A 144,179-nucleotide genomic window follows, 5' to 3' on the forward strand; every position below is an offset into this window, starting at 1 on the left:
GGGAGATACTCATCAGTCTCTCAGACAAAGGAGAATGTTTAAGCCAACCATGGAAGGGAACTCATCAATCTGCCAATGTTGGATGTATGGATATAGAGATTGGGTAACCAAAAAAGAGGAGTCCCAAAACCAGGGAAGGGGGGGGGGAAGGATCCCAAGTTTTGACATAGACAATAGCTACAGTACTTTTCTGGAGCCCAATTGACCAGAGAGATGATTTGGGTGGACTTCCTGCAGCTTACAAGGATTCCTTTTTAAGTTTTACAAAGGAGATAAAACTTTAGACATGTTAACATCAGCACTGTAATCTGCATTTAAATATACATTGTAGAAAAGGCAGTATATATGCTGTTAACCTTTGTGTTAACAGCATATATACTCTTTAAGGTGAGCTTTGGAAAGGCAGAAACCTTCTGTGACATAGAAAGGGCAAAAGCTCACTTGGCCTTAACTTTCAGACCCTCAAATATTCGTAACTTGCATTTACCAACCTTAGAACACTTTCTTAGACCTTCAAACATTTTCTTTGTAGCTTTATAACTTAAACTTCTGTATCCTTAGGCCTATGTATCTAGTTATTTACCAAGTGAGACTGCTGTGAACATTTATTGTCCTTTAGCTAAAGGGATCGTAAAAGTTTACATCTGCAGCCTGCTTTTTTAGTCTGATAGCAAACTAGACCTGACAATAGCAACTCTCAGAATAAGGCTTAAGGCCTGGTCTCCTTCATATGAAGAGAACTGAGAAGGCCTCTGAAGTTTCCCCACACAGAAGTTGGCAATATGATTGTGGGACTTGAGTATAGGGTTAAAACAGAATTGCAGCATTATCTGGGCTTGTCAAGGCTGGTGGAGGTCCCTGAATCTAGGAGCCATTTGTTTTCCACCAGGCCAAGGAGCTTGAAGGCTAGAAGTATCTGTGACTCTTGTGCTGGTTGAGCCTCCATTGCTGGGCACAGAGGACAAGCCTGCATGGGAGTGTTTTGACTTCCAGAGGCCAGTCTGCCAGCAGGCAGTCATGGCTTGTTGAGACAGCCATCGAACCAGTGTCCTTCCTGGCTGCATTTGAAACAGTTACCTGGCAGAGTTGATTTTTGGCTATATCCTGGCAGGATGGGGTGTTGCAGACATCTTGTTTTCTGTGTGGGAATGCCGACAGCCTCAGAGCAGCAGCCAAGGTCTGGAGCGTAGTCTTTGCTGTAGATGAGCCTATCAGGAAGACTCCTCTCTTATTATTTTCACCAACTCCTGTATGGTGACTCAGGGACCATCCTCAGTTGTTTAATTAATATAGCAGTGAAGCCATGTCTGCAGCTGTAGGACTATAAATATATTTTTGAACATGGTAAAGGACTTGATCATCTATGAGGTGACTGACTGTTAATGCATTCATTTACTATTAAATATTAGGACTTTAGGTTTTGTCCTTGCTAAGTTGGAGCCTTAAAAGTCATAAACAGAGTCCACTAAAGAGCATAACAGTTTCCTGCATGATTTAGCATTTAAAAAGTCCATAGCTTATAAAAGTCTAAGGCTATACTATAGATTTATAATGTTATCATTATTATCATTCTATAATGATAATAGAAAAATAAGACCAAGCATATTTTAACTTTGATAATGAAGATATAGCACAATGACCATTTTTTAACACAAATAAATAAATGCCTATAAAATTAATAGATCTTAATTTAGAGTATCCTTGGAATTATTTCACATAGTTTAAAGGTATTTAGGCAAAAACTTTTATTTAACAATCCCTGAGTTATGAGTTTTAAAACCAACAACATAGTAGAACAGTATAAAGCAATTTTAAAATTACACATGGATTTATTATAGCAAACCTATTAGCCAGAAAGCCTGGTGGTGAATCTGGATCACATGAAGCTTGTGGTGCCTAGGCAGCATTTATCAGTTTAGGAATTGATAAAAACATAGGTAGTTAGATATACATTTTAAATTAGCTTAATTTGAATAGACCACTATAACCTTGAAATTTTAGCATTATATAAAAATTATTTTGAACCAGGGTTGAATCATAGATATTGTAAAATAACTTTGAATTTTTATAAAAATCCATATCAATTTAAAATGAGACTTTTTGCTGTCCTAGTCTAAAAGGATAAAATAAACAGAGTATTATGATTAAAACTGTTCATACCATGTGGTCACCTTTAGGATCACAGTTTAATCTTAAGATTGTTTTTTGAGAGTATAAAAAGAAACCAGAAAGTATTTTTACTTAGTAGTATAGCAGGCAGAGAAACAGACAGGACTTTGAGAAAAGAAAAATAGGAAATTGATTTTTATTTCCCTGATCGTTCTTAGTGTTACCAGATATTAGACATTTGAGCAGGGCAAATATAGGTGTAGAAGCCAAAGGTTCCAAATAGCATGGCAGGTCATGGGCTTAGGCCTGGCTTACCCTGAGAACCTCTGTCCCTGGTACCAGGCCTTTATCAGTGGTAAGGCCGAGTTCACATAGAGTTCTCAAGAGGGAAATCTCATCAGCGGGAAAAGACAGGGGCAGATAGGCAGCTTTAGAATGGAGGTAGAAAAGGACACAGTGGCCTTTTACGGCCTACAAGAGACTGCATTTTTGCATCTCTGGAAACAGTGGGACAGAAACAAAATAGTAAAAGTAGCTGGAAGCAGGAGGGAGCCATAGCAATATTTTTGTTGTTGTTGTTTTTTTTTATAAGCAAGATGGCTGCCAATCATGTGCCTGCCCTTGATTGCACTAAGTTAAGATGGTGGTGGAACCATGTGCTTGCCCTTAGTGGAAATGGCAGGGAAGCCGTGGCTCCACCCTCTTTATCCCAAAATCAACAAGGCAGCTAGGCATGAGTTGTGTGCAGCTACAAGTGAGGAAGGAAATTTAAAACCCTAATTCCTGGAACCTGAGGTCATGGCAAAATTTAAAGCCGTTTGAGGGCAGTTTTAGAACTCTCCATGCTGTATGGGTGGGTCCTGAGTCCTGGCTTACCTAATAGAGAAGTCCAGTGCCAGAGAGTGAAATGACCAGAGCAGATGAGGGTATGAGCAGCTGTCAGAAGCAGGACAGGTGTGTGTGGTGGTGGCAGTGACAGGCAGAAACAGGTTAATAATCATGAAAAAAACAGGAGATGTGGGTGTGAGAGAAAGATTTGTTGTGAGCAGCCATGTGCAGAGGGATTCTAGCATGTCTAAATATTGGTAGAGGAGCCCTCCCGGGTTTTGGCACCAAATATTAGTATTTATATAAAAATGTCATGCATACAACCAATCCTAAATCCAATGAGGTTTGTTGGATGGAGATGGGGGTGGGGGGAGAGAGAGAGAGAGTGGTGGGAAAGGGATGCCCCACAGAGAGAGGGGTGAGAAAGCAAGAGAAAGGAAGAGAAAAAAAAGCAAGAGAGATGAGAGGGAGTGGCTGGCAGGTCACTATGTACCTGGTCCAGATGATGTCATAGGACGCAGGTATTGACATAGGACATTGTCAGGATCCTAAAGGTCCCTAAGTGAAGGCCAGTTGAATTGCCTGCATAATATAACAATCACATTTAATGATTAAAAAGAATGGCCTGTGGTATATCAAACAATAAATAAATAAATAAATAACCAATAACCCTATATGCCTAGATTGTACAAAGCTCTGGGTGTCAGCCCCCACCCTACCAAAAGGGGGAGGAGGTACAGCTTAACAGAAAAATAAAACCACATAGGATAATTTGAAAATGATAATTAGTAAGTGCTCAGTTTACTTGCTTCAAAAGATTTAGAGAACAGAATTCATTATGAACTACCTTTGCATGGGTAGCATTAGGCCTGAAATCTCAGCATTTGGAAATTGGAGGCAGGAGAGTGTGTATTTAAGGTCATGTTGAGCTACACAGTTCAAACCAAATAAAGATTAGTGCAAGTAAGTGTGAACTAAAAAGGAGAAGGTTCAACAAAGTGGCAAAACATTTTTAAAGATTTTGCTATATAGAAAAAATTCTAAGAGAAGAAAAGGAAAATACTAAAGCAAACCAGCATGTTTTCAGAATTTTTGAAAGTTCCAATATGGTGTTGTGACAGTTGGTGTGCTGTTTGTCCTTGATCCTATCATCAATAGGAGATTCAAGAACAGAAGGAAAAAGATTAATCACAAGCCATAAAAGTCTGATTAACACTCAACTGAAAATAAACTTGTATTCTGCAGCTTCCTCCATGCCAAGACAGGGACACTTCTTGTAGAGGAGGGAGCCGCTGTCCTCCCTTCCACCCATTCCCCAGCAGCTGCCTTTGGTGCATGGAGTTCCTGACTGGGGGATGGACAAGCCTTGGATAACCCTGGGGGGAGGTGATTGCATGTTGGCAGTTAGCGGTGAGGTTGGCTGTCCAAATGTCCCTGCCTTTGCTTATGCTACATTTCAGCTTGCCTGTTGCCAAAAGGAGAGGTCTGAGAGGACGGGAGAGGCAGCCTGGGATTTCCAGATGCCTAGCAATGTCTAACAAAAGTGGTTATTTATTCCCTTCTTAGCTCTGCAGACAACTTTCCAGGTCTTCCTTCCCTCACCACCATCTGCCCTTCATCACTCTTGACTACCGCATTTGCTTTGTTGACCCCGGTGCCAGCCCCCACGAGGCTTTAGCCGCCATTTCCTGGCAGCATCTTCCCAACTCCTGTCCCTAAAGTAGAATGTGCTGGGAGCGGGGGTGGTTATTTAAGGACCTCCGGTCATCTGAAAGAGAGGAAGAGATGGATTTTTGCCAAACTCTCTCACCCTCCTGAGTCCAGCCCCAGCCCCTGCCCCCCTTTACTGTGAACTCCCAAGAACCAGAAAGATGGCTGAGAATGTTTCTAGCACTGCACATGGCTTTCCTCATCTACAAGTTCCCAGGAAAGGCCACACATTCCCACGTGAATTCCAGAAATGTCCTTCACTCCCCAACCCCCATTATTTCCTACTTCCCTCCAGTACAAGTTTCTTTCCCAAGATAGCTGACTCTAGGAGAGTTGTTTTCCTTATCTTTAAAGTGGGGACGGCAATAAAACCAAAAGGCATCACATATAGGAGAAACATGTTGATCAAACACCAAGGGTAGCAGGAAGAGGAAGAAAAGTAAAAGGTAAAAAGGGTCTAGGGGAAAAAGCCTGGCAATATCCAATTAGACTTCTAAAATAAAAAGGATAGGTATGCAGCTTAGTGCTAGTGTTTGACATAGGCAAGGTCCCAGGTTCAATTCCTAGCTTCCCTCAACCTCTAAAGAAACAAATGAAAGAAATGAAAATAGGAATACATCTAGATGTCTTAACAAATTGGTCAAACAGAGCATTAGAAACAGATAAATAGGGCAAGACATTGTGGCACATGCTTTTAATCCCAGCACTCAGCAGGCAGATCTTCAAGAGTCCAAGGCAGTCTGGTCTACAAAGCAAGTCAGAGTCAGACAGGCCTATTACACAGAGAAAGCCTGTCTCAAACAAACAAACAAACAAACAAACAAACAAAAACAAAGAAAAGAAAGAGATAAATGGAGCACAAGTTAGCCTGGTGGCTTTTTAGAAAAGCGAAACTTTTCTTCTATAGCCTTTCTAAGCATGTTTTCCTAAAACTATCGCTTTTACTCTTTCTCTAACCCAAATAGCAGGACTTTCTTTCTTACATCTTCCTGCTCCTGGCACCTACCAAGATTTACAGCTTGCTGCCCTGAGGTTTTCTTTCAGACCATAATAAAATTGTCCTCAAGCTTGGGGGCAGAAGGAGAAAATGCAGGTTGTAGGTTAACGAGCACTGGCTTCTATTCTAGAGGACCCATGTTTTATTCCCAGCACCCACAGGGTTGCCCATTCCAGTTCCTCCTCTTCTGGCTTCCACTGGTTTTATGTATACAAATGGTGCAAAGATAAACATGCAGGCAAAAGCCCCCACTCATATACATAAAATTAAAAAAAATTAATGTGCAGAAAAGAATAAAGGGAGGAGGGGTCCCTGCAGAGACTGATACTCCAACTAAGGACATTGCATGGAGATAACCTAGAACCCATTCACAGATGTAGCCAATAGGCAGCTCAGTCTGAGTGTCCTAGTAAGGGGAACAGGGGCTGTCTCTGACAGTGGACTCTGTTCCTGCTCTTTGACCACTCCTTCTCCCCCACCCACACTGCCATCCCCACCCCGAACAGTGGGGCAGCCTTGCCAGGCCACAGAGGAAGAGGACCCAGGCTGTCCCTATGAGACTTGGTAGGCTGGGGTCCGTTGGTAGGGGAGGAAGTCTCCCTCTTTGAGTGGACTAGGGGAGAGGGATAGGGGGAGAAAGGGGAGGTAGGGTTGGACTGGGAAGAGATGAGGGAGGGAGCTACAGGCAGGATACAAAGTGAATAAATGGTAAAATAATAATAATAATAATAATAATAATAATAATAATAATAATAATAATAATAAAAGAAGAAAAGGCAAGGTGGGAGGGGGATAAAAGGGATACTCACTTACAAAGACACTTACCAGCCAGAAGTGGTGGCCCATGTTTGTAATCCCAGCACTCAGGTTGGCAGAGGCAGGGAGATCACTGTGAGTTTGAGGCCAGCCTGGTCTACAAAGAGAGTTCCAGGACAGCAAGGACTATTTCACAGAGAAATCCTGTCTTAAATACCCAACCCAAACAAAACAACAATAAATAAAACAAAAACCAAGAAGATGTTTACCATTCATAAACCTGAATTGTATGCAGTCAGTGTGAAAGCAGGTTGTAAAAGGGCTCTCATGCCATTCAGCCTGGTACTTGGCAAGCACATGGAATTCCATGCTATCACCAGTTGTGTGGCAATAGCCCTCAAAGCTCATCTTGGAAAGAATATATCATTTTTATTGATAGCATTGGAAATTCCTCTTATTAGAAAGGGTGTTTGATTTACAAATGAATTTGACATCACATTTCCTTAACTATTTTGCCAGAGGATGAGTCAACATTCATCTATGGTTACATATATGACTCTCTACTTGGTTACCTATTTTAGGGTCAGATGATTTAATTCTGGAATGAATGAATTGGTGTCTTACAGAACCCACACATAAATAAGCAAAATATTAAATATTAGCAAAATATATTTCATAATTGTTAAAACACAGCTTGTTGGGAGCCACCTTCTGAGGTTTCCAATCATTCCATTCCATCTGGGCTGAGAAGTCACATTCTGCTTAAGGTCACGCTGCTGATGCTCCACAAACCACACTGGAGCACTGACACAAACCATCGTGGGAACAATTTTAGGGCATAATTATGGTAGCTGACAATTTTTGCTGCTCTTGCCCAGTATCTTTACTCAATGGAGTGGAACATCCTTTACCTTCTTGAATACTCCCCTGGATAACTTTTATGCTGCATCACTAGTGATGGTGGGGTATGCCCGTAGACATGTGCAGTACTGTTGATGCCCTGACCTATACTGTCATCCTTTTGCCCTCTCTAGTACTGACAACTGATGTCATCCAGGTTTTTTCTTTTGACCGTTCTCCAGAACCTGAGCTTCTTACCATTTTATTGGGGGTGGGGAACACACCACATGAGGGAAAACTGGTTAGAGGACTACTTGCTGGCTCCATTCTCTCTAGTATGGATCCCCAAGGATCAAACTCTGATGAGGTATGGCCGGAAGCACTTTTACCTGCTGAGCCATCTTGCTAGCAACATGCTCCTTAATGGAGCAAACAGCATTACAGCATTTCAAGATTCGGCTCTCCTTTTCTGGGACTTGGTGACATCTAGTGGCTAACTAGAGCCTTTTCACTCATCCCTTGAGAAATTTCTGGAAAAATTACTCAACACTGTGGAAAGCAAAAACACCTTGAATTTATTTACTTCTTTGAGAAAGGGTTCCAAAATGTCCTTAGGAGAAAAGGGTAAAGATTAGCACAATGACGTGAGGGTGAAAATGAACTTCCTCCTTTCCTGTCAACTGTAATAGAAATTAGAAATAATTTAAAAATCAACCAACCAACCAAAACTATAAATCAGAAACCATTAGTGCATCTCAAATCTCACTGCCATTTCTTTATTTCCAGAAATGATGCTTAATAAAGTATTCCTAAGTATAAGACCAATTAATATGAATTTGGTATCTGCATCCTTATACCACAGGGTATTTCTATAGATGCCAAAGCATCATCAGCTCAAAGGTAACTATCCAGTATCTGAGCCATCATATATCCAGAAATACGTAGTTTGAGTGCAGCTTTTACTGACCTGAGGGTGTCTGGGACTAAAGATGAATGAAAGGTAGAACTGGTAACCACCAGGATACAGAGATAGAAGATACCAGACAGAAATGTCATGGGTGCTCAGAATACTCATAGGAAGTGTGAGGTATGGTAAACAATCAACTGTGGCTTGTACTTCAAAAGAAATGTTAAACTACTTGCTATGAATAAAGTAAGAACTGGTGATTATAAATGAAGCTATTTCTTAACAGTTCCTTTTAGGGTTAGACCTTTAGCAGTGAGAGAAATGTGAGCTGTTTCAAAATGTGGCCTTAAGTAGTCTCAGCACTGTCTTACTCTGTGGCCTGGCAAGGCTGCACCATACAGGAGGTGGTGATCAAAGAGCTGACCACTGAGTTCATGTCAGAGACAGTCACTGTTCCCCTTACTAGGAACTGGGCTGCCAGCCTATGGGCTTCCTCTGAGCAGGGGTTCTAGGTCCTCTCTATGCATGGTCCGTGGTTGGAATAGCAGTCTCTGCAGGGACCCCTGGGCCCAGGCTTTTGTATATATTTGTGTGAAAATTAATTGAATGAAACTTTCAAAATTCTAAGAATGCTTTGTAAATAATAATAATGAATCTTTGTATTTATGAAAGTAAGATCTCAACATTTTTAGATTAAAAAAAGGTACTCTCAGCACATTATTTGGCATCATCTCAGAACCTTCCCTGGATGGGGCCTAGCAATCAAAGTCTTTAAATATGTTCCAATGATACTAATGCACAATATCAGAGGACCAGTGGAAACCCTAAAAATAAAGAGTACTTAAAGTTTTAGCAATTTGTGTAGAACCAAATTCCCATATGCCTTTTTTTCCCCCGAGCCAAGGTGCATATGAAAGCAATTATTTGTTTTCTATTTCTTTGGATTTGGGATATATTGTCTTGATAAAGCACAAAGGCTCCAAGAGCTCTGGAAAAAGAGTCAGCTTAAAAACAAACCTTTAAATAAAACAAACATGTTTTAAATAACCATGTACTTTTTTTAAATAAAACACATGGGTGTTGGTGGCACACGATTTTAATCTTAGCATTTGGGAGGCAGAGGTGGATCTCTAAATTTGAGGCTAGCCTGGTCTACAAAGTGAGGTACAGTACAGCCAGGGCTACACAAAGAAACTCTGTTTTGAAAAACTGAAAAAAATAAAATAAAACAGAACTGGGCGTTGTTGGTGTACACCTTTAATTCCAGCATTTGGGAGGCAGAGGCAGAGTCCAAGACAGCCAAGACTAAACAGAGAAACCCTGTGTCAAAAGAAAAATACAAATAAAAAAAATAAAATTGCAGGGCTGGAGAGATATCTTAATGGGTAAGAGTGCTTGCTGTGGTTGGGTAGTGGTAAGACATGCATTTAACCTCAGCACTCTTATTGTTTGTTTGTTTGTTTGGCTTTTGAGATAGGGTTTCTCTGTGTAGCCTTGGCAGTCCTGGACTCGCTTTGTGGATCAGGCTGGCCTCAAACTCACAGAGATCTGTTTGCCTCTACCTCCCTAAGTGCTGCATCACCACAACTGGCTCAACCCTAACACTTTTAATTCCAGTATTTGCGTTGGTATAATGTTCTTATGGAATGTATACGATTGACCCTTGTTCATTCAAATGATGATTTCTCTGCCCTAAGATCTGGTTTCAATTCAGACACCGCATTGTAATGTTTATTCTAAGCATCTTCTGTCTCAAGTTTGTGTAAACATGCCACCATTTGTTCACAGTATTGTCAATAAACAACCAGCCATTGCTAAGCAATGGAGAGAATAGGGTGGGACATCCTGATCCAGAGGGGAGGGGAGGAGAAAGGAAGTGAGTGGGAGGAGTGGGAGAGGAGAGACTGGAGGGAGAGGATTTAGAACCATGAGGAATGATGAACCTGAACCGGACCTAAGATATGACTAAAAGCAAGTATAATGTGTTAAATCTGAATGGGAGGAAACTATGCGGGCTTGGTCGTTTAGGATGGAGTAATTGTTTCCCAGCATTGTGCTCTAAGTTAATTAAATAAATCCCAGTCTCTGTGTGGTGAATTGGATATACAGCTGATTTAGGAATAAGATAAATTAATAATAAATATTAATAATCAACCACAAATGGCATACCAACGTGTGGGAGAATTTATAGTAATCCTGCAAGAACTTACATAGAAAGTAAAACTATAGAGCAGTTTATTAGTTCTGTCCTTAAAAAACAAAGCAAAGGAAGTTCCTAAACTAGGAGCTCACAAATTCCCGAGTAGACAGAGATCCTGCAGAGCAGCAAGGCCTCCAGCAGGCTGCAGAAAAACAAAAAACGGATACTTACAGAAAGACAGTTTCTTTAGGTAGAGAAAAAAAGTGGCCCTTTAACAAGGAAGCTTCTAAAGCCAGCCAAGGTAGAAAGTGAAATCCCTTTAGAAGGGGTTCTTGCCAGTCTGAGGAGCAAGAACCTCAGACTGGCAATACTTGTGGACCCAATAACTTGCTAGAGTGAAGAAGGGGTCAGGATCCAGTGAGGGAGACAGAAAAATAACTCTTATTAGAAGCAGGAGCCAGAGACAGACTAAGAAGCCTTAAGAGTCTGAACTGGTAAGGTCTGAAAGTGAAGCTGGGTCTAAGACGAGTAAAGTCCTTAGGGAGAGGTTTTGAGATTAAAAAAGATAATTTTCTGTGTTGAAAATGGAGGAAGACACAACACGGTGCTTCTGGATACCATTTGAATTTGTTTCTCTTAGCATACAAATGATTTTTTTCACTGATGATTTCAGTTTTGTATATCCTCTTTGGGAAAGATCAGGATAAGACAGACTTGAAGAAGAGACTGAGGAAATACATGCTAAATTAAAGGCCACAGAACAGAGGTTGGGTGAATCTTTGAATCAAAATAGAGCTTTCAGAGCAATCCAATATAGAACTAAAAATAATACCAAAAGACATGGTTCCAGATGAGAAAAGTCCACAGAAGCTTGAAGATACTGCAAAACGGCAGCCCATTCAGATGCTGTAGAGAAAGTCTTCAGCTATAGGCAACTTGGTCTCACTGGATATTGTATACACTAAAGTGGAAATGCAGATCTTGTTTAGTGTTGTCTTAGAGCAAGGTCATACAGTGGCTGGTGTGCTCCATTTTACAGAGTTTGGAGAACTGAAATACATGCACCATGCCATAGATTCATATTCAGAATTCCAATGGGCTTTTACCTTAAATTCTGGAGAACATGATCCCAAGGTTACATGTTTGTTAGAATGGTGAATGTTTTGGAGGTACCCTTGCAAACTGGGGCTGATGGTGCTTAACCATGTATATCCATTGGAATTCAACAGTATTTTACATATTATGACATGAAACCTGTTACAGATATAACATAATCCTACAGGGCAAACAATTATGAAAATAACAGTAATTTTAGAAAGATGGTCATAAAGCAGAAGGGATATGTAAAATTTCCCCAAAATAGATTAAATGATTTATCAATTTCAAAACGTTTAAATGAGATAACTAGCACACCTGTTAAGACACAGTGGTATTTAGAAAGGAGTGCTGAATTAGAGTAGCATATAAAGGTCTAAATTGCAAAATGGAAGACAAGGAACATGTGACTCTGGGGAAGAGGTTTTGTGTATGTTCATACAGGAGAAGAGAAATTATGGGTTCCATCAAAACTAATAAAAATCAGGTAGAACAGAGGAAGATCACCTGAAGATGGAAGAAAGAGAAATCAAGAAGACTAAACAGAATGGGTAACATAAATTGCTGATCCCCTCACATGGGAACAACTCTGAAACTGACTGAGACAGAAAAATTGTCTCCAGCCAGAAATTCAACAATACATGGCCAATAAATCCTTGGCTACAATATCCTCAAAATTTATTATGCCATTCTTTTAATTGGCATGGATAAAATTGGTTTACAGTTTAATTTCATCCTGAATATCTCATACATTTATAATTTTAGAACTGTATAATGCTTGTGAAAAAATTACATGTTTGCAGAACAACAGGACTGGACACTGGAGACGCTGCATCAAACCTGACAGAAACCATCCTTCCAGCATGCTGAGACATTGACACATCTGTTCCAGCATCTTGTATGTTCCAGCATTCTGCTTGTTCCTGCCTCAACTGCTTCAATTGTTGTTTCTCATCAAAGCCTGCTCCCAAGAGAGCTTTGAAGAAATCTCAATTGGTCCAGAATTTCATACTGTTTCAAACAGGACTTCTATTAAGCCTGAAATTTCTCAACATTCAAAGACTGGACCACAAATGTTAATGCTTGCTTAACTAATCATTTTCCCCAATTTCCTTTGGGTTCCTTAACAGGATTTCTGTGTGTCCAAAAAGTCAGCTAGAAAAATAATCACGAGAACAATGTCCAATTAACTTTAAAGGGTGTTGAGCAGGTTTCTGGTTATTTTCTGGGGCTATGAATTGTCATTGGGAGATAACTGTAAGTTGTTAATGATTTTATTCAAAGAGAAAATTAGGTTGTTAGGTAATGCAAGTTAGTTGTTAATTAACTCACAGTCATATTGGATAAATTGGAGTCTAATTTATCACAGGAGTATACATCCTAGGTTTAACTGATAGAGATGATTATATAAATATAGGTAGGTCTTAAAAAAAATCCTCAGAGACCTACAGAATACGGCATTTAAAAATGTCTTTATTATTTTAAAGATTCGTTGACAATTAAGACATATCATCTCCTGGCAGCACCCAGCCTATGCCAAAGTAGATGATGAGAATCAAAGAACATCCATATGGAAATGGCTTCAAATGTGGCAAAGGAGCCACCCAGGGAAAAAGAAAATGCCCTTGTTTCATGAAAGATAGAAATCTGCCAAAAAGAGGCAAGCTTAAATGCAGGACAAGTCGACTGCTGAACTCTGCCAAGAGAGGGTAAGCAAGTCCTAAATAGTTCCTGCTTCATATATATGTCTGTCAAAATATTCTGAGCCAGCAGGCTGAAAATGATGCTCCAACATTATAGTTATGGGTGACTGTTCAGGCAGCAAACTGGCTCTGTCAATTTATTTTTTGGAAGCTGCTAACATGCACTTCCTGTTTACTCCAGTAACTAACTTTATTCCTTCTCAAGTGTATGGTGGGGTCAAAGACAAAATAGTATTGTTTCCACAAGTAAGCTTAAATTGTTTAGAAAATATTTTCATATAGGTAATACCAATAAAGATAAAACTTAATGTAGGTATGTAACTCTAAAAATTGTCAAGATAGGATAGATAATACTTTCTCCTAAGTTGCCAAATGCATGTAAACTGGATGCTGCACATGTAAACCTTACCTCATAGTTTTCATAACTGTTATATTATTGTATTAAAAGAAAAGGAGCCTTTTTAATTTTTATTTTTGTATTAGTTTATTTACCTTGTATCCCAACTGTAGCCCCCTCCCTCATTCCCTCCCACATCCCCTAGCCTTTTTGGACTTAAAGGTGGAAATATTGGTATGTTCTTGTGGAATGTATACAATTTACCTGTTCATTCAAATGATTTCTCTACCCCACTATCTGGTTTCAATCCAGACATTGCATTGTGATGTTTATTGTAAGCATCACCTGTCTCAAATTTGTGTAAATATGCTACCATTTGTTCTTGGTATTGTTAATGAACAACCAGCCAGTACTGAGCAATGGAGAGAATAGGGTGGGACATCCTGGTTGGGAGAGGAGGAGAAAGGAAGCAAGTGGGAGAGGAGAGATCGGCAGAAGAGGACTTGGAACCATGGAGACATGAACTGGACCTAAGATATGACTAAAAGCAAGTACAATGTGTTAAATCTGAATGGGAGGAAACTATGTGGGCTTGGAGGTTTAGGATGGAGTAACTACTGCCCAGCATTGTGCTCTAGGTTAATTAAATAAATCCTAGTCTCTGTGTGGTGATTTGGGTATACAGCTGGTTTAAGAATAACCACTGTTTAACTAAAAGACAAACCAAAAATAAATAATCACAACACACATGGGAAGCAGAGGCAAGTGGATCTCTTGTGAGTTTGAGGCCAGCAAAATAAAAAAGTAAAAACAAAAACAAACCCCCAAACAGGCCAGGTGTGGTGATGCACATCTTTAATCCAAGCACCTGGCGGACTGGATCTCTGGCAGGTGGATCTCTGTTCGTTGAGGCCAGCCTGGTCTACAGAGAGTTCCAGGACAGCCAGGTACATAGAGAAACTGTCTTGAAAAAAATAAAGACAACAAAAAAGAGTGCATGCTCTGCAAGCCCAAAGACCTTAGTCATATCTCCAGCACCCATGTAAAAAGCCAGTCATGGTATGTCATGAACCAGTAAGACCAGTATTACTCTAATAGCAACACTGTGCTCAGCAGACAGGAGGACCACTGGGACTTATTGGCTGCCAGCCTAGCTACAGGAGCTGTGAGACCCTATTATTAAGACAGTAAGACAGAGAGCAATAGAACAGGACACCCAATGTTTATTCTGGCCTCCACTAGCACACAATCAAAATTTAGGCTATGGATATAGCCCTGTTGGTATAGCACTTGTCTTGTATACAAGCAGTCCTAGGTTTGCCTCCCAGCACTGAATAAACTTGATAGTGTCACATGACTACAATTCTAATACTTACGAAGTAGAGGTAGGAGGATCAAAACTTAAAAGTCATTCATAGCCTGGAATATTTGAAACAAAAAATAAATTTAAACAGAGAACTTCAGTTACTATGTGCCCGTATAATAGAACATAATTTAAAAAAATTGAACTATACAGAAGTTTTCCAGTTTTTAAAAGGAAGATTTATTTAACAAGTTTCACTTAGTACAATACATCTAAATGGAATTCACAATACAAGGTAAGATTTAAATCAAAGTCTCAGAATTCCATAGAAACAACATGACCAAACTCCTAAAGTGTTGGTAATCCATCTCAAAATTGTCCCAGATCTTTAAAAAGAAAAAGTGAAAGTGTACACTCACGTGCCTTACAAGATATTAAACCAAAAAGCTAGAATTAACAAACATGCCAAATGTTGTCACTTTGAATCAGACACGGTTCCTATATTTGATTTTTACAGAAAAGCATGTTTCTCAACATGCATCTGAAGTTTTGGATGTATTGTGGTATAAGAGCAACATTTAACATAAGTGAAACTGCTTTAAACCTAAATATGCTTACTGCTTAAGTACACTCCTACAATGTATCTAACTAGAAAGCTGAAAGTGGATTTAACAGTTATGGTCAATACTGAACTTGTTATTATGTCCTAGATGAATATTTTCAGTGTTCAAAATTGCTGAGCTTAAAGTTTGAAAACAATCTTACAGTAAGCATGAATCACAAGCTTGTAATGCAAAACTGTTAAACTTAAATTTTGTTCTTAAAAAAAAAAGAAGAAAGAAAGAAGCTGACCAATAGTGATCAGAAGCAATTGTATTTCCCATTTCCCAATCATACTGGATATGCTGGATATCCTTCCTACTCTATCCAGTTCCTATAAATGTAGCTCTTATTTCTATAGAAGCTGTTTGGTGCTCCCTCTCCCTAAGCAAGGTTTGACTGATAGTCACTTGAATTTTCCTGAAGAACTTGGTCATATCCACTCATACTGCTCTGACCACCATAACCACCTCCATAACCACCACTCAGCTGCTGGCTGGTAGGACCTCCATAACTAGACTGGTTGGATAAACCCATCCCTCCCATCATCTGGCTACCATAGGCACCTCCACTTGCCCCTGCTGTAGAATTCAAAAAGAGTTCAACATAGCTATGATCATAAGCTCCTCCACTTGTCCCTGCAGTAGAATTCAAGAAGAGCTCTACATATCTGTGCTGCATATTTGCTTTATCTTTAGCCATAGCTGCCACGGCATCTTCATGAGTAGCAAATTCAACATCTGCCTCACCTGTAACTCTGCCATCAGGTCCTATTTCAATGTGTACTCGCATGGGATTAAGAGGTGAGAAGAAATTGTAAATATCATTCTCAGTGGCTCTGTATGGTAACCCCCTCATGTGTACACAGTGCCCTGTAGTACTCTGGAAACTGGACCCACCATCTCCATATCTATGATCAGACATTCCTGAGAAACAATAGTTTAGGTCTCTTCCAAATCTATCAGATCCAAAACCATACCCATCATTATAACCTCCATAGTCATCATAGCCTCCATACCCTCCACCGTAGGCACCCCGCCTCATTCTTTCAAACCCAGCTCCTCTGCCAATGCTGTTATACCCTCTTCCAGCCCCTGGCCTATCATAAGGACCTGGGCGCTGCATAGTCATGAGCTTTCGAGGGGGATCATAGTGGGTTCGGACTTCAGCTCTGCTACTCTTGAAGATTTCAATGTACCTGTGCCCTATTCTCTCCTTATGTTTCTTTAAGGCCTTTTCGGCTATCTCTTGTGATGCAAACTGCACAAAAGCCTCCCCTGTGCTTCGCCCCTGAAAGTCCACTGGTAGTGTCATCCCATTTGGCACAATTTCCAACCCTGAAAAGAACTGAACAATTTCTTCCTTGCTACAGCCAAATGGGAGTCCTCTAAGCCGTACAAAGCCATCATTGGCAGTATCAGGACTATTTGGACCTGTATGCTTTAACACCCAATCCATTTCAACACTGTTGGACTTGAATACTTCAACATATCTGTGTCCCATGGTTTCTCTGTCTTTCTTTAAAGCCAATTTTACTTCATCTTCAGATTCAAGTTCAACAAATGCTTCACCACTTGGTCTGCCTTCTCTGGTGTAGATGAAACGAACACCTGATGTGCCATTTTGGATTTTGCAATCAGAGAAGAAGCGCATCACTTCCTCAGCTGAGCAGGACCAGGGTAGGCCCCTGACCTTCACCACGAACCCCTCCCTGCCCTCTGTGCTCAGCATCATGGTGATTGGTAGGCTCTTGGTGACAAGCTTGGCTCAATGCAATTTCAGTGTGGCTTTAAAAAAATTAGAAAACTATTGTCATGAAAAATTGTATACAATATAGTAAAAGAAACAAAGAAAATGATTACTATAGACATTCACATTAGTAACTTTTAAAAAAAGATACCCACATTAACAAAAAGGCTGAATGAACTTTTCATTCATTCATTTATTAATTATTTATTCCACTTTATTATGTATCAGATATAATTAATTTCTGGGTAGCAGTACTATAGGACTTTTATGTTTCTGTGGGTATTTTTTTCTCTTTAGATGTTTTTGAATATGCTAAAATTTCTGCACTGACCCAATGTATTAACATCACAGAAAGAGAATTAAAACTAAATATAACAAAGTATTTATCTCATTGTATAAAAATGAAAATTTTCTTGAAATCAAAAGACAAATTTCATAGAAGATACAACAACTCCATTAATATGCTAAGAATACAAACAATGCATGCAAATCAATCAAATACAGAACTATTGAAACCTAAGAGATAAATGGAAAAGACATTAATGAGAATTTACATATTCAAGCATGTTTTAGATGCCAGGTCCAGTACAGCAGCCCTACAGGAGAACTGTGTATCTTCACCACAGCTAAGTATAAATACATAGGATAAAGGAAGGATTGGTTGGTGAGTATATCAATTGTAGGCAGAAGGTTTAATTGGAACAAACTATCCTGATCCTGTTTCAGGATCCAGAAACTATAAAAAATGTTTAATTGTACACAAAATGAAAAGGGACAAAAATCAAAAGACAAGGCTATCAAGAAAGAGATAAGATCCTAAGGGTTCTATTTAATATAAGGAGACTCTACTCTTGTTTGGTTCACAAGCATGATTCAGTATTCACACCACTGTTTAACATGTGCCTCCCCACAAACCTTAAGACATTGGTACATTATGGCTCTGAGACTGGGTGTAGAAAGGCATGGAGATATATGCACCTATGTGTATTTATATACATCACCTTTTATGGATTTTAAGCAGGAATTATCTCATTACAGCCCTTTCAGACTTATCACCCAGGCAAATGTAGCATTCAAACAGAAGGAACGGGGACTGAGTGAAAAGAGCAAACTTAAAAATGACCCCTTGAGGCAGGTGTGGTGGTGCATGCCTTTAATCCCAGTACTGAGGGAGGGAAGCAGAAACAGGCGGGTCTTTGTGAGTTTGAGGCCAGCCTAGTCTACAGAGGAAGTTCCAGGATGGCAGGAATGCATAGTGAGACCCCCCCCCCAAAAAAAAGCAACAACAAAAGAGGATATTGGACTTCAGGCATACTGACAGTGGGGAATACTGACAGTGGGGAAAGGTAGTCTTCCCCAGGGCAGAGCATACCAATTGGTTATCTACTACCAAATGGTCAGCACTGCAAACATGCACACAAAATATACTGAGCAAATTTTATTTAGAAATATGCATACATACGTGCATACATACGTAAAAACTGAGAAAAAGAGGCCAAGAATTTGCAAGAGAGCAAGGTAGGGATCTGCTTAAACATGGGAGGGTTTGGAGGGAGGAAATGGGAAGGGGAAAATGATGTAATTTTAACTTCAAAAACAAATTAAAATACAGGGGGAAAAAAGTGTATTGGAAAAGTCTAGAAAATGTTCAAACTTCATTTGAAATGAAATTTAAAGTAAAATAAATATTTTAATACCCATCAAAACTGGTGCAAGTTAAACAGGGACAATAAGTCAATATTACTGAGTGTTCACTAGAAGAGTGAAAAACTGATGCGCTATTCTGGAAAAATATTTTGGTATATTTACCACACTTTCTGACAGAAAATCCACTACAGGTATGTGCCTTAAGGAATTATCTGAAATTAAGAGCAGGACTTATTGAACTATGTATTATTTGAAAGGCATTTTATGAAAAAGAGTGGAACATTATACATTTAATATAGTTACAAACTTTTAAATGATTCATGATCAAAACCATTTATGTAAAAAAAATAAAAATAAAAATTCACATACCCTTTGACCCTGCTAGAGTTTCTTCCACGAATCTGGTCGACAGAAAGACTTAAAAAATGTCTGCTTGCAGCACTGTAATGGCAAAAAATCAGAAAACTAAATAGCTATCAGCAAGATGGATGAATTCTATGCACTCACTTAATAAGAGACCTGCCCTTACCTAGAAAGATTTTCAAAATACATTGAATGAATGAACATACATAGTATAATCCTACTTCTATTAAAATATTCACAAATGAAAACAAGTGTATAATTGTGTGAGAGATGATCTGAAAGTAGCTTCAACAAATGGAGAACAAGGGATTGAAGGCAGCCTTTCACTTTTTAATATATACACTTTCATACTTTTAATTCTTTAAGCTCACCATAATGGAACAATAACCTTAGAAAAAACATAAGCATGGAAAATATGACAAAACACTTTTTAAACTTTTTGTGTGTAATGATAGGGACTGGACATAAAATGTTAACAGTGGCTATTAAGTTTATGGGGTTTTATTTTATTTTGTTCAGGTTAACGGTCGGCTGGAAGAATAATTTAGTAGAACATCCCAGGGACAATGGTGATTTCTACAGCATTCTGCATCAATAGGTCAGGTCCTCCCTAGTGACTGGGAGGTTTTCCTTCCTTACATTTCCCGAGGAGGCCACCAGGATTCTGTTACCTAACGTGGTAACCAGGATTTGTGAGTTAAAATCTGTGTACTTATACCGGTGCTACAGCACACTTTTTGTATCTGTAGTAGAGTTGGGTAGTGCTGAAAGTGTCCCTTTTAAACGATTATTTTACTTTTTGAATGACCAAAATTCAACTCGTAGATCGCTATAAGCAGAAAAACAGATTCAAATAATAAGTAAAAGCATTTATTGGGCGCCTCTCGCGCACTCATCACTTGCTCAGAGCTCATACTCTAAGGGTGTAATTTACTCGGGACCCCTTGCGACCATCGTGCAGTTTGAACAGTTGAGCGCCTGAATGGATGGAGCGGCGCTCCGACCGCGGGTCTCATTATTATTTTTTTTTTCCTAACTCTGGGCCGTGTTTGAAATGCTTTTCACCTTACGGGTCCCTCTTGCGGGCAGAGGGGGAAAGGTCCCCCGAGAAGCGGCCAAAGAACTGATTTACAAAAACACGCACACAGTCACAACCGTCCACCATTTCCCTACCAGGCGCAGCGCAGGCCGCTTCCCGGCACTCGGGGAGGGGGAGGGGGGGCGAGTGGGGTGGGAGAAGTGGGGAGGCCGAGCACTAAAAAGGCAGAGGCGACCCCAGACCCCGCTCTGCTCTTCCTTATCACCACCCAGGGTCCCCAGTTTCCACCCACACACCAACCTCCAACGAGACCGGAGGATTTTCCTTCTTCTTCCCTCAAAGGGCTATAGCGAGACGATAGACGACGACCAGAACTACTTCTGCTCACGTAAGCGATTGATCACGTGAGCGCCTACGTCATGTGAGATCTCGGTCACGTGAGCAACTCGGCTTAAACTCAGGATCACTGAGGTGCCGCACTTCCTCCTCGTTTGGCAATAGGGTGGGTCAAGGTAAGGAGAGCATCTATATGATTGGTTGATGTATGTTTTACGTGATTGTTCATTGGTCCACATCTGGTGATAACTGTCCAGTTGCCTGAGAAACGATGATGTCATTATTGGGTAGTTTATCCCCGATTGGTTCTTCCCAAGGGTAAATGTTAACTGCAGGAAACTGAATCAAAGAATTGCTGTGACCATGAAGCTTTTGAGCAGAGATTCGCGGTTGATCTGTGAGCTTGCGCTTCTTCCTCCGGCCTTACTTTTCTGGAGCATTCTTGGGGCCGGAGCATTGGACAATGGCTTGGCGCGGACTCCTACTATGGGCTGGCTGCACTGGGAACGTTTCATGTGCAACCTTAACTGCCAAGAAGAGCCTGATGCCTGCATCAGGTATGAGATACTAAATAGTTCGTTCTCTTTCCGGATTTGTGTGGGTGTATTTGGTGGGAGGAATGGGAATGTTTGAGCTGGAGGTGTAGATCCCCAATTATTGCTGCTTTTTTGTCTTTTATATATTTTTTCCAGAGCTGAGGACCGAACCCAGGGCCTTGCGCTTGCTAGGCAAGCGCTCTACAACTGAGCTAAGTCCCTATACCCCCCCCGTTTTTATTGCTACTTTTTTATCTCCAGCAATTTTTATGTTTTATACTTTTATATTGTATTAAATTAAAATTTTTATATCCCATCCGGGATGTGGACTGTCCCTAAACTATTATCTATGTGAACTATCCTTAGTTGGGACATTACCAACATCCAGTGCTTCACTACCGCTCCACCTCCCTGCAACAGAGTTTTTAATTGATCATTTCATTCCATACAGACCCTTTGTGTGGGTTTGTACCCTGCCCTTGTTTAGTGCTAGCCTTGAGCTAGTCATATGGAGAGTTAGAAAAGGTAGGAGGATGACTAAGAACAGTGTCATTTTTTTTTTCTTTTTGGATCACGGGTTCTTTGGCTGTTTGAAGTGAGAGTTAGAGAAACCAGGGGATAACTGAGATGTCCCTCAATCTGTTTTTCTTGAGTGTGGCATCAGACTGGAAGGTTGACCTGATGGAACTTCACACATTAAAGGCGAGAGTTGAGACCAGGCTGAAGCTCTCTGATGCTCACAATCCTAGTTTGCAAACTAGAAAAAAATGTCCTTTTTAACACAGGGAGCTGACACAGAAAAAGCTGTAAAACTGATGGGCATGGTGGCGCAAGACTTTAATTCCAGCACTCCAGAGGCAGAGGCAGGCAGATCTGTTGAGTTCAGGGCTAGCCAGGGCTGCATTAAGACTGTGTCTCAAAAAGAATGAGTTGCAAAAATGCATGTCTCTCACAGATGAACTTTCAGTTAAATAAACCCATTAAAAAAACCAACCAGTCATACCTTGACCCTCTCAATTAGGCAAGTAAAACACATGTATCTTTCCTGGCATGGATAAGAAAATGGATTGTAAGTTTACAAACATATGGGCATTTTTCTAAAAATGTTTTCTTTCAATTTTTGTGGTTGTTTTTAGAAAAGGTTTCTCTCTGCCCTGGCTGTCCTGGAACTCACTCTATTGACCAGGCTGGCCTCTGCCTCCCAAATGCTGGGATTAATGGTGTGTACCACCACATCCAGCCTTCTCAGATTTTTTTTAATGAATCTGTGATCTAGAAAATGTTAAGAATCAAGTGTTAGATATTGAAATGCTCCCCTATAAATATTAGTGAAAATGGGGTAAAGTCACCCTAGTGGTGCAAAACCACCCATAAAGGCAATTGACACAACTCTCTCTGTGTGTTCATGAGTTATTTCTCTGAATGCTTATAAAGATAAAATCAAGGTGTTAGTCAGACATAAAAGAAACTGACTTTCTCATTCTCATACTATGTCTGTTGTGTCCCTGAGATGAAAATCTGTGGTAACTTGCCAATACCGGCTTTTTGTCTTTTTGTTTTGTTTCTCTTGGGTGTTTTGTGTTTTTTCTTTGTTTACTTGCTTGTTTGTTGTTTCAATGCACAGTCTTTGAAAATAAGTAAGTGGTAAAAATGACAATAGAAAATAGCCTCTCTCACTCATCATCCAGAAATAATATATACAATCTTGCAATTGTTTATTATGTAAATGAAAACACAGATTTCTAACTGACTTCCATAAAAATAGCATTACCTTTATGTATGAGTGGGTTCCATCAAGACCCCAGTGCCCTGCCTGGGTTCAAACTCTACTGCATTGTAGCTTTAGGCAAATCATTTAACTTGTTTGTTTTTCTTGAAGTTTGGAGACATGGCCGAGGGTCTTGAACACCATGGTAGGAATTGGTAGTCTTGAACTGGGGGTTCTTCTGCCACCACTTCCTATTTGCTGGGTTACAGGCATGTAAGACCATGTCCAATTTAATTATGTTTTAATTAATTAATTAATCTATTTCTTGAAGACAATGTTTCTCCATTTATTTAAGTCATTGAAGAGCATGATAGTTTTAACATTTAATTGATAAATATATTAACCTCTGGGTATCCTAGCTTTTGCTGTGTCTGATTTTTTTTTTCTTTCTGTTACTATTGTGGATGAGATTATTTTCTCTACACAGGTAAAGCTGATACCAGAAGCTGTTTATTATGCAAACTCTTACTCTGCTGAGATCTCCCTACATGTATGCAGGCCAGACATGCCTTGTACCTGCAGACCCTCCTGTTTCAGTTTCTGCAATAGCTGAGAGTACAAGCCTGTGTCAGCACGGCTTCTTAGTTGCAGTAACTTATCAATTTTGTCATGTGTCTCGTCCTTACATTAATTATTTTGAGTTTCTGCTTATTTCTTCTGTGGTTTGGGATGGAACTGAGAGTTCCACCCCTTCTTTGAATTCTTGGTCAGAGGTAGTGGGAGAGGAGTAACAGGAAGGGTAGTTAATTTTAACTCATATGGGTTGTGATTACTACCACAGTATCACTGCAGTTTTAGAAACGGAAATCCCAATGTGCCTTAAAATGGAGGGCTTGAGCCCACATAAATTGGAATGACTGTTAGAATTTCTTTTTCAGTGAGCAACTGTTTATGCAGATGGCAGAGCTCATGGTCTCTGATGGCTGGAAGGATGCAGGTTATGAATACCTCTGCATAGATGACTGTTGGATGGCTCTCCAACGGGATTCAAATGGTCGGCTTCAGGCAGATCCCCAGCGCTTTCCTAATGGGATCCAACACCTAGCTAATTATGTGAGTTTAGAGCTGATTGTTTCTTATGGCTTAGGAAGGTTTATTGAGAAACAAGCCACAAGGTACTTTGAAAATGGAATGGTTTCTATTATCTGAAAAATAAGTTATAATGTGGAATTATCACATTAGCCTATACACATTTTGCAATAGCTCCTGAGGCCTGCCTTTGTTGAAACACTTTTTGCTCAAACCACTGAATCCTCTAGGAGAAAAGGAGAATGTGGTTGTAGCATGCCTGCTTGTATTTCCATATCAGCATGAGAGGCTACCACCACAGTTATACCATACTATTAAGTATATAGTTATACGATATTCTTAATTTTAAAGGATGAAAGCAAATATTCTGGAGACTATTGAAAACAAATGAGGCCTGGCAATTAGGCAGATTTTATTCAGTACTGTAGGAAAGAAAGGTCAAGTTTCAAATCAGATGGACATGTGAGAACCTATAACCAGTGAGCAAACACTGGGAGTTCAGTAGATGGAAAACTACTAAAAGGAGACATCAAGGTCAAGGGATGGTATAACTTAGCGGGTTTCTTGCTGTAAGTGAGCTTACCCACATAGACACCAAGAAGGCCGAGACAGGAGGAGAGTCAGAGAGGCTTAACTGAAATGTCAGCCTTTCTCAAGATAAATCTATCATCTTAAAGAGACTGTTTAGGATCATGTGAGGAATCTTAAAGTGGTCATTGCTTTATCATCACTTCTGTGCTACAGTTCACATTTATAGTTAGAACTTTCTTAGTAGAGTTGGATGATTTGTTCTCTGTTTACAATAAACTCAGCTAGAAAACTGAAGTGCTTTAAGGAACCAAGGCCCAAGACCTGGACAAGCAAGCACACATCTCTCCACTCTTAGCCTTAGTAAGTGGACCCCTCCTGATTGACTGTCTGTTGTAGTCCATCTTTCTTCTCATTTCAGGTCCACAGCAAAGGATTGAAGCTGGGTATTTATGCAGATGTTGGGAATAAAACCTGTGCAGGTTTCCCTGGGAGTTTTGGATACTATGACATTGATGCCCAGACATTTGCTGACTGGGGTGTAGATCTGCTAAAATTTGATGGTTGTCACTGTGACAGTATAATATCGTTGGAAGATGGTATGTTTCTGGGTTTTAATTATATTTTTAAAATTACGTTAAAATCAACAAAATATAAATGATTTATGGTGTGTGTGACTGTGTATGGGTGGGGGTTGTATGTGCTGTGTTGTCTGTTGAGAAGGCAGAAGACAACTTGAAGGAATTGGTTCTCTCTTTCCAACTGTATGAGTCGCAGGAATCAAACTAAAGTCCTCAGGCTTGCCAGAAAGTATCTTTACTATTGGCTGAGCAATCTCACCAGCCAAAATGGTATGTTTTCTTCAAAAGATTTAGCCATGATCATTTCTCAGCCTTTTGTTTAACATCAACTGAGAAATCTAGCCAGAGACAAGAGCTGAGGCCACAGGGAAGCTGAGCCTCCAAAGAGCTAATCCCTTCTTCTCTTTCTTTTTTTTTTTCCCTTTCTTTCTATGTACAGCCTGGACTGCCCTAGAACTTCACCTGTAAACCAGGCTAGCCTTGAACTCAGAAATCTGCCTGCCTATGCCTCCTGAGTGCTGGGATTAAACACCACTGTCCAGCCAAAGAATTAATCGGTATCATTGATTCATCTATGTAGAATTCATACATGCCTACCATGGGATGTGGCATGTACTGTTCATTTTTGATTCAAGGACCCTGGGAAGAAATTATAGTTAATAATTATAACTAGATCTGACATTGTTTGTGAGAGTCCAGAATTTCATAAAGAAGCATCTTTTATCCCTGCCTTTCCTCTATACATGTATCATCTCTGTACCATCTCGTCAGAGCAATCTAGCAGTCACGATTTAAGTAGAGAGCAGTCTGTTACTAATTTAAAATATAAAGTGGGCTCTTAAGATGTACAGCACTAGCTGAAAATTCCCTTCTTTCGCTTATCTTACCCATTATTTTCCTTATGCAGGTTATAGGTACATGTCTTTGGCCTTGAACAGGACGGGCAGAAGCATTGTATACTCCTGTGAGTGGCCTCTTTATATGAGACCCTTTCATAAGGTGAGCTAGTGAGCCCAGAATCTAAATTTCACAACTTGAGTAAAAAGAAGCACTTCTCGCTATCTACATTGCTTGTAATTATAGTGTAAGCTTCCACCACCTGGGAAACAATCTTTGATTTTTCCATTTTTCACTGTTCCTATCCTTCTCACTAACAATACTGCTAAGATTCGCTCTGAAATCTCTCTTGAATTCACTAACTTTCTATCCTCACCATATCCACGCTGGCCTTCCAGGCCACTCTCATCTCACTCAGCCTGCTCTGACAGACTGAGCCCTCTACTTCTGATCCCTTTCTTCCTCTCAGCATTTTCCTAGGAGCAACAGAACTGTCTCCTGAGAAATTTTAAGGACATCCCATCAGTCTCTTCTTCAGAAAGTTACTGGCTTTCCATTGCAGTTGCAATAAAATCAAACTTTAGCAACCTGCCTCTTGACTGCATCTATCTTCCTACAGCTCTTTTCGTCACTGCACTCTTTTCTTTCAGTTTATCAACTACCATATTTACCCCATTGATGTATATTCACTGTACATGGATGGTACTGGGCACACAAAGACATTTTTATATAAGTCTATGATGATGTACTTGCTCATTGTTTTCTGTCAAGTTGTCCCCCAAGATTTTAATAAAGGTTGGCTACTTAACATTGAAAACTGACCAGACACTACATGCTTTGGTCTTTTCTACTTTAAAATAGCCTTTTGCCCATTCACCCTCTAGTCATTAGCTGTTTGGTTCCCCCCCATACCCCAAGACCTTAGCTTTTCTTGTTCACTCATTTGTCTTCCCACTAGAATGGAAATCCAGAAGGGTAGACATTTAAGTGTTCACAGAATTAATTCATATTGTTTTCTTAAAATCTTTAGATAGACTAACTTTTTCCTTTGCATTTTATACCTTGGATGTCACACCTACATATCTACAAACTGATTCATTCTACAAATTACTTGTCTTGGATTCAGATTTTTATCATGTTTGATGGCATCCTATATAATTTTATTTTTACCATTTAGATCATTGTAATTATTTTATTGCAAAAATAGCAGCATGGCCATTTTAGGCAACCTTACAGTGAAAACAAAGATTTTTTTCATCATGCCAATATTTAGATACCAAAGTTCAGTGCATGTCCAGCATAAATATCATTAAAGTCACATTAAACAGGTACTTAAATTATATGGCATACTTATGAAGTGACCATCTTTCAGTGAAATTCCCTTAGATTTAGAACTATAAAAGATGGTCAGGTTTTATTATGGGAAACTTTGGATCTTTAGACTATAGAGGCTACCAGTAGCTACTTTACCTAGATCATCAGCATCTCACAGAAAAGTTAAGATTGTAAAGAATTCTGTCTTTTTACAGCCCAATTATACAGATATCCAATATTACTGCAATCACTGGAGGTATTTTGATGATGTTTATGATTCCTGGCAAAGCATAAAGAATATCTTGATTTGGACAATAGCTAACCAGAAGGAGCTTGTTGAAGTCGCTGGACCAGGGGGTTGGAATGACCCAGACATGGTAAAGATTGGAACCCTTCTCATGCCAGAGCTGGTGGCTTTTTTTTTTTTTTTTATGTTGCTGCTTGGGTCTGAAACCAGGGCCTAGCACAAGCTGAGCAAGGTTACTAAGCACTGAACTACACACCAAATCCCAAGTTAATGTTATTGTTAAGTGCTTTCCTTGAGCACTTAACATCACAGTGCTGTAGAAAATGGTTTTGCTTCTTTCACTTGGAGTTTCAGCACTCTAGAGGCTGATACAGGAGAATTGCTCCAAATTCAAGGGCAAATGGTTAGCCTGGATTACAGAGTGAGACCTTATTTCAAAAAAAAAAAAATGACAAAAACAAACAAACAAACTACTGAGGGGTCCCTGCAGATATCCAGGCAGGGAGGTAAACCTCACTAAGAGATAGAAATGAAAACCCAGTGCAGATTTACTTTGTCAATCTGGATCAGTCTTTGGGGAGTCTAATGCCAGGTGGTTTGTTGTTGGCATATTTAAAACACTGCAATTTGGGAAAAGGTTTTCAGGCAACAATCAGTCCAATCCCAGGTGCACAACAAAGCTTAAGGTGTGACTACATATAAACTCTTTTACACAGTACATATGACTGTGAGGGTGGCTTCTGTAGCTAAAACGCCTAGAATCTAGTGTGATCTCTGACTAAGAACATAGAGGTCAGTAGGCCCTAAAGAACTTGTGACATCTCCCCTAAGGATGGGTAACAGTCTAGGGAGAGAAGAGTCTGGGATGATCATTCTGTTGGATTTGGGTGAGGTCTGCCTCTATAGCAAATGGTGGGAGAGGTCTGCCTCCACAAATAGCAAACAGGTCACCAGGATATTAACAAAATTCACTCCCAGCCTTCTGGGATGGAAAACCAGTGTTTTATCTCCTCCATTGGGACGAGGGTCCTATGTGTGCTTTACCTTCCTTGTTTTCATTTCCTTAATGCTTCTCAGTAAGCACAAGGACCTATGTGCCCCCAATGAACAACAGAAACCTAGTCAGTTGAATCTCTCATCTGACTTTTTTCACTCTTTGTCCTAGTTAGTGATTGGCAACTTTGGCCTCAGTTGGGACCAGCAGGTAACACAGATGGCCCTCTGGGCTATCATGGCAGCTCCTCTACTCATGTCCAATGATCTCCGACAAATCAGCTCTCAAGCCAAAGCCCTTCTTCAGAATAAGGATGTAATTGCCATCAACCAAGACCCTTTGGGCAAGCAGGGGTACTGTTTTAGAAAGGTAAGTAATGCTTCTTGAGAGAAAATTATCCAGGAACATATTATCCTGCATTAAAATTTATGATTTGTGGTATTTTGTATTTCCCATACTCAAGTATGGAATTGTCTGAAGACTAACTGCTGTATGAGGACATGACTGATTTTCTGTTATTTTTTTCCTTGAGCTTGGTAACTGAGTGGTTAATAGGACTTTTGCCAGAACTATTGCATTTTATTTTTTAAGACAGGATTTCTGTTGTAGTCCTGGCTGTCCTGGAACTAGCTCTGTGAACCATGCTTGTTGTGGGGTATCTGCCAGAGGTTACTCTGACATGGGTTTAAACCAAGAGAAAGTCTTAGTACTTGGCTGCAACTATACTGGGTGTTTGGGATCCCAGTGTAGCCCTGAGCCTTTCTCAGGATGAGCTTTTAAGTATAAAAACCATGCTCTGGGTGGACATACTTCAGTTAACAAGAACACGTAGCCAGAAGTAAAAACTACCAAAGCTAAAAGGCAAGGTTAGTATATTTAGAGACTTTCCAAGAACTTTATGTACTTTGGTTGATACGGTCTTCTGTTTTTGTTTTTCAAGACAGGGTTTCTCTGGGTAGCCTTGGCTGGCCTTGAACTCACAGAGATTCCCCTGTCTCCCTGAGAGCTGGGATTAAAGGAGTATGTCACCATACCCAGTTGTATGAGAGCTGGGATTAAAGGAGTATGTCACCATACCCAGTTGTATGACGTCTTTTGTTTTTGAAAACAGGGTTTTTTTGTTTAACCCTGACTGTCCTGGGGCTCTGTAGACGAGCCTCTGCACCCCAAGAATGCTGGGATTAAAGCTGTGTGCCACCGCACCCAGCTAGACATTACTTTTTAATTTCTAAAATATACTGCTGGCAGATTTTTAGTTTTTCCTCCAAGTGCATGACAGTTGTAAAAATAAGGCTGAATATCAAATAAGGCCAGTAATGGGGGTTACCATGTGCTCATACTTGTCTTCTTGGCTTTTCAGGAAAACTACATTGAGGTCTGGGAACGACCACTCTCAAACTTAGCCTGGGCGGTAGCCCTGAGAAACCTGCAGGAAATTGGTGGACCTCGTTTTTATACCATCCAGGTTTCTTCCCTGGGTCAAGGAGTAGCCTGCAATCCTAGCTGCTTCATCACACAGCTCCTTCCAGTGAAAACACAGCTAGGCTTCTATGAATGGACTTTGAACTTAAAAACTCGAATAAATCCCTCAGGCACTGTTTTGCTTCGGATAGAAAGATAAGCTACCCAAAGGCAGAGATCTACATTCAGTGCCTGGTTTTGTTAAGGACTGACCTGTTTCCTGTTTGTTCTGTTTCCCCTTTAAATAAAAAAATATCCCGAAGTTATAGCCCCTAAAAATTACTTCTGAAGGCAAGTTTTTGGGAAGACTTTTGAAATCAAGTGAGCATTTCTGTCCTCATAACTCTGCACCAGGTGTTTACCCACTAGACTTGGTAGATACAAGACTTTTAAAAAATCCTTTAAATTTGTGTATATGTATGTTCCATTTGTGTGCCTGGTGCCCAGGAAGTGAGAAGAGCATGGGATCCCCTGAAACTGGAGTATGTTTTGTGAGCTACTACATGAGTATTGGAACTGAACTGGAGACCTGGTGGAGACCAGCCCCAGCAGAGAACAGGGCTTGAGGAGGGGTGGATGCAGCAGGCAATGTGAAGAAATTGCACCAGATATACCAGTCAGAATCCTTTTCTGAGCCTTTGGGAATGTATTCTTCCTGCCCTCAGGAGGCAGGTTATAGAGGACCCAAATTTCTTAGGGCCACAGGGCTTATCTATAATTCTTCCAACAGTGATCACATCAGTTTATATTTGCATTTCAAAAAACATCTAATGACTATTCATGAATAAATCAGGGCATCCTTGAAAGAGCGTAAAGTTCAGTGATCACAAATCCTGTACCAAGCAGATTAACTGAACAGGAGAGGCTTGGATCTTCCCCCTTGTCTAGCTGTGTGATCACTGGTACCACTCTTCAAAGTCTGAATAAGCTTAATTCTTACTTTACAATAAGAACTTAACCTTCCCTATTTAAAAGACAGCCTTTATGTATCAAAGAAGTTTCTACAATGTTATTATTCTTGTTTTTATGCTCTTCAGTAGGGTGCAATGAGGCTTCTAATGATTAACTTAGTTTCTAAAATTAAAAAATCTGCCTTCACCATTCCTTATTTACCTTCTCTCACCAGTTAGACTGCATCTGTCACCACAGTGGACAGAAAGCTAATACAGGATCACAATGAGACCTGCCTAGAACATCTATTTTAAAAAGAAGCCAAGCTCCAAATTCACAAACGAAAGTATATACATCTTTGATACTCTGAAAATAATTTTCAGGAAAATTCAATGACCTGAATTTGACCCTGGGACCTTTGGTTCCAGGACAGCTAGGGTTACACTGAAAAACGCTGGGGGAAGGGGGCAACTCAACAGTAAAAATCTCACCTAAAAAGTGAATCAAGATGCATAAGGAGTTAAAAATCTAAAGCCAGTAGCTTATATTGAATGGAGTATACTATGATGCCCAGACAAGACGGGCTAAAGCTTCATAATCACTCCAGATGTGTTACTGACCTCCTGCCTCCTGGTCCTTGAAACAAATCTCTGCTTAGAATTTTTTAACTAGTAACTGACTCATAGATTTTAAATACCAAGTACTGTTCCAAGCACAAGTCATACTTCACACCACTCAACAAAGTTCAAATGAAATACTCAGCTGCCAAACACAAACTTTAGTTTATTCCCCCGCAAAAGACCAACTGCAATCAAGTGAGGTGAACAAAGGCTCATGATCTTAGTGTCTTCATAACCGAATCACCTTAGAACTGGATCACTTGGCCCTGGAAGTAGAACAGAAAAAGTGTTGTTTTGTAGTTTTAAGGAATCTTTACACTATCCATGGTCTGGTCATGTACTTGGGAACCTACCGTGGCCCTGGGTTCAATCCAAGACAGCAAAACATTTTGGAAGGAGACCATGTTGTCTCTTCTTTTCCCAATTATATACAGTAAAATCTACACAGAGATGCTGAAGCCATTTATTTAGTCATACTGGTGTTCAAATTTTTAGTTTTTTCAACTAATAAAATATATGCAAAATTCAAATCTGATTAAAAAAAAAAAATAAAATACTACTGGTCCCAAGCATTTCAGATACGAAGATGCAAACTTCTACCTTCAACTGTGGACAAGTATCTTTGAAGGTGTACTATGACAGTGAGTAATCCTGAAACAGTTACCTCTATATAGCCATACCTGTATAAAACTACACATTAGGAGTATACCCAGCATTCTAGAGGTAGGTGGATCTCTGAGTTCAAGGCCACCTTGGTCTATCCAGGACAAGAGATAGACAGAGAAATTGTCTCAAAATATAAAACCGCCCACTCCCTCCAAAAAATACAGACATAAAAAAAAGAGGGTACCTTTCTCTTCTTATCACCACCCAGTTCAAAATGCTTGCATCTCTTAATAGCCAGCATTCTCTTCGATCTGCAATTGGGTTCAACACACTCAAGTCTCAGCACAATCTTCTTTGTAGTTTTAGCCTAGAAAAGAAATGAAGTGAAATCCTTAAATTTTGCCATGATCTGTATTTAGCTACAGAGTTAAAAAAAAAAATTCAGTAGCCAATGATCTTACTAGAAAACGCAACAGCAACAAAACGGGAGGCTGTACGTGCTGGTAACACAGCTGTGTTTTCAGCACTCTGGAGGTAGACAAGGTGCAGCCACATCAGTGTGTCCAAACCAAAAAAAAAAAAAAAAAACAAAACAACAACAAAAACCACTATTTTGAATTTATACAGCCAGGTGGCATGATAAAAGCCTTTAATCCCAGCACTCTGTGAGGTAGATGGATCTGTGAGGCCAGTCAGGTCTACACAGCCAATCCTAGAGAAACCCTGTGTATGTAGGGGGGTGAAAAGTAAAAAGGACCACCTTTATTGTTTAGTGGGTGAATTAAATAAAAGACACCTAAATTCATGCAACTATAAAATACACCTTTTTGAATGTATTACATTTCGCTTCTGGTCCCCCGAGTGCTGGAATTAAAGGTGTATATAACACCACACCCAGCTACTACTAATCAGTTTTGTTGCTATTTTGCAGTTTTAAAGCTGAAACATATCTTTCAAAAAAGCTGGCTGGACATTTAAGCAACCAAGCATTCCCATTCACCTGACGCCCAAGCTTTAAAATGACTAAAATGAAGTCATTTTAGTTGTTTCTGCAACCAGGCTGGCAGGAGGAAAACAGCTACAACAAATGCTGTGTTCCAAAGTTCTTCGTAATTCATAAGCACTAACAATTTTTTGTTGCAATAAAGAGCTGACGACTTGGACATGGCAATAAACGGATGAAAAAGGTCTTACTGGCATACACATAATTAAGTTCTTAGGGTCAAGACATATGTCTTCATTTTTTTTTTTGCCTTTTTGAAAAGTACTGTAAATACTGAGGATTCTAGACTAGCGTCAGATCTGGATTACCTCCAGCGCCAGTGCCCCTGAAAGTCTATGCTGCAAGTGGAATAACTTTGCTGTGATTAACACTATAGCAATGCTTGTAGACAAGACAAATGCAAGGTCTTTACCACAGTAAGCAAGAAAGGTGTCAATTACTAATCACTAACCTTTTTGCGGAAAATAGGCTTAGTTTGCCCACCATAGCCACTCTGTTTTCTGTCATAGCGCCGCTTCCCTGGGAAAAAGTTATTCATTAGGGTATGGTACAGATCAGTCTAAATAGCCCAAAGGAAAAGTCTTAGGTTTAAAACTGGGGCTGACCTGCATTAAGAAATATCCACGCCTAAGGAGGTGGGAATACCTGGGTATGTTAACACACTTCGTGCGACATCAAAACTTGGCATGGCAGGGAACAGGTACAACCCCAAAACTTAAAAGGCTAAGGCAGGAATGCTTATTCCAGGCCAGCCTGCCTTACATATAGAGGCTCTGGTCTTTCTGTCCAACCAACTCCACATGCTCACCCCAAAATTTTATCTGAGTAGCTTACCCTGGGCATACAAAGAATCCTTGCCCTTCTTGTACTGTGTCACCTTGTGGGGCTGGTGCTTGCCACATTTCTTGCAGAATGTCCGGCGGGTCTTGGGAACGTTCACCTAGTAAAAATTAACTGTTTAGAATGTGCAGTTACCGGGCCACAATGGCCTGGCGTCCTTGCTGGATCCAAAGCAAAGCTGATTAACTCTACAAGTAATCAGCTTGTACTAATACACAACGTCCATGTAGTTCTAAAAGGTGTTGCTGTCACATGCGCCATCAAACAGTGTCTCTAAACACCGCTAAGCCACCCATTACGCCAATTCCTCCACCCATAATTCGGTTTCCTGTGTTGCTCTTGGCTATGCTGTTCCCTGTGAGTATCGAGGTCATGCCTGAGCCTAGATGCATCGTGGGACGGTAATGTCCACGGCCGGTGCAAGGATTGAGCTGGATTCTACCAAACCCCAACAGTCCACCATACCATGTTCGCGCGAGCGATATCGGCGCAGAAAGAAAGAGGAAACGCCGGCAACGGAAGTTTATAGGAGGGGCCTGGGTACACTTCCTCAGAGCTGTGGGAAACAACAACCATAGAGTCTTAAGGATCCCAGCGCAGCGCCCTCGGGTGTCTGGATGGTTTGTCTCAGCGGCAGAGGCGAGCATCAGCTCAGGTTCTGTCAAAAGTCTGCAGCTCTCTCCTCCACTTCCTCCTGCCCAGCCTTAGCAACTACTTCATCCATTTTGGAGGACGTCGCAATTTAGTAGTTTATGCGAAGAAAGCGATCCTCTTCTCAGAATATAATCTCCCGTGTTAGAGCAGAACAGGGACTAGGATAAAGGGAAAGGATCCTCCATCTCAGCACAACATTCTTGTTTCACTTCAAGGATACTGGGATCATCTTTCACAGAAAATTGTGGCTCAAGGAAACCCTGGGATGGAGCCAATTGCTTCAGTTCATTTTTCACGCGATCACTGGGTCCACACGTTTATTCAATATTTAGTTTCAGACTCTGTTGTAGGTGCAGGACACAGTAATTGAATGTTCTCATTAATGTCCAATTCCAGGCTAAGTACTTTGACGACAAGGAACAATAAAGTAGCACCTTTTAACTGAGGAAGTAAATTGGCTGATTTATTTCCTGAAAACTGGTAACAAACTTATCCAGCTTCTGAAAGAGTTGGGCCAACAAAGAAAATATACCTCAGCACTTTACTTCCCCGAATATGTGGTAGCAAGCGTGTATGAAGTTTCAAGATAGTCTAGCAGAGAAAGGGTGACAGGTTCTTAGTTTTAAAATAGATTCTTAGGGTAATTGCAGGAGGAAGGTGGTAATGCTACTTCCATTTTCCGTGTGAGGAAACCAGTGGCATGTGAAACCATTTGTCCACCGTCAATAGTGTATTCAGAATACACATCCCATTTTCCAGTGGCATGTGAAACTAACTGTGCAGTGTATTCAGAAGGCACATCCCAGGTATTATGACTCCAGAACCTAGTTTCCTTTTTAGTATCACATAATACTACTATTATGGCTGTCTTCGTGGCAGAGAGGACCTCATTAATTCCAGGCTGGCCTTAAATTTACCTATGTAGCTGAAGATTTCTGATCCTTCTCCTGAGTGATGAAGGCCACAGGTATGTGCCACCATGCCTTGTTTATGCCCACCTCTTTGAATCCTGTCAATCTTAGAAGCTGTTCACTGTTACTAGTGTTTACCAAATGAGGAGACCGAGGCACGTGAGATATTAAATTTCCTTATCTAAAGTCACTATATAGGCCTACTGACAACCAGTATATTACACAGGGAAAAAGAGACAACTGCAGGGTAGACAATGGAGCTAGAGTGCAGGAAGAGGCTGCAGTGGCCTAGGAGCTAATGTTAGGAGACCCTGGAGAATCCTGCTTGTGTAATATTCCAGAAACAAGCTGACTTTGTTCACCCACATTTTTGTTGGATGGTCTCCTGGGGTTAGGATAATAATAACAGCATTGTCTGCTACATTTCTTTGCCAGCCTGAAGTCCAGCAGTATTTTCCTCTCTCTAATCCCTTTAAAGCACTCACTGGCATGTAGAGAGTTTCTAAAGTTTGTTTGTTTTTGTTTTACATGTAAGTAACCTGGAGATATGGGGGCAATTAGTCCTCTTCATCTAATCAAACATTGTTGTTTTTATCATTTCTCATGCAATGTATTTGGAGGGATTTTTTAATGTATATTCAATTTACAGACTTGCATAAGGTATATAATGGTATATACTCATCTTGTATAATAACTGCCACAGTCAAATTAACACATCATTACCATTCATAGTTGCATGTGTGTGTGTGTGTGTGTAGGGATGAAGATAATTATGTCTTCTCTCTTATCCACTTGCCAGTAAGCAACAGAGTATTAATACAGTTTCCATGTTGCACATTAGATCCTCAGAAGTTATTTATCTTATAGTTCAAAATTTGTTTAGCTATATTTTCTGCTTTCTGTGTGTCTGTGCTCATTAATTTCTCCTAAAATGAAGCACTCAGAACTTAAGACAGGACTCTAGGTATAGTCTGGTGTTTCAGTGTGCAAGAATTCACTTTCCTCTAGATTTTTTACTTCTAGGAATAAGCCCAAAGTCACCTTCAGCTATGTATGTTTCTGACTATGTTTCTTCTAGTTGCTATCAGCAAAGCCCATTTTCAGAAGCACTACAGCAACCCACTCTACTTCCACCTGGAGATTTTTTTAATATCAATATTGGAGCCTAATTGTGACATCATTCTTCACCCTGGAAAATACAATGTTGAGTTTGACTTCTTAAGCCATGTGATGAAAGCATTTTTGGATATTAATTGCCCTGATTTTATCATCTAGAGGACTCAACCTTTCACTCTTCACACATTAATTGTGCTACTTTCTCATCTTTCTCAAAGCTATTTACTATAGACAGCACCAAGAGCAGAACCTTATATTATATTTCATTTAATTGTATGTATATGTTCATGCTAAAACATGAGTGTGGAGGTAAAAAGGACCACTAATAGGAATTACTTGCTTCTTCCATGGATATTGAACACAAGTCATCAGGCTTGGTACCAAGTGCTTTTACTTGCTGACCCATCTCCATGGTCCCTCTACTGGGAATAATTTGAATTTACACTAGCTTATTTGTTTGCACTATTTGAGGATAGTCCTGTTGGTATGAACGTGTGAGTGGTTGTGGGCAAGAAGTGAAGAAGTTCGTAGCTTTATTCTGCCTTTACCTTTTGGCTCACTGTCTGATTTCTCACAGTGCTTTTAATAATTCCACATTCCCATCCCAAATGGACCTTTGGAAATGATGGACCATATGACAAGGAGCATCTAACTGAAGAAAAGGGGAGGGATGGTGAATATCAATGTTAACTCCACTGGTGACTGGAACAGCTATTGCATAAGACTAAGGAAAGGACATAATTCATCAATAAAGTAGGGAGAGCCATATAATTGGTGCCCATCTATCTATACCAATGTAATGATTTACCAATCTGTCATTCTACAAATGCTTTAAAAAATATTGGTGCTTTCAAAATTCTGACCAACTTTTGCCATCAATGATAAGTTTCTGTATTAGGGTATAATGTCTCTGTAAGGCAATATGAAAATGAGCCATGAAAGAAGATGGACAAGGAAATTAGTCACCAGGGCCTCTGCCACCATCATGTATCTACATTTCTTTAGAGAATCCTCAGGGAGAAGATGGAAGCTGGTACACAAACTAAGGACCCACTGAGAGAACATTCAGGCTTCAAAGAATACATGTAGGCTTTTCTACTGCTTGAAAAAAATCAAAGAAAATATTGTTACTTTGAGAAAAAACGTTGTCCAGGCTTTGAACTTGTGATTGTCCTGTCCCCATCACCCCCGTCGCTGGGATTATAAATCTGTTCCATCATGGCTCAGCTCATAAGGTGAATCTTGAAGGAAAAATATCCACAAAAGAACATTCACAAACAATGGGGACAGGCACAATAATAGTCTTTGTGTGGGCTTACATTCAGTCATATTTATCTGTAGAAAAAAATGCATTCTTAGAAAGTGACTCAGCAGAGGAAGTCTTGTCTCTACCTCTGTTGGTCTATGTATTTCAGGGTTTCTAAGTGAGCCTTCTTCATCCTTCAAGTCGAACTATGTGATCCTGCGTCTCCTCTCCTGAGGAAACAGGAGACCTTAAAGACATTGGCTTTGTTCTGTGTCTTGCTAGCTTGGGAATCTCTCTTCTTCCTGTGCTGATCATCCCCCACAGTCCTTTAGGTATGTCATCCCTTTACCCCATGGAGAGTAGTCTGATGACTTGTTTGTTAGGCTCAGCCCCATCATTTTAGGGAGAATCAGCCACTCCAGTAATGGTAAGAAAGTTTGTCTCAGAGCTAGACTCTGTGTAAGAGGTCCCAGGCAAATGAGGGGTGGGGAAAGTTGGCGGGGGAGGGGAATAGGGACAGCAGCACGGAACCAGATACCATGTTGCTAAGAAGAAAAAAAAAGACATTGGTTTATGTCAGGAAACAAAAAAAGGGAACTGAATGGCTGTGAAAGGGTGGGGTTTGCTCAGACTGTCCTTCCTCTCTGGACTGTGAGAATATGTCTCCAGAGCCAGTGTCTTCTGAGAGTGAGTCTCACCTTCCAAGTCCTGATATCTCATTACGTCTGAGAAGTGACCTGCACTAAGTCAAAACTGAGGTGGGTCTGGGGTGAGGCAGAGGCTGGGCAGCAGCTGTAACTATTTCTCTTGGAACCCTTAAGAACCAGACAGGAAACATGGCTGCTTCCAGATATCTTCTGGTGGAGGAGGCTCGTGGAGAGTGAGAGTTTTGCCAGCAGAAGGCCTTGGCATTCCTTTCCAATGATGGAGGGGGATATAAAGGTCTCCTGAAGATGGTGAGTGTGGTAGAGTGGCTATAGGAAGAGGAAAGAATAACCTGCAGCGACCATCTGAAAAGGTAGCAAATGTTGGAAAGGGAGCGCTGCAGATCTCGGTGGGAAAGAAACACAGTAAAGTAAAAGCAAGCTGTTTTCATCAAATCCTGTTTGATGACAAAAAATGTATCCTTGTGTCAAATTTCTTAGAAGAAATTCTAAGAGGCTGCTTAATCTGCAGAAACTAAAATAACCCATGTGTTTCAAACAGCAGTGCTCATTGCGGAAAAGATCTGGGCTACATAGGGTGGAGGCATCCTGTCTTAGCCTGCAACAGGCAAAATATTACCAGGATGAGAGCTGGATTATAGGAAGGGTTCTGTGGAGACTGTGGCAGCCTCGTGGTAATAGTGGGCAGGAGACAGAGCCAGCAGAAAGCAGCCTCTGCCTCAGCTGAGACAGTGTGGCCAACCCCTGAGGTCTCTGGGAAGGTTTTTTCTCTTACCATTGCCTACCATGCGCATGGCTGCCTTTTCTCTTCGCTTCATTATTTCTCCTCTCCTTTTCTTTCCCCCCATTCCCATTCCTTTTTCTTTTCTGGCCAGTATCCCCTGATCCAGAATTAACACTTAATAGCCTTTAAATTGGTCAAATTTATCTCACCACTTTCTCCTCAGGCTCCTTTTTCTTACCCTCTTTTTCTTACCCTCCTGCCTGTTCCTTTGCTCTGGAAGATTATTGCCAGGACTTCATGTGTAAATAAAGGTAAAGTCGTTCAGGCTGCTGACAGGAGTAAGTGTTGGACTTCAGCAGTCATTACCACCTTCGTCCCACCCGAACCCTGCCAGTGCCCCATAGGGTTGACCTAGGGGCAAATAGAGTGAAATTTTAGCTCAGATCAAGCTACTGGAGATATTATGGAATCAACTGCTAGACCTCCAAATTGAATTGTATCCTCCTCACCAGCTCTTAAGTCTGGAAGGTTTATCTCATGCCATGCATTTCCAGAGGCAGAGCAGCAGCAGTGTAAAGGCTGTGGATGGGGTGAGGGATGTGAGGTGGATGGTGGGGGAACACCCCACACAGCTCAGAGGCTGTATGTTTTAGTTCTGCTCCTTCCTTCATTTTGCATGCCATACTTCTGAAGCAAGTGTGTTATATTGTCTTTCTCAGTTACTTGAAATAAACCACAAAATACAAATAATAGAAACCTAAATAGAGTATTACACCTACACAGTATTCCTTAAGGCTTGCCTTATCCCCTCTATTCTGACTATTTGTTTATTTATCTTTTAAGGCCTTGCCTACCTAGCCAATGCTATGTACTACAGGCTCATCTCAAACGTGTGATCCTTCTGCCTTACTCACATGTATGGTGGGATTACATGTGAACATTGCTGTACCTGGCCTAACCTCTTGTTTGTTCAGGCTAATTAATCTATTTGCTTGTGAAAAAACAAAACAAACAAAAACAGGTTCCTCTTGCTTATGGATGTTCATATTCTGTTTAGAGTCTTTGCAATGCCTTATGAGGGAGAACTAGTATAACGTTCTGTCTGCTTGTAGGGTTTTGGTGCAATTTAAACAGTCACTATGATTTGGTATTTCCATCTGAACAAATTTCCCATAGAGTTTCTTTTCAGCGGTCTGGAGCCATAGCAGGAAGTCACTTAGATATAAGGGGGGAGATATGTCTTCTGAAACCCAAAGTTTGGATATTCTCCAGTCATCTGTATAGGTGTCTCTACTTTTCCCTCAGCAATGCTGAAGACTCATTGCTAATCCCTGAAGATAAGGTATGGCTAGAATTCTGAGTATAAGAGAACCTAAGAAGCAGTTAAAGAAGAGCAGGGTGTGGTGCCACATATTTGTAATCTCAGCCCTCAGGAGGCTGAGACATGATGGTTGCCCAGAGTACTAGACCAACCTGAACTACAGAGCAAGACATTGTTTCAAGAAGAAGAGGGGTGGGTGGAGATGGGTGAAGGAAGAGGAAGAACTAGTTGTTGTTATGGAGGAGACTTTGACATTTTTTTAAAACTCCAAACCTGCTTGGTTATGCATGAAGCCATCAGGGGAGGGGGAGGAGGACACGCGACTGAGGAGCCTGAAACAATTGGGCCACGTGTAACTTTCGGTTTGTTATAGAGGTTCATATAAAGTAACTGAGCATGATATGAGAACTTTATAAACTTGGAATGTTTAATCACAAGCATTCCTCCTCACTCTCCACTCGTTGAAAGCCCTTTCCAAATAAACCACAAAATGTAAAAACTTCGGGTTATACCGGTTATTTGAACCTCAGTGTTTCTCACTATTGACCCTCACCAAAATGAAAATAAAGCCTCACTCTTATGCAAAGACTTGGAGAGTTATGAGGAATTGGGTTTTAGACAAGGGGAGTGGTTAAAAATAAACTGACTCTGAAAAAATTAGTGTAGAATAAAACCAGACTAAAAATTTATGAGTATAAGTGAAGTGAACATCCAGTAAAGATGTAGAGGAAAGGGGATTCAGGCTCTCAAAACCCTGCAATTTGGAGCAGAAGCTGGTACACTATTTCTGGAGGGTATTTCTGCAATATGTATCAAAATGCAAAATGCCCACACATTTTTTTCACATTTCTTTATGTATTGTGTGTGGTGTGTGTGTATCTCTGTGTGCATGGTGCATGGGTATGTGTGGGGGGTGGGTGCATGGTGTCTTCGTATGTGAATCTGTGTGTGTATATCAGTATGTATATGGTGTATATGTCTGTGTTTGAGGTGTGTGTGTGTGTGTGTGTGTGTGTGGTATCAGTGTGTGTATCTGTGGGTGTGTGTCTCTCTCTGTGTGGTGTCTTTGTGTGTCTCTGTGTGTGTCTGTGTGTGTCTGTGCGGAGGGTATCTGTGTGTGTATGTATGTGGTTTATGTGTGTGTGTAGTGTGTGTGTTTGTGTGTGGTGTCTTTGTGTGTATTGGTGTGTGGTATCTCTGTGAGTGGGGTATCTGGTATGTGGTGTCTGTATGTGTCTGTCTATGTGTGTGGTGTCTGTGTCTGTCTGTGTGTGGTGTCTGTGCATGTGTTTGTCATGTGTATGTATGCACAAGTTTGTGTTGACTCCCTTGAGCTAGATACAGGCTACTGCAAGTGGCTTGATTTCGATGCTGGGAACTGAACTTGAGTCTTCTGGAAAAGCAAAAAGCAGCTTTCTTAACTACTTAGACATTTCTCCAATTTCTCCTCCTCATTATTATTAATTATTGTTGCTGTTGTTGTTACTCCTGTTATTTAGATTTTTAGACAGTATTTCACTGTGTAGTTTAAACTCCTTTCTCGGCCTCCTGACTGCTGAGATGACATGCACATGTCACAGCTAGGACATAATGGCTAGGAATAATGGTAAACAAGAATCTTAGAACCTCTTTTTTGGCAAAAAGTATGTTGCATGGATGGATGGGCATATGAATAATTTTAAACACAAGCAAACTACACATGGTATGCATAATATAATTTCAAACATAAAAAAATGAAAAATATGTCAAAACACTAATACATCTATATATGAGGTTTGTAATTGATTTTTATATCCTTAAACTTGAATCATTGTCTATGATGAATTTGTATTATTTTGACATAGCAGGGAAAACATAAATTTTTAACCAAAGGGAAACAGAAACTCAATTGAAAAATAAGCCAGATATAGTGGAAGTCCTCACCATGAAGTTGGTCACCTATAGTGTTGATAAAATAAATAGGATTCCATGGAAGCTGAGCAGTGTTCCTTGAAAACCAAACACTAATAGTTGGGTTGCTTTGTGATTATGGGCATGCCATTAAAACAACAACAACAACAACAACAAAAAAAAAAACTTCCTTCTGTCTGGGCATGGTGATACATTCTTTTAATTCCAGCACTTGGGAGGCATTGGCAGGGGAATCCTTTGAGTTTAAGGTCAGCCTGATCTACATAGTGGCTTCAAGGACAACCAGCACTACATGTGACCCTGTCTCAAAGAAAAGAGAAGAGAAGAGAAAGAAAAAGGCTACTGGGTTTGATATCACCATTTAAACCAGGTGGGGTGATGCAGGTCTATAATCCCAACACTCAGGGGCTAGAAGCAGGAGATGATCAGAAAGGCAAGGTCATCCTTGACTACCTAGAAAGTTTGAAAACAGCCTGGACTAAATGGAATATTGTGGGGGAGAAAAGAAAGGAAAATAAGCCTAAATCAATCTGAGAAACAATGGAGTACTACAGTAACTGAAAGAACCCTACAGCAAGATATATACGTGGATGAAGATGGACAAGTCACACAGCCTACACATTTTAGTTTTATTATGTTTGTTGTGAAGAAGACATAAAATAACACATGTAATAACACATGTTGTTCAGAAGCTAGGGTATGTATCTCAGTGGTAGAGTTTTAGCTTCACATGCACAAGGTTCCGAGTTCCATTCCCAGCACCACAAACATAAATAACAAAGTGCCTGACAGGCAGATGACACCAGAAGAGGAGTTCTCTTCCATATCCCTACAGAGAGAATTTAAATGACCAGATGCTTGATGGCAAATTACTAAGAACTTTAAAGGAGAAATAATGAGAAAATACTGCTTCTTTGATATTCTGGTTAAGTCATTTTTTGGAGTACTATTGACTCACATATATCTCATAAACTCTCTTCAATCATAGGCAAGCTGTGTAGTTTACTGAATATTACTCCATTGTTCTCGCTAGTAGTTTTTCATCTTATCATAGGCAAGGATAATTGCCAATAATGCTTTCATTTCTTGACACTTCAAGTGCTGTTGGTATTAATTCCTCAGCATAGTACAGTTTGTATAATGATTGAACTCTTACTAATACGCTTCCTCTTTTCTGAATTCTACTGCTGCTTATAGAGCTGAAAGGCTGCAAAAGGGGGCCATGTGTGTTCCTTGTATTTGGGTTTTATGTTATAACACTGAAATAATATGTCACACAAACAACTCAAGATTTTCTAGTTTTCTCTCTTTTTTTCTTCCTTATAAACATCTCTCAATATGTGTGACATTTCTGTTACTTCTGTTTCCACCATGTCTCTCACCCCTTGACTAATCCCTGTGAGGTCAGCTCACATCATGCATATTTTGTGTTTGGATTGCCACTATTAGCCAACAAAATTTTTATAAGCAAAATTAGAGTTTCCAACAATAAATAGCTACAAGATTCTAACTGCTAACACAGAGCAGTCCATTACACTGTGCCTGCACTCTAGAAGACAAAGAGATAGATGTTTTTTTCTTTTATATTGTTGGATAATGGAACAGAGATACTTGAAGAAGAACCACCACATTTTTAGGTTGTATGAGTCTCGATTGCATTCTAAGGAACAGAAAAGAAACAGTCAAAGGGATAGTGAACCATGGAAATTACAGGAATGACACAGCTCAATGGTATACACATAAAAGCCATTTCACTCTTTACTTAGAGGGGTGATGATTAATTACTTCCTCACTTTAGACCATCTCTAAACCTTACTTCAACACAGGCATTTGTCAGAGACAGAAGCCTTTCTCTTGTAAATTGGATATGTTAAAGGAAGGAAGGATGGAAGGAAGGAAGGAAGAGGCAACAGCAGCACATGTCTTATAGGACATAATAGCAGGCAGCAGGACTGAAACTAATACTGGATCTAAGCAGGGTGTGTGTCCATTAAGATCCCACAGCATATTTGAAGGTAAAAGGCCTCATGAGTACCTTTCACTCTCTAGCACATACACTAATGGGCATGATTTGTTGAGGTGCTTTTTAATATTCTTTACTTTACTGCTTAAGCTATGCAGCTCCCTTGGGCTTTTTTTTTTTTTCCTTCTGTAATTCGGGTATTTGACTCTGAAGAGGTACTTGATTGTAATTTACCATGAAGCAAAAGTGGTATTATTACAAAGGTCTTCATGACTTAGCAGTTAATAAGACTAGAATATAGTCACTCCATTACCACAACCTGTGAGTAAATGGAGAATTGTGCTCTTAAGAGGAACTTTTGAGTTTGAGCTGAAACTGAAGGTAGGAATGATTGTTTGGTAGAACTGATTGCTTGTAATCTTGTCAGTTTGTCACTCTGGTGGGAGTCCATTTTAGGCAGAGGGCAAGAAAGGAGACTTATGTAGCAAGGTTCAGGGAAAAGTTTGCATTTCTGCGACATTTTTCTCTAAAGACTAAGTTTTAACCCAATCCACTGCCAGAAGACAGTAGCAGCTATGCAGTAAGCAGAAGGCAAAGATCATTCTGACATTCTTTGAATCCATTCTTGTCTTCTCAGCACGATAATAGGTGTGTCTACACCACAGGAAAGAACAGAGTAACTGTGAGAGCACCTGGTTTTAATTACAAACAAAACAAAACAAACAAACAAAATTCTCCCTTGCTCTTCTAAACAAAGCTCCAAGGAGAACTGACAACTTTTTGTTATTCCGTGATGCATATTTATTACTATCTTTTCACCCATGATTCTAAAGGAAGTTTAGAATTGGTAAAATTGTGCATAAACTTTAGGTGGATTGAACGAAGTGGATGTGTGTGTGTATCTGTCTGTCTGATGAAACCTGGTGCTGTAGGCCTATACTCTAGGTAACATTGTAGATGCTGAGGCAGCAGAATCGTCATGACATCGGGGCCTGCCTGGGCTACCAAATGAGTTGAAGGTCAGAATGAGCTACACGAGTTCAATCCACAGGACCATAGAAAAGCCTTTGATGGTTTTGTGGAATTTTCTGGAGTATTCTAAGCACATTGTTCTTCCTAAATGAGCACAACTGTCATCTTTAACAGCAACATAGTTATAATACTTTTTTAAAAAAGATTTGTTTATTTATTATTTATATAGTATTCTGCCTGCCTGTATGCCTGCATGCCAGAAGAAGGCACCAGATTTCATTATAGATGATTTTGAGCCACCATGTGGTTGCTAGGAATTGAACTCAGGACCTCTGGAAGAACAGACAGTATTCTTAACCTCTGAGCCATCTCTCCAGCCCTAGAACACTTTTTTTAAAAAATAGATTTTATTTTATTGTATAGTTAGGAGTGTTTTGCCTGTATTAACATATGTGCACCACTTGCATGCTTTGGTGCCCAAGGAGGTCAGAAAGAGACACCAAATCTCTTGGAATGGAGTTACAAGTGTAAGCCTTCGCATGTGTGCTTGAAACTGATCCTTGGTTCTCTGAAAGAGCAACAAGTGTTCTTAACTACTGCTCTATAGTTATCACTTTTATCTGGTACCATCTAAAAGAAACCATCTAAGAATATAGGAGAGTGAGGTCAAAGTGCTAAACCACTATAGTCAAATTGTTCTCAATTTGAAAACAAAGCTTCTCTCCTTTATAACTTAGTTAGCAGGGCATAAGCTAAATCAGTTGGATGGCAGTTATTGTGTGTTCATTCTAAGTATAGGTGAAGCCTCATGCCCTTTTGGCTACAGACCTAAGTGAGTCAGTTTTTGAAAAATTGCATTCATTATTTAGGATACTGGGAACTGAAAGTTTAGTATCTGCCTTAGAGAGTTCTGATATGTGAATTTCCCTTCTGAGAATATCAGGGTCAACAGTCTCACAGAACTTTTTTGCCATTTACAGATTTGGAACATGTGTCATAAAAAGGCAAATGGTGTAAAGTGGTGTCTAGACATTACAGAACACCTAGACGCAAATGCTGGCCATCTAGAGCATTCAGTTCCCCTACCCAAGAAGCCAGGTTTTGTGAACTCACCATACCCAAGCAACCCCCTGGCTGAATAGTGTGCATTCACTGTACCTGAATTTTGACCAAGTTGGGAACTGTAGAAGAACGAGATCAGGCAGAAATAAGGCACCTTGCTAATGTTGCATTATGTGTGTTTCATTTAAAACAGGCTGGGGGGGGGTGGAACCAGGTCAGATGAAGATGACTGTGCTCGAGCCTTAAAACCTTTCCTTATCTACAGAACACAGGCGAGTTCCAGGGAGAGGAAACCATGGCTGCAGTGATACTGGAGAGCATCTTTCTGAAGCGCTCCCAACAGAAAAAGAAAACATCCCCATTAAACTTTAAGAAACGCCTATTTCTCTTGACTGTGCACAAACTTTCTTACTATGAGTATGACTTTGAACGTGGGGTGAGTTTCCCAAATGTGAAGTCTGAATTTCACCATTTCAAGGACTCAGTCTTGGAACTTCTGTAAGACAGGAGATAGGACTTTTATGGTAGAAAGTGGGTGGGGGTAGGAATTAGATAGACCTAAGTACATCAAACTCAAAAAATATTTGCTAGCCTGGAAGTAGGTACAGTCATGCCAGGGAAAAAAAAAATTAAAGGGTGTTTAAAAGCTGTTCAGGATGTCTTGCCATGGAATCTTTGTGGTTAGTAAGAACTCATTATATGCTTGTTGAGAATGACATCTAAGAATTCAACATTACCTTTTTTTATTTCTTGAGACAGAATGCATATAATCATTTATTCTTCCATGTTATCTAACTCCCTTTTGGTATTTAAAAGTTAGATAAATTTTGAAATATTATTTTAAAGTAACAGGTTCTGCCAGGCACAGTGGCACTTACTTTTAATCTCAGCACTCAGGTTTACATAGTGAGTTCCAGGTCAGCCAGGGCTACATAGTTAAACTCTCTCTCAAAAACAAACAAAAGCCAGGTTCTGTTAGGCTGCTTATGCTACCCCACTACAGAGGTTAACTAGATGATAGTGTGCAAATGTCTGGCTGCTCGATCACTCTTAATCTTTCTCCATTTTCTTCCTCATTCTTTCCTTCAGAAAAAAGGCAGTAAGAAAGGTTCAATAGATGTCGAGAAGATCACCTGCGTTGAGACAGTAGTTCCTGAAAAAAATCCTCCACCCGAAAGACAGATTCCGGTAAGATGAGGCCAGCGTTAAAGAAGAGGAGCTAACCTGACCTTTTCTCCAAGTTCTCCAGCTCAAGGGTTTTCTCAGTTTGTGCTTTCTTTATTGATTCTAATTCTGTTTTCATGCCTTGCACCATTTCTTTCATGTGTTTGAATTTGGATTCCTGTCTCTCTACGATGGCCTCTATTTCTTTTTTCATTTCCTTTTTATATGCCACCAATTTTTCCTCTACTTGTGTATCTATTTGTTTGGCTATGTTTGCCTGTTTCTTTAAGGATTTTGTCTATTTCTTCTTTCTTTACCTCCAATTGACTGGCCAACTCTTTGAAAGATTTGTTCATTTCCTCCTTATGAGCCTCAAATAATTGGGCAAGCATGGCTTTAAAATCATTTTCCTGTGCTTCTGCTGAATTGGAGTATCCATCAATTTGGGGGTTTGCTGGTGAAGTCATGATGTCCTGATTTATGTTGGAAGTGTTCTTTCGCCTACCCCTGGCCATTGGCTTATCTGAAACCTTTCCTGTTTGTTTTTGGATTCTGCAGATCAGACTGGTGCTGTCTCTCTCTGGCGTCTGGAGAGTTCTTCAGGAAGCTGAGAACTCTCAGCGTGTGCTGAGGACTAGCTGTATCTGTGGGAGAAAAGTACGCAGGCGCAAATGGGGCAAATGCAAGCGTGCGCGCGCGCGCGCGCGCGCGCGCGCGTGTGTGTGTGTGTGTGTGTGTAAGTGTGTGTGGACGTGTGTCTCGAGGGACAGAGTGATGGCTAATGTTGAACCCTTGAGTGTGTGGGAGGAGCTCTGCACTGTATATGTCGCAGGCCCTAGTGATGATTGCAGTGCAATTTCTGGCATTATCTGTCTTAACTCCTCAATTAGACCCACGGAGCAGAAACTTCAATGTCCCTAGTGCCCCTCTGTTTCCCAAAGTGGGTATGTGGGTGGGAGGGGGTGCGATGCCTGGCTTCTGTTTTAGAAGGACCCAGGATCTGGGGATCTGCAGATTCTCAAGGGTGCACTCACTTACAGGCAGGTCACTTGGCAGAGATCAGGATATCTGGGCTCTCAGCTCTCTGGTTTGGCCCTGCTTATTTGATGTGCTCCGCCAGTTCTGTGCTGCTGTCACTGCCAGTTTATGAGGTCTTGCTGCAGCTGGAGATTTCTGGATGGTCACGTCAGTAGGGATCAGGGTAACCAGGCTCTCTGTTCTCTGGTTTGGCCCACACCAGGCAAAGAGTCTGTTGCTGTGGATAATCTAAAGAAGCCCCATAGCCCACACCTTGGATTAAAAAAAATGTTTACACAATGTAACTGAGTTAAAAAACTCCCACTACAGTAAGATGTCTTAGCCACTCATCTTTGTACATCTGTGTTCAGTAAGTGCCAAAAAGAAAATACTATGGTTTGTTCACACATTAATGTTTGGACCCTTAATAGTTTGATAATCATTCTACTATATATTAGAGAGTGAGTGAGTGTGTGTGTGTGTGTGTGTGTGTGTGTGTGTGTGTGTAATTTGTTTTTAAATCTTGGACACCTCATCAAGTAGACAGTCTATTGAAAGAACATTGCCTTACTGGAGGAACGTAGAAACTGATACTCATCTTTTGGACCAAAGAGGAAAAAAGAAAAAAAAAATAGAGAACAAAGAGAGAGAGAGAGAGAGAGAGAGAGAGAGAGAGAGAGAGAGAGAGAGAGGGAAAATAATCAAACAAAGAAGCCTTTATTCTGTCCAACGTACTTATTACAATGTTTTCTATGGCAATGCCTGTATTTCTTTGGCAGCACATTTAATAAACTTATTTTCAAATCTAAAAAGAAAAAAGAAAAAAAAAAGAAGGTGAGCTATAGACTGGAACGTTCAAATACCACAAATAGAGTGCTGTTGCTGTTGTGCATTGCAGAATTCCTTAGAAAACCCTTCATCAGGTGCCAGTGAGATGGCCAAGTGTGCAAGGGAACTTGCTGCTAAGCCTGATGATTTGGGTTCTGTCCCTGAACTTCACATAGTGAAAGGAGAGTGCCAGTTTCTAAAAATTGTTCTCTCACCTCCTTATGAGAACTGTGCCACATATGCAGGGACACACACACACACCACATATACACAAAAGAATGCAAGAAAGAAACAAAAATAATATTTTTTCATTCAGGCTGGGAGATTAGAAAGTGCTTGCCCATGAAAGCCTGAGGACTCGAGAATCACCAGAACTCACCTAAATCCAGACCTGTTTGTGCATGTGCATTTACAGTCTCAGTGATCCTATGGCAAGATGGGAGGTAGAGACAGGAGAATTCCTGGAAGCTTGAGGTCCAACTAATCTGTCCTATGCAACAGCTAAAAAAGTGAGCATATCTCAAAGAAGGTGGAAGGAGAGGGCTGACACCTCAGGCTGTTCTCCGACCTTCACAGGCATGCTCCTTCCTGCAAATACTATGGATATATACATAGAGAGAAAGAGATTAGAAAACTCTGCCAAAAAAGAATTTGCCTTCTTTTTTGAAGATTTTATTTTAAAATATGTGTATTGTGTTTGTGTGTGTGTGTGTGTGTGCATGTGTGCATTTGTGTGTATACTCAGAGAGAACAAATGTGTGAGACCCTTGAGTTAGAATTTCAGGCAGTTGTAAGCCGATGTGGCTTCTTGGGACCAAACTTGGATTATCTGGGAGAGCAATTATGAGCTCCTAACCACTAAGCCTTCTTTCCAGTCTAAAAAGTCTTCCATCTTCCACAAATTGGTGATACTAAGTCCACAAATTGGTGATATGAAGAGACACACTTAACTTGGAAAACTTTATAACACCCCCCTTAAAGTAATGTTATACTGACTTTTCTCAGTGGCCAGGGATCATTGCCTTTCCTGTTTCAGTTGCCAGTGTCAGTTTATGATTTGACTAAGTCCTCATGTCAAGGCTGAGTCACTTGAGAATTTTTTTTTAAAGAGGTTGGTTTTTTTTTTTTTTTTGCTGTTGTTTTTTGTTTTTGTTGTTTTATTTTATTTTATTTTTTTGTGTGTGTGTTTATTCTTTTTTATTTTGAGTCTCATTCTGTAAGCTAGGTTGGTCTGGAACTCACCATGTAGTTTAAGCTGACTTCACAACAATTCTGTCTCAGCCCTCCAAGACCTGATATTACAGGCATGAAATTGGATTCTAATTTTGGAATTTCACAATAATTTTTATTTTATTATTATTTGTGTATGGGTGTTTCACCTGTATATAAATCTGTGCACTACATTCTTGCCTGGTACCTGAGGAGGCCAGAAGCGGCATTGGATCCTTTGGAGCTAATAGATGGCTGCTAGCCGTCATGTGGTCTATAGAAACTAAACCAGTATCTTCTAGAAGAGCAGCTAGTACTTTTTTTATTACTTTTTTTTTTCACAAAAGGGTTTCTCTGTATAGCCTTGGCTGTCCTGAACTCACTTTGTAGATCAAGCTGGCCTCAAACTCACAGGATCCATCTGCCTCTGCCTACCTGAGTGCTGGGATTACAGGTATGTGCCACTGCACCTGATTACAGTCAGTACTTTTAACTGCTGAGCCACTTCTCCATCCCCAAGATTAGACTCTTTAATAACTCATTGTTTATTGTCCCAGAATTTCCAGATTCTTTCCAGGGAATAGTATGTACTGGTTATTGAGTTGCTATTTTTTGTCATTTTATTTGTCCTGGTTATGAGCATACATATTAGTATAGAAGCTGGAAAAACAAAAAAAATCACAAATCAAAGATAAAATTATGTATAACCCCATTATCCACTTAGAAACGATAATTATCATAGTGGTATGTATAGGTTTAAATATATTTTTCTCCCTTAGCAATACATACACATGTGTTCATCTATATGACATAATTAGAATACAATACTACTATGTACCTTGCTTTATTTTCTTTGGGGGAGAACTGGTATTTTAAATTTATTTATTTTTTCTGGGCATGTGTGGCAATGTGTGCAAATGCATGTGCACCTGTTTATGTGCATGTGGAAGCAGGTGCCTTTTTCTGTCAGTCTTCTTCTTCTCCCTGTATATTTTAAAATTATATTTATGTTTCTGTCTGTATGCTTGTCTGATTATTTATCACTTCTTTGAGACAGAGTCTCACCATGTAGACCTTTCTGGACAGGAATTCATTATGTAGAATAGGTTGAAGTCAGACTCAGAACTCAGACTCATCTGCTTCTGCTTCTTGAGTGCTAGAAATTAAAGGCATGTACCAGAATGTCAGACTATACTTGTTTGTGTTTTTTCTGTGTTTATTGCATGTAATGGGTGGGTGTGAATATGCTCCAGCATGACTGTGGAAACCAGAGGACGACTTATGGAAGCTTTTTCTCAATTTCCACCCTGCACTTCCTGGAGATTGAACTCAGGCCATCAGGCTTGGGGGCAAGTGCCATTACTCACTGAGCCATTTGGTTGGTCTTCTTCACTTTTTATTTTAAAAATCATTTCATTATTGTATGTGTATGAGTGTTTTGACTGTGTATATGTCTGTGTAAGATGTGTATGCAGTGCCTGAGATGGCCAGAAGGGGATGTTAGATCACCTGGAACTGGAGTAACCAACTGCCAATTTGGTGTTGAGAACAAACAAAAAGCAGCCAAACTGGTGAGCTGTCTGTTCAGGAATCCCACCCTTCCCCCTCTTATTTTTTTGTAAGGTTTATCATTTTTTGAATGTTTGTATACATGTATGTGTACCGCATGCATACCTGATACCTGGTGCCAGTGGAGGGCAGAACACTGCATCAGATCTGGTGTTGAAACCCTGGAACTGAAGTTACAGGCAGTTGTGAGCCTCCATGTAGGTACTTGCCACCCAACCTGGGTCCTCTGCAGGATTAGCAAGTGCCCTTTTTTTCTGTGTTTTTTTTTTTTTTTCAAGAAAGTTTTCTGTATGTAGCCCTGGCTGTCCTTGAACTCATTCTGTAGACCAGGAAGTCCTCAAACTCAGAGTGATCTACCTGCCTCTGCCTCCTGAGTGCTGGAATTAAAGAGCTGCACCACCGCCACCCAGCCTAACAAGTGCCCTTAACTACTGAGTCATCTTTGCCCAAATCTTTTTTTAATATTTGAGTGTTTTGCATGCATGTAAAGAAAAATGCATTGCGTGCATGTCTGGTGCAAATGGAGTCCAGGAGGGGGTGTCAGATTCACTGGATGTGAAGTTACAGGTTGTAGGCTGTGGTGTGGGTTCTGAGAATTAAACATAGTCCTAAGCAAGAGCAGCCAGTGTTCTTAACTGTGGAGCCATCTTCCCAGACACAGTAATGCTTTTATTATTTTTGTGTTTATTCCATTTCATTTTCTAGATGTGGAATTGCGATATCACAGAGTCCTGCAAACTATGTAGGATGGTATCTCTCTCCATGCTTTATAACATGAGGTATTTTAAATACTAGTTAATTTTTCAGAGAAGAAAAATAATATATCATTACTGACTTTTTTTTACCTATAAGATTGAACAATAATGTGTCTACTGCTCACTTACATTCTTTCATTTGTGAATTGCATGTTCATCACTTGGCCCACTTTTATTGAGATATTTACTGTGTTTCTAACACTTCAAAGACATCTTGATATAAGAATATCAGTCTTTTGTTAATATTAGTGTGTTGAAATATTCTTCCAGTTTATTAATCATTAAATTTGGTTTTGGTTTATTTTATTCTACTCACACAGCAGTTTCTTTCCTCCCTCCCACCCCTTGAACTTACAGAGAGTAGCCCCTGCTTCCCAGGTAGTACGATTAAATGCATATGACCCCCCCACTCACACGTCTTTATTTCTTCTTTTTTCTTTCTTTTTTGTTCTGTTTGCATTTTTGACAGTCTCCCTCTGTAGTACAGGTAACCCGGGTTGGCTTGAACTCCATCTGTAGCCTCAGGTTCCCAAGCACTGAGATTATCAGTGTGTACCATCATTCTCACATCCTAATTTCATTATAACTTTTTTTTTTGCAGTAATGGCACTTGAGCCCAGAACTTCATGCATGTAGGGAAAACACTCTAGCACTGAGCTACAGCCTCATCCCATCATAATTCTACATCCATCTTACATGCTTAAATCCATCTGAACTTTATATTGGGGTGTGATGTGAAATAGCCATCTAATTCCTAGGACTACTTGTGAGAAACTATATTTTTGCTAATGATTTGAAATGTCTAGGGGTCTAATGGGAATGGAACTAATCATTAAGAAATTGTTCTGGGGTCTGGAGAGATGATAGTTAAGAACAATTGCTGTTCTTGCAAGTGACATAAGTATGATTCCCAGCATCCACAGTGGCTGGCTCACAATTGCTATAACTTCAGTTCCAGGGTATACCATGACATTTTCTGGCATCTATAGAGATTTTTATCTACATATAAATAAACACAAAATGAAAAAAAGTTTTAAATAAAGACTTTGTGCAAGAGTTTTTTCGAAGCCATGGTAGAAGTTTCCCAATACCCAAAGAAACCTATTACTGTCATAAGGCCCCATGGTCAAAACAGTGTGTAAAAAAAAATGTTTAGAGGATGCAGAGATGGCTCAGCCATCAGGAATATTGGCTACTCTTCCAGAGGTCCTGAGTTCAATTTCCAGAAACCACAAGGCAACTCACAACCATCTATAATGGGATCTGATGCCCTCTTCTGTCATACTAGTGTACATGCAGATAAAGCACTCATAAACATAAATAAACACATCTATTAAAAAAGAAGAAAAGAAAATATTTAATTTGGGGCTTATGGTTTCAGAGGGTTATAGTCTATGATGGTAGAGCAAAGGAATGTCCACAAGAACAGGTGAAAGTTTCCATCATTATCCACAACTTCGAGGCTAAGAGGCTGAAAATGAGTCTTTTGAAATACCAAAACCCACTCCCAGTTACATACCTCCTCCAAGACCACACTTTTTAATCCTTCCCCAAAAGTCTCCCTAACCAGGAACCAAGTATTCAAATACATGAGCCTTTAGGGGTCATTCCCATTCAAACCACCACAACATCCACAGGTAACCCTAATTTCTTTTTTCATTACAGAGGAGGAGTGAAGAGCTCAGTGAAATGGAACAGATTACAATCATTGAAAGGTTCCCGTACCCATTCCAGGTGAGTTATTTTAGCTAAGCTACTCTGGAAAAGCTTCTGTAATGAAGTCATTATGGATGAGGTGAAAGATACTAGGTCCCAGTGTGTAGAAACTGAAGTAGTCAAGGAAGACACATTAGGAAACCAGGCCTATTTTGCCTACTGCACAATATGCCAGTCACTAAGATGAGTTTTCAAGACAGAAACCTTATTTACAAGGCAGCTGTGGAAATAGGAAATGCACATCTCAAATTGTCTTCTCTACAAAGGTTGTTGGACATTTACTGAAAAGAATAAGCAGGGAAATTTAAGGTATGGGCACAGGTGGTTAAAGATAATCAGTCGATGGCAAATGCAGAGTCAGTCATGGCTCTTCACAGAACAGGTATTCAGAACATGGTATAATCTGAAGGGGGAGTGTTCAGCTCCACTAGAGCATTCTTTGAGAATCTGCACAGGCACAAATGAAGAGTAAATGGTTTTTCCTAATTCCCTCTCTCTCCATCCTACCCACTTCTAATCTTCTCTCTCTCAACCGACTCTCTGTCCCTTCCTCTCTCCTAATCTCCCCCTTTCCTAGCCCTCTTCCTTTCCCTTCTAACTACTTTTAGTCCTCTTCCTCTTTGTTCTAAATGCTCCATCTTAATCTTCCTCTTCTTCTTTCTTTCACCCATTTAAAAAATGATGAGGTCTCTCCATGAGGTGTAAGGCAGGTCTCAAATTTAAAACCCTCCTATCATAGCCTCCCAGTACCTGGGCTTACAAGCTTACTAACTATTTCTGCCACGTAGAACTGGTGATACTGGTTGGTAAGAGACCTTGAAAGCTAACTTAGGCAACTATTATTTTAATTAACTCGATGTCAGAGCTTTTTATCTGTAACAAAGCTGGGGCCAGCTAATACATATCTCAGCTGTGTTACTTGCAGGATTAATGTTTTTTTTTTTTAAGCCAAATAAAAGCAAACAAAAGGTAGTTTAGTGTAAATGAGATTAGGTCAGCTGTATTTGTTGGGTAGTAATGAGCTAAGTTAGGATTCTGTCCTTCTATGGAGTCTTAGACACACATGTCTCACTCATGAGAGTGGCTCTCAAGTCCTTACAAGATGCTTCTTAGCTGCAAATGAGATGTATTTACTATTGGAAGTCCTTCATTTAGTAAATAGCAGAAGCTTCTTGGCCAACCAGCAAAGGCTTATTTATTTATTTGCATTTTAAAATTTTACATGCAATATATGAGACTGGCTAGCATATTTGCTTTTATATTTAACCCATCTAACACAGTTTATTTCCATCTCTACACCTCAAAAAGATTATAAATCAGTACCAGTCTTCTTATATTATGTCTTATTTATAATGGCCGAATTGAGACAGACACTCTACTTATTGACTGATCATTTCACTTCCTTCTGGTTCTGCATGTCTATTTAATGGCGGTCGTGTGGGTTGAAAAGACAGAAAAGGGGAGGGAAAAGGTAGTATCAGGAAGTTCAATATAGGGAAGGCTTATTAGATGTAAACCTACATTCTGGTCTAGTTGGAAACAAATGAAAAGCATCTTTTTGATAGATGCAATGTAAGCCATAGAAGAGAGTATGATTTGGGCTTACACTTTGCTTGTTTGTATTCTGATAACTGTGTAGGTCACATGCAGTGAATGTAGCAACCTTTTCAGCAATAAAAGACAGAAAAGGAAGTGGAAAGTCTCAGGGGAGGGAGCTTTCTGTCATAGATTTATGAGCACAGCAAGACCAGCAAGCAAAAAGAAAAATGTGAAATGGTTTCTTTCATGTAGCTGGCTTTTAGAAAACTTATGAAGGAAGGGTGATTGTAACATAGTTTTTATTACAACTGTCTTCGAACATGATGATTTTGTTTAGCTGCATGAGAAGATAATGAAGAGCAGCATTACATAATTAAGAATAATTCATAATACAAAAACTGTATTTGACTTTAGAATTCATTGTGTGATGTCTATTAACTCAATGAGAATTAGACCGAAAACTTTTTTTTTGAGACACTATTTCACAGTATACCCAAGGCTAGCCTCGAGTTCACCATCCTCCTGCTTCATACTTCCTGAGTGGTTGGATTACAGGTATGTCACCATGCTTGACTTCAGAACAAAATCCTTTGTATTTTATGTATTTTTGTAATACCTAACACAGTGAACTTGGTATTAAAAATACTGTTTAATTTGATGATAGTTCTTGACATCTATATTTTTTCAACTTGAAATAAATTTGTAGTTCCAATTTGGGTTTGCTTTGGCAAATATTAGTAAGAAGAAGCCGTTGGAGAGAGGTGTAATAGTCACAAATTAAAATTTTACTCCACCTTATCCAAGTCAAATAAATAAATACTAATAAAAGTTTAAGTCATACAGATTATCCCTTCAATTTTCTTCCATGTAAACCAAAATTTAACACTGGGATCATAAAATATCATTTGCTAAAGGAAGAAAAAAATTGCCATAAAGCTGAGGGAAACACTTTAAACTAACTAGGCACAGAAATTAAATCATACACCAACAGGACTTAAAAAGGTAAGAGCTTTGAAGTCTTACATCTCTGGAAATGAAAAGTTCAGGAATTCATCATCTGGTTTACCTGACCCCTAAAGTACTGCTAACTGAAGACCCTATTTGGGTTTTCTTTCTTTCTTTCTCTTCCTTCCTTCCTTTCATTTTTTAATTAAATTTTTATTTTTTATATTAATACAGTTTATTCACTTTGTATCCCAGCTGTAGCCCCTCCCTCATTCCCTCCTAATCCCACCCTCCCTCTCTCATCTCCTCCCATGCCCCTCTCCAAGTCCACTGATTTGAGAGGTCCTCTTCCCCTTCCATCTGGCCCTAGCTTATCAGGTCTCATAAGGACTGGCTGCATTGTCTTCCTCTGTGGCTTGGCAAGACTGCTCTCCCCTCAGGGGGAGGTGATCAAAGAGCTAGCCACTGAGTTCATGTCAGAGACAGTCTCTATTCCCATTACTATGCAGCCCACTTGGAGATTGAGCTGCCATGGGCTACATCTGAGCAAAGGTTCTAGATTATATCCATGAATGGACCTTGATTGGAGTATCAGTCTCAGGGAAGACCCTTGCGCCCAGATATTTTGGTTCTGTTGCTCTCCTTGTGAGTTCCTGTCCTCTCCAGGTCTTATTATTTCCCTCTTCTTTCCTAAGATTCCCTGCACTCTCCCCAAAGTTTGGCCATGAGTCTCAGTTTCTGCTTTGATACACTGCAGGATAGAGTCTTTCAGAGGCCCTCTGTTGTAGGCTCCTCATTTCTTTTTTATATACAACTGTTATACAATACTTTACCTTAAAACTTACTGTTACTCTAAGATGTTTCTTCTTTTTTTCTGAACCTAACCTTGGAATTTGGTGTGTTCATCACTACAGGTTGTATATGATGAAGGACCCCTCTATGTTTTCTCCCCAACTGAAGAGCTGAGAAAGCGTTGGATTCACCACCTCAAAAATGGTGAGAATTATTTTGAAAGTAAACTAGTTATAAAAAGGAAAAGAAAGAAATCATAAGAAAGAAAAGAGAGGAAAAAGAGAGGAAAAGAGAAAATGTGAAATGAGGTATAGAGAAACAAAAATGAGTTAAAGAAAGGGGAAGGACTCAGCAGGGTAGAATAAGGGAGTAGAAAAGGAGAGTGAAAGAGCATTTTGCCTCAACAGATTAATATTCTGTCATATGAATAAAAGATAACATATTACGCTAAGAGTTCTAACATAGTTCCATCATCATCTCTCCAGCACAATTTTGTTTCTCTTACTGTTGTTGTTGTTGGTAGTGGTGGTGGTAGTGGCAGTGTGTGTATGTGTCCTCAAGCCACAGCCTGTGTGTGGCAGTAATGGACAATTCTCAGTAGTTGGTTCTCTCATTTCATTGTGGGTTCCAAGAATGGAACTTTTGTCATTAGGCTTGCCTGAAAAGCTTCTTTACCCAGGAAGCCATCTCACCAGCCCTACCCAACACAGCTTTGTAATTGTGAGCTTCTTTATTTTCTTATTTATATAAAAATTTACATAACAACATCATGTAAACGCTGCACCATTTACAATGGTGGTGTATTGTTCAATGATTTTACAGTATTTAAAGTCCTGGCTATGACAGGAGTCTACCGCAGAAGGCATCTGAAAGACTCTACCTAGCAGTGTTTCAAAGCAGATACCAATACTTGTAACCAAACCTTCGGCAGAGTGCAGGGAATCATATGAAAGAAGGGGGAGTTAGTATGACGTGGAAAGGATAAGAGCTCCACAAGGACCAAACATACCTGGGCATAGGGGTCTTTTCTGAGACTGACACTCCACCAAGGACCATGTATGGATATAACCTAGAACCTCTGCTCAGATGTGGCCCGTGGTAGCTCAGTATCCAAGGGGGTACCCTAGTAAGGGGAACAGGGACTATTTCTGACATGAACTCAATGGTAGGTTCTTTGACCTCCCCCCCCCCCAAGGGAGGAGCAGTCCTGCTAGGCCATAGAGGAGGACTTCGCAGCCAGTCCTGAAGATACCTGATAAAACAGGGTCAGATGAAAGGGGAGGAGTTCCTCCCCAAGCACTGGACTTGGAAAGGAGCAGGGAGGAGATGAGGGAGGGAGGGTGGGGTTGGGAGGGAATGAGGGAGCAGGATACAGCTGGGATACAAAGTTAATAAAATGTAACTAATAATAAAAAAATTAAATTAAATAAAAAAAAAAAGAAAAAAAGTCCTGGCTATGAGATATCTAGCTGTAAAAATCAATTAGATGGGGTGAGAGTATGAGGGTACTTGAAGTCACAGTCAAAGACCTTAGTTGCAAGACACTTTCTATCATTGACTTTTGCCAAGTAAGCCAATGGCTTCTTTGTACTCTAGCTTGTTCTTCTAAATGCCAATGATGATATTGCATGCCACACCCAGCTCCAGAGTTGCTTAAGAATCAAATAAATAACAACATATGTGAAAGTATGAGAAAAACTATAAAGCTTAAGACAAGACAGGGGTGGCCATCTCCTCAATGTGGGGAAATATCTCCCAAGGAGCTACTTTGTAGTCGCTGCTTTGTGAAGACCTAAACTTGAACATTTCCTCAGTGTTTCACCACACAGTGATAAAGATAAGGTTCACTGTAAATGCTTGCAGGGCAGGATGCATGCACATGTGTATATATAGCTACATGTCAAGTGACTGAGAGATTAACTGGTTGAGTTGACATCAGGAAAGGCTGCCTAGAGAAACAGGAAGGATGGCAGCCTGATAACGGCACAGTTGGGTTATTGCATGACAGCTCTTTGTCTTCACAAACATTTAGACACCAATCCTCAGTGGTTGGCTTTGCTCACTCTATTGAAAGAATAATTAGTACAAATTATAATCACAAATTCTTTCGAAATGGAGGAAAGAAAGAAAAGGACCATTTATTTATTGAATTCTTACCGTGTGCCAGACACTGAGCTAAGTAACTTATATGCATTATTGTGTTTCATTTTTTTTAGTAATCTTGGACTTACAGCAACAATAGCTAGTACCTTACAGTTACTTTCTATGCACCATGGTCTGTGATAAGTGCTTCATATCTATTGGCCCACTCAATCCTCACAATAGTTTTATGATTTACAATTCTCCTATTTCCAGGTGAAATAATTGAGGTTCAAAGAAGTGACATCATGAACATATAGCTAATCAAAGACAAAGCCTGGATACAGGCTTGAGACTCCATTCTTCAAATAAATATACTATTTCTAAGTGAGCGAACTATTCCTAAAGACTGATATAAGAACTACAGAGGGCACCTGTATTTGTACATCTTTGGTTACATTGACAGTATTGTGCTCAATGTTTTGTACACAAAAAATAAGTGAGAAAACAGATTCACAAATTGAATTTTCTATGGAACTAAGTACCTACTACCAACGTAGGGTCTGTAACAGACGATGACGGGTAGGAAGTTAGCTAGGAAACAGGAAACCGTGGGCAGACTAGCTGAGAAGTAAGGAAGAAACGTCCGTGTTAGCAGTCCTTTTACAGTTCAAACACTAATTTCCAAACCAAGATCATTAACCAAAATTACAATAGGCTAAACATAAAGCTAAGAGAACAGAAACACTGTCACTTCAGCTACATTGTTAATGGTTGGTGGACAGTGTGGCTAGATACAACTTTGCCTTCTCTTCTGTTTTGCTGAAGACACCTCCTCTGGCAAACCTTGTCAAGCCTGTTTGGGAATACTACAGAAGACAAAGCAGAAGTTTTCTATTCTAACAAGTAGTATTGTTGCTGAGAGGCTTAGATGAAAGTTTTAATAATCTCAGATTAGTCCTAGGTGCTAATAATAATAATAATAATAATAATAATAAAGAGCTGCCCTGCTTGTTGTACACACCTTTAATTCTGGCACTCAGGAGACAGAGACAGGAGGAACTCTGAGTTCCAGACTAGCCTGGTCTATATAGAGAGTTAGAGGCCAGCCAGGCTACATAGTGAGACCCTGTATCAAAACAAAACAAAAACAACAACAAAAACTACCAAAAGTCTTTATTAAAAATCTTCAGTTCTCATTATAGTGATACTGTCTTCTCTTTGGGTTAAAAAGCATCAAATGGAAACTACACACAAGCAAAGGAGGAAACTTCATCTGAATATTGATTACTGCTGGAGGGGTATTAATCATAAATAGGCATGGAGGAGTCTTCCAAAGTACTAGGACCAAGAGATGTTAAGCAATGTGTGACAAAAGTAGCTTGCTATACACCATAGGTCTGTATAATTTATCCTAAATAAATTGTACCTTAATTTTTAAAGTAGGTCCTAATAATATCCAGCTTTTGTATTTTCTCTTTCCTGTTTCTTCTCCTCCTCCTTTCCCCCCTTCTCCTTCATCCTCTCCTCCTCATTCTTCCTATCCTTTGTCTTCCTCTCTTCCTTCCTCTACTCCTTCTCTTTATCCCTTTTCTTCTCTCCTCCTTTTTCTTCTTTATTGATTAGTTTGAGTGTATGTTGTATGCAGGCATGTGTGCCATGGTATAGGTTTGGAGGCCAGAGGACAACTTGTCTTGTGGGATTCGGCTCTCTCTTTCTACCACATGGATCCTGGAGATCAAAGTCAAGTTATCAGGTTTGGTGGCAGGTGCCCTTACTTGCAGCCATCTCACTAGCCCCACTTGTCTATTTTTGTTTTGTTTTGTGACAATATCTTACATTGCTGCCCAAACTGCTATTGAACTTATGGCCATCTTTCTGCTTCAGCCTTACCAGTGCTCAGATTATAAGTGTAAGAAACAATACTTGGTTTGTAGCAATTTTCTCAATGACACTTTACATAAAATGGCCATAGCCCTAGAATTTAGCCATAGGCACTTTTATTCATTTCCTTTGAACACAAAAAAATGGATATTTCTACATTAAATTATAACAAGCCGGGTGGTAGTGGTGCACACGCCTTTACTACCAGCACTCAGGAGGCAGAGGCAGAGGCAGAGGCAGAGGCAATCGAATCTCGGAGTTCGAGGCCAGCTTGGCCATAGAGTGAGTTCCAGGGCAGCCAGGGCTATGCAGAGAAACCCTGACTCAACAACCAACCAATCAAACAAACAAAAACCATAATAGATATTTGTCTCCTCTCCCTTCTCCTCTTCCTCTTTAGTGCTAATACATGAAACCAGAGCTTTGTTCATGCTAAACACATATTCTGTTACTGAAATATATGCTTCAGCCTCACATTTATTTCTGATTCTGTTTGGTTAAGCTCAATAAAGCCTATCTTAATTGGCCTTCAAATATACCAATCATCCTGACCTAACCAAAATGAATGGAGCAATGGCCTGGGCAAAATAACAACGAATGTGAGCAGTGAATAATACATGTCTGAAACAGAATTTTAGGTAGTCTCCTTATAACATGAATGCCATAGACCAGCTTTCAAGTACTGAGAAGTAAGCACCAACTGTTGTGCTTCCCTGACTGGCCACCTGTGCATGGCTGAAGCAAGCAGCCTTCCTAACCTCTCCTGATGGAACAACTTGCTTTTAAAATTCTCTTCTAAGGATCCAGAAATACCAACTTTAGATCTCCAACAAAAGTAGGAATTCTGTCTTCAAGAAATTTTGTTGTTGTGTTGTTTTGCTTTGTCTTGTTTTGAGACAAGGTCTTACTAGGTAGACCAGGCCGGCTTAAAGGTCGTTGTGCATATTAAGTGAGTCTCAAACTCATGGCAATCCTCCTACTTTAGACTTTCAAGTGCGGAGATTGTAAAGTATATTACAGCATGCCTGACCACAGATTAGATTCTACCATTAATCTACCAATCTCCAAGAGACTTGTTTTATTATTTTATTTTGTGTATGTTAATGTTTTTACCTGAATGTATGTCTGTGCACCTCATGCATGGTTGGTGGCTGCAGAGGTCATAAGAGAGCATTGGTTCACCTGGAACTTGAGTTACATATGGTTGTGAATACTACTTGGGATCAAAATCACGTCCTCTGTAAGAGCAACAATGTCTCTTAACTGCTGAGTGGTTTAGCCAGCACTCCCTCCCCAAAAGACTGCTTTCTATTTAGGTGTAGAAACAGTTTCTTTTTGTTGTTATTTTGGGGATAGAGTCTTACTACATATCCCAGGCTGGTCTGTAACTTGTTTTGAAACTGAGGTTGGCCTTGAATTACTGCTGATCCTCCTGTCAGAGATTCCCAAGTGCTGGGATTATAGAAATGGACCTATAATCCTTTTATTTTTTTAGACAGGATCTTACTATATAGCTTTAGATGACCTGGAACTCATCTAGGATAGCCTGGAACTTACAGCATTCAGCCTTCTGAATGCTGGTATTAAAGTCATGGCACACTACACTTAGAACTGAGAGGATTCTTTAATGAGTATACTAAAAATGGAGACAGCAGGAAACTTTCTTTCCTCTCACTAGTATATAAGCATAGACTAGTTTGTCAGAGTGGGAAGTTGTTAAGTATAGTAACTGTGCCTATTGGTGCCTTGTCCTCCAGAAGTCACAAAGAAAGTGGATGCCTTGAAACCCCTGGGTGAAGGGAGTAGCATGGTGGTGAGAAGCAAGAGGTAGTTGTGGTCAAAGCCATTAACCCTGGCAGGGCACAGTTTCAGTGACTTTTTTTTTTTTTTTTTTTTTTTTAGAAATGCCAGTGCCTGCTAATAATTTGGCCAGTTGTATTACATTACTGTTTTTAAAGTATCTATAGATGATGCAACTGCCACCACCCTGTGCTTGGTAATGGTGAAGAGGAACTCTGAAAAGCTGGCAGGGGAGAGTGGATAAAAGTCTCAAAGGTCATGATGAGGAGCTTGGAACGTTACTCAGTGGTACAGCACTTGCCTAGCATGTTCAAGGTCTTCATTTCAATACCTAGTATCCCCCTCCAGCCAAAAAGTTAGCTTTTGTTGCTTTTCTGCTTGTTTTTTCTTTTTGAGAGAGAGTGTTTTATGTAATCCATACAGGCCTCAAACTTGCTGTGTAGTTAAGGATTACCAGTGTATGCCACTACACCTGTTTTAAGAGGTGCCATGGATTGAATCCAGAGTCTTTGTGCAAGCCAAGCAAGTACTCTATCAACTGAGCTACATCCTCAGCTTCAGGGTTTTGTATTGTATGCACCCCAGCCAAATGTTGAACTTTGGATCTTCCTGCCTCAGCCTCCAAGTGCTACTTTAGTCTACACGGGGAAACCCTGTCTCAAAAACCAAAACCAAACCAAGCAACCAAACAACAACAGCAACATTAAGAACTTTAAGTTGTTGTCTACACTGGATTTTTTGGGGGTTGTTTCTTATCTTAGCAGTAATATGCATTTGTTCAGAGCAACCTGAGTCTTTGTCCCATTGCTTAATGTTGTCAGTTGTTTCTCCCATTTTTTTTTTTTTTGCTTCTTTCAGTTCTCATACACCATGAAACCTTCATGCCTTTGAAAGTATTTATTTATTTTGTTTGCTTATGTATGTGAGTGTGAACATCTGCATGCCACAGCTATGTGTGAGTTGGGGAGTTGTTTCTCACCTTACATCTTATTTTTGAGGCAGGATCTCTCCTTTCTGCCACTGTATTACGTATTCAAGCTTCTAGGGCATTCTTCTGTCCCTATCTGTCATCTTGATTCAGTTCTCTTTAACATCCATCTTGGTAGGAATCCTGGAGTTACAGGTTTGTGTCACCACATTTAGCTTTTAAACTGAGGTCTGGGAATCCTGTTCTGGCTACCAGGCTTCAGTCATAAATACTTCTACCATCTGTCTACCTGCCCTGCCCTAGATACTTTTTAAAAACTAAATTGTTTTCATACAATGTATTTTGATCATGTTTTCCTTTTCCCAAACTCCTCCCAGAATTTAGAATAATTCTCCCCACCTCCCTATCCATCAACTTTATGTACAGACTCTCTCTCTTAAAAAAATGAAAATCAAAACAACAAAAACCAATAAGACAAAACATCCCTTTGAAATTGACTACACTGTAAGGTTTTGAAATGCCACTGAATTAATGAACAGTAATTACACCTATATGCAAACCACTTTTTGTCAATTACTTTGATTTCTGGAAGATTTTTTTGAGCTACCAGCCCTGTGAGGGAAATGAAACTGCATTTGTATTTTGGCAGTAAGATTACATACATATATATATGTATGTAATCTTACTGCCAAAATAAGATTACATATATATATATATACATACATAAGATTACATATATATATGTAATCTTATTTCTCCTTTCTTTACCATACATACATATATATGCACCACACACACACACACACACACACACACACACACACACACACAGAAAGAAAGAGAGGGAGAGAGAAAGAGAGATACAATAGTGATCTGGTACAGAAAAAACATCCTTGCCTCTGGATTGATGGGCAGTATCTCGGCTGCATATAAATATATATGTCCATCTTAGTCAGTGGCCAAAAAAGATGGGAATGTGGTGTATTTTGCTTTGTATATGTGTTTGCTTTTTCTCAAATTTCCCTCAAGGTCAGCTCTGCTGATTATTCTATGTACACAGGAAGTTGCTGCAAGTTCTCTCTAATGGAGGTGTCACTAATATATGACCCAGGTTCCAGGCAGAGTAGCTCATACCTGGAACCTCAAGACAGGAGACTGAGGCAGAGGTCATTAATGTTGAGTGAATTCTAGGCCACCCTGAGCTACAAAGTGAGGCTTTTTCTCAAATAAGAAAATAGTGACTCAGGAAATGGGAACCAGGAAATTGGTATACTAAAATATCGAATGAGTTGAACCTGGGCACATTTATTTCCCTTATCTGAAAATCAAACACATTTCACAACTTCCTTGCAGGATAACGACTACTGGGAAAACATAAATACTATCTTGTCTGGGTTCTCGAGCCATCAGCTAGTTTTATTGTCTTGACTGGAGTATACACATTATGACAACTGTGTAGGAAATGCTTTGGGGCAATGCAGACAGGCAGGCCAGGCTACTCCTGTGAACCAAATTGGCTGCTTATTGCTTACCCCTTCGGTGTGGTTAAGGGGAGAGAGTAGTTGTTTGATACTCATATTTCCCTCTGGTGAAGAGAAAAGCAGGCAGATGGCATGTCCTGTGAGATCTCTCTTCTCTCTTGCCACAGTAATCCGGTATAATAGTGACCTTGTACAGAAATACCATCCTTGCTTCTGGATTGATGGACAGTATCTCTGCTGCTCTCAGACAGCCAAGAATGCTATGGGCTGCCAAATTTTGGAGAACAGGAATGGAAGTAAGATATCTAATCAATATAATACAATTCTCTCTCTCTCTCTCTCTCTCTCTCTCTCTCTCTCTCTCTTTCTCTCCCTCTCTCTCTGTGTGTGTTTGTATCTGTGTATTGTTGGGAATGGAATCCAAGGCTTCATACAACTACTTCACCCTGATTTCTCTTTCCTTTGGCATTATTTCTATCACAATCTCAAGGGTCTATTAAATCGAAGAACACTACACTAATTTGCACATTTTCACTACTAGGGGGAGAGATTAAGTAATGGGGGCTGAAATCCAGCTAGTTTTATGCTAAAATGGGTGCCTAGGCACCCAGAATCTTTTTGTGACTAGTCTAAAGGCACTGTATACAACAAAACCCAGGACTCTGTCCCTGGGTCCTACCCTAAAATGTTTATCATAGTATCACTGGCTTCTTGTTTTACAGGCTTAAAACCTGGGAGTTCTCATCGAAAAACGAAAAAGCCTCTTCCCCCTACCCCAGAGGAAGATCAGGTATAAAGGGAAATTACATACAGCTGTGGGTTAAATAAAAATCGGTTTTCACCAGGCATGGTGGCACACACCTTTAATCACAGCACTTGGGAGGCAGGCAGGTGGATCTCTGTGAGTTTGAGGCCAGCCTGGTCTATAGAGTGAGTTCCAGGACAGCCAGAAGCCTCGTCTCAAACAAAAAACAAAAAACAAAAAGAACAAAAACAAACAAATAACAACAAAAAACAAGAAAGAAAGAAAAAGAAAAAAAGTGTGGTGGTGACACACCTTTAATACCAGTGCTTGGGAGGCAGAGGCAAGTGATCTCTGAGTTTGAGGCCAGCCTAGTATATCTACAAAGCAAGATCCAGGATTGCCAGGGCTACCCAGAGAAACCCTGTGCCAACAGCAACAACAAAATGTTGTCAGACCTTGACCACACATCAGAGTGTTAGGCTTGCCTAGAACAGAGAAACCCCATCCAAACAATTAGTCACTGACCACACATCAGAGTGTTAGACTTGCCTAGAACTTTGAAGTCCTCATGGGTGTTATGCTGAGCAAAAGGTTCTGCCCATCTACTTAGACATCTTCTTCAGTGAGACTAGGGTTATAAGGTAGCACTTGGCAGCTTTTTAATGTAATCACTTGTGTTTTTGAGACAGGGTCCTTTCAAGTATGTCTTAGTGTACACCTTTCTGTGCAGCATCTGTCTCCTCTAAGACAATCTGTGGCAATGCACATGCATGCAATGCCAAAGCTGAGAAACTCCACCTTCCACTGTCTTTACTATGCATCAGACTCGGTCTTCATTACTGGTTATATTTATATTTCTATTGGAACTCAGGGAAGTGAGAGCAAGGAAGCATTTCATCTTACGTATAAGATAAAGTAACTTATCTTTCTGAAGATAAGAGGGTCAAAAATCTCTAGAGGTGATCTTCTCATGTGCAGAGTTGGGAGTACCTGCCTGAAACTTAAGTGGTTGTGTAATGGATGTTGACTAAAATATGTATTATTTCTGATGTGGTTTAGAATGGCTTCTTTCTTCTGAAAAACCTTAGAGTTGGAAGGAAGAAGGAAAGGAGAATGTTTGGTGACTAGCCAACTGTCTCCCCCTACTACTTTTTCTCCTAATCACTCAGATCTTGAAAAAACCACTCCCCCCTGAGCCAACAGCAGCGCCAATCTCCCCAAGGGAGCTGAAAAAGGTTGTGGCCCTTTATGATTATATGCCAATGAATGCAAATGACTTACAATTGCGAAAGGGTGAGGAGTACTTTATCCTGGAGGAGAGCAACCTACCATGGTGGCGAGCACGAGATAAAAATGGGTAAGAGCACCTCTCCATCCCGTCCATTCCCTGTCCCAGCCTTTACCTGCCCACTCCATTTGCATAGAACATGCTCCACATGATTCTCCCCATGTGTCTGGATCAGGGTTTGTTCTCCTCACACTACAATGAGTATACTCTCCCTTCAACTATTACCTGGTGTACAGCTTTTAACACAGCATCCATCACCTCTAAGATCTGTGGTGATGCACATGCATGCAACACCAAAGTTGAGAAACTCCGTCTTTCACTGGCTTAATTATGCATCAGAAAATAGATCTTCATTACCTGATATATTTATATCTCTATTTGAGATTTGGTCTGAGCTCAGGGAAGTGAGTGAGTACAGGAGTCTGTTAACCTGAGGGTCAAGAAGGACTCACTTCATGATCATATTGTCTCTTCTACAGGCAGGAAGGCTACATCCCTAGTAACTATGTCACTGAAGCAGAGGACTCCATAGAGATGTATGAGTGAGTATGCTTATATTCTCAGCTCACAAACTTCCAGGGGAAACAAAGCACAGTATATACTTTTTCTACGTTTGTTTGTTTGTTTGTGTTTTGAGACAGGGTTTCTCTGTGTAGCCTTGGCTGGCCTGGAACTTGCTCTGTAGACCAGGTTGGACTTGAACTCACAGAAATCTTCCTGGCTCTACTTCCCAAGTGCTAGGATTAAAGGTGTACACCACCAGAGGCTGCTTTTTTGTTGGTTTGTTTTGTTTTTGAGACAGGGTCTCTCTGTGTAGCCTTGGCTGTCCTGGACTCACTTTGTAGACCAGGCGGTCCTGGAACTCACAGAGATCCATCAGCCTATGTCTCCCTGAATGCTATAATTATAGGTATATGCCGCTGCGCCTAGATGCCTGCCTTTTAAAAATATGTACAGCTTTTATTTCAGTATTGATATAAAATTAAGAACCAATTCAGTCAAATGATGCCACCAAACCCAGTTAGTGTCTGCATCTTGTTAGGATGTCCACTCCAAAATCCATATACTTTTGAGTGCTGAAGAGGTTTTCAGATTCCCAAATTCAGAAGCATCTCACTCAAAGAACTGAAACTCTCACAGGAGACATTTGAAAGTATGAAAACACCAAAATTGATCCAGAGCCCCTTCTTCCCTCATCATTGAAGTGGACTGTCCCTGAGTGAACCAGTCCTTAATATTTTCCCTATTAATCCTGCTCCTTGTCTGCCCTTTACTCTCTGTATCCATGAGTCCTCGGTGGCTACTTGGGCTTTGGAAGGGCTAGTGTGCTGTGTGAATAATTGATATATCTTTGACAGTGTTTGAATGAAATGATCAAATCATAGTATGAGTGAGCCCTGGAGGATGCTCTAACTTCCATGACACTTAGACATGGCCTACAAGCCAATCAAGCACTTTCTCTTCACAGGTGGTATTCCAAGCACATGACCCGAAGTCAAGCTGAGCAACTGCTAAAGCAAGAGGTGAGTAGAGGCCACAAGCACAAGGCATTTTCTGTACACAAACAGTAAAAGCCAAAAATTGGGTCCAACCTTAAACTGGAATCCCAGTTCGACTTTTGATGCATTAAAAGTAAAGATGTTGCATCTCGACATGGACCTCAAGAGGAAAATCAGGGACACTCTATTTTCTCTGTCCCAGTTTGGCCAGGTAGGATGCAGATATGAACAGCATTTTCTCTTACAGTGAACTTTTTTGTTGTTTCAGGGAAAAGAAGGAGGTTTCATTGTCAGAGACTCCAGCAAAGCTGGAAAATACACGGTGTCTGTGTTTGCTAAATCTGCAGGGTAAGTGTTATTATTCCAGTGCCTCAGGGACAAAGGCCAAGGGTGCCTCCCAGAATTTCCTTGTGGTTTGCCTCTCTTGCTTCCTCAGCCTTAAACTCAAAACTCACCGTTCCTTACTCTCTGGATCCTCCCGTATCTTATTCCCAAGTTACTGACTGAATACCATTTCTTCAGGGATCCTCAAGGGGTGATACGTCATTACGTTGTGTGTTCCACACCTCAGAGTCAGTATTACTTGGCTGAGAAACACCTTTTTAGCACCATCCCAGAGCTCATCAACTACCATCAACATAATTCTGCAGGTGAGTACCTGAGGCAGCTGACAAGGCTATCTAAACACCTAAAGAATCAATTCAAGGCAAACGGTGAGAGGAAGAGTACTCATACAGGGCAGTGTGAATTAGTTAGGAAATTAATAACCAACTAATGATGCCGGAAGCTTTTCTATTCAAGAGGTAATCACTCCTCACATCCAATAGGGATTGACTTTTTTTTTTTTAGTCTAATGATAGCAAATTGCACCCAACATTGTAGGCAACTGTTCTGCCCCTGAGCAATTTCCTCAGCATTGTTTGTTTTTACTTTTGTTTTCCTTTGGTTTTTCAAGACAGAGTTTCTCTATGGAGCCTTCGTTATCCTGGAATTCACTTTGCAGACCAGGCTGGTTGGCCTTCAACTCAAAGATTTTCCTGTCTCTGCCTTCCAGTGCTGGCATTAAAACATGTGCCACCATGTCTGGCTTTACTTTTTATTTTTTTAATTCTTTGAATTAAAATGGACAGTGGTGGCACACATCTTTAGTCCCAGTACTCAGGAGGCAGAGGCAGGCAAATCTCTCTAAATTTAAAGACAGCCTAATATACAGGATGAGTTCCAGGACAGTAATGGCTACAAAGAAAAATCCTATCTCAAAAAATAGAGAGAGAGAGAGAGAGAGAGAGAGAATGTGTGTGTGTGTGTGTGAGAGAGAGAGAGAGAGAGAGAGAGAGAGAGGAAAAAAGAAAAAATTGATTCTTTGTGAATTTCACATCATATACCCCAATCCCACTCATTTCCCTGTCCTTTCATATCTACCCTCTACCCTTGCAACCTCCTTCTCAGAAGAAAACAAAAAATAAGAATAGAAATTAAACAACAACAACAACAAAATCTTGCCATGAAGCTGTGGTGTGTCCTGGTATGTCACATAGTATACCCTTTTGCCTAAACAGCTTGACTTGCACATGTTCATTGCAATTAGTTCAAGTCTGGTTCAAGGCCTCAGACTTCTGCTACACTCTCAATACAGGATTCTCACTAGGACTCCTCTTAGGTATCCCATTATTGCCCTGAGTCATGTAGAACTTGCACCTTTGGATCTACAGGACTGGCTCCTTTATGTGCTTCAGCAGTTCATAGAGGGGGTGGATGTTGGGGTGTGCCAACGCAGAGATATGGATATGAGCCTAAGTGGAAGTTGAATTTGTCAGCCCACTGCTCTCCTGGTCCACCACTACCAGGACCAGCTCTCCCACTTTGCCCCAGCATGGGGAGGGCCAATTCTCCCGTTCTCACTCCCTCCGGGCTGGTTCTCCCTTGCCTCCACCACCAGGAACACCTCTACTATGCTGCCCAGGTGAGGTAGGGGAAGTTTACTTTTTTGTTTTTACAGAGGCTCTCACTATGTTATTCATTCTGGCATGGAACTTAGTCTGTAGCGCAGGCTATCCTTGAATTCATGATTCTCCTGCCTCAGCTTCTGAGTTGGGATTACAGGACTGGCAAGACTGATTTTTCTCTTCCTCTTTCTTCTTCACATATTTTTATTATTTTTAATTGGTGTGTGTGTGTGTGTGTGTGAGAGAGAGAGAGAGAGAGAGAGAGAGAGAGAGAGAGAGAGAGAGATCAAGTGTTTGTAGAGGCCAGAGACATTGGAATCCTTGGAATTATAGTTATGTGTGTGCTGGGTCCTCTACAAGAACAGTATGTGCTCTTAATCACTGAGCAACTTCTCCAGCCCAGGACTGATTTCTTGGTGCTAAGGGAAGATAATAAAGAGACTAGTGAGTTATGAATCAGATAGTGTTCACTAGCAATTATTCATGTTTTTACCATGTACTCTTGCAAGTCACTCAGTTCTAGAAAGGAATACAGTTCTGAATCAAGATCCTTGGCTGAAAACATACAGGTTAGACAACAACAGAACATATTTCACGTACCCACAAACTAAGATGATGAAAGAAGGGGAGACTGGTGAGGCATGAACCCTTGGGAATCCTTCACTGAGAAAGAAGAATGTGAGCTAAACCCAGGCTGGGACATGGGAATATATTTAGCAAGAGTGGTGTTTCTTTCTATTTTGTTCTATATTTTCACATTTTGTCTCTATTTTTATTTTCTTTTGAGATAAGATCTTGCTGTTTTGCCATGTAGCCCAGGTCAACCTCTAACTGACAGCAATCTTCCTGCCTCAGTCTCCAGACTGAAGAAATTACGGGTGTGAACCACCATACCCAACATCAGGGAATATTTATATTATTATTATTATTATTATTATTATTATTAAAAATTGGTTAGGGGAGAAACCTTCAGAAAACACTGTGGGTTGGTGGAGACCTTCTGGGATTCAAACTGAATTAGAATAATTCATACTAGAATTGTGAGACATTTTTAATTTTTTATTTTATTTCAGTTTATTTACTTTACAAACCAGTCGCCCCCCCTTCCCTCCCTTTTCCCCTCTCCTTTTCCTCCCAGAAAAGGGGATCTCCCCCTTTCCCCCATATCAACCTTCCACAACACATCAGATCACATCAAGAATGAACATATCTTCACCCACGGAGGCCAGGCAAGGTAGCCCTGTCAGGGGGAAGTTATCCAAAAGCAGGCAATGGAGTCCATGTTAGAAACAGACTTCCCCCTGCACTTGCCAGGTGACCCTGATGCCCACCAAGCTGCCCATCGGCCACATATGTGCAGGAGTTCTAGGCCCAGACCACGCATGCACCTTAGTTGATGTCTCAGTCTCTGTAACTATGGTGGATTTGGGTTAGTTGTCTCTGTTGGTCTTCTTCTGAGGTTCCTGCCCCCTCCGGGTCCTTCCAGCTTTCCCCCGAACGCTTCCACAGGACCCCTGGAGCTCTGCCCCATGCTTGGCTGCAAGTCCCAGCATCTGTCGATGTGCACTTGCAAGGAATCCCATTACCTATGCTGACATTGTGACCTCTCTATTTCAGGACTCATATCCAGGCTGAAATATCCTGTGTCTAAACGAAACAAAAACGCTCCTTCTACTGCAGGCCTGGGCTATGGTGAATGCTTATTTTTGTGGAGTTGGGTGGACTGGCAGTTTTATGAATTACCTCAGTAAACCTTACCTTATAGGATGGTCTTAAGCTACACTGTTCTGTGCTAGCTGTCTCTAGAAAGGGAGGGCTAGACGGAACCAAGACTTTTAGCAATTTTCTCCCTCTAGTGGTTACATCTGGTACTGCAAAAAAACAGATTCATCAAATTGTTGATGGTTTAAATTTTTACATTTATTTATTTGTGCCTGTGCACATACATATGCAATAGCACACATGTGTAGGTCAGAGGGACAACCTGAACTTGGTTTCCTTCTTTCAACATGTGAGTTCATGGTTCAAACTCAGGTCTTCCAGCTTTGTGGCAAGCACCTTTACCTACAGAGCCATATCACCAGCGCTGTTTACTGTGTAAAAAAAAAAAATTTCAACATCATTTATGAGTCTATTAACTGTCATTATTAATCTAATAATAATTGGATTTTGGAAGGATCTTTGGTCTATCTTCTTGCCTTTTGTCCAATTTGTACCTAAAATTTCCCAATTCCTCCAATCAGTAACCCTTTCCCCCTGAGATACCTGAGGAAAGAAAGGTAGATTAGTACTCCTGAGACTATTCCCTTTACTGTTTTTCCTACTTATTCCCTAGCATGGAATCTTATATATTGTAGTCATTATATATGAATGTCCCATCAAAGAATCACAACAAGACTTTCTTGTTAGGATCATGGGAAATTGATCCAAAGGACCTGACCTTCTTGAAGGAGCTTGGGACTGGACAATTTGGTGTAGTGAAATATGGGAAATGGAGGGGACAATATGATGTGGCCATCAAGATGATCAGAGAAGGCTCCATGTCTGAGGATGAATTCATTGAAGAAGCCAAAGTTATGATGTGAGTTACATCCTAAATTCAACTCTCAACCCAGTTGCAGGAGGAGTCTAGGAACTTCTAGGACAACACACTGTGGTCTAAGATGACTTATAGTAAGAGGAACTTAGCATAGGGGTCTGAGGTTACCTTACAGAATTGCTAAGGTAATCAGTTCTCTGATCCTGGTTGAGAATAGTATTGAGTATATATATGGCGCCTCTCAGTATCATTTTGGGGTATATGTACAATATTAGACTTTCAAGAGAAAGTATAATTTTGCCTATTGTTTTCCTAAGCTTGGGCTTGTTCCTTGTTCATTTGGTAGACTCCAAATCCATGCCCACCTCCACATTTGAGGAACTTTTGGGGTTTGTGATGGGAAGGAGAAAAAAAATAACCTTTCTATTATGGTACCCTATTGGATGTTCCATGCTAGGCTAGTCCCTTCCCTCCCCTGCCCTTTTATGACTAGTGTGTAGGGGCAAAAATGGAGGACTAGCTCCTTTCTTCTTTCGCAGGAATCTTTCCCACGAGAAGCTCGTGCAGTTGTACGGAGTCTGCACCAAACAGCGCCCTATCTTCATCATCACTGAGTACATGGCTAATGGCTGCCTCTTGAACTACCTGAGGGAGATGCGGCACCGCTTCCAGACTCAGCAACTGCTGGAGATGTGCAAAGATGTCTGTGAAGCAATGGAGTACCTGGAGTCAAAGCAGTTCCTTCACCGAGACCTGGTGAGCATTCAGAAGGACTGGGGTGGGGATCAAAGAGCGGAATGAGCATTGGAAGCGATAGCGTACACACTGTTGAGGGTTGCAAGTGCCAGCATTTAGATTTTCTCTAGAAAACACTACAGATTAAGTATGCATCTGTCCCAGTGTTGAGCCCAGCAGTTGTTTCCAGCCTGAAGTTCAACAGGCCTGCCACTTGTCCTGAGTCCTTACTACCTATGAGAAAACAGTACCCACTTTACATTTTTGAGCAGACTACTTCCGTGTTTCCCCGTGGGACTGCTCCTGGCACAAGGCCATTACTTGATTACATCAGAGTCACAAACATGACCCATGGATACATTTTGATTCACTTTTTTCTTTTCTTTCTATTCTATTTTATTTTTGAGACAGGATTTCATGTAGCCCAAGCTGGCTTTGGACTTCTGATCTCTCTCTCTACTCCCAAGTTTAAGGATTATAAGTGTTCACTACTATCCCTGGTTTATGGAGTGTTGGGAAACTGAACCCCGGGCTTCATGCATGCTAGTCAAGCATTCTTTCAACTGCCCATATCTCTTTTAAAAAATGTTTTATTATAGTCAACAAACACTTAAAGAGGAGCATTTTACGTTAAAAACAACTACTGTGCTCTTGAAAATCTAGACCATCTGAGAAGACAAGACCCACAATCTCACTGTCCATGCTAATAATCATCAAGGGCTTGGATGCAGCTCTCTCCTTCATAGCAGGCCTGTGTGCTCTACTTTCTGCAATCTCCACCCACCCCACTTCACTCTTTTCTTGCCTGCTTAGCTCCTGGAGGCATCAGTTTGTGTCTCTGTTTCTGTCAGCCAGAAGAAGACTCAAATTGCCATGTTCTCCCTGCCAGAAAGGCAGAAAACAACACAAACTTGCCCAGTGTTTCTTCTGAATTCTCTTAGCAGTTGTTCTCCATGCGATGGAAATACAGCAAAATTTCTCAGGGTCATAAGTATGCCTCATAATCTTGGTACTTTCAAAACTGTAACAGGAAGATTCCCATGAGTTTGAGGACAGCCTAAGCTACATAGTGAGTTCTCAGTCAGCTTGGAGTACAGAATAAGACCCTCTCTCTTTACAAAAAAAAAAAAAAAAAAAAAAAAAAAGGCAAGGGAGATAGCTTTTTTGGTAAAGATCCTGAAAAGTAAGAAAAAAACATCCCAAGTTCAGATCCCTAGCACCCATATAAAAACCAGGGAATATAGCACACATCTGTAAGTCCAGCACTGGGGCCTTAAGGAGAGACAGGCAGGTCTCTGAAGCTCATTAGCCAGCCTAGCCCAGTCACTAAGCTCTAAGCTCAGAAACTCTGTCTCAAGAAATAGAGTGATTAAAAAAGACATCTGATGTCAACCTCTGACCTCCACATGCCCACATATAACGCATGCATATACAGCTCCACGGGCATGCTCATGTTCATGAGTGCAAGCACACACACCTCAGTAGCATCAAATAACTACTAGGTGGAAGGTGCCTTTAGATAAAGGCCATGGGTCTTCCCTGCTGCATTTTGCTGGTAGACAGAGCTTTACATTTTAAACCTAAGGCCAAGGATGCAGTCTCACAGTTATTTTCTGTACTGTAGGCGGCTCGAAACTGTTTGGTAAATGATCAAGGAGTTGTGAAAGTATCCGACTTTGGCTTGTCTAGGTGAGTGTACCTTTTTCATCTTCCTATTTATTATTTATTTTGGCAAAGGTGTTGTTCAATGTGGTCTATGCTGGTCTTAAACTCAAGAGTATTCTATTTTACCCCAGCTTCTCCGTTGCTGGGATTACAGGCATTGCTACTGCATCTGATTTTATCATCTAATGTGAAAATAGCACAAAACAGACAGGAGCACATTGTAATTTTTAATCTTTGTTTTCTTTTTCTGTTCTAATTTTTTGCTTTTGTTATGTTTTGTTTTGTTTTTGTTTATTGAGACAGGGTCTCTTATATAGTTCTGGCTATCCTGGAGCTGGTGGGATTAAAGGCGTGCACCATCATGCCCGGCCTTTCTATTCTTATTGTAGTGTCTTCTAACATCTGCCCACACCTTTTCTTATTCTGAATTATTTAGGTCAATTATTAAATTATTATTAAATTACTAAATTATTTTGTATTACTAAATTATTATTTATTTTTCACTTTTTCTTATATTTCTTAATTTTTAATTATTTTTAGATGAAGTCTCACTCTAGCCCAGACTAATCTGGTACTCACTGTGTAACCCAGGCTGGTCTGGAACTTAACAGTGATCATCCTTGATCATTTGGCTCAATCTCTGGAGTCCTGGGATTCCAGGCATGAGCCACCACCCCAGGTTTATCTTTTCCTTTATTGTTAGATCCCATTTCTCTTTTTCCTCTGCACCCATCCTCATCCTCCCTTTCCTCATCCTTCTATTTCCGCAATATCTGAATTTGATCTGCTAAACCTTTCATTACTCCTTTCTTGGTCTAACCCTTACTGGCTACTGTAGAATAAAAGAAAAGGGAAAGAAAAAATGCAGGGAAAGAAAAAGGTGATGTAGAAAAGTTTCAGAAAAGGAGTCCTTATTAGGTTTTCCCCATTTATTCTTATTGTAACCATATTGTCAACCAGGAAAGCTAAATCAGAAGTCAAGATAGGAGCTGAGCATGGTGGCACAGGCTTTGTAATTCCAGCTACTCTGCAGGCTGAAGCAGTACCATGACTGAAAACTCAAGGCCAGCCTATATGATTTAGTGAAACATTGTCTCAATATTTTTAAGTACAAAAAAGAACTAGAAAGTGTTTATCATGTTTAGCATGTGCAAGAAAATGGGTTCAACAACATGAAAGGCAAATGAATACATTTATAAAGAGAAAGAAATGAAAACAGAGATTTTGTTAAAAGTAACATTTGTAAAAGGCATTGGCTGGCCAGCAGAGGCGTTTGAGAAAGAATGTAAATGTGAATTTGTGCAGCCTTCATGGGTGTGCTGAGAAGACTCAGGCATATAACAAGCAATCTAATTCTTAATGGCAACAAGTCTTGAATCCTTTGCAGGTATGTCCTGGATGATGAATACACCAGTTCAGTAGGTTCTAAATTTCCAGTCCGGTGGTCTCCACCAGAAGTGCTCATGTATAGCAAGTTCAGCAGCAAATCTGACATTTGGGCTTTTGGTAAGTAGATAAGAATATACAGATTAGACTGGCAAGATGGCTCAGAGGGTAAACTGCTTCTCATGCAAACCTGAACAAGTGAGTTCAGTCCTCAGAACCCACATAAAACCTGGAAGAGTAGAGAATACAGGCGCTTGTAATCCCACTATGCCCCTACCCACAGATAGGAGGCAGAGACGGAGAATCACAAGTAGCCGATGAACCAGCTAGCCTGTAAAATGTACAAGAGAGACCTTGTCTCAAACAAGGTGAGGATCAACACCTGAGGCTGTTATCTGACCTCTAATGTATGCTATAGTGCAAGTGCTCAAGCATGTGTACTCACACACAAACCCACACACACATGGTGGGGGAGAATGGGGGGTGGTAAGAGGAAAGAGAGAATATAGATTAAACAGCTGAAAAAAGAACATAATGGGAAAGTTCAAACTTGCAATACTGTTTTTTATCTGATCCTTGTCTACTTCTTATGTGTCAGGAACCACAAGGGTTTTTGAGGACAAAATAGCTAGCATAAGCTCTGTCTTCTTTGAATTACAATATATCCTGGGAAACAAATAGTTCATTATTCAACAGCTTCTGAATGCTGATTATGTACTAGGCACTCTGCCAGACCCTGAAGGAACCAAGACAAACAAGACACAGTTTCTCTTCTAGAGTAACTAATGGTCTAGCATAGTGCAACTCTGATAGCCACCAGTGCAGCCAGAACTATGGGAGAATTCTGGACAAAATGCACAATTCATAGAGGAAGACATCAACTTATTCTACTCTTGAAGGTTCATCCAGAACGATTAGGCTCCATGTCTTCCAAAAAGAATGAGTACACTTATTACTCTCTCTCTCTCTCTCTCTCTCTCTTTATCATCTAGGGGTTTTAATGTGGGAAATTTACTCCCTGGGGAAAATGCCATATGAGAGATTTACTAACAGTGAGACAGCAGAACACATTGCTCAAGGCTTACGTCTATACAGGCCTCATCTGGCATCAGAGAGAGTATATACCATCATGTACAGCTGCTGGCATGAGGTAAGTGTTATAGTGTTCCCTCTTAAATTATTCCTTTCAACTTAATTTCTCATTTAGCTGGCCAATCCCTATTCTCCATGGTCATATATCAGCTGGGCACAGACTTAGAGCTGCATCTGTTTTCTCACTCTAGCTTGCATCCCAATCCTCTGATGGCTTTTCCATGCCCACCCTAATCCTCACAAGAGTATCATTAGCAGACCCTAATACTTATTTCAGCTTTAAGAGTGGGGAGTTTGTGAGACCATGCCATCTAGCAAAGGCACTCAGGTAAGAGAATGGGTGTTACAAAATCTTTACTCAGCCAGGTGGTGGAGGCACATGCCTTTGATCCCCAAACAAAACAAAAGTCTGTAATCATTATCTGGGACTGACTTAGGAGTGTTAGACCCTTCTTTCACTTTACTGGCTGCCAACCTTTCCTAGTTGAGGTTCTAAAGAAGACTTTAAAAACCCTGTTGCCTATGATGGACCTAAAATAGTTTTTGCTTGTCTGCTTTGGTTCTTTGATTTTGCTTCTAAAATATTTTAAAATTATTTTATAATTTTATGTGTGTGGGTGTTTTGCCTGTATGTGTATTTATGTACTGTGTTCATGCCTGATGCACGTGGAGAACAGAAGAGGAAATCATATTCTCTGGAACTGGAGTTACAGGCAGTTGTGAGCCACTTTATGGGTGCTGGGAATCAAAACTGGGTTCGCAAGAAGAGCAATCAGTGCTCTGGCTCGTTGTAGATATTTTAAAATTTTATTTTTACCATAGATTTTGAGAAGGTGCAGTTGTATCATTTTGAAAATAAGGTTTCACTATTTTAAAAATGCTTTGCTGGGGCTGGAAGTTCTGGCTCAATTGATTTGGCATCATAAGCCGGGTGTGTGATGTAGGGGTTTGAGACTGGGTCTCAAATTGTCAGGCTGTACTCAGACTCATTTTGTAGCCAAATCTGACTTTCAATTTCTGGTTCTCATGCCTCCACCACCCAAGTGCTGGAGTCACAGGCATGCATTACTATGCCCTACTACTAAGGATACTTTTTAGCTTTAGCTTTTTTTCTTTTTTTTTTTTTTTTTTCTGAAACATTGTCTCTCAACATAGCCCTGGCTATTCTGGAACATACTATGTAGACCAGGTCAACACTGAACTCACAGATATCTACCAGTCTGTTTCCCAAGTGTCAGGATTAAAGAAAGGCAAATGTCCCCATGTTCAGCCTCCAGAGGAATTTATTTTTAAGTTACTTTTTTTCTTTTTCAAATTTTTATTTATTTATTTTATTTTTTAAATATCAGTTACAGTTTATTAACTTTGTATCCCAGCTGTATCCTGCTCCCTCATTCCCTCCCAACCCCACCCTCTCTCCCTCATCTCCTCCCATGCCCCTTTCCAAGTCCACTGATAGGGGAGGACCTCCTCCTCTTTCATCTGACCCTGGTTTATTAAGTATCTTCAGGACTGGCTGCAAAGTCCTCCTCTGTGGCCTAGCAGAGAGGGGTGTGTGTGTGTGTGTCAAAGAACCTGCCATTGAGTTCATGTCAGAAATAGTCCCTTTTCCCCTTAGTATGGGAAACCAGTTGGTTACTGAGCTACCATGGGCTACATCCGAGCAGAAGTACTAGGTTACATCCATACATGGTCCTTGGCTGGAGAAACAGTCTCATAAAAGACCCCTGTGCCCAGATAAATTAGGTATCCAGAATATATAAAGAACTAAAGAAGTTAAAAAGCAACAAATCAAGCAATCCGATTAAAAATGGGGAACAGAGCAAAACAGAGAATTCTCAGTGGAGGAATACAGAATGGCAGAGAAACACTTAAAGAAATGCTCAATGTCCTTAGCCATCAGAGAGACGCAAATCAAAATGACCCTGAGATTTCACCTGACACCCATCAGAATGGCTAAGATAAAAAACTCAAGTGACAACACATGCTGGAGACGGATGTTGTGGAGAAAGGGGAACTCTCCTCCATTGCTAGTGGGAATGCAAACTTGTACAACCACTTTGGAAATCAATCTGGCACTTTCTCAGACAATTAGGAATACTGCTTCCTCAAGATCCAGCTATACCATTCCTAGGCATATATCCAAAAGATGCTCAAGTACACAATAAGGCCATTTGTTCAACCATGTTTGTAGCAGCTTTATTCATAATAGCCAGAAGCTGGAAACAACCCAGATGTCCCTCAGTTGAGGAATGGATACAGAAATTGTGGTACACAATTTACACAATGGAATACTACTCAGCAATTAAAAACAAGGAAATCATAAAATTTGCAGGCAAATGGTGGGAACTAGAAAAGATCATTCTGAGTGAGGTATCCCAAAAGCAGAAAGACACACATGGTATATACTCACTTATATAGACCTGTAAGATATGATAAACATAATAAAATCTATACACCTAAAGAAGATAAACAAGAAAGAGGACCCTGGGTAAGATGATCAATCCTCACTTAGAAAGACAAATGGGATGGACATTTGATGTAGGAGCAAACAAGTAACAGGACAGGAGCCTACCACAGAGGGCCTCTGAAAGACTCTACCTAGCAGTGTATCAAAGCAGATACTAAAACTTATAACCAAACCTTCTGCAGAGTACAGGGAATCATATGAAGGAAGGGGGAGTTAATATGACTGGAAGGAATTTTTAAAAATTTAAACTATTGGGCTTCTTTCCCAGATATTCTGGATAGGTACATCTGCTATGGAACACACAAATCCTTTCAAGTTTCGCAAGACCTTCTGATACTTGTCTAGTTTTCAAAACCAGTGATTTGAGTACTATGAAATTGATAACCCTTCAGTTTTGACAGTTCAGGTCACTGTGTCATGAATCCTTCCTGATTTATCAAAGACAAGTGAGACAACTAGGCATATGTAGTCCCAAAACTAAAAAATCTGAGGCCAGAGGGTTTGACACAAGTTTCAGGATAGCCTTGCTACATATTGTGTTCCAGGGAAGCCTGGAATATACATATATATGTGTGCATATGTATATGTATGCATATATGTAGATATGTATACATGTATATATGTATGCATATATAGACATATATACATATATAAAGAGAGTGATATCCTATCTCAAAAAAAACCAAAAAATTAAAACAAATTTTCAAATTTTCTTTTTAAAAAATACCAAATATCAGCCAGGCATGTGGCATATGCCTTTAATCTCAGTACTTGGGAGGCAGAGACAGGTGAATCTGTGTAAGTTCAAGGCCACCCTGATCTATATAATGAGCTCTAGGACAGCCAGGGCTATGTAGAGAGATTCTGTCTCAAAACAAAAGAACAAACAAAAAAATGGCCTAGATCAAAAGCCCTCCAAAAGAGCCTTACTCTGACTGGATCTCCAAAAGATTTGTAATCTTACCGTCAAACTAACAAAAGCCCCGGTTGCTCAGGGTCCATTCCAGGCAAACAGTCTTCGGCTTTGCAAAGGTAAGTCTTTTGTTCATTTAGCTTTGTGATGACAGAAAGTAAATTGGGAACCTAGTTAAACATTATCCTTACTTATAGGAGTTCTGTTTGGCAAACCAGTTAAGCACACTTGATAGCCATCTCCTTTCCAAGCCCTGAAATAATGAGATAGTGTGTATAAATTTGCAATGAACTTATCTTCAGTTTTAATCAGCCTGTCAGCTTAATTTGAAAATTTGTTCCTATTACACAAATAATTTGAGTTATGCTAGGCAGTGGTGGCCCATGTCTTTAATACTAGGAGAGGCAGAAGTATCTCTCAAAGTTCAAGGCCAGCCTAGTCTACAAAAGAGTAATTCTAGAATCATTTGCTTAACAGCCAGGTGAAAACAGAGATAAGAAGTCCTTGCCTGGTTTCTGGACAGAGATGCAGGGAAAAGTAAAGGCAAAAGTTATCAGTATTATGGGCACTGGCTGCTCATTCAGAGGACCTAGTTTCAACTCCCAACTCCAACATGGCAGTTCACAACTGTCTGTAATTCCAGTTCCAGAGGATCTGACACCCTCACACAAACAAACGTGCAGGCAAAACACCAATGCACATAAATATAAATTATAAAAAATATAACTTGAGTTGCTAAGATGAAAAGCACAGAGTGGCTTTATGGAGACCTGCTATGCATTTTTCTTCTATGTGTATTATCAAGAAGATATGCTGCTAGGTATTTAGCATATACTTAATATAAGCTTAAGACTTTGTGGTTTACTACTAGGTTCCCTGTGGATTCTGGATTCTATGCTATAACATTGTCCATTTTCTTTGGTTGTAGAAAGCAGATGAACGCCCTAGTTTCAAAACTCTCTTGAGTAACATTCTAGATGTCATGGATGAAGAATCCTGACCTGGTTGAGAAGCTTCATGAATCTACTCCTTTCTCCTTCAAGAGAGAGGCTTTTCCACTTTTCCTGAGGTGGCTCCAGGCTCCCAGGCTCTGTAGCCTTCCAGGCTCCTACTGAATACATAAAGGCCCCAGTACATCTCGGAATGCCTTTCTTCTTTCAGTCCTCGGCATAATGCTTCTGAGAAAAGGCCAAGGAATTTCTGTGCCTGGTATTACCCATAACTTCAAGACTCCTAACAGATTGAATTTGGGATGGGAACATTTGGGGGGAGGGAAAGATGTAAATAGCTCCACTAGTTGTCCAAGAGCTTGTTGGTTAAGTGTTATGAGTTTGTTCGGGGGAGGGGGGGAGGCAGGACATACGGGAACGGTGCCATCAAGATGGGAGTGTTTGTTTTGATATAATAAAATTACTTGAAAGAGTGAAGGAATCTCCTATTTTAATTCAGCACGCAGCAGCCCAAAGCTCCCTGTCTGAAAATTGTAGAAAGTCGTGTGTCATTAGTTTGGTGTATTCCTAATCTAGAACCCACATTACACCCTTCTTTCTCTTGTTTAAAGCTTGCCCCCGAGTTCTAAATGAATTCTCAAACCTTGCACTGTACTTGGCACACCGTAGATGCATAATATCATTTGAATAAATCTTAAAATTAGGAACAGAATCAGCCAGAGCCTCATTTCCCTTCATTACGAGGAAAAGTCAAAGAACAGGGGAGGCAGTTAATTGGCAAAAGAGTTCTGGTTTGGGAGTCCTAGCTGAGAATGCGCGGGCCAATTTGGAAGTGGGCAGGGCGGAGTTGTAGGGGCGGCCCTTTACTGGACCACGTGGTATGAAGCAACTTCCTCTTTTCCTTTAGGCTATTCTTTTCTTTTTTACATTTTCACTGCCACAGCGCAACAGCGCTTCAGACAACAGCTGGGCGCTACTGCGGGCTTGCGGCTGGTCCTGCTGGCAGGGGCAGCAGAGCGCTGTCGGTTACCGGCTCCACGCCATCACAGTGAGCTAACAGGGCGGTCCGCGGGCACGGGAGACGGGCGGGCCGGGGCGGGGCGGGGTAGATTGTAGTTCCGGTTCCGTCACCCAGACACGTGAAGGTCGGCGAGTCTGTTGGTTCTGTGTTCGCTTCGGCCCGCGTGGTCACGCCGGGATGGATTCCTCCTCGTCCTCTTCGGGCTCTGGTTTGGGCTCTGTGGATCCTCAGTTGCAGCATTTTATCGAGGTGGAGACGCAGAAACAGCGCTTCCAGCAGCTGGTGCACCAGATGACGGAACTTTGCTGGGTGAGAACCTCGGGGCTCGGAATGGGACGCTGTGTCGTCTACTTTTCCATTGCTCTTGCCCCCCCCCCCCCCGGGACTTGCTAGGGTGTCAGGGACTCCAGAGTGGGTGGTCCTCACTGTACTCTGGGTTCTCTGATACCGTAGGCCGAGCCGGAAGGGATCAGGGTGACTCTGAAGGAGACCGCAGGTGCAAAGGATTTGGAGTCACCGGTTTATGCTGTTGACCCACCGAGCAATCTGAAGCACCTGAGATGGAAGCTGCTTGGTGTTGACTAGGACTGATCAGAATCCTCAGTCCTGGAATTTTAGGGAGCCCGAATTCCAGAGAGTCCATGACTGTTATTTCTGGACTCCTCGGGACTCACCTAGCTTACTCAGTTATAACCCCTCTTGATGCAAAGACAAGCGGCCCTTGTTCGTTAAGTATAAAAGTGGCATTTATTTGCCTTCACTATGAGTTGTGTAATACCACGCCATTAAGGTTTGAAGGTTGAGGATTCAGTCTGCTCAGTGAAGGGACTTTGGCAGAAGGGCAGAAGGCATTTCTTTGTAGCTGAAATCAAAGTGTTTTGGTTGCCAAGGGCAGCATACTGCCCTCCTGTGACATAAAAACTTAAAAGAATTTAAAGGCCAGGGATAGTATCCATTGGTGTTGGAGAAACTTTGAAACTTGTGTATAAAGCAGAGAATAATAAGTGCAATTCAGTCTAAAAGTTTCCAAACTATATAGACATTGATTTACCTGGTCCCTTTCCCGTAAACTTTTTTGAGACAAGGTATCCTGTATTCCAGGCTGGCCCCAGACTGAATGGATAACTGAGAATAGCCAAAAATGACCTTGAACACCTAGTCTTTCTGCCTCCTCCAACTTTCAAGTACTGGATGTACAGCCATTTACCATCACCTCCAGTTTTTTTTTTTTTTTTTTTTTTTTTTAATTCTCTTTAGAGACAGGGCTTTACTATTCACCCTGCTGGCCTGGAATTTGGAGATCCTCCTGTCTCTGCCTCCTCATTTATGAGATTAAAGGTGTTCACTACCAAGATAGAATAGGTTCTTTTTCTTAAATGTCTTTGATTCCATTTTATTTGTGTGGGGAGTGGGTGTGGTTAGTGACTCTTAAGAATCATTAAGCTGCAGGGTGGTAGCATACACTTTTAATTTCAGCAGAGGCAGGTAGCTCTCTCTCACTTGGAGGCCAGCATGGTCTACAGAGTGCATTTGGACAGCCAAAGCTATACAAGGGAACTCTGTCTCAAAAAAGAAAAAGGAGAGAAATGAGTGGAAGAGAGGAATTAATTTTTCTTCAGTGTTATAGCCACTAGTAAGTTCCTCATGCTCCAGTAAAAGAACCCTATACTTATGCTTATGCAAGCAACTCAAATTAAAACTCAGTGGATAATAAAGGATGTACAGCAGGATAAGGAATTATTGGGAAGTAGAGGCGGGTGAGAAGGTAATGGCAGATATGATCAAATTATATACATGTATGAAATTGTCAAAGAATTTTTTTTTTTAATCTGAACTATAGGGCCTTCTGTAGAAAACTTGAGTTTTTCCATTTCTCCTGAGGAGACTCAAGAAACTTTGGTATATTGGGTAGAATGGTAAAGTCACAGAACCTGGAAGCAGAGACAAAAGGATCACAATTTCCATTCAGCCCTACATCTTGAGACCTTGTCTCAAAAGACAGGCAGGCAACTCTGTCGTAAATAAACAAGATTACAGAATGTTGGTTTGTAGTTGGTTTGTAGATTTTCTTTGTTGGTTTTATTTAGGACACCTATCTGATTTATCCTTTAGTCATTTTCTTCCACAGTTCATTTAAAGGCATTTAATGTCAGCATAATTGTATGTAGAGTTACAAACCTACTCAGAAAAAAATTTTGTTTTTGTTTTTTTGAAGGGGGAAGGGTTGGTTTCAAGACAGGGTTTTCCTGTGTAGCTCTGGTTGGCCTTAAACTTAGATGTGCCTGCCTTTGCCTCCCAAATGCTGGGATTAGAGGTGTGTGCCCCCCCTGAAAAAAAAGTGTTTTTTACTTATGCTTTTTCTACTTTTCTTAGTCTGTAATATGTGCCACTTTCTCTCCCCTCCCCCCGACTTTGAGCAAACTCTGCTGGAGTTTCCACTTGTAAAATGAGGACTGAAGAATGGTTTCTATTTCATTGCCTTGTTATAAAATGTAAGCCTGTGTGCAATTTTTTAATGATTGGTAAGATACCAGATATGAATTATTTAATATTAATTCTTTTAGGTCAGCATAAAAAGTCATGGGCTTTATCATGCCATGTATTCTTTTAACACATGTATTTCTTGCCTCCCTTTTATTTCTTTCTCTCGTCTCACAGTCTCCTAGATACATCTCACACACACATATAGAAACACATTTAATTTTCAACTAGGTGCCACAGGTAAGAAAAAACAGGTCTAAATGTATTAACAAACAGATGATTTAAGTAGAATTATTTCTTTAAGCAAAAGACCTTTATTTGCAAGTTTTCTTTGTAATTTTGTTTCTTATTCTGAACAGGAGAAGTGCATGGATAAGCCTGGGCCAAAGTTGGACAGTCGGGCTGAGGCCTGTTTTGTGAACTGCGTTGAGCGTTTCATTGATACAAGCCAATTCATCTTAAATCGACTGGAACAGACCCAGAAATCCAAACCTGTCTTTTCAGAAAGCCTTTCTGACTGATCTCAGCATTACCTCTTTGGAAAAGTAGTCAAGAAATGAAGAGCTGTTGATGGGACGGTTGAAGAAATGGCTATGGGGGGGATTGACTCCCACTTTTATCATCTTGAGACATCTTGTCATATGAATGAACAAAGACCAGTTTTTATGTATGGGAGTTGAGAGTCATGTGTGTTTGGTTGAGTGTTTAAAGCTATTCATGTGAAAATAATCAACAGATAAATTATGAGATACATATACTATGTACGGGACTATGCTTTCTCAATGTCCCTTAACTGCTTTCTATAATTTTGATAGTGGAACTGCTTTCTATAATTTGATAGTGGGACCACATAGGGTAAATCTCTATTTGTATTATGGACTCATTTCTGGTTTTTAGGGAGTTCTTTGTGTCAGAAAAAGTAGTGGGGAAATATCCTGACACAGTTTAACTGAGTTTTCTTTCAAGTTTGACTATCAGCTGAAAAAGAAATCTACCTGGTGTTCACACAATCCAGCCTTTTAAGGTGGTCTCTCTCCTATACTGTGATTTGTTTAAATATCAGATTGAAAATACAGTCTCAAGGTAGAACAGGCAGCCTGGGAATCCAGAGTGCTTTAATTATAAAGGAATCTAGATCATGAGCTTTATTCTTACTACCAGACAGTTGCAGGAGGAAGTTAACTCACTTTGTATATCAGGATGTGCCTAAATGATAACAATTTAGGCCATTCAAAAACTAAAAACAGTTTCAGGTAGACATGCATGCCTGATAGTCATGAATTCCATTAACTGCATCCTTTTGGTCACTGAAATAAAAGCTCACAAGATTAGCTTTGCGATGAAGAGGCTTTCTATTTTGGGTTTTTATCTGCAACTCAGATTTTAAATGGACTAATTTCAAGACAGAACTGTAGGAAGCCTCCATCCTAGAGGTTCCTGAAGTTTTTGTGAGAAGAAAATATTTAGAGATGAGAAGGGAAAAATATTCTGTGCTAACACTTTAGGTCCCTAATAGAAGAGCTTTTGTTGAATTACTCTTTTGTTTTTAAATTCTCATACTAGAGTGTAGACTTAAGAAAACTGCATAGTGCAAATCTATGAAACTGGACAAATACATACTTCTAGTATTTATATAGGCACTACAAGAACATCTTTTGAAATTGTGATGAACATATGTTAAACTAAAGTGCCTTTTCCAATCCAGACTCAAATTCCATAGAACCAGCCCTAAGGTTGAGAGATTAGTTCTAGCTAAGGAGACAGTAAGAAATCCATAAAGATTTCAGTGTAGTAAATTCCATTAAGAAACAGTACAGGGAGCTGGCCATGGTGGTGTGTGCTTATAATCTCAGCACTCTGGGAGGGAGAAGCAGGTGGATCTTTGTGAGACCAGGCCAACCTGCTCTACATAGGGAGTCCAGGACAGCCAAGAGTACACAGAGAAACCTTGTCTGGAAAAAAAAATGAAAGAAATAGTACAGGGAAGTGGAGAGATTGTTCAGTGGTTTAGAGAGCGCACTTGTTGGCTCTTGCAGAGGACCCAGATTTAATTCTTAGCATTCACATGATGGCTCACAACCATTTGAAATTTGTTCTAGGGGATCCAACATTATCCTTTTATCTTCCACAGACACTGGGGACACATGTCACACATATATATGTAGGCAAATTTCCATGTACATAAAATCTGAAAAGAATAAAAAAAATACAGGTGTTAGGAAAAGTTTGTGGAGCTTTATTTTCTAAAACTAGCTGAGACCTGAAAAGACCAAGTGACCAAACTTAAGAGTATCAAGCAAGAGTTGTTTGGCAGAAGAAATAGTCCAAATGCCTCAGTGTAGTAGCTACGTGCCATGGTATTAGAAAAGTAAAATTCGCTAGGATAAGCAGGAATAACTAAAAAGAATGTAGGACTGAATGAGGCCATTTGGCTTTTACCTGGAACAATGGAAATCATTTGGTTTTAGCACCTGTGTGATGTCATATAGCTAGCTGCTTGGTGTAATAGTGCTTAGGTTAGATATCTGGCAGATACATACCTTTTTGTGTGTTGAGGTAAAATATAAGAGAATTCTCAGTCTTAGTCATTTTTTTTCCAGTTTTGTGTTGTGAGACAGTCTCTGTCTTGCCTATCCTGGAGCTCACCAGATAGACCAGACAGACCTCAAACTCAAAGAGATCTTGCCTCTATCTCCCAAATGCTGGAATTAAAGGCATGCTCCATTATGTTTGGAATTGTATATATACACATACATATATATTTATATAATATATGCATATACATATATGTGTATGTATATATACATATTTTTTTAGAGACAGCTTCTCTGTAGCTTTGGCTGTCCAGGACTCACTCTGTAGACCAGGGTAGCCTTGAACTCAAATCTGCCTGCCTCTGCCTCCCTGAGTGCTGGGATTAAAGGCTTGTGCCACAACTGGCCCAGTCTTAATATGTTTTATTACTGTATCATTATTTATTCTGATTTCTCATTCAATAACAGTATTCTCATGGTATGTATGCACAAAGTTAAATGTTTTCATTGTATAGTGTTAACATTTTCAGTTAAAAATGAGAAAGGTTATACATAATGTCAAGTTCATCCACTATGCTTTGGCACCATTGTGTTCACCAACACTAGGTATAAGACAACAGAGAAGAAAAAGTGTAACTTTTTCCCTGCTTCCAGTAAGTATGAGAGCAACCACTGGTGTTTTGACAATCTCAGGAATGTGTTTTCAGACCTTGATTAAAAGAGGAGAACTGCTCAGGCACTGTGACTCATGCCTTTAATTCCAGCACCTGGGGAGGCAAAGGCAGGCATATCTCTGTGAGTTCAAGGCCAGCCTGGTCTACAAAGTGAGTCCAGGACAGCCAAAGCTACGCAGAGAAACCTTGTCTCAAAAAACAAACAATAAAAAAAGTATCCAAAAAAAAAAAAAAAAAAAAAAAGGAGTACTGCTCTGAAATTCCAAACCTAAGGGTTGGCTTAGTAAGTGTAAAAGAAAAACCTGAAATACAATATTTAGAAAGGCCAAGCTGCTCTGATGAATAAGGTATGACTTACCTGCCCATATATATTGACTGTAGCCTAAGACATTGTCATAGAGGCCCTAAATATTTACCAAGTATACGGTCTGTCTCTAACTGCTGAGGTCCATACAAGAACATTAACAATAATAGATTCAAGGGAAACAAGGACATTAAAATGATGACAAGCATTTTATAAGGAGTTTGAAGTCTAAAATGTATTAAGTCAAACCCATGTAAAACCTTACATTTTTGGTTATGAGCCTAGTCTCTAGTGGCTGAACCTTCTGTTTGTCTCACATGTAAAGTCTTTATGAGAAACAATTGATAGCCCCCTTTTTATATAAGTATTTCATGTTTTACCTATACAAAAATGTCAGATTCTGGAGTTACAGACAGTTGTGAACTGCCACATGGTGGCTGGGAATTTAACCCTGGTCCTCTGGAAGAGCAGTGCTCTCACTCATCCATCTCTCCAATCTCTGATAGCCCTTTTTCTTAGAAAACAACCAAAATAAGACAGTACACAGAAGCATGGGTAAGGATGACACCCAGAGGCCAACCGGCTGCTATGAGGCACACAGGCTATAGATACACAGGCTCAACTGCCATGTGGCTTCCCCATAGCTGGAGCCACTACAATGTGCAAACGTGGTGGACAGATGGGAGAGAAAGAGAAGTGGAACAGTTTAAGCATTATGAAGAGAGGTGGAACTAGAGATATGAGGGTAGAGAGGAATAGCCTGTTGGGAGTAGCCTGCCCTGCTAGCTGAGGCCATGGTGAAATCCCCGCCCATGCTGCCACTTGAAGGCCATGTCTGGCTCCTTAGCCAGGCAGGAACAGGGGTGTCTGTCATTGTCTATGGCTCATTACAGCTAGAGAACATGGAGATGTCCCCAGTCTGGACTGCTGCCTGGGGCCATTGTAGATGCTCAAGGGCTGTGCAGCGCTGGCTTTGCCCTTCACTGAATGCAGCACTCTAAAGAGTAGGCCCTGCACTTTGCCTGGGCAACACAGAGCTGGCCTTGGTGTCAGGGGCTGCTGAGCCAGCCAGAGAGAGAGAGAGAGAGAGAGAGAGAGAGAGGTGGTTTCACTATTCACCTGCCATGAGGTGACATGGTGAGGGGGACATGTGCTCTCCTCACCTGAAGCAGTTGGGAGAGCTGGGCCAGAAGTTATGAGAGTGGGAGAGCTCCATGAGAGGTCCTGCTCCTCACTGGTTGCAGGACTTGGGAGAGTGGGTCCTGCACCTTACCTGGGCAACACAGTAGAGCTGGTCCTGATGGCAAAGGCATGGGTGAGCCAGCCCCAAGTGTGTGAGAGAGGGAGAATGGACCCTGAACTTCAACTGGGCAACATAGTAGAGCTGGCTCTTGTGGCCTGGGTGTAGCTGCGCTGACCTTGAGGGCATGACAGTGGGACAGCTGACCCTGCCCCTTGTTTGCTACACTATTGGGTGAGCTAGCCAGAGCAGTGTTGGAAAGCTTGCCATGTAGTGTGGGTTCAGAAAACCTGGTGGGCTGACCAGCTCAGCTACCATGTAGGCCCAGATCAAGGGCTTTGAGTTGGCACATCACAAAATCTACCTTAATCTATGAACTGCTGGAGTATATAAAAGAGCTGGTCCTGCAGATACATAGCTGCAAGATCTCCATGACACATGGTAGCAAAAGGATATCTGAGAGAAGTCCTGGTGAGGATCCAGTATTGATAGTGTAGCAGAAGCCAGAGGCCTTGAATCAGAGACCAGTGACTCATTGCAATGAACATTTGTAAGCAAAGATGTGTGCACAAAAGGGCACTGTGGGATAATACCCTTTGACATACTACAGCTTCCAAAAAGACAAGATGTTTTCTATGCTTTATTTTATTTTATTTTATTTCATTTTCTTTTGGGGTGAGATTGCAAGGCCAGAGGGTAGATACAAAGGGATGGGGATATGAGTGGGATTGAAGTGTGTTATGTAAAACTCATAAAGAATCAGTAAAATATTTAAAAACCCCAAAATTTCTATGATACAGTACTGAAACAAAAATCTTGGTCTAGGAATGGGTTACTCCAAGATCATCCACTGACATAGTTCTCTTAAAACTTTCCTCAGGCTTATTTGTTGGGATATGATAGAATCAATTGTATTCTACTTCTTCAGTCTAAATAGGTATATGGGTATTATTCAGATTCACCTATCTCTAATGTATGGTTTGGATATGGTTGAATGTATTCCCTGTGGGTTCATGTACTGAAAGCTTGGCCCAGTGTAGTGATACCTGAAGGACAATTCAGAAGATGAGAACTTAAGGCTGGAGAATGGTTTAGTGGTTAAGAGCATTTGTTGCTCATGCAGAGGCCCTGGGTTCTAGTTCCAGAACCCACATGGTGATTTACAATTGTTTATGACTCCAGTTCCAGGGGATCCAGCTCCCTCTTCTGGCCTCTGTTGGCACCAGGCACACATGTGGTACATAGATATACATGGAGACAAAACACTCATACAAAAAGATAAAGGTGGGATCTGAGGTAGGCCACTACGTCATTGATGAAGTTAAGATACCTTTCACAGGCAACTGAGTTCTTCAAAGAGTGAGTTTTTAGGAAAACAAGCCTGACCCAGATTGTTCTTTGCATTTTTGTTTGGTAATGCAATTTCTTCAACTGACCCATGCTCCCACTTTTGCCACCTGCCATGAAGTGACAACTTTAAGGGGTGCCCTTGCCACAACCATTGCTGTGTTGTTTGAACACATTTAAATCTCTAGATACATCTTAACACCTTGCAAAGTTAGTGTGCATCAGGTATTTTTTTAGAGTAATAAACAGATTATTATTATCAAAAGGCAACAGACGTGGAGTAAAAAGAACATCTCCAAAGGCATAGAAAAAAAAAAAAAAGGAAGCTGAAAATATGAAAAGGAAACCCTAGATAGTAACAATAGAATTTCTAACACCACAGGTTGCTATTCCTTGAGTTAGAAAAAAAAATCAATATAGAATGGACTGCAAATGTACTGAACATATTTAAACCCTGGTTTGGACATTTCATTTAAATGGTTACAAAGATCACAGGACAACTCAAGCACATCCAGGCTGGGGTTGTGTTCCTAATTAGTTTTCCTAAATAATAGGTTCTTTCAAGGTGATACCCAACTTTTTTACAGATAACATAAAGTAGGCCCTCTAAAGAGCAGATAGGCCTGCTCCTAGAAGCATTGTAGTTGTGGCTGCTATGTCGAATGTGTGTCAGTAGGTGGCAGAGAGGAGAGAAGCTACGTCTAAGCTCAGTGTTCTGACCTATGAACATCTGCATCATTAGTGAAAAAAGTGAGCCTGAGATGACCACCCGTCCAGTGTTATGATGGGTTCCCAGGATGGGGAGCAAGCTGGAGACTAGAACCTCACCTGTGACTGTGGAGCCCAGGCAGTAATGAGCCTAAGACAGAGGACCCTCAAAGGGGCCACTTGGGTGGGCTGGTAGAGGATCAAGCCCAAAATGACCACCAGACTGACACCATGGGGCCTAGACAGAGAACCAGGCTGAGACGACCACTGGTTTGGCACTGCACCGGCCTGGCGGAGAGGGGGGAGACCATGCCCATGCCTGAGATAACCCCTGCCCAGTGCCATAATGCACAAATGGAGCATAGTACTACTGAAACTACTCCCGAGAGGACCCCAGACACTCACAAACCCTGGGTGCCACTAAGAGGAGCAAGTAAGTGGTGGAGAAATGGGCCAGAAAGAGAAACAGAAGGGTGTGGTCACAGTGAAGAGAGGGATGCAGAACTCGAGAGGGTAGTAAGGAACAGCCTGATGTGAGTAGCCAGTGATGCCACCAGGGACCATGGAGCAGCTCTGGCCTATGCTGACACCAGGGGCATGTTTGGGTCCATGGTCTTGCAACAGAGGGACTCTATTACCACCAAAGGCCAAGCAGATGTCCCTGGTCTGGACTCGCGCCCTGGGACATGTTGATGTCAGGGCTGGGCAGAACTGGCCCAACCCCTTGCTTAGACATTATGGAAAAGCTGACCCTTAGGGCATGAGAGCAGGAGAACTGGCCCTAACTTTTACTAGCTACAGCACTCCGGAGAGCAGGCCCTACACACTTTGCCTTGGCAGCACAGTAGAGCTGACCCTGGTGGTGTGGATGGGGGCCAGCTGGCCGGAGGGCATGAGTATGGGAAACCTGGCCCTGCCACTTGTCTGCCCTGCAGTGACATGGGAGAGGGAGTGATGCCACCTACTTTTTCCTCTTGCCACCTACAATAGGAAGGAGAGCTGGTCCTGAGGTCAGCAGAGAGAGCCGTCCTGCACTTCACATGGACAGTACAGTAAAGCTGGCCCTGGATGTGAGGGTTGCAGGTGGGTAAACTTCCATGGGGGTGTGAGTGTGGACAAGCCAGATCTTCCTTTTGTCTGTTGTGAGATGGTGTCAGCAAGAAGAGAGATCCCCTTCCCTCCCTTTTGTCCTTGTCATCAGTTGTGGGCAGAAGAAAGTGAGTGTCTGCGAGCAGGCCCTGCCTTTTGTCTGCTGTGTGAGTGGCTTGCTCTTGCACCACTGGGGATGGGAAAGTTGGCCTTGATGGTGTCATGAGAGCAGGCCCTAGAGCTCACCTGGAAAGTACAGTAAAAGCTGGCCCTGGGTGTGAGGGATGAGGGTGAGACAGCCCAACACTGTGAGTGTGGGAGAGCTGGCCTCGCAAATTTCCTGCCTTTCAAAAGTGTGGGCAAGGGAGAGATACACTCCCCCATCCTTGCCCCTTGCCACCTATGGCAAGTGAGAGAGCTTGCCCTGGGGTCATGAGAGCATGAGAGCTGTCCTGCCCCTCACCTGCTGCAGCACTTGGGAGAGAAGGCTCTGCACCTAACCTGGTCCACCTCTTGTCTTCTGGGCATTGATACAGACAAGGGAGGGATGTTCTCCCCTCCCTCATCCCTCTCCACCTATGGCAGGTTAGAGAGCTGGTCCTGGGGTCATAAGAGTGGGAGAACTGTCCTGCCCCTCACCTGGATGGCATGGTAGAGCTGGGCCTAGTTTCACGGATGTTGTGTGAGCCAGCCCTGAGGATGTGAGAGCAGGAGAGCCATCAGGCTGACCAGCTTCGACATCTCTCAGGCCCAGATTCAGAGCATTGAATTTTCCCATCCCAACATCTACTCCATTGGATTAACTGCTGGAGTGCACAAAAAAGCTGGTCCTACAGATCCAAAACTACAGGATCAATATGACACAGGGAAACAAAAGGGTATCTAGGAGGATTCTCAGTGAGGTTCCAGTATTGATAGAATGTTAGAAGCCAGAGGCCTTGTATCAAACCAACAAGTCATTGCAAACAAAGAAGTGAGGACACAGGGGATACTGTGGGACACACTGTGACAGCTTTCACAATGAGATTTTTTTTTTTCTCTTTTGGTGGGGGTGGTTGTTTTTTTAATTTTATTTTTCTTATTAGTTACATTTTGTTAACTTTGTGTCCCAGCTGTATCCTGCTCCCTCATTCATTCCCTCCCCAACCCCACACTCCCTCCCTGATCTCCTCCCTGCCCCTTTCCAAGTCCACTGATAAGGGAGGACCTCCTCCCCTTTCATTTGACCCTGTTTTATCAGGTATCTTCAGGGCTGGCTGCAAAGTCCTCCTCTGTGGCCTAACAGGACTGCTCCTCCCCTGGGGGTGGGGTGGGGAGGTCAAAGAGCCTGCCCTTGAGATCATGTTAGAAATAGTCCTTGTTCCCCTTACTTTGGGAAACTACTTGGTTACTGAGCTACCATGGGCCACATCCGAGCAGAAGTTCTAGGTTATATCCATAGATGGTCCTTGGTTGAGTGGTTTTAAGGGAAGAGGGTGGGTACTAGGAGAGGGAAAGATGAGTAGGATTAGGACATATAATGGGAAATTCACAAAGAACCAATAAAGTTTAAAAAAAGATAACAAAGGGGTTAGGTTAATTTCTCTGGCCATAGGAAGGTTTCTCTAAGGACATGTAAAGGCAGAACTGACTACTACACTCAGGACCAAAAAGACAACTCCTGCGATAAAAGAATTGAATTACTCTTTTAAATCTTAAATAAAAAAGCTAAAGCAATTTTGCAGATTCCTAGCACCTTAACCAATGAGCATCATTTGAATATGTAGACAATTCACATATGAACTTATTTAAAGAGATAAAAAAAAAAACTTGTATGTCTAAACCTACATCTTGTAAAAACCAGTTTCACAAATGAAAAGCCTATGCAGCATAATCCTGACAGTATCTGCTATACATAAATTTATAGAAGAGACAATAGGATATGGCATATCAAAGTGCTGAAATACTGGTAAAGAACCCCAAATAAGGACTGATGAAATGACTCAACAGGTAAAATCGCTAACAACCTGAACTTCATCCCCAGGACTTATGTGGTGGAAGGACAGAACAGACTCCGAAAAGCTGTTTTCTGACTTTCACACACATACAGTGTGTGGTGGTTTGAATGAGAATGGTCCCCATAGACTTATAGATTTGAATAGTCACCAGGGAGTGGCACTATTTGAAAGGATTAGGAGGTGTGGATTTGCTGAAGGGTGTGCCACTGTAGCTGGACTTTGAGGTTTCAAAAAGCCCACTCCAAGCCCAAAGTCTCTTTCTTCCTACTATCTGTAGGAATGTTCAGCTATGTCTCCAGCACAATGTCTACCTGTGTGGCATCATGCTTCCCCCCATGATGATAACGGACAAAACCTATAGAACGATAAAATAGCCCCAATTAAATTTTTCCTTTTATATGACTTGCTGTGTTCATGATGTCTCTTCACAACAGTAGAACACTGACTAAGACAACATGGCACATGTGCACCTGCACACATTCTCTCTCTCTCTCTCTCTCTCTCCTACACACACACACACACACACCACCACCACCACCACCAACAACAACAACAACAATGACTATCACTACCACTATTATTATTTTAATAATAATGAAATTTTAAAGCTTACAAATGAAAGATGGCTTGTGCAGTGCTGGTGATGGAGTCCAGAACTTTCTGTATGCAAGGCAAGCATTCAAACAACCAGGATACATCATTAGCCCAACCTTTTCTGTGTGACTTTATGAATATTTACTATTCCTAGATATTAATTTGAAAAATTTTTATATAGTATCTGCCCTGGTGCTCACTATGAAGCCCAGTCTAGCTCTGAGCTCAAGATAGACTTCTTTCCTCAATCCCCAAGTACTCAGATACAAACATACACTTTTATGCTCACTTCTTTTTTTTAAATTTTTATTATTAGTTACATTTTATTAACTCTGTATCCCAGCTGTATCCCGCTCCCTCATTCCCTCCCAATCCCACCCTCCCTCCCTCATCTCCTCCCTGCCTCTTTCCAAGTCCACTGATTGGGGAGGACCTCCTCCCCTTTCATCTGACCCTGTTTTATCAGGTATCTTCAGGACTGGCTGCAAAGTCCTCTGTGGCCTAGCAGGACTGCTTCTCCCTGGGGGGGGGGGGGGGTCAAAGAGCCTGCCATTGAGTTCCTGTCAGAAATAGTCCCTGTTCTCCTTACTATGGGAAACCAATTGGTTACTGAGCTACCACGGGCTACATCTGAGCAGAGGTTCTAGGTTATATCCATACATGGTCCTTGGTGGAGTATCAAGAAAAAACCCCTGTGCCCAGATATATTTGGTCCTTGTGGAGCTCCTATACTTTCCATGTCATACAAACTCCCCTTTCTTTCATATGATTTCCTGCATTCTGCTAAAGGTTTGATTATGAGTCTTAGCATCTGCTTTGATACCCTGCAGGAGTCTTTCAGAGGCCCTCTGTGGTAGGCTCCTGTCCTGTTACTTGTTTTCTCCTATGTCTAATGCTCATCCCATTTCATGTTCAGCTATTAATTGGATTTTTTCCTTTTTTTCATATATATATATATATATATATATATATATATATATATATACATTTTTTTTTTTTTGAGACATAGTCTCGCTATGTAGCCTTGACCATCCTGGAAGTCACTATAAAACCCAGGCAGGCTTCGAACTTGCAAATATCCTCCTGCCTTTGCCTCTGCATTCCGAGTCCTGAGACTAAAGGCATATGTAATCTGAAACATTTTGAGCTTTATATTAGTATGCAAAAATTTATAGATTTGAGATTTCTGGATTTTGTAAAGTAAATAAAAGTATTTCTGTATATATAATTATGTGTAAATTCAGGTATTAAAACATCTGAAAGGTTTGGCAATAAGCTCAGCTAACTCACTGGCTCAAGAACAAATTTGATTGTAAGTCTATCATTGTATTTTTCCAGATCTGAGAATCTTTAATAATACTGGTGAAGTAACTGCTTGGGAGAAAAAGAGAAAAATAAGAAGTCACTTCAAAGACTGATGTGACACCATATGTCTCCAATCCCGACATTCAACATATGAAGGAAAAGGAACTCAAAGTTCAAGTTCATCCTTGGTTACATAGTGAGTGTGAGGCTTCATGAGGGCAAGTCTTAAATTTTTTAGAACAATCTTATTTTCTATTTTTATTTATGTGTATATATTTGTGTGTCTGCATGCTACATGTGGGTGGGTGCCTAAAGAGGTCGGAAGAGGTTACCCAAGCTTCTGGAGCTGGAGGCACAGCTCCCCTAAAGTGAGTGCTGAGAACCAAACTCAGATCCTCTGGAAGAGCAGGAAGTACTTTTAACCACAGAAATACCTCTCCATTTCCTTATCTCCCTTGAAGAATCACATTAAGCTGATTGACTGAAGATGTACAGTCCTGACCCGCAGGACTGTCAGCGTGGAACCTGGAGGGGGATGTGGGAATGGGATGGAACAGGAGACGTGAAGAATGGAGACAAGACAGAATTCTGATCAAGTCTCGATTTATTGTGCTTTAGGTTACAGCTTATAGAGAGTAAGAATGGGCAACTCGGGGTGAGGGGGGAACTAGTTTCAGTGAAAATCGCAAAGCAGGGTATTCTCAAGGAAATTCTAAAAAGCAGGAGGACAGTTCTCAGGTAAGTGGGAGGCAAGTTCTCATACACATACCTTGCCAAATCTAAACGGTTGAACAAACCTCAACAGAGTGCAAAGCAGCACCTGTGGTCCAGAGATGGAAACTCACTGTACCATGCAAGGCACAATGTGCATCACTGATTCCAAGTAGGCAGGAGCCAAACAGCCGTTCTATGGCTCCACACAGGTCCCCCTTGTTAATATTTTTTCAAGGCTGTGATCCCAAGGGAACCGTGCCTGTCTTAGGTTGGAATCCTGGATCTTTTACCCTTGCTGGCCCGTCATTGAATGTATCAGCAGCAATTGGCTGAGCTCCTGTCTTAGGATGCAAGGGTGGAGAAAAAGACCACTGTGGATTCTCTTACCCGTCACTGGCTAATTGGTTCAGCTCAATGGGATAGTTAGTATTCTGTAAGGAAGGTCTCAAAGAGACCTGCATCTGCTATTTTCAGCCTGTGGTAATGGACCTGTATGGGTTTTGCCTTGATGACATCAATCTGCTGCTTAAGGAAAGCCATGAGCTTATTAAACAGTACTGGACTGAGGGAAAGCAAAATAAACAAGCCTATCAGGGGTCCTAAAATGGAGGGTAAAAGGGTAGTAAGCCAAGGAGAAGTTCTAAACCAAGTCTGAAACCACCCCTGCTCTTGTTCCCTCAGATGTTTTCTTTGCTCCAAGCCTTCCCTGACCTTGTTCATGGAATCCTTTACTACTCTTGAATGGTCTACATAGAAACAGTATTCCTCTTTTAAGGCAGCACAGAGCCCTCCTTGCTGAGCAAATACAAGGTCTAGTCCTCTTCTATTTTGTAACACTACTTCTGAAAGAGAGGTTAAAGATTTCTGTAAGTGGGAGATAGCAGTTTCCATTCTTCCAATATCTAGATCAATTGACGATCTCAGCTGATCATAATATCTATCCTGCAAAACTAAGGAGGAAATTCCTGTTCCAGCTCCAGCTAGGCCCAAGCCCAGGAGAACAGCCACTATAGCTGGAATAACTGGTCCTCTTTTAGGGTGTAGCAAAGCTTGATCCTGTTTTGGGTCGCAAAGATGAGAAAACTGATCAGAGGAATAATATGTTAATCTTGGCACTAATTGTACTAAAACACAGTAAGAATCATAAAACAAATGTGAAGAAAAGCAGGGGGTGAGGCCATTGGAACAAGCCCACCAAGTATTGTTTGGAGGAATTACATATTGTCCTGCTCCGGAGGCATTTATACTCTTAAAGGTTTCATTACATAGATGTTTATGTGAAGCAAGAACTTTACCAATACATGTTCCCTGTCCTTGGACGGACTGTAGGGTTAGGTGAACTTGGGTGGTCTGCAACCATCTACATGAGCTATGATTTAATGAAATAGAAAAACTGCCTAAAACAGCAATTCCTTCATAGTAGGAAGGTTTTGCATTATAGCAAAGCCAACAGGAGTCTCTTAAATCAGGTCTAGATTCATTAAGGGTAAGAAAAGTATGCTGTACAAGTTCTAAAAGAGAATCCTCAGTGGACTTAACTGATATGGGAGTTACTATAGGAACAGGTATTAAACCTGGGGAAAGCATGCCCCATGGAAGGGTGGTAGGTTCTGGTAAAGGTTTTAGAACTGGAGCCGGGACTGGATTTGGTCCTATTCCCACTGTTTTATCTGTAGGTCAATGACTGAGTAACCTTATAGTAAAAACAGTACCAGGGTGTTTGCTGAGTTTTTGTAAATTCTAATTCCCCAGGATAGTCCTGTGTTCTAGTTTTTCTTCTTTCCTGACTTCATAAATGAAATATTTAAGGTGGGTGTGCCCCTAAAACAACTATAGGCATGTAGCTCACCATCCTTAAGATCTTTTATGTTTACTTTTATGGAGTCTGTAAATCTGGGAAGTCTCCACCATACATGGCCTGTGGTCTCGCATCCCCACTTGGCACAATAGGTGTCTCCTGGTCCTCCACATCTTCTTTTTCTACTATTCTCAGCTGGACAGACATAGAAGTAACCCCAACTGTTTGCCCAATAACTACAATTTGAAACTAACTTGGAGGATGGAATTAGTATAAACGGAAACCAGGTCCCCTTATGTGTGATTTTAGAGACACTAAAGACAGCTTCTCCTTCTGGCCCCAAGATTAACCAAGTAAGATTAGTGGCACGTGTGGATTTGAGTGTTGATCTTCCATTCCCCATCCTAGTGCAGCCACAGTCAATGTCATCCAGGCGATGATCCAATTCATTTTTCTTTTTCTGTAAGACAAGAGGAAGAGGCATTCCCAGGGACTTCCCTTTCCCTGGATATATTGTTGTTATCTATTTGCTTTATAAGTCTTTTAGGTAACCATCGTGCTGCATCCATTTGTTTGGAATAAACACAAACTGCATCTCTGCCCCATATTAGGACTGGGTCTAGGCTGTGCCATTTATTACCCAAAGGATCCTTCCAGAGAACAGTAGCATATTGAGTTTTTGTATTTGTATGCCAGAATCATTCAGCTGCTGAATGACCATCTTTGTCCAAATTTAAAAAATTTATACTAAAGAGACAAATGTGATAAAAGATTTCGTGGTGATCCTTTTGTTGGGTACCATTCCCCCTTTTTAATTTTTTCAAGAGTATTTTTAATAGATAAATGAGCTCGTTCTACCATGCCCTGTCCTTGTGCATTATATGGAATTCCAGTGGTATGTTTAATATTAAGCTTAAGACAAAATTGTTGAAAAGTTTTTCTAGTATAACCAGGGCCATTGTCAGTTGTAATTTGTTGAGGGAATCCCATCACTGCAAATGCTGAAAGTAAATGAGCTATAACATGTTTACCTGTTTCCCCAGATTGTAGGGTGGCAAAAATAAATCCTCTAAAAGTGTCAATATTAACATGAACATATTTTAAATTACCAAATTCATTTATATGTGTAACATCCATCTGCCAAACAGCGTTTGGTATTAGTCCTCTAGGATTTACTCCTAGGTGAAGTGTGGGCAAAAATGTCATACAGGCATGGCATGGTTTAACAATTTGTCTGGCTTGTTCTTTAGAAATTTTAAACATTAATCGTAAAGTATGAGAATTAAGATGATGAATTTTATGAGCTTCAATAGCCTGTGAAAGATTGTTCTTTGTATGTTTTATGTTAAAGCCAATAATTTTAGTTGCCAAATCAGCTTTAAAATTAGCTTCTGCTAATGGAGCAGGTAGTCCTGAATGAGCTCGAATATGACCAATATAGAAAGGCTGAGAACGTTTTGAGTTAGAGACTGACATTGTAAGAATAATTTTGCTGTATCAGAAACATGTTTTACTTGTGCTGAAGTTTTCAAAATAGGAATCAAATGAGCCAAATAAGCACTATCTGTCTAAATATTTAAAGCTTTATTAGGAAAGGCTGAAAATACAGCAATAATAGCTTGTAACTCTACAAGCTGAACTGATTTTAATGATGTTTGAAAAGTTATAGTTTATTTATTAAAAACATATGCTGCTTGACCATTAGATGATCCATATGTAAATATAATAAATGCATTTGCAAGAGGTTGCAAAGAAGTCTTTTGGGGAAACACAAAAGCATGCAAGTTACAAAACTGAATTAATTTATCTGGTGGATAATAATCAGTTTGTCCTGGAAATGAGGCACAAGCAATTGGCCAACAATCTGTATTTTGAAATAACCAATCTACCTGCACTTTAGAATTGGGCTGAATAATTACGTTAGGTTCTATGCCAAAATATTTTTTTGCTACTATCTCTTCCTAATAAAATAATATCTGCAATTGCATTATAGTATGGATATATTACCTTGCTTGGAGAAGAGGGAAGGTGCACCCACATAATTGGTGCTCCTTGCCAGAACACTGCAGTTGGTGTAATGGTGGTGTTGAATATAATAAGCATTAAAGGTTTGGAATAATCAACACAAGTAACAAATTGCAATGCAATAGCATTTTTAACCTTTTTAAGGGCTAAGCGTCCCTTTGCAGTAAGAGCTCTAGGAGACTTAAGGATCATTATCTCCTTTTAAAATGTCAAATAAGGGTTTTAATTCACCAGTGGTTAGTTTTAGATAAGGCCATAACCAATTAATATCACCTAGCAATTTTTGAAAATCATTAAATGTCTTTAAATTATCCACTGTAAAAGTTGCCTTTTATTTATAACTTTTGGTCCATTAATCTGAAATCCCAAATATGTATAAGGATCTTGAAGCTGAACATTTTTAGGTGCAATTTGCAGTCCTGAAATTTTTAAAGCTGTTTTTAAATCTGCAAAACATTTTAAAACTGAATTTTTGTGTTTGCCTGCCAGTAGTATATCATCCATATAATGAATAATACAAATTTCTTTTCAATTGTTTTTAACTCTTTGTATAGCCGAAGCTACAAATTTTTGATCCAAAGTTGGACTATTCGACATACCCTGAGGCAATACATTCCAACGATATCTCTTCATAGGTTCCTTAAAGTTAATTGATGGTACACTGAAGGCAAAATGCTTTTGATCTTTTGGATGTAAAGGCACTGTAAAAAAAAAAAAAACACAATCTTTTAAATCTATAATTATTTTAGAATACCCTTGAGGGATGGCTACGGGTGTCGGAAGTCCAGATGGCGTTAACTGCACATAAATCTTGTAACAATCTCCATTTTTCTGATTTCTTTTTGATGACAAATACAGGAATATTCCATGGAGAGTTACTTTCTACTATATGACCAGCCATTAATTGTTCCTGCTCGAGCGTCTGAAGTGCTGTCAAATTTTCCGAGGCCACTGATCAACCCATACAGGGGTGTCAGTTTTTCAGATTAAAAGTTTTGCATTTTGTCTTTGCCGCCTCAGGCAAAAGTGAAACTAAAGACAATAAATAGCCTGTACCTGGGCTAATATCCCGGGACAAACCTGAAATCACAAAAACAAAAATAGCGGCAATTTTGAACAAAAGTAAAATCAAGCACTCTCAAGTAGACGCAAAACCACAAATAATTAATCACAGGAATGAAACAGTAACTCTGGGCACAACACCAAGAAAAAGACAATTAATTATACACAGAGACGAAGTAAAACCCAAAACCTGGCTTTTCCCCGACTATTTTGCCACAGAAGTTCCAGAAAGGCTACTCAAACCGATTCTCATTCCGATTTTCTTATCCCAGGAGTTCCAGGGAGGCAGAAACTGACAGGACCAAAACCTTTTTTTTTTTTTGACCCCAGTGGCTTTTAAACTCTCAAATTTTGCAGCAGCGGCCACAGTTTTTGAGCAATGTTCCGTTCCCTACTTTTAATTAATTCTTTTATGAGATTGGAATATGAGAAAGCTGTGACTGGAACCTTGTCAGGTCCAAAAGTACTATATAAATCTTTCAGCGCGTCTCCAACTCGAGACCAATGTCTTACATTAATTGTTCCTTCTTCAGGAAACCATGCACAAAGGTCTAAATCTAAATAGATGCTTTGATTTAACCTTTGCCCCTCGCGCCTTGAGAGCCTCTCCTACTTGATCCAGATATTTTTCATGCTGGCTTAAATCCTGTCCCGTGATCGCCTATTCTCATTTCAGGCTGAGCGCTGCAGCAGGCTCCCGCAGCGTCCCGAGGTTTTTCTTCTCACGTCTTCGACGGCCTTGCATTCTCGGCGTTCCTCACAGAATGCCCCTCCATATCCAGGCCTCCACGTTGGGCGACAGTTTGACCCGACCCACAGGACCGTGGAACCTGGAGGGGGATGTGGGAATGGGATGGAACAGGAGACGCGAAGAATGGAGACAAGACAGAATTCTGATCAAGTCTCGATTTATTGTGCTTTAGGTTACAGCTTATAGAGAGTAAGAATGGGCAACTCGGGGTGAGGGGGGAACTAGTTTCAGTGAAAATCGCAAAGCAGGGTATTCTCAAGGAAATTCTAAAAAGCGGGAGGACAGTTCTCAGGTAAGTGGGAGGCAAGTTCTCATACACATACCTTGCCAAATCTAAACGGTTGAACAAACCTCTACAAAGCTCAAAGCAGCACCTGCGGTCCAGGGATGGAAACTCACTGTACCATGCAAGGCACAATATGCTTCATAGATTCCAAGCAGGCAAGAGTCAAACAGCCGTTCTATGGCTCCACACAATGTACCAGAGCAAATGGAATGTGTTATGTTAAGAATTTTGATTTTTCTGTTTCCTGGTTGTGGATGCAGTATGACCAGCTCTTTCTTGCTTTTTCTGCAGTGAACTGTAAACCAACATGAACCTTTAGAAAGTATCTTGACATGCTGGAGAGATTTCTCAGTTGTTAAGACCACTTGTTCTTACAGCAGACATTAATTCAATTCCCAGCACCCCCATGGGGGCTCACAACCTTATGTGATTGCAGTTCTAGGGGATCTGACACCCTTGGTGGGTACCAGGTACACAAGTGGTACACATACATAGGTGCAGGCAAAACATCCAAACACATAAAATGAACACACTTTGGAGGTTTGACTACAATCAATGGAAAATTACTGGAAGATTTTTAGACAGTGGAGTAATAAATAATATTTGCATTTTAATTATTATTCAAAATATCATACATATATATTTTTAATTTTATCTGTTTCCCACTACCCTAAGCCTTTTTCCAACTTCATGGTTTCTTTTGTCATTATTATTATTATTAACCCCTTTGCCTCAGTTTGTGCTGATCATATGAGTCTGGGCATGAGGCCTTCCACTGGAGCATGAGAAACCATTAATAACAGATGTAATCTATGCCTTCTGGATTTTTTTTTTTTTTTTTGCTTTTTTTAAAGACAAGGTCTCCTGTAGTTCCAGACTGACGAGAAACCAGCTCTGTAACTGAATTCCAGATCCCCTTGCCTCTGTTAAGTGCTGGGATTACAGGTGTGAGCTACTAAACTTGGTTCTAAGAAAGTTTTAACCTTTCAAGAAATATGTAGACTTACTTGAAGTCCACTTATCCTTATTTCCCCTTATATACCATTTAGAGAGATCAGTTTAGCAGAGATAAAGAGGTTGTAGTGGTGAAAAAGGAAATAGTGGACATTTCACTCATTGAGAGAAGAGACTACAGGAAATGATTAAGGTAGAAGTGGGGTTTAAGACTAGAGGCAATATTAGAAATATAAAGAAGTTCTGAGAGAGAAATTTGGAGTGAGCTAGAAGGGGGAGAAGCATAGAAAAGGAAGTAGGAGCTGGGAAGCTATGCCTCTCAGGACCAGGATGTCCTACCCAAATTCTCTCCTTTGCTCAGCATTGGTTGGTTGTTTTTATTGACAACACAAAGAACAAATGGTGGCATGTTTACACAAACTTGAGACAGGTGATACTTAGAAGTATCACAGTGCAGTGTCTGTATTGAAACCACATAATGGGGGAGAAATATCAGCGTTTGAATGAACAAGGTTAAATTGTATACATTCCATAAGAAAATTATACTCAGGAAGCTGAGGCAGGAAGTTTTTGTGTTCAAGATAACAATGTTACATTGTTGTGAGCAATGTAACAAGAACCTGTCTCAAGATAAATTTAAGAGGCAGTGGATGTAGCTCAGTGGTACATCAAATACCTTGCATGAACATAGCCCCAGTTTAAATCACTAGTTTAAATCACTAGTGCTGTAAAATATAAAGAGAAGAAAGAGGTAAGTTGTGAAATAATGTGCCAATGAGAATGGAAACAAACATGCCTAGAAGGGAAGATAATAGAACTACTCAAGTTGAATGGACCACATGCAGTTTCACATTCAGCTATCCTCAGTTCCTCAGACCCAGTAACCCCTGAAGTTATTTAGTTCCTCATCCAAATTAAGAAACATATGCAAATACCTAAATTTAGAAATACTTAAAGGGTAACTCACAATGGTCTATAAACTTTTAACAGGAAAAAAATAATAAACATGTGTTGATGATTATTAATATTTAATATTGATTTATCTTTTAGTTGAACAGTGGTTATTCCTAAACCAGCTGTATACCTAAATCACCACAAAGAGACTAAAATCTATTTCATTAATTTCATGCACAAGGCTGGGCAATTATTACTCCACCCTAAACCTCCAAGCCCACATAGCTTCCTCCCATTCAGATTTCCCACAGTATACTTTCTTTTTAGCATATCTTAGGTCCAGTTCATTTCTCCTCATGTTTCCAGGTCCTCTCCTTTTGGATCTCTGCTCCTACTCTCCTTTTTCTCTTCCCCTCTGGACCAGGATGTCCCACCCAGTTCTCTCCTTTGCTCAGCGCTGGTTGGTTGTTCTTATTGACATCACAGAGAACAAATGGTAGCATGTTTACACAAAGTTGAGGCAGGTGATGCTTAGAATAAGTAAGCATCACAGTGCAATATCTGGATTGAAACCAGATAGTGGGGTAGAGAAATCAGCATTTGAATGAACAAGGGTAAATTGTACAAATTCCACAAGAACATTATGCCAACAAACAAGCCAAAAACAAAAGAGGTGGACTATCAATCATTTGATTTTTGTTTTGTTTTGAAATGGGATATCATGACCCAGGTTGGCCAAGGGAAATCTTAAATTCATAATCCTCCTGCCTTGACTGCTAAAGTGTTTGGATTACAGGCCACCATCACCACACCCAGCTCATTTGTCTTTCAGCTTTTTATTTTGTTTAAAAAAAAGGAAGAAAGAGTATAAAGAAAAATAAACAGTTCTTAGTACGCATGGGGCCCTGGGTTTGGGTGACACAGAGAAAGTTTTAGAGTAGTTTTGTTTCTCAAATTTCAAATTAGGTGTATTCATCCTGTATCACAATGTCTTTAGAAGGCTGAATTCAAGGCATCTTGAATTCAGGAACTCAGGGACTCAGCAGTTATTTCTTAGGCTGTAATTCATCTCTCTCTCTCTCTCTCTCTCTCTCTTTTTTTTAAGGTTTAGACTACTTGCTACATAATGTGCCTGGCCTGATTTACTAATGTAGTATTGCTCCACTTTAATCTAATATGGTCTGGCATTGCTAGACACACATTGTTCCTCCAAAGTGAGAAAACCAGGCCTGACCTCTCCTTACCCAAAGTCACCAGTCCCCGGAACTAGGCCATAGGTCATCAATTCCAGGAATAAGACAATAAAGTCCCCTAACCAAGGAATAGCCTGGAGTAAACTGACAAAAATATGCTTCAACCACTCACCCCTGGTAATATTTAACCATCAACCCTAGCAACAGCTAATCAGTGAGTGAATACATGGAGTTTACCCAGGTGTTCTTTACAATAGGTTGAGTAAAACAATTATCGTTTGGACCTCGGGAAACAATCAATCATTGAGCGGTCAAGCTGGAATTCCTGAACCTTGATGTAACCCTAAATAAAAACCCCCTCTCTCCCTGAGCTCAGGGTTCTACACTCAAGAACTGCTGTGTCAGTGATGGCGTGGGCCCAAGCTTGAGTTTGTAATAAAGACCCTACTGCATTTGCATTGGAATGAGTTCGTTGGTGGTCTTTGGTGTCTGTGAGACTTGGATATAACATAAGCAAATATTATAAACACTGCCTAATTATTTTCTGAACGTTTTTTTTTCCATCCCTATGTGGAAGGACACACTATGTCTTTAAGGGAGAGTCTCTATTTCCATGTTGTTTCTGATTTTTCCTTCCCTCAGGCAGGTCATAAGCACATTTGCTTTTCTTCAAAGCTGTCAACATTTTTAGGTGCTTCTTCACATTGTACTATTATCCACAATTTGTTCTCTTTTCCCAGGTTTGTATCATTTTAGTCCCAAGTCCATTTCCCCTCATAAGGGAAATCTGTTGGGATCCATAAGCAGGCATCTCGATGGCCAGCCCCAAGGGACCTGACAAACTGGATAACAGGCATCTGTGAGGCCACCTACGGACCACTCACAGACCACCTGAAACCACCTTTGAATACTCTGAGCCACCTTATAAGAGAACTCACACCAACTTCTCTCTCTCTCTCTCTCTCTCTCTCTCTCTCTCTCTCTCTCTCTCCCTCCCTCCCTCCCTCCCTTTCCTACCCTGCCCAGAGAGTTCTCTATGACACCTTCCCCCTTCCCTTAATATAGAACCTCCCACGTGGAACTAGTTGGGTGGTGTGATTTGTGAACCTACAATGTAACTTTGATGCACAATCATAACATCGGTTCATTGGCCAAATAGGTGCTTTCAGTGGCCATGCTGTGTTGTGTTTATTTTTGGTGCCACCACCACCACCGGAACTGCTGGAAACCTATTTCATTTCAAATCTGCCCATGACCCGCTTTCTGGCAACCAGATCACTACCTCCTACATGCAACACCAACTGGACTGGTGAGTTCCCTTCATTGGTCAGCATAAACGTCTCTCTTGGTAGGGGAAGATTGACCATTGAGAGTATGGCAACTTCCTGGTACCTTTTGAGATGGAGAAACTCCCAACCACTGCCTTCACTGGCCATGGTTGACCCTTTTGGCTGACCTCCATTTAGGGCTTCTCTTTCCCTTGGGTGAGATTTTTCTGCCTGATAGCATGGTTTCACACCTCCCACCCCTTGCTCGTCTATGAAAATCCTAGACCTAGGTAAACAGTGTTTACTACAGACAGATGTGCCCTTGGTCTCTGTCCAATGCTGACGAGCTGTTGGATCAGGTAGGGCCATACTACTCTACTGAGTCAAACCTTGCCTTTGGGACACCTCTGGCAGGTGACTGACTCCTACTTCCCAATGGGATCTGTCCATCCATCCATTCCTCCAGCATCCCCACAGGGATGTCTTCTGGAAAATTTTAAAACCCTATGCACGGAGTCTGAATTAAAGGCCTCTAAGCTCATATATATGCCTCTGTAATAAAACGTGGCCTACATATTCCTTAGATAATGGTGTAAATTGACCAATTAGCTGCACATTAAATCCCAATAATTTACGGGATCTTTTTAATTACTGTCAGTGTTCTGGTAAATGGAAGGCAGTATCTTACATTCAAGCATTCTCTCTTCTTCACTCTGAACCTTCTCTCTGTTCTTCCTGTTCTCCAACCCAAATTCTTCTAGCTATAAGGTCTCAACCTCAAGAGGTCTGGTCTCTACCTTTGACCCTGTTATGCCAGGTTCACGGGACCCTCAGAGACCATCAGGAGACCACTAGATGCAATTGCAAGAGAGCTTTATTACAAGAGCGATCAAACTCGGGACCCAAGTCTCACTGGTGCAGCAGTAGAGAAGTGGGACCCTGAGCTCTGAGTGAACAGGACTTTTAAAGGGAAAGTCTGTGAGCAGGGGGTTTCCATGGCAGCAAGCAGGGGGCACAAGCTTTGGCATTACAGAATTAGGTGAAGTTTAGCAGGGCGAGGTGACCTTTTCTGAGGCACACAATCACAATGGCTAAGGCATATAATCACAATGGCTATTTTTCTAAACCATATCTGAAACACTGGGGAGAATTTTCCCACCCGATTTTTAACCGATTCCCATTGATTATTGCCAGGGAGTTTGTCTCTATTTTCTATGAAGCATTTATTCTATTATATTTCCTGCAGGCTGTTGCTAGGAGAGTTAACTTTGTTTTCTGCCAGGTATACATTCTGTGATATTTCCTGGTATCTGAATTCAGTTCCCAGTCAAAATCTTTATTTCAAAATGGAGTTATATTCTGGCTAAATTAAACTCTTCAACCTGTTGGATGAAACTCCACTACACTGTTCTATACCTCCAGCTTCTCCACCTCTAGCTTCTCCCTCCTCCCCTGCTTCCTCCTTTTCCTTTTTGGCTTCTACAGCATCCTCAGACCCCTTCCCAGCAACAATCCATCCTAGTCATCCTACTTTGGCTATTACCCCACCAACTGCTATTAGCCCCCTGCTACCCACTCTCTCTGTGTAACAAAACCTCCTTCTTCTTCTACTAAGCATAAACCAGCCTCAATTCTTCCCTTTTGATAGGTGGCCGATGTGGATGGCTTAGGTAGGGTGCATGTTCCCTTCTCATTAACTGAACTTTCTCAAGTAGAAAAGAGAGAAGATCCTATACCTCTAATCCTTCTATTTTCATTAAAGAATTTAATATCTCTCTCAATCTTATAGTCTTACCTTCCAAGATGTATATCTGATTCTTAGCAACAATCTATTTCCTGAGGAGCACAAACAAGTTTGGGAACCAACAGATGAGGTTTACCAAACAAACACAGCACAGCTGGTTGGGGCTGTGGTGGTGCCCAACCAGGATCCACAATGTGATTATAATACTCCGGAAGGCATTTAGCTAGAGATCAGTTCAGGACCGGCCTCCTGGCTGCCCTCAAGCCAAGTAATTATGAGAAGCTCCAACAGGTCATTCAGGACAAGAATGAAAACCCATCTCAATTCCTAGAGCACATTACAAAGAACCTCTTACAACATACTAATCTAGACCCCAAGTACAGAGGGTAGGCAACTCCTGATGACTTACTTTTTCTGCCAGAATTACCCAGACATCAGTGCTAAGCTTAAGTGCTTGGAGAGAGGACCTCTGACTCCACAGGCAGAAGTTTTAGCACTGGCCTTTTAGGTGTACCTTGGGGGAGAAGAGAAAGACATCAAGAAAAACACACCAAATGCTGGCCAAGGCCAACCGACTGGCAACTACCCAGGTTCCCTTGCCTCTTAAGGCATGAGGACCATGGGGTCCCTATTTCAAATGTGGTCAAGAAGGTCACTGGGCCCAGTTTTGTCCTAACACCCACAAGCCATTGAGACCATGTCCAAAATGCCACCAAGAGGGATGTTGGGGTGTTTACTGCCACTGTTTCTCCCATGATATGGGGGCATCACTCCCAGATTGCCATCCTGCTGATATCCTAGGACTGGTCATGAAGAACTGAAGGTGTCCAGGTTCCCTTGACCCAACCACTGCCAACACTATCAGGGAGCCACGGGTAATTAATCATGGTATCAGGGTGACCCATCACCCTGGAGCCACTTACTCAATCCTAATGGAGTATTAGGGACCAACCTCTCCTTCTAGTTCCTCTATTGTTGAGTAGGGGGACAGCCTTGCCATCCTTGCCAGACTCGACCATTCAATTGTATTTTCAGGGGTGTTCCCTTGACTCACTCATTTTTAGTGATGCCAACCTGTCCAGTCCTCTTACTGGGAAGGGACATTTTAGCCAAAGTGGGAGCCTCTATCTTCTTTACTCTACCCATTCACTCCATCCCAGGCTCACCAGAATCCTCTCTTCTTCTTCTAGCTACCCTACTTACCAGTTGTAACACATTGCTTCCTTTACCACCCTATCAAGTGGACCCACAAGTCTGGGATATCCAAAACCTGTGGGGAGCCAAGACTCAGCGGCCTGCTTTGATATTTAAATCTCGGCGGAGAGATGGCTTTTAGGAGGCCTTTACTAATGGCAGAGGAGAACTTGCAAGTCCATCTCCTTTTGTTTGTGACAACAGGTGGGATAGCTTGTGAGGGTTACACCTCTTCCTCAGGCTCCTTGTGCAAATTAACCTATTGTTCTGAGATGTTTTACTGGCTGAAAGTAACTCCTCAAAAAATAAAGTGGTCAGAAGGCTGGTGGCAGAGGAGGAGGCAGACTTGAGACTTGCTGCTTGCTGCAGCAGTCTGCCTTTTGCTGTGGCTGTCGAGTCTGGACCTTTAAAAAGTTTCCTGTGTGCTGGGTGTTTATTTTATTAATTTTAATCCTCACTCCCAACTCAAGAACCATTCGACTCTGCTGGCTGGCTCTGGTAAAATCCCCTGTGTTGCCAGGCACCATTTCCCTGTGGTCATTCAACTATAGATTCCTACGCAGTATATCATCCAAGTTCAATACCCACTTCCTCTCAAGAGTCTCAGGGAACTTAAATCTATTATAGCTGACTTTCTAAGAAAAAAACTCCTTTGCCCCATTCTTCTCCTTTTAATACTCCTATACTTGCAGTTACAAAGCCCAATGGAACCTATTGCCTGGTTCAAGACCTCCAGCTTCTCAATCCTGCAGTTGTCTTCCTCCACCCTGTTGTAGATAACCCCTAAATTATCCTCTCTCCTATCCCTTCAGGTACCTTCCATTTCTCAGTTCTGGATCTCAAGGATGCATTTTTCTCTATCCCCCTGGACAGCCAGTCACAACATATCTTTGCCTTCACCTGGACTGACCCTGACACCCTTGTTTCTACTCTGCATACTTGGACTTTCCTACCCCAAGGATTTCAGGACAGTCCAAACCAGTTTGGCCAAGCCCTAGCCTCCTTATCTCTCCCTAAATCTAAACTTATATATTATATAGATGACCTTCTCTTCTGAAGCTCATCCCTATGAGTTAGCCAAACTAACACCTCTGCTCTTCTAAATTTCCTATCCAGCAGAAACTTTATGGTCTCACCCTCCAAGGTTCAATTGCACAACTCTGGGGCCACTTACCTGGGACTAACAATAACCCCAACCCACAAGGGCATCACCGTAGATAGAAAAGTCCTAATACGGTCTCTGGCAGTTCCCTCGACTAAAGAAGAAATTTTACAGTTTTTGGGAATGGCTGGTTTCTTAAGGTTCTGGGTCCCTTCCTTTTCCCTTCTTGCCCAACCCTTATATGAGGCAGCCTTCGGCCTCTTGCATGAACCCCTTCTTAAACCCATTCTTAAACCCATAAAGCCTTTTTGGAGGCTCCAACAGGCTCTTCTTGAGGCCCCAGCCCTACATCTTCCAGACCTAACCCATCCCTTCTCCCTCTATGTAACAGAAAAAGAGGGATATGCCCTTGGAGCCCTGGGTAAACAACTGGGACCCACCTTTGCACCTGTAGCATACCTAATAAAAAAAAAAATTAGATCCGACAATCCAAGAATGGGCAACCTGCATTCATGCCTTAGCAGTTGCGGAGCTCCCTTATTCAAGAGTCCAAAAAACTAAGTTTTGAGTCACCTATTAGTTTCTTCTCTTCTCACAATCTGTTTCACTTTTTAACGTATAAATACTTACAATCTCTACCTCCCTTCAGGGATCTTTCCCTCCAGATAGAAGATCTCTAATCTTACTTTCCAACCATGCCCACATCTTACTATTTCAAACTTTCTTCCTCAACCTAACTTAGGCTACCCCCAATCTCATTATTCCATTGAAACTTTAAAGGAACTGTTGCCCCACCCCTCACACATACAGGAGGACACATTGCCTCAGGCTATCTATACCTGGTATACAGAAGGAAGCTCCTTTGTACATGAGGGAGCTCAAAAAGCAGGCTATTACCATAGCGTCGGAAACTGAGGTGGCTGAGGTACAAGCACTCCCTGTCCACACCACTAATCAACAGGACAAACTAGTACCTCTTTCCTGTACCTTCTAATTGGCCCAGGGAGAATCCCTTAACAGCTACACAAACTCTAAATATGTCTTTCATATTCTTCTCTCCCATGCTGCTCTCTGGAGAGAGCATGGGTTACTTTCAGCAAAGGGAGGATCTATAACCAATGCCAACCAAATTATGGCCATGCTAGAAGCCTCCCACTTTCCCATAGCCATTGAAATAGTCCACTGCCAGTCCCACCAAATAGAAGATTCCATTGTTTCCAAAAGAAATAACCGGGCTGACGAGGCACCTAAGGCTGCAGCCCTTAAAGCCCTAGACTCATGTCATCCACCACAGGACATCCTTAAACTACAACCCATATCTCTTCTTTCATCTCTTGACACTCATCATATTCTGTCCTATCTATACCAGCTCTTTCATCCTAACAGTTGAGCCTTGTCTAATTTTGTCAAGACCCACCTGCAGCCTACCCCTGAGGACTTGCATTTCCTAAAGACTATTACTGTCTCTTGTAAGATTTTCTAGACTTCAGATTCTAACTCAGGATATCATAGCCCCCCCCCTTCCCCACCCACCAGGCTAGAGGCTCTCTCCCTACTACTGACTGACAACTTGATTTTATTCACAAGCCAGCAGTCAAACGTGTCCAATACCTCCTGGTCTTGGTGGATACGTTCTTAGGATGGGTGGAGGCATTCCCCACTATTAATAGAAGAGCTCACAGTTTCTGATCTCCTCGAGATTATCCTGCATTTTAGACTTCCCACCTCCCTACAGTCAGACAATGGTCCTGAGTTCACTTCTCAGATTTCCCAAACCTTATCTAAAGCCCTTAATATTCCTTGGTATTTTCATATCCTATACCATGCCCAACCCTCAGGAAAGATAGAATGAACTAAAAGATCCTTAAAAAATACTCTTGTTAAACTATTACAAGAGCTTCACCTTGATTGGGTAAAACTCCTCTCCATGGCCCTATTTAGGCTATGAGTTCACCCCCCAAAAATCTCTGTCTATCTTGCCTGTGGAGCTCATATATGGAAGACCAGTCCTAACTCCTCATCTTTTAGCTAAATCCTTGCCTCTCCCTGACTACCTACTTACTCCCTTACTCTGTCATCTCCATTCTCTTCTGTGGGTCTTTACTGACCACTGTTTACCACAGCTGTAATTAACTCCTATCCATCTCCTCTTAACATTGGGAGACAGGTCCTTCTCTTTCCTCCAAACCAAAGCCCCTCATCTCTTTCTCCTAAATGGCAGGGCCCTTTCAAGGTGATTTTTGTGACCCCCACAGCTGCTAAGCTTGAGGGCTTTCCTCACTGGATTAATCTATCTCAACTCAAGCCTTTTACCCACCTCTTCAAGATAATGCCTGTTCCTACACATCAACTTCTATAGGACCCTGCTCTTTCAAGCAGAGGACGCCATAATCAACAACCTTGTCTCTTGTTCCAGAGAAATGAGGCCTTGCTACAGCAGCTGTGTTTGACCTTATTGGATTGGCAATGTACTTTTCTTCCTCTCCCTCTTGTCTGTTTCTGTCCAAGGAAATCCCTACATATGGAGATTTGAGGTTCAAGAAACGATCATTGATAATAAACAGTCTCTCCATATAGGGTCAGGAAATTGCTCTATGGGAAATTGCTCAATCAGCTGTCAGGAGCTGATTGAAATAACCATCACCCCTACTTCTATCCCTCCTCTCTTTTTATCTATCTATCTATCTATCTATCTATCTATCTATCTATCTATCTATCTATCTATCTATCTATCTATCTACCGTTATATTTGATTCAATTTGTATCCCATCTGTAGCCTTCTCCCTCAGCCCCTCCCATGTCTACCCTCACTCCCTCATCTCCTCCCATGCCCCTCTCCAAGTCCACTGATAGGAGAGGTTCTCCTCCCCTTCCCTCCAACTCTAGCATATCAGTTTGAAGGGAATTGGAGTTAGCTCTTCTTTGAAGGTCTGGTAGAATTCTATGCTGAAGCCATCTGGCTGTGCTTTGTGGAAGAGAGACTTTTGATGACTGCTTCTATTTCCTTGAGGGATATAGGACTATTTAATTTATTCACCTGATCTTGATTTAATTTTGGTAAATGGAGTCTATCAAGAAAATTGTCCATTTCATTTTGATTTTCAAATGTTGTGGCATATAAGCTTTTGTAGTGAGACCAAATGATTGTTTGGATTTCCTCACTGTCTGTTGTTATGCCCCCTTTTTCATTTCTGATTTTGCTAATTTGGATAGTTTCTCTATGCCTTTTAGTTAGTTTGGCTAAGGTCTTGTCTATCTAGCTCTTGGTCTCATTGATTATTTGAATTATTTGTGTGTGTGTGTGTGTGTGTGTGTTTCTGATTCATTGATTTCAGCTCTGAGTTAGATTATTTTAAATCGTCTACTACTCTTGGGTGTGTCTGCTTCCCCCCCCCCCGGGCTTTTAGATATGCCGTTAAGTTGCTTGTATGAGATGTCTCAAACTTCTTTCTGGAGGCACTTAGTGCTATGAAAGTTCCTCTAAGCACCGCTTTCATTGTGTTTGGGCAAGTTGTGCCTTCATTTTCATTGAATTTTAGGAAGTCTCTAATTTATTTTTTCATTTTTCCCTGACCAAGCTGTCATTGAGTAGAGAGTTGTTTAGTTTCCATGTGTATGTAGACTTTTTGTTATTTCTGTTATTGTTGAGGTCTAATTTTAGGCCATGGTGGTCTGATAGGGTGCAAGGGATTATTTCAATCTTCTTGTATCTATTGAGGCTTGCTTTGTGCCTGAATATATGGTTAATTTTTGAGAAGGATCCGTGGAGTGCTGAAAAGAAGGAATACTCTTTTGAGTTTGGGTGAAAAGTTCTGTAGACATCTATTAGGTCCATTTGATTTAGGACTTATGTTAGTGTCATTATTTCCCTGTTTAGCTTCTGTATAGATGATCTGTCCTTTGGTGAGAGTGGAGTGTTGAAATCTCCCACTATTAAGGTGTTTGTATAAGTGTGTAACTTAAGCTTTAATAATGTTTACTTTACAAATGCAGGTACTCTTTTATTTGGGGCATAGATGTTCAGGGTTGTGATGTTACTCCTGGTGGATTTTTCCTTTAATGAAAATGAAGTTCCCCTCCTCATCTTTTTAAATTAATTTTGGTTGAAAGTCTATTTTGTTAGATATTAGGATAGCTGCCCCAGCTTGTTTTCTGGGTCCATTTGCTTTAAAATTTTTTTCTAGCCCTTTACTCTGAGGTAGTGTTTATCTTTATTGCAAAGATGTGTTTCTTGGATGTAGCAGAATGTTGGATCCTGTTTCTGTAACCCTTCTGTTAGTCTGTGTCTTTTTATTGGAGAGTTGAGTCTGTTGATGTCGATAGATAATAGTGACCAATGAATGTTAGTTCCTTTTGTTGTGGGGTTGTTGGTATTACTGTGTTTCTATGCTTCTCTTTTTTATTGTGAAGTTATCTATATCCTGTGTTTTCTTGAGTGTAATTGATTTGGTTGGATTGGCGTTTTGCTTCTAGTATCTTCTGTAGGGCTGGTTTGCTGTGTAGATACTGTTTAAGTTTATTTTTGTCATGGAATATTTTGTTTTCCCCATCTATGTCAATTGGAAGCTTTGCTGGGTATAGTAGTCTGAGCTAGCATCTGTGGTCTCTTAAAGTCTGCATGATATCTGCCCAGGCCCTTCTGGCTTTCATAGTTTCTGTCGAGAAGTCTGGTGTGATTCTGATAGGTCAACCTTATGTTACTTGGCATTATTACCTTGCTGCTTTTATTATTTTTCTTTGTTCAGTAGATTTAGTGTTTTGACTATTATGTGATGTGAGGTGTTTCTTTTCTGGTCTAGTATAATTGGTGTCCTGTAGGCCTCTTGTATTTTTATGGACATGTCTTTCTTTAAGTTGGGAAAATTTTCTTCTATGATTTTCTTGAAAATATTTTATGGACCTTGGAGACTGGAATCTTCTTTTTCATCTATTCCTATTATTCTTAAATTTCGTGTTTTCATGGCATCCTTGATTTCTTGGATGTTTTGTGTTTGGAACTTTTCTGATTTTACTTTCTGTAAGTGTACCTTCAGTGCCTGAAATTCTCTCTTCCATATCTTGTATTCTGTTGGTGATGCTTACCTTTGTGGTTCCTGATCTTTTCTCTAAGTTCTCCAGATCCAGGGTTTTCTCTGTTTGTGTTTTCTTTATTGATTCTAATTCTGTTTTCATGTCTTGCACTATTTCCTTCATCTGTTTGAATGTGGAGTCCTTTCTTTCCATGATGGCATCAATTTTTTTTGTTCTTTTCCTCTCTATATGACTCTAATTATGCCTCTATTTGTGCATCTATTTGTTTGGTAGTATTTGCCTGTATTTCTTTGAGAGCTTTGTTCGTTTCCTCTCTATACGCATCTATTTGTGTCTCTACATGTGTCTCTATTTCTTTGGTTGTATTTGCCTGTATTTCTTTGAGATTTTTTTCCTTTCTTCTTTATCTGGCTCTAATAACTGGATAAGCATATATTTGAGACCATTTTCCTGTGTTTCCGGTGAATTAGCATATCCGTTTATTTTGGGGGTTACTGGTGAAGTCATGATGTTCTGATTTTTTTTGGATGTGTTCTCACCCCAACCTCTAGCCATCTGTTTATCTGTAAACTTTGTTGTTTGTTCCTGGAGTCTGTACTTCAGATTTGGTCCTTCTGTCTCTGGTGTCTGGAGTATTCTTCAGAATATAAGAGCAGTCCATAGGTTCAAAAGTGGATGTTGGTATTTCAGCTGTAGCTAAGAGAAGAAGGTCACAGGCACATGTGTGCAAGTGCAGGTGTGTGTGTGTGTGTGTGTGTGTGTGTGTGTAAGTGTGCCTTGAAGAACAGGGTGCCAGAGAGTGTAGATGCCTGGAAGGGTGTAGTGTAAGAGCAGGAGGGGGTGCTGGCACTGTTCTGTGCTCCCAATGTGCATGTACAGGTGCTCTGAATATCTCACTGGCTGACAGGCTTCTTGTACATTCCTTCTGGTATTCAGACCTATTTGGGCTCCAGGAATTGTTTCCTTGGACTCCACTGGTAGACCCACAAGACAGGAGCTTCAGTGTTGATAACATGGTCCCTAGAATCCTTAAATTGCCTATAGCTGGGGTATGGATGGGAGGGATCTAATGTCTGGTTGCTAGTGTAGAGGTACCCTGGATCTGGGGCTCTGCATGCACTCATTTAAAGGTGCACTCACTTGCTTGCAGGCCTAATCAAAAAGCACAGGACTTCCCCCTGTTTTCTACTCTCAGATTTTGGCTCACAGGGGCAAATGAGAATGTAGAAGATTTTTCAGCTCAGTGGTATTCACTGTTTGGCCACTGAGCAGGAACACCTGTACTTTCAGCAGCTGCCTCTGCTGTCTCAGTCATGGAACACGGAGGCTCCGGCTTGGGCTAGCCACTCCCTGCTCTACTACTGTTGCAGACCTGGGAGGCCCTTGGCAGCTACAATTCCAGACCTTTGAGGCCTATACAGCCGCCCATGCAACCACAGTCCTGGGAGGCCTTTACAGTTGCTCGTGGATCTGGGTGGCCCTTACTGCCGCTGCCTCTGAAGTCTCAGTCACTGAGCATGGAGGATGGTGCTTAGGTCAACCACAGATTTCTTTGCCAAGCCAGCAGGCTCATGCTTGGGAGAAGGGGAAGTTCAGAGGTGTTGACAATTCACCACTCTCAGTCCCCAGAGACATCCACAGGTGACCTGGATCCAAACTGTCCCAGCTCATGGGTTGTCCCTCTTTCCCAGGAAGCCTCAATGTCGGTGTTCTAGCTTTAGCTGCCCCTCCCCTCACCAATTTCAGAGTTTCAGATTCTGTGTCCCTCAGATATGGTGTGTGCTGGTCGCAGCCATCTTGGATCCCCTCTATCCCTCCTCTCTTATTTGATTGAATTTTTGTTTGCTTCCTCTTTGATCAAACCAAAGGTTATTGCAAAACATGGCCAGACAGATAAGGAGGCTGCCCATACTGGTCTTGCCAGATCCATGTACCAGCAAAGAAGAAGCTCCTTCACCTGTATAAAAAGATTCTACTTCTACATCTGAGATCCTGTGTAACTTCGCTGCACAATTGTAACCAAATCTCCAAGGTTTTACACACATTTCTAATAGACAACTTTAATCCAGTTCACATTCAATTCTTCACTGATATAGGTCCTTCTCTAAAGCCAATCTTGGTGGCACATACCTTAAATCTAAGTACTCAGGAGGCTGAGGCAAGAGGATCTTGAATTCAAGGCTAGCCTTGCTCATAAGGCTTTGATGTCAACGTGGGCAACATGTCTCTGAAAGAAAAGCAAGGAAGGCTAGATGGCTCAGTGGGCAGAGGCACTTGCCATACCAGGCATGATAACCAGAGTTCAATCTTTGGATCCTACCTAAAGGTGAAAAGAGAGACCTGACAACACAAATCTTTCCTCTGACCATGAAATGCACATTACAGTATGACATCCCTTACAGTAATAATTTTAAAACCAAAGCAAATGAACGACAGGAACCCAAATCCTTCTCAGTCTTTTTCTTTGCATGGGTTGTTGTTAGACTTTCCCAACAAATTCAGAAGTCAGAAACTGAGAGAATTTCTGCTCACACTGATAAAGATGAATCTTTTTGGCCCAATTTAATGGTTGTAATGTTATGTCTTCCGAAACACCCTCAACAGGCACATCCAGAAATAGTGTTTCTAAATGCTCAGAGTATCCTTAGCCTACTCGAGTCAACATACAATCAACCACAACAGAGGAAACATTTTAAATACATGGAAATGTAAATGACTCTTATCCACTGAGAAAAGATTGGAGTGTGGAAGTAAAAGCACAGTGCTTTATCTCAAAATTGCAGCCACTTGTAAAAGACCTGTCATGCCTGCCCATTTTCTGTAGCTGTAAAAGTGTTTGCTTCTGGAGTTTCCCACACCTCATCTTCACTCACATAGTTTACATTCTCACTCATGGTCTTCAGTCAAGTAGGCTATGATTTGAATCCACCAATGACAAAAGAAGTCAGAAATGAGGTGACTAGCCTAGTCCAAGACATTGTGGACCTTGATTTCAGGTTTCCAGAGGTTACTATCCTGAATCCTGCTAGAGGGATAGAGGGAATACATTTTTTTCAATTCCCCATTCAGTCGCAGATGCGTTTTCTATGTGTAGCTTTTCCCATTCCTATTTTCCCATAAAAAAGAGAAATCTCTCTCTCTCTCTATAAACACACACACACACACACACACACACACACACACACACACACATATGAAATAATGTCTGTACAAAACCAAATGTTTCTTACTATAACTTCTGAATCACAACTAAAATCCAAACAGTTTTTTAAAAATAATCAAGTCAATAAAAAACCCAGTACTTCAGAATCAATAGCTTCTTTAAAGCCACAGCAACATTATATATGGTTAAGACTTGAATGCAGAAATTTGGTTGGTTGGAAGGCTAATTAAGCTTCCAACTTGTTCAAATAGAATTACAAAAAGGCAAAACTGTGTTTTTCACAGAGATACAGTCCACTGGAATCACCAACACTGAACAGCTGTTAACAATATTCCTGAGATAATAAGGAATCCAGGCATCCTTAGAAGGTCTTGTCTTCTGTTGTCCTTTTTTCCCAATCAGAAATTTGTGGATGTGTGGGATGACACCGCCACCAGCAATTGTAACTTTGATCAGAGAGTCCAATTCTTCATCTCCATGAATAACAAGTTGAATGCGACAGCGGTGATACTGTTTACCTTTTAGTCTTTAGATGTATTTCCTGCCAATTCAAGTACCTCTACACTGAGGTACTTCAGGATGGCTGCACTGTACACAGCACTGCTCATGCCCACATGTCCATGGCTGGTTGTCGTAGATTTCAGGTGTCGATGAATGTGGAATGAATGTTGCCTGAGCAAGCCAGCTCAGTGGAATGGGAAACCGCATTTCTCTTGGCCTTTCCCGAGTCCTTTCGAGCCTTATCACCAGCCATCTCGGACCATGCTGAAGCTTGGATAAGCAAGGGACAAGGTCAGCGAGATCCTAGTGCCCATTTCTCTGTTGTACAATGATTCAAACTTGTCATTTATATTTAAAAACAGTAAGATGACATATGTCTCTTTTTATTTTCACCTGTCTTAGGGTTTCATTACTGTGAAGAGATATGTCCAAGCAACTTTTTTTTTGTAGGCCAGGCTGGCCTCAAATTTACAGAGATCCCCCTTGCCTTTGTCTCCCTGAGTGCGGGGATTACAGGCCTGTGCCACCATGACTAGTTGTTTTGTTTGTTTGTTTGTTTGTTTCTCCAAGGTAACTCTTATAAAGGAAAACATTTAATTGGGTCTGGCTTACAGTTTCAGAGGCTTACTATGTTATTATCATGGTGGGAAACATGGCAGCATACTGGCCAGCATGGTGCTGGAGGGTGCTTGAGATGTTGCTGAGACATCTACATCTAGATCCACAGGCAGCGGAAGGGTCCTCTGTGACTGGCTGTAGCTTGAGCTAAGAGACCTTATAACCTCAAAGCCAGCCTCCACAGTGACACACTTCCTCCAACAAGGCCACACCCTAACAGGACCACACCTCCTAATAGCGCAATTCCAGTGAATTCAAGCATTCAGACACCTTATTCTATAGGGGCCATACCTATTCAAATCACCACATCATCTATATGTAAAACCAAAAATTTGCTAACATCCTGCCATTTCTGGGTATGAGGAAACAGGTACTTTTTTCTATTACTGGTGCGGTTGTAATTTGGTTCTATATCCAAATATGGACAGCATATTAACAACATTTGGCAGATTGCAAATACACAGTTTCCATTTCAGAATCTGACTTCTAGGAATCCATCCTTTTAATGTACCCATGTGTATAAACTGACATATCAGAAAGTCTGTAATAAAAAGAAACTGTACCCAACCCATGGGACTCTCAATAAAGTATTACTTAAATAATCCTTGTCTTGGTTTGCTCTCTGTGGCTGTGATAGAGATCTTGAACAAAAGAAACTTCAGTAGGAAGGCATTTGTTTGGCTTACTTATCCTGAGTCATGGTCCATTGAGCAAAGCCAGTGGAATTCAAGGAATTCAAGGCTAGAACCTGGAGGCCGAAAACTGGAGCAGAACCCAGGCAGAAATGCTTCTTATTGGCTTGCTCTTTATAGCTTGCTCAGTTTGTGTCCTTATGTATCCCAGGACCACCTGCCAAAGGATGTCACTACCTATAGTAGGTTGGGCCCTTCCACATCAATCATTAATCAATAAATTTTCCATAGGCTTTTTTTACAGACCAATCTGATTAGGGCATTGTCTCAATTGAGATTCCCTGGCTGACTCTATCTTGTGTTGAATTGACAAAAACCAACCAGAACAATCCTGTATTGAAATATTGAAATACTAACTAGGTGTGGTGGTGCATGCCTTTGATCCCAGCACCCAGGGAGGCAGAGGCAGGTGGACCTCTGTGAGTTTGAGGACAGTCTGGTCTACAAAGTGAGCCCAGGACAACCAGGGCTACACAGAGAAACCCTGTCTCAAAAAAACAGAAAAAAATAGAAAGAAAGAAATACTATGAAGCAATAAACATAATGAAGAACCCCTTTATATATTAATATAAAGTTAGCTCCAGTATACTAGCATATATTGTTAAATTAAAATGCCAAGAATAAATGTCTTGATACAGTTACCATTTTGTATAACTGTATCATTTTATGAATAATCATAAATAATCTCTTGAAAGATATTAACATTTTTTGAAAGTGGGGAAAGGAACCTAGCGGGTGGAGCATAGCAATGTGAAGCACACTTTTCACTATATTGTTTTTTATGCTTCAATTTTTAATAATGTGATTGAATTAACTATGCAAAATAATACATTTATTTTATTATTTTTATTTCTGATGCTTGGATTAAATCCAGGAATCACCATTCAAAGGACACACTGACCACCAAACTATACTCAGAGATCATCAAAAATGTATAAATTAGGTCTGGGGAGATAACTCAGTCGGTAAAGTACCTACTGTGTATGAAAAACTGAGTTGCAGTACCTGGTATCTCCATAAAAACCCAGATGTAGTCATGCACATCTATAAACCTAGCAAGGTTGGGAGGAGGCAGGTGGCTCCCTGGAGATCATTAGTCAATAGGTGAGCACGGGGTTCAATGAGAGACTCTTGTTTCAGATAATAAGGGATCCAGGATCCATCTATCCCTACTCACCATGTGCTGGGATTAAAGGAGAAAGACAGCATGTCAGGGCATTAAAGCAGTTTTTGTTTTAATTTTTTATTTAACTTTTATTAATTATACTTTATTCACTTTGTATCCCCCCATAAGCCCCTCCTTCCTCCCCTCCCAATCCCACCCTTCCTCCTCCTTCTTCATGAATGCCCCTCCCCAAGTCCACTGATGGGGATGTACTCCTCTCCTTCCTTCTGATCTTAGTCTATCAAATCTCATCAAAAGTGGCTGCTTTGTCATCTTCTGTGGCCTGGTAAGGCTGCTTCCTCCTCAGGGGGAGGTGATCAAAGAGCAGGCCAATCAGATTATGTCAGAGGCAGTCCCTGTCCCCATTACTATGTAACCCTGAACTGAACTGAACTGCCATGGGCTACATCTGTGCAGGGGTTCTAGGTTATCTCCATGAATAGTCCTTGGTTGGAGTATGAGTCTCTGGAAAGACCCCTGTGTTCAAATTTTCTTGTTCTGTTCCTCTCCTTGTGGAGTTCCTGTCCTCTCCAGCTCTTACTGTTTCCCACTTCTTACATCAGATTCCATTTACTCTGTCCAACAGTTGGCTATCAGGCTCAGCATCTGCTTTGATAGTCTGCAGGGCAGAGGTTTTCAGAGGCCCTCTGTGGCAGGTTCCTAGGTTGTTTCCTGTTTTCTTCTTCTGGCTTTCAGAAGCCCTCTGTTAAAGCAGCTTTAAAACCAATATTTATTTAAATAAAATCATAAATGTCTCATGTTTCTGAATACTGTGTTGTAATAAAAGATCCATTGTATGTGCTTTATTACTACTTTTGGTTACAGGAATTCTGTGCATTTCAAGCATATACAGTATGTAGCAGGCTAAGTACCTGTGCTCAGACTATAAGCAACAGTCCAGACTTACTGCGTATGTTGGTATGTTTAATGAAAAAAAAAAAAAGTCTGTTGTGTATTATGTTCATGTCGTCTTACATATAATAAACAGGTAGATAATTTGTTCTCAGGGGACAGGAAGTTGTAAAAATATTGAAAAATAAACATGTTAAGATTAATAGAATCTAACTTTAAAACATTTCAATTATTATCAGCTACATGACATATTTTCAAATTAAATTCTGCTAGTTTTAACATAGGTCAGCCCTAAAAGCACATGCATACATATATATAGACTCAGTATGTTGTATTTATACATTTAATCACATATGTGTATGCATAACAGTAATAATCAAAGAGAAAGAAGCCATGAATCTGAGAGGAAGGGGGAAAGATGGAAAAAGGTTCAATAGAGGAAAGGGCAGAGGAAATTATAGATTATATTTTAATTAAAAATAAAATAAAATAATATCTAAATGACCTTTAAAAAGGTCAATTATGACTGAGTTGGACCTTTAAAAAGTTGACCTTTAAAAAGGTCAATTGTGACTAATTTTAAATTATTTATTTGTTTACTTTAAAAAATTTTTTTGGAGACAGAGTTTCTCTGTGTAGCCTTGGCTGCCCTAGACTCACTTTGTAGACCATGTTGGCCTCAAACTCACAGAGATCTGCCTGCCTCTGTCTCCTTGAGAACTGGGAATAACATTTACTTGATTTTTGAGACAGGCTCTCACTCTTACATACCCAATATTGGCCTTGAACTGTTGATTTTCCTGCTTTCATCTCTCAGCTACTGAGATTACAGATATGAATCATGATGCCTGCTTCAGAAGTTATTAAATTCTTTCCTGACTTCAATGGGGGCAAACACATCATATATATTTTATTAATATAAAACCTTAAGTCTGGGTAAAATTCAGAATAGATTCCAACAATCTGCTGCAATTTAAAAGCATTTAATTTTTTTATGTGTATGAAAAAAAGGTTAATTCAACACAAGCCCAGAATTGGCTGTTGCTCATGTGTTGAGGTGCCAGTTGGCTGACACAGCTTTCCAAGGGGGTTGGGGGAAGTGAGGGCTGTTGTAGTGGAAGGCACACTCAGCCTTTTGTGAGGAGGGTACAAATTGCATCACTCTCTCAAGGCCCTGCTGTCCAGCGCTGGTGAATGGACACCAGGATAGTACATGTCTTCAGGAGAAGTTGCTTACTTTTCCTAGACGTAAAATGGCTGGGTGTCTAAGCTTGGGGAGGAGATTGCTGTCTCTTTAATGAAAGCGCTCTGGCACGGGGGAGCTCTACATGGACTGCTGTGTATTGCTCCTCATGGGGCAGTCTGGGCATCCAGAGGACACAGGATCACATAGAGGATGGCCTTTTCTGGTAAGAAATTCTCATGCCATCCTAGACCGTTGCACTGTTCCACCGCATGCTCTCCCCCAGGTAAAAAGGAGGGAGGCACTGGGTCACTGTAAGCTCCTGCAGTTGTACCTTTAAATTGGGTGTCTCCCAGCAGGAAAAAAATATATGTTTGGAAGAGCAGTGTGAAAGAATAGGACTGGGTTCCTGTTCTCAATCTTTCCCTAAAGGACCTAGGAACATCTGTCTGTCTCACATGGAGAATTAAGGTAATCTTGTGTGACAGTGCCTCAAAAGAAAACAAGAATTATTTGCTTAGAAAAAGATGCTGGGCTAAGGACTCATTCTCTTGCTGGTTTCCAACTACCTTGAAAAATTGAGAATGGCAGTGGGAAAGACTCCAATATATCCTCCATCCTGAAATACCTTGCACTGTTTTCAGGAAAGGGGGCTATGATGAGATTTATATCAAAATAGCAGTTTCCTCCAGTGAGTCTGTCCACTCAAGATTTGAGAATTCATGGCCAAATTATATGGTCCAGTTTATACCAGCATTCCCTCTTGTATCAGTGGGAGGGCATGGGCTACAATTAAAATGATATCAACTTGAATTATCAATCAGGAAGCACAGTTAAGGACTATGTTTGAGCACTGTACTTTACCTTGAGGCCTTCAACAACTGCGAAAGTAATCAAACCACCCCTAAATAATTGGATAAAAGCCCCCAACTTGTGCCCACAGGAATTATCAATCAGGAAGCACAGTTAAGGACTATGTTTGAGCACTGTACTTTACCTTGAGGCCTTCAACAACTGCGAAAGTAATCAAACCACCCCTAAATAATTGGATAAAAGCCCCCAACTTGTGCCCACAGGGTTCCCAATATTATATATAATGCTGCATGATTACGGTTCAAGGCAAGTGTCTGTTCTTTGAAAATAATTCAAAACAGGATCTGTTTTTTTTTGTTTGTTTTGAATATATTTACATTAATTGCCATTCTTGAAAAAACAATAAATTTACCATCTATTTAGACACTTCATTTTATTCTTCTTTAACATACATTTATTTGTTATTTATTCAGCATTGTACATTGTCTCATTTTGTGTGTGTGTGTGTGTGTGTGTGTGTATGCCATAGCTCATAGCTCATGTATGAACGTCAGAGGACAACTTGTAGGAGTTCCTTTCACCATGTAATTCCTGGGAATTTAACTCTGTTTTCAGGCTTGTCAGTAAGGATGTTTATTTATCTGCTGAGCTATCTTGTCAGCCAAGAATTATTTTATTTTTAGCTAATTAATTATTTCTTGATTCTTCCTTTTTGTTCTCTTTCCTAAGTACCTGCAGTTCATATAGTGGCTTAAAATTCTGATTCTCAAGCCCTTTCAAATTAGGATGGCAAAGGTCTGATTACTTTGGTTTGGAAGGGTTTTGTTTGTTTGTTTTTTTGTTTATGTTGTTTAGTTTAGTTTATAGAAATCTAATTTAAATAATTAAGAGCTTGTTATTCCTACCCAAACTTTTCCTACTTTCTGTTTGAATAATTTAAAGATGACAATTACTATTGTTGAGAATTTCCCAGCCTGTGTTCTTCAATTTGAAACAATTTTAGAACACAAGAGTATATCCAGAATTATAAGACAACAGTACAATTTTTTATCATTATTAGTTACATTTTATTAACTCTGTATCCCAGCTGTATCCTGCTCCCTTATTCCCTCCCAATCCCACCCTCCCTCCCTCATCTCCTCCCTGCCCCTTTTCAAGTCCACTGATTAGGAAGGACCTCCTCACCATTCATCTGACCTGTTTTATCAGGTATCTTCAGGACTGGCTGCAAAGACCTCCTCTGTGGCCTAGCAGTACTGGTCCTCCCTTGGGAGGTGGGGAGGTGAAAGAGCCAGTCATTGAGTTCCTGTTAGAAATAGTCCCTGTTCCCCTTACTGTGGGAAACCAATTGGTTATTGAGCTACCACAGGCTACATCTGAGCAGAAGTTCTAGGTTATATCCATACATGGTCCTTGGTGGAGTGTCAGTCTTAGAAAAGACCCTTGTGCCCAGATATATTTGGTCCTTGTGGAGCTCCGATCCTTTCCACATCATAATAACTCCCCCTTCTTTCATATGATTCCCTGCACTCTGCCGAAGGTTTGGTTATGAGTCTTAATATCTGTTTTGACACACTGCTAGGTAGAGTCTTTTAGATGCCTTCTGCGGTAGACTCCTGTCATACGTCCAATGTACATCCCATTTGTCTCTCTAAGTGAGGATTGATCATCTTACCCTGTGTCCGCTTTCTTGTTTATCTTCTTTAGGTGTATAGATTTCATTATGTTTATCATATCTTATAGGTCTATATAAGCGAGTATATGCCATGTTTTTCTCCTTCACAACAGTACAATTATTAAGTCCCTACACTTGAGAGACAACTGAGATTGGGTTTTGTAACTTTTGTCACTTTTCAATTCAAACTAGTACCTTCGAATCACAAGCTACTGGTAAATATAAGATAAAAATATAAGTTAATTTTTTAAATTTTCTTTTTCTATTACTATTATCATTCATTACAATTCATTCATTTTGTATCCCGGCTATGGGCCCCTCCCTCATCTCTTCCCAATCTCACCCTCCTTTCCTCTTCTCTCCCTATGCCCCTCACCTAGACCACTGATAGTGAGGGTGATATTTGAAAGTCGCAGGTGTGGAGGCTTGGAAAGGGGCAGGGAGGATATGAGGGAGGGAGGGTGGGATTGGGAGGGAATGAAGGAGGGGGGCTAAGGCTGGGATACAAAATAAATAACCTGTGATTAATATAAAAAATAAAACTATTATAAAAAAGGATGAGGGAGTGCTCTCATGTGCATGAGCACACACAGACACTACACACACACACAAAGTAAACAAATGAATAAATAAATAAATATAATACAAATTTAAAACACTAAACTGGATGCTTTCCTAAACAAATAGCTTCAGTTTGGCTTTCTTTTTCTGGCTTTCTCTCCTCTCTCTCTCTCTCTCTCTCTCTGTCTTTCTCTCTCTCTCTCTCTCTCTCTCTCTCTTTCTCTCTCTCTTTTTGAGATGGAGTCTTACTGTACTCACCATGTTGCCTAATCAGGTCCCTGACTTCTAGGACAGAGCCTCCTAAATGTTGGGCATACAAGCATGTACCACTATGCCACATTAGTAAAGATTTGTGATCGCCCCTACCTCCTGTAAGTGAAAATTCTGGTAAGATACAACACTTTTTTCTGAAGGAACTAAAATAAATTCATAGTACAATCATGTTAATAAAATAACTGTCAAACATTCAAATATAAGCCTCTTTAAAAAGTTAAATGTTTTAAAAACCATGAGTCTGGTTCCCTTCCTCCATACTGCATTTTGGTTTCAACTGTTTCCTTCCCGGTAGATTGCCAAAAAGGGAGCATAAGTAAAGCAGCATTCTGATAATTTTTGAGTTTCTGTGCTGAAAAGAGAATCTATGACCTCATGCATCTCTATATCTATCTATCTATCTATCTATCTATCTATCTATCTATCTATCTATCTATCCCTGACTGCTTTTTTGTAAGAACTATTCTGAAACATCACTCAGGATAACATTTTTTGCTTGGAGCAGCACTAAACCAGCAGATTTCCCTTCAGTGTTTTACCTGCAGGAACTAGGATCCTGTTCAAGTTGCTTAATGTAAAAAATATATATATATATATATAGTAAATAATGTAATATATAATAATATATATTATAATTATATATAAGATATTAATATAATATAATGATATAATATATTAAAATAATATAATAATGTAATATATATATATGTGGTGAAATTGTCTGCTTTTTAGCCGGGAAATCTATAGCAACCACATCTTCTTGTTCTTTAAATTTATTTTTAAAATTTATTTTCCTTGAAAAAAAAAAGACAGAGGGTCTATCTATGTGTCCCTTGCTAGCCTGAAACTCAGTGTAGACTGGGCTGAACTTGAAATCACAGAGATCTGCCTGCTTTCCCAGTGGCTAGGCATGAAGGATCACCCCCAGCCTATGGTCTTTTTATTATGTTTTAAATTTTTATTTATGTTTGATGTGCATTGAGTGCTGGTCTGCATGTGCCACAGTGCATGTTTGGATGTCAGAGAATAAATTTGGTGAGTCAGTTATTTCCTTCCAGTGTGAATTTCAGGAATTAAATTCAGGTGGCCAGGCTGGCATAGCAAGACCTTTTACTGCTGAGCTATCTCTCAGACTCCGTTTTCCATTTAAAAAAATATTTCTTATTTACTTTGCATTTTGGTTGTAGCCCCATCCTACCTCTCCTCCCAGTTCCACCCTCCTTCTCCCCCAACTCCCCTATTCCTCAGAAAAGGAGACACCCTTTCCCATCCACCACAAATCATCATGTCACAGAAGGACTGAGTATGTCCTCTTCCTCTGTGGCAAGAAATACTAGCAACTTGGCTGGCCTGCCAAAACATTAGCCATTTTCCCAGACCAATTTCTTTCATGTAGACTCCTGTGTATTAACATGTAGGTTTATATTGAAATTGAAAGGACTTTGTTTTCCTCCTTTACATTTCAATGATTCCTTCTGTTCTTACAGGATCATTTTAAAGAAGAGTAGTTGTTGAAAAAAAAATCTGAGCCAGGGGTGGGGGAGGGGTGAGAGTGGAGGAAAGGTGGGGGTGGGGAGTTGGGTGGGTATCACTCTCTGGCACAGTAAGTATGGCTTGGGACTCATTATGAAGACCCAGTCCTCACTTGGGACAATACTCTTATCTCAGCCTACTGAGTGCTGGTATTACAAATATTTTCCACCACACTTGGCAGAGAATATTTTTGTTGTTAAGAAGGGACCGGCAGGGGAGGAGGGATGGGGCTTATGGAGGGATACAAAGTGAATAAAGTGTAACTAATAAAATAAAATAAAATTAAAACAAGAAAGGATCTCATTCTGTAACCCATGCTGTCACCCTGTCCAGGAACTCACACAATTCTCCTGCCTCAACCTAGGTGCTAAAATTATAAGCAAGAGCCAAACTGCCCAGCCCAACATGAGACTTCCATTTTTAAAATTAGCCTTTTAAATTAGCATACAAGACACTGGTTTTCATTTAAGAATTTTCATATGTGACTCTTTTTGTTGTCCCTGCTCTGTTCTGTTCTTCATACCCCTGCTCCAAACTCTTAACTTTGATCTGCTGATCCATTGGTGCAAGGAAAGAACTGCTAGTTCCTGTCCTCCAATTACCACTTCTGCGTTCACACATTGTATTACCCTCTCCCTTTCTTTAAGATCTCTAGTTTTAAGTATCATGCTTCCATTTCTAGTTTTATCTGCTTAAGAAATAGAAACCTTGGTTTTAGATATTTAGTGCTGAGTGTGGACTCTCAAGGTAATGAAAATAATTCACATTATTTTTAAGTACAAAAGGTGAAAAAATTTAAATCTTAATTTTATTTTATGCATATGGGTGTTTTCCTGTATTTATGTATGTCTGTACACCAGTTACAAGTCTCATGCCCCCAAAGACCAGAAGATGGTTATCAGATCCCCTAGAATGGAGTTACAGTCTATCAGAGCCACCATGTGAGTGCTGGAAATCCAAGCCACGCATTCTGGAAGACTGATCTTAACCACTGAGGCATTTCTCTCACCCCATGGTGAAGATGCCTGAACTAAGAAAGAGACTGCCTGCTGAGGTTGCTGAGATGGAGGCTAAGACTTCCTTTTCTATGACACTGTAGAGAGGAAAAAAAAAAAAACAGTAATTCACAATAGTTTTGCTGTCACCATTCTAATGGTAAAAGTTATAACTGAAGTGTAAGTCAAGTGCTGAGGTTGGATGGAAATGGCATTAAGTTAGTATGTGGAAAGTACACTCCATAAGAAAAAAGAAAGGTACCTAGATTCAGGAATAGATTTCCACTGAACAATTTTGATGAAATATTGGAGACACTGATGATGAAGATAGGGCCATATTCTGGCAGACTTAAATAATTTAATCAAGGACTGGCAAGGTGAAGAGTTACTAGACAACAAGCATGTGCTGCTCAGGCCTGATGACCTTAGGTGTATCCCTATGTCCCAAGATAGAAAGAAAACTGATTCCAAAAAATTGTTCTCTGACCTCTCTGTATATATGTATGCAATTCATACATATATATCAACAATAAATACATAAAATAATATTAAAAAATAATTTAAGGAGAAAATATACCATTCAAAGTGAGAAGTTGTGATGAAATCATAAATACAAAATTACACTAATAAATTTTGAAAAAGAATCCGTAGTCACATAACTTTTGTTTGTGTATTACATAATTATTTTATTGGTAACTTATTACTGTATCTAATTCATAAATTAAACATCATAGGGTATGTGTGACTATCATAGGTTCATGTGTGTATTTAGAAAACAACTATATATTTAAAACTTTATAATATGTAATGTATAATATATAATATAATATATTGTATATGATATAATTTAAGATACATACATATATACATAATATATAAATATATAATATATACATATATGTGCATTTAAATATATATACATATATACACATGTATATATAATAAATATATATGTATATATAAAATATACCAAACCGTATATAATATACACAAAATATACCTATATGTGTGTATATGTATTTATAATGGTATTTATATTTATATGTATTTATAATAATACTATATGAAATATCAAGCATCCATTGTTTTAGAGATGTTTTTAAAGAATATGTTTTAGAACATATCTCTGAAGGTAAGGTGGGGCAAACTGTAAATGGAATCATGCAATATGTGATTCTCTGTGCCTGACAACTTATACTTAACATGTGTCCATGTTGTAGTATTTATCATTCAGTCATTCCTTTCAGTGACTGAATAAAATTCCATTGTACAGATAAACTATATTTTGCTTCTCCACACACTGACTAAAGGATGTTTGTTTTTACCTTTCAGTGATGTGATTTTAAATGGCACTGCTATGAGCATTTATGCAAAAGCTTTGTTTGAAACTTTTTTGAGATTAATTTGCATTATATAGAAGTTCAAGGTTATGTGATAATTTTGTTTATTTGAAAAATTGCTAGATTGTTTTGCATAGCAGCTATAACATTTCACATTCTCATTAGCGGTGATGGGGACGCACCTCAGTAAAAATCAAATAACTGTCTGCTGAATCAAACCCAACATTAAAAAACCCAAACCAGGGACTGGAGGGATGGCTTAGAGGCTAGGAGCATTGGCTGCTCTTGAAGCAGACCAAGGAACTTCAATTCCCAGCACCCAAATGATGGCTGACAATCTTCTGGGGATTGGATTCCTGGGGATCCAGTACTGTCTTTTGGCCCCTGCGGGCACCAGGCACACATGTGGTGCACAGACAAAATATCATACACATAAAATTAATAAAAAAAAGCAAAAACCGAAAACCGAAGTGTTTGTTGTAATAACGAATAATCACAACATTTGAGAGATGGCTACAAATTCACAACATTTGAGGATGGCTACAAATTCAAATTTGAATCCAGCCTGGTCTCTACAAGCAAATTAAAACAAGCAACAGCAGCAACAAATGCAAAGCTATTTCTGTCACTATTGGTAAAAGAGTTCTATTATTATTATTATTATTATTATTATTATTATTGATGTGTGTGTATTTGTGTGTCATGGACTTGGTGTGGAGATCAGATTTGCTTTTCTCCATTCACAATAGGTATTCTGATGATGAAACTCAGGTCACCAAGCTTGTAAGGCATGTACTTTTCCCTAATGAGCCATCTGCTAGCCCTTTTGAAGGGGATGTTATCTCTTAACTGTCAATTAATTAATTAGTCAATTAATTAACTAATTAACTGCTAGAGGCCAGCTCCAGCACACAGGGTGAACCAAGGTGGGTCACAGAGTTGTCGAGGACCAGCTGATAGCTGGTGTTTCTATACATTATCTCTTAATCTTTAAGGCTGGTAGCCTTGCTATCACTCAAAATAGATACATAAAAGGAGAGTTACAGGAGGCTATTTTTCCTAATATCTAACTAGAAAAATTTAAAGCAGTGATTTTATTTATATATTCTTTATGAGTTCAAAGGAGAAGTTTTATCTTTTTCTTAATTCAAATGCTTATTATGCGCTCAAAGCAAGTTTTTTTATGCAAAGGTTATGCAAAGAAACTGGGGCCTGTCTTGCCTTATAGAGCTAACAATTTATTCTTTGTTTTTATATTCATATGATCTTTCTTATCGTGGTGGATACCTAGGTGAAGGTCTCTGCCTTCAAGCTGGAAAGGAGTGTCCTGGTACAATCAATTGTTCTGGCATCCATAATGGTGGATTAGTGACCTGTGAAAACAGGCAAACAAAGCTTTTCCCGGGATAGAGGATCCTGTCTTTTCAATTTTCTGGTTAGTAGGGATTTTTATTTTGTCAGAGGTATAAGTCATGAATTAAAATATGATGATGAGCTGGGTATCTATAATCTAGATATCTGTGCCCTTAAGGGTCTGATGAGCTGGCTACACAATAGCCTGTTTTGTGGATTACAGGGGATGCCAGTCGAGTGTAACACATTAAAAGTTAAACATCAATTAAAAAAAAATCTTTTGTGGTACAAACAGTAAACAGTTTCTAAACCTCTTGGCATATCCAAAATGGTAAAACAGTGAAATAAATGCTGTATCATATCTTTGAAAGCCTCCCCAGATTAGGAGAGGCACAAATAGACGACAATGTATGGCTCTGCTGAGCTGCCTGTCTTTAAGACTTTTAAAAGCATTAAGTACTGCTGTCAGCTCAGCCCACAATGAAGAAGTTTCTTGCATAGGGAAAGGTTCTTTATGACGATGAATAATCAAAGCAGCCTGATCTGAAGCTGAACCATGAGTGAAAACATGCACTGCTGTGGAATGCAGTGGCCCAGTTGTGTTATTTGTCATTCTCTAAATTCATACTATAAAACATTATGTTAATCTGTAATATAAAGGATATTGAACAGGAGCTTTTAATTTTTTGAACCCAGAAAGATATGTCATTAGAATCAAACCTTGCAGTTCCTCTTGGAGCACGGGTAGCTTGGCTGCCTGTTACCTAATGACAGCAATCATTGCAGCCTCTCAGTGAGAACTACAGGTAAATATTGTTATGGGTAGTGGAACTCGTCTGGTTCTAAAAGCTTTAACTTACCTGTAAATACTTTTAAAGAAAGACAAATCCAACTGATATTTTAAAGAAGCTTTTGATAAATTTATCAGTGCTTACATATAGAATATAAATGAGTGCTCTTAGGGGTGTATGCTCAAAGGCAGTTTTTAATTAGTAGGTTTAATTTCAAAAATTTGAGGTCAGGGGTGAAGAGCAGTAGCAGTCAACCTGTGTTTTCAAGGGACCCTCCTCAGCTGTAGAAATTGAGGGGATATAGTTAAGCAATAGTCCTCATAAGGCCCTTTCATTCCAACTGGCTCCATTTTGAAGAGACGTACATAATGTTATCAAAATAAGTAAGCCTCTGATATTTGGCCTTGTGGTCCCCATTACTCCTGTATTAACTTCTCAGAGCAATGTGACTCAGTGAGAGTGGCAGTTCTTTCAAGCCTAGAGAAATTGGACAGCTGGAAGGTAGAGTAGTAATTGAGAGGGTTGATAAAACACCCTGGACTGTTTATCATTTACTGAACTCACTAAACCTAGAAACATGTAAAAACATACACATTTGGCAGACAAAGCAGGCAGATATTTACAAACCTCACATGCATATACACACATATAATTAATAGATAAACCAAGGGATCTCCCAAAGACACCATTCATACACATATATGCAAACATACAGATATAATATACATATATACAATATATACATGATATATTTGTATATACACACATTACACACACACAAACACACACACACACAATTATACAGACAGATACATTTTTGGATGAAGTGAGTGGCCTCAAAAATTCTGTCCTGGGCCTTTATACTTTCTAGTATAAAGGTTCTCTATGTATGGAAAAAAATTACATCATTCAAAAATAGATACATAAAAGAGGAGTTACAGTAGGGATATTGATACTAATATCTACCTAGACAAGTTTAAAGCAGTGGTTTTTATCTATATGCTCATTATGAGTTCAAGGCAGAATTTTTAGCTTTTTCTTATTTCAAATGTACATTATGTGTTCAAAGCAAGTTTTTTATGTGAAGGGTTGTTTTTTTTTTTTTCCCCTAAGAAACAGGTATCTGTCTTCTCTTGTATAGCTAACCATTTACTTTTTGTTTCTATATTTTTATGGTCTTTCTTATCGTGGTGGACACCTGGGCCTTATCCCTGGATTAAATCTAGAATGAATTTAAATCAAGTGTTTGACATATGGAGGTACATAGAGCCCCTAGCAGATTTAGTCACACAGCAGGAGGGTTTTAAAATTACTTGAATCAAGTCGGAAATCCTTTAAAATCATCACCAGGGGTTTTGAAATCATCAGTTCACTTAAACAGCACTATGAAGGTACATCTTCAAAATAATTTGCAGGAAATCTGCTTAATAGACTGAAGCAGTAAGCAGTGAGGGTCTCTGTCAGGCCAGATATGAGGCACACATGGAAAGGCAGTATAGCAACAATAAGCAGTCTTAAGGCAAAATTCTTGGAGCCTTGCCTACACCAGATATATCCCCATTCATCAGATGTGTAAAAACGAGTGGGCTGCCTCCAGGAAGCTGATTCACTTGCTTTTGCCAATCCAGTATGCAACTGCTCCCACCAATTAATTAATTTTGTGTATGCAAGAGTGAGTTTGTGTATGAAGGTCAGAGGATAACTTTTGGGTGTTGGTTCTTTCCTTATATCCTGTTGAGGCAGGATCTCTCTTGTTTCTGCCAGGATGCATACTCCAGGCTAGCTGACTCATGAAATTCTAGGCTATATCCTATGTTTGCCTCCCATCTTGTGACAGGTGTGCTTGCATTACAGGCTTGTGCCATCACCTCCAGCTTTGTACATGGGTTCTGGGTACTGAACTCAGATTGTCAGATGTTTTTACATGTTGAGCCATATTCCCTGGCTACTCTTTACATTGTTAGCATTTGTTATTTTCTATTTTTTTTTTAAATTAATGTGGTATTAGTGGAATTTTTTTTTGAGTTAGGGTTTCTCTATGCAGCTCAGGAGGTAAGAGATACTATTACCTCCTCATTGTAATAACAAAGCCTGTTGTCCCAGCCTACAGATTGTGATTTAGTGCACAAATGGTTCACTTTCATGGAAGAAAGTGGCCCTGTGCTCCAAGATAGGGCAGAAAATGGGAAAATAAATCAATTTTCTTGCCACATAAATCACCAGCAGGAACTTCTCTATGTTGCCTTCCTTTTCCTTCTTCCTTCAAGGCTAAGGGTAAATGAACATCTAACTTCAGTGAGTTCTCCTCTCCATCACCACTGTAGGAAGAATCCAAAGGAAACAGAAAATTGTGATTTCCCCAAAGAGTGGGTAAGAGAAGTCTCAATATGCTTCACAGACTTTTTTTTTAGAGGAGTGTATTGACTTCAGAAAGTCAGAACCAACAGAATATCTCTGTGATAGAGTGCTTGCCAGCAATGCACAAAGCCCTCTATTAAAAAAAATGGGATAAACAAAATGATGACTTTGGGTTCTGACATGAACAAAACTGTATTTATGATATCTAATAAAAAGTACCTATCAATATCTTGTGGTTAATATTTGGAGTGGCTATTTAGGGCCTGTCGTGAAAAAGCTTTTGGTGTTTGGCTACAGAGTATGGTTGTAGGGAAAACAATTAGAAATCACCTAGTACTGTGAATGGCTGCTGCTGGCCTCTCAGTGAATAGAAACCCTCACCAACCTCTTCTTCTCTGATGGTCAAATAATTCACACTAGAAGAGGGAGGGGAAGTTTTGATTGGGATGTAAGTAAATAAATTTTCCCATAAAATACAAGACAATCTTGGGCTAAGGATGTACCCCATGGCAGAATGATTGCCTTTCATTCCTGGCTTCAACTCTTTGTGCTGCAAAAAGGTAATATTAAGGGGTAGGTTAATAAAAAGCATCTTCTCTCCACATTTGCAATGGTTTATAAGAACATGCTTTCTGGGCTGGAGAGAAGACTCAGCAATTAAGAGAACTTGCTGCTTTTGCAGAGAACCCTATGAGTTCATTTCTCAGCACCTACATTGAAGCTCACAACTGTCTGTAACTCCAATTCCAGGGGATCTGATGCTATCTTCAGGACTCGAAGAACACCAGGCATGCACGTGATTCAATATACAAATATAGGCAAATACTAATTCACACAAAATACTTAAAAATGAATACTTAAAAAAGCAATTTCTGACTACAAGGCATAAGGCAACAAAATTTTTAAAACCATGTCTCTTATCTATTTTTAAAAATTAAGTGAGATGAGTTTCAAAGATATATTTGTAAAATGATTTATTGTTCAAAACAGAATATGAATAGATTTCAGATTAGCCTTTATTTATACAATACAACAACAGTACATACACAATAAAAATGGAAGCGCCTGAATGGATATTGTCATATATATATATATATATATATATATATATATATATATATATATATATATATTATGAAATTTTCTGTAATAAACATGTAATCAAGGAGAAAAAGACTGTTTTTTAAACCAGGAATTTTTTTCTTTTTTTAAAATTTTATTATTATTATTTCTTTATCAGTTACATTTTATTAACTCTGTATCCCAGCCCTGTCCCGATCCTTCATTCCCTCCCAGTCCCTCCCTCCCTCCCTCATCTCCACCGTGCCCCTTTCCAAGTCCACTGATAGGGGGGACCTCCTCCCCATTCATCTGATCCTGTTTTATCAGGTATCTTCAGGACTGGCTGCAAAGCCCTCCTCTGTGGCCTAACAGGACTGCTCCTCCCTCCGGGGGTGGGGAGACCAAAGAGCCAGTCATTGAGTCCCTGTTAGAAATAGTCCTTGTTCCCCTCACTTTGGGAAACCAATTGGTTACTGAGCTACCACAGGCTACATCTGAGTGGAGGTTCTAGGTTATATCCATACATGGTCCTTGGTTGAATGTCAGTCTCAGAAAAGACCCTGTGCCCAGATATATTTGGTCCTTGTGGAGCTCCTATACTTTCCCCATCAGACTAACTCCCCTTCTTTCTTATGATTCCCTGTACTCTGCCATAGGTTTGGTCATGAGTCTTTGCTTTGACAACACTGCTCTCAGTAGACTCCTGTCATACGTTCAATGCACATCCCATCTGTCTTTCTAAACGAGGATTGATCATCTTACCCCATGTCCGCTCAATTGATTATCTTTTTTAGGTGTATAGATTTCATTATGTTTATCATATCTTATAGGTCTATATAAGTGAGTATATCCCATGTTTGTCTTTCTCCTTCTGGGATATTTCACTCAGAATGATCTTTTCTAGATCCCACCATTTGCCTGCAAATTTCATGATTTCCTCCTTTTTGATTGCTGAGTAGTATTCCATTGTGTAAAAATACCACAATTTCTGTACCCATTCCTCCGTTGATGGACATCTGGGTTGTTTCCAGGTTCTGGCTATTACAAATAAAGCTGCTATAAACATGGTTGAGCAAGTATCCCTTTTGTGTACTTGAACGAACTTTGGGCATATACCTAGCAGTGGTATAGGTGGGTCTTGAGGAAGCACTATTCCTAATTGTCTTAGAAAGCGCCAGAGAGCTTTCCAGAGTGGTTGTACCAGTTTACATTCCCACCAGCAGTGGAGGAGGGTTCCCCTTTCTCCACAACCTCTCCAGCATGTGTTATCGCTTGAGTTTTTCATCTTGGCCATTCTAATGGGTGTAAGGTGATATCTCAGGGTCTTTTTGATTTGCATTTCCCTGATGGCTAATGAGGATGAGCATTTCTTTAAGTGTTTTTCTGCCATTCGATATTCTTCTGTCGAGAATTCTCTGTTTAGCTCTGTTCCCCATTTTTTAATTGGATTACTTGGATTGCTGCTTTTCAGCTTCTTTAGTTCTTTGTATATACTGGATATTAGTCCTCTGTCAGATAAAGGGTTAGTGAAGATTCTTTCCCAATCTGTAGGCAGTCGTTTTGTTTTGATGATGGTATCCTTTGCTTTACAGAATCTTTTCAGTTTCATGAGGTCCCATTTATTGATTGTTGCTCTTAGAGCCTGTGCTGTTGGTGTTCTGTTCAGGAAGTTGTCTCCTGTGCCAATGAGTTCTAGGCTGTTCCCCACTTTTTTTTCCAATTGATTTAGGGTATCTGGTTTTATGTTGAGTTCCTTGATCCACTTTGACTTTAGTTTTGTGCAGGGTGATAAATATGGATCTATTTTCATTTTTCTGCATGTAGACATCCAGTTGGTCCAGCACCATTTGTTGAAGATGCTGTCTTTTTTCCATTGAATGGATTTGGCTTCTTTGTCAAATATCGAGTATTCATAGGTGTGTGGATTTATTTCTGGGTCTTCTATGCAGTTCCATTGATCCTCCTTTCTGTTTCTATGCCAATACCATGCAGTTTTTATTACTGTTGCCCTGTAGTACAGCTTGAGATCAGGGATGGAGATACCTCCAGATGATCTGTTGTTATACAGGATCGTTTTGGAAATTCTGGGTTTTTTGTTTCTCCATATGAAGCTGAGAATCTTTTTTTCAAGGTCTGTAAAGAATTCAGTTGGTATTTTGATGGGAATTGCATTGAATCTGTAGATTGCTTTTGGCAGGATGGCCATTTTCACAATGTTAATCCTACCAATCCATGAGCACGGGAGATCTTTCCATCTTCTGATATCTTCTATTTCTTTCTTCAGAGACTTGAAGTTTTTCTCAAACAGGTCTTTCACTTGCTTGGTTAGAGTCACACCAAGGTACTTTATGTTATTAGTGGCTATTGTGAAGGGTGTTGTTTCCCTCATTTCTTTCTCAGCCTTTTTGTCTTTGGTATACAGGAGGGCTTCTGATTTTTTTGAGTTGATTTTTTATCCTGCCACTTTGCTGAAGGTGTTTATCAGCTGAAGGAGTTCTCTGGTTGAATTTTTGGGGTCGCTCATGTATACTCTCATATCATCTGCAAATAGTGACACTTTGACCTCTTCCTTTCTGATTTGTATCCCCTTGATCACCTTTAGTTGTCTTATTGCTCTGGCTAGGACTTCAAGTACTATGTTGAAGAGATATGGGGACAATGGACAGCCTTGTCTTGTCCCTGATTTCAGTGGGATTGATTTAAGTTTCTCTCCATTGAGTTTGATGTTAGCTATAGGCTTGCTGTATATTGCCTTTACTATCTTTAGGTATGTGCCTTGTATCCCTGATCTCTCCAATACTTTAAACATGAATGGGTGTTGGACTTTGTCAAATGCTTTTTCAGCATCTAAGGAGATGATCATGTGGTTTTTCTCCTTCAGTTTGTTTATGTAGTGGATTACATTGATGGATTTCCGTATGTTGAACCACCCTTGCATGCCTGGGATGAAGCCTACTTGGTCATGGTGGATGATATCTTTGATGTGTTCTTGGATTCGGTTTGCAAGTATTTTATTGAGTATTTTTGTGTCAATGTTCATAAGAGAGATAGGCCTGAAGTTCTCTTTTTTTGTTGGCTCTTTGTGTGGTTTAGGTATTAAGGTGACTGTGGCTTCATAGAATGAGTTTGGTAGTGTTCCTTCTGTTTCTATTTTGTGGAATAGCTTGAGGAGAATTGGAGTTAGCACTTCTTTGAAGGTCTTGTAGAATTCTGCGCTGAAGCCATCTGGTCCAGGGCTTTTTTTTTGGAGGGGAGACTGTTAATGACTGCTTCGATTTCCTTGGGAGATATAGGGCTATTCACTCTTTCTATCTGATCTTGACTTAGTTTTGGTAGATGGAATCTTTCAAGAAAATTATGCATTTCATTTAGATTTTCAAATTTTGTGGCATATAGGCTTTTGTAGTATGACCTAATAATTGTTTGGATTTCCTCAGTGTCTGTGGTTATGTCCCCATTTTCATTTCTGATTTTGCTGATCTGGATAGTTTCTCTCTGCTTTTTAGTTAGTTTGGCTAAGGGTTTGTCTATCTTGTTGATTTTCTCAAAGAACCAGCTTTTTGTTTCATTGATTCTTTGGATAGTTTTATTTGTTTCTAGTTGATTGATTTCAGCCCTTAGTTTGATTATTTCCAGCCTTCTGCTCCTCTTGGGTGTATCTGCTTCTTTTTTTTTCTAGGTTTTTCAGTTGGGCCATTAAGTTGTTTGTATGTGATGTTATGAATTTCTTCTTGCAGGCACTTAGTGCTATAAATTTTCCTCTGAGCATTGCTTTCAATGTGTCCCATAAATTTGGGTATGTTGTGCCTTCCTTTTCATTGAATTCTAGGAAGTCTTTAATTTCTTTCTTTATTTCTTCCTTAGCCCAGCTGTCATTGAATAGTAAGTTGTTCAGTTTCCATGTGTGTGTGTCGGCTTTTTGTTGTTTCTGTTGTTGTTGATGTCTAGCTTTAGTCCATGGTTTTCAGATAGTATACAAGGGATTATTTCAATCCTTCTGTATCTGTTGAGGCTTGCTTTGTGACCCACTATATGGTCTATTTTGGAAAAGGTTCCATGAGGTGCTGAAAAGAAGGTGTACTCTTTTGAGTTTGGGTTAAACGATCTGTAGACGTCTATTAGGTCCATTTGATTTAGGGATTCTGTGAGTGCTTTTATTTCCCTATTTGGTGTCTGTCTAGTTGATCTGTCCCTTGGTGAGAGTTGAGTGTTGAAGTCTCCCACTATTAAGGTATTAGGATCAATGTATGATTTAAGCTTTAATAATGTTTCATTTATGAATGTCAGTGCTCTTGTATTTGGGGCATAGATATTCAAGATTGTGATGTCCTCTTGGTGGATTTTTCCTTTGATGAGAATATAGTGGTCCTCCTTATCTTTTTTGATTAACTTAGGTTGAAAGTCTATTTTATTATATATTAGGATAGCTACTCCAGCTTGTTTTCTGGAACCATTTGCTTGAAAAACATTTTTCCAGCCCTTTACTCTGAGGTAGTGTTTATCTTTGTTGCATAGGTGTGTTTCTTGGATGCAACAGAATGTTGGATCCTGTTTCCGTAACCATTCTGTTAGCCTGTGTCTTTTAATTGGTGAGTTGAGTCCATTGATATTGATAGATAATAGTGACCAATGCATGTTAGTTCTTTTTGTAATGGAGTCAGGGATCTAACCCTGTTTCATTGCTTGTTTTCTTTTCATTTTTGTTGGGATATTATCTATATTCCCTGTTTTCTTGGGTGAATTTGTTT

At 40.3% G+C, this 144,179-nt stretch overlaps 5 protein-coding genes, 1 long non-coding RNA gene, 1 other non-coding gene and 2 pseudogenes across 10 annotated transcripts; 6 read left to right on the forward strand and 3 right to left on the reverse strand.

The window, feature by feature from the left end:
- Nucleotides 1-14,941: 14,941 nt before the first annotated feature.
- Hnrnph2 (heterogeneous nuclear ribonucleoprotein H2) lies at nt 14,942-20,577 on the reverse strand. Its single transcript, XM_021629502.2, has 3 exons — nt 20,424-20,577; nt 19,091-19,162; nt 14,942-17,112 (listed from the first exon to the last, which is right to left on the reverse strand). The coding sequence occupies exon 3, from the start codon at nt 17,057-17,059 to the stop codon at nt 15,710-15,712; it is 1,350 nt and encodes a 449-aa protein (XP_021485177.1). The 5' UTR covers nt 17,060-17,112; nt 19,091-19,162; nt 20,424-20,577; the 3' UTR covers nt 14,942-15,709.
- Nucleotides 17,922-18,020, forward strand: LOC132650282 (small nucleolar RNA U13; annotated as a pseudogene).
- Nucleotides 20,541-30,033, forward strand: Gla (galactosidase alpha). 3 transcript variants are annotated; one of them, XM_021629503.2, is made up of 8 exons: nt 20,541-20,635; nt 20,777-21,016; nt 23,642-23,816; nt 24,742-24,919; nt 25,809-25,900; nt 27,268-27,429; nt 28,465-28,662; nt 29,654-30,033. In XM_021629503.2, the coding sequence occupies exons 2-8, from the start codon at nt 20,823-20,825 to the stop codon at nt 29,912-29,914; spliced, it is 1,260 nt and encodes a 419-aa protein (XP_021485178.1). In that variant the 5' UTR covers nt 20,541-20,635; nt 20,777-20,822; the 3' UTR covers nt 29,915-30,033. The 3 variants fall into 3 exon arrangements, with proteins under 3 accessions (XP_021485178.1, XP_021485179.1, XP_060231236.1); XM_060375253.1 differs by having other exon boundaries at nt 20,572-20,635; nt 20,795-21,016; XM_021629504.2 differs by lacking the exon at nt 23,642-23,816 and having other exon boundaries at nt 24,720-24,919.
- A 1,375-nt stretch (nt 30,034-31,408) lies between these two features.
- Nucleotides 31,409-34,319, reverse strand: Rpl36a (ribosomal protein L36a). Its single transcript, XM_021629501.2, has 5 exons — nt 34,180-34,319; nt 33,709-33,814; nt 33,326-33,393; nt 32,116-32,238; nt 31,409-31,531 (listed from the first exon to the last, which is right to left on the reverse strand). Exons 1-5 carry the CDS (start codon nt 34,288-34,290, stop codon nt 31,511-31,513), a joined length of 429 nt encoding a protein of 142 aa, XP_021485176.1. The 5' UTR covers nt 34,291-34,319; the 3' UTR covers nt 31,409-31,510.
- Nucleotides 34,320-38,268: 3,949 nt separating this feature from the next.
- On the forward strand, nt 38,269-83,913 carry Btk (Bruton tyrosine kinase). Its single transcript, XM_060375560.1, has 19 exons — nt 38,269-38,399; nt 46,525-46,695; nt 47,349-47,447; nt 54,467-54,535; nt 57,916-57,997; nt 66,133-66,261; nt 66,688-66,755; nt 67,880-68,067; nt 68,478-68,540; nt 69,467-69,521; nt 69,766-69,845; nt 70,020-70,147; nt 73,061-73,135; nt 73,853-74,024; nt 74,522-74,738; nt 76,342-76,406; nt 77,770-77,888; nt 78,761-78,918; nt 83,172-83,913. Exons 2-19 carry the CDS (start codon nt 46,555-46,557, stop codon nt 83,241-83,243), a joined length of 1,980 nt encoding a protein of 659 aa, XP_060231543.1. The 5' UTR covers nt 38,269-38,399; nt 46,525-46,554; the 3' UTR covers nt 83,244-83,913.
- Nucleotides 83,914-84,140: 227 nt separating this feature from the next.
- On the forward strand, nt 84,141-87,370 carry Timm8a (translocase of inner mitochondrial membrane 8A). The gene is made up of 3 exons (XM_021628368.2): nt 84,141-84,241; nt 84,329-84,523; nt 87,055-87,370. Exons 2-3 carry the CDS (start codon nt 84,392-84,394, stop codon nt 87,214-87,216), a joined length of 294 nt encoding a protein of 97 aa, XP_021484043.1. The 5' UTR covers nt 84,141-84,241; nt 84,329-84,391; the 3' UTR covers nt 87,217-87,370.
- Nucleotides 87,371-93,416: 6,046 nt separating this feature from the next.
- On the forward strand, nt 93,417-93,543 carry LOC132650243 (small nucleolar RNA SNORA17). Its single transcript, XR_009588623.1, has one exon. It is a non-coding gene; the product is annotated as a small nucleolar RNA SNORA17 (small nucleolar RNA).
- A 699-nt stretch (nt 93,544-94,242) lies between these two features.
- LOC132650020 (uncharacterized) lies at nt 94,243-108,601 on the forward strand. 2 transcript variants are annotated; one of them, XR_009588389.1, is made up of 4 exons: nt 94,243-94,585; nt 98,521-98,683; nt 104,763-105,026; nt 108,422-108,601. It is a non-coding gene; the product is annotated as an uncharacterized LOC132650020 (long non-coding RNA). The 2 variants fall into 2 exon arrangements; XR_009588388.1 differs by lacking the exon at nt 108,422-108,601 and having other exon boundaries at nt 104,763-107,098.
- Nucleotides 108,602-122,178: 13,577 nt separating this feature from the next.
- LOC110541658 (histone H2A.Z-like) lies at nt 122,179-122,420 on the reverse strand (annotated as a pseudogene).
- Nucleotides 122,421-144,179: the final 21,759 nt, after the last annotated feature.

This window comes from Meriones unguiculatus, chromosome X (assembly GCF_030254825.1).
Source record: "Meriones unguiculatus strain TT.TT164.6M chromosome X, Bangor_MerUng_6.1, whole genome shotgun sequence".
NCBI lineage: Eukaryota > Metazoa > Chordata > Mammalia > Rodentia > Muridae > Meriones > Meriones unguiculatus.

Excerpts from the sequence above, each read along its gene's own strand:
- Hnrnph2 (XM_021629502.2), bottom strand. The coding sequence starts at position 17,059 with ATGATGCTGAGCACAGAGGGCAGGGAGGGGTTCGTGGTGAAGGTCAGG.
- Gla (XM_021629503.2), top strand. The coding sequence starts at position 20,823 with ATGAAGCTTTTGAGCAGAGATTCGCGGTTGATCTGTGAGCTTGCGCTT. Across the intron at positions 21,017-23,641 it reads GAGCCTGATGCCTGCATCAG|TGAGCAACTGTTTATGCAGA; the intron begins GTATGAGATACT and ends TTTCTTTTTCAG. Across the intron at positions 28,663-29,653 it reads AGGGGTACTGTTTTAGAAAG|GAAAACTACATTGAGGTCTG; the intron begins GTAAGTAATGCT and ends TTGGCTTTTCAG.
- Rpl36a (XM_021629501.2), bottom strand. The coding sequence starts at position 34,290 with ATGGTTGTTGTTTCCCACAGCTCTGAGGAAGTGTACCCAGGCCCCTCC. Across the intron at positions 33,394-33,708 it reads GGATTCTTTGTATGCCCAGG|GGAAGCGGCGCTATGACAGA; the intron begins GTAAGCTACTCA and ends ACTTTTTCCCAG. Across the intron at positions 32,239-33,325 it reads AGCCTATTTTCCGCAAAAAG|GCTAAAACTACAAAGAAGAT; the intron begins GTTAGTGATTAG and ends TTTCTTTTCTAG.
- Btk (XM_060375560.1), top strand. The coding sequence starts at position 46,555 with ATGGCTGCAGTGATACTGGAGAGCATCTTTCTGAAGCGCTCCCAACAG. Across the intron at positions 57,998-66,132 it reads GATTCACCACCTCAAAAATG|TAATCCGGTATAATAGTGAC; the intron begins GTGAGAATTATT and ends CTCTTGCCACAG. Across the intron at positions 77,889-78,760 it reads ATCTGACATTTGGGCTTTTG|GGGTTTTAATGTGGGAAATT; the intron begins GTAAGTAGATAA and ends TTTATCATCTAG.
- Timm8a (XM_021628368.2), top strand. The coding sequence starts at position 84,392 with ATGGATTCCTCCTCGTCCTCTTCGGGCTCTGGTTTGGGCTCTGTGGAT. Across the intron at positions 84,524-87,054 it reads AGATGACGGAACTTTGCTGG|GAGAAGTGCATGGATAAGCC; the intron begins GTGAGAACCTCG and ends TATTCTGAACAG.